At 44.1% G+C, this 130,926-nt stretch overlaps 4 protein-coding genes, 1 long non-coding RNA gene and 1 pseudogene across 13 annotated transcripts; 5 read left to right on the top strand and 1 right to left on the bottom strand.

The window, feature by feature from the left end:
- The first annotated feature begins 24,492 nt into the window (after positions 1-24,492).
- LOC140843000 (uncharacterized) lies at positions 24,493-30,405 on the top strand. Its single transcript, XM_073226027.1, has 3 exons — positions 24,493-24,782; positions 26,809-26,935; positions 28,370-30,405. The coding sequence occupies exons 1-3, from the start codon at positions 24,750-24,752 to the stop codon at positions 30,160-30,162; spliced, it is 1,953 nt and encodes a 650-aa protein (XP_073082128.1). The 5' UTR covers positions 24,493-24,749; the 3' UTR covers positions 30,163-30,405.
- On the top strand, positions 30,322-46,889 carry LOC140847070 (vomeronasal type-1 receptor 1-like; annotated as a pseudogene).
- Positions 46,890-66,582: 19,693 nt separating this feature from the next.
- LOC140847071 (uncharacterized) lies at positions 66,583-68,083 on the bottom strand. Its single transcript, XR_012126699.1, has 2 exons — positions 67,946-68,083; positions 66,583-67,336 (listed from the first exon to the last, which is right to left on the bottom strand). It is a non-coding gene; the product is annotated as an uncharacterized lncRNA (long non-coding RNA).
- ZNF134 (zinc finger protein 134) lies at positions 68,046-75,060 on the top strand. Of its 3 annotated transcripts, none has more exons than XM_017645000.3 (3): positions 68,046-68,351; positions 72,540-72,640; positions 73,270-75,060. In XM_017645000.3, exons 2-3 carry the CDS (start codon positions 72,601-72,603, stop codon positions 74,508-74,510), a joined length of 1,281 nt encoding a protein of 426 aa, XP_017500489.1. In that variant the 5' UTR covers positions 68,046-68,351; positions 72,540-72,600; the 3' UTR covers positions 74,511-75,060. The 3 variants fall into 3 exon arrangements, with proteins under 3 accessions (XP_017500489.1, XP_017500488.1, XP_017500490.1); XM_017644999.3 differs by having other exon boundaries at positions 68,047-68,288; XM_017645001.3 differs by lacking the exon at positions 68,046-68,351 and adding an exon at positions 68,791-69,497.
- A 14,627-nt stretch (positions 75,061-89,687) lies between these two features.
- LOC108386910 (vomeronasal type-1 receptor 1-like) lies at positions 89,688-94,749 on the top strand. Of its 3 annotated transcripts, XM_073226036.1 has the most exons (3): positions 89,688-89,886; positions 90,130-90,280; positions 92,861-94,749. In XM_073226036.1, the coding sequence occupies exon 3, from the start codon at positions 93,359-93,361 to the stop codon at positions 94,337-94,339; it is 981 nt and encodes a 326-aa protein (XP_073082137.1). In that variant the 5' UTR covers positions 89,688-89,886; positions 90,130-90,280; positions 92,861-93,358; the 3' UTR covers positions 94,340-94,749. The 3 variants fall into 3 exon arrangements, with proteins under 3 accessions (XP_073082137.1, XP_017500486.3, XP_073082136.1); XM_017644997.3 differs by having other exon boundaries at positions 89,688-90,280; positions 93,388-94,749; XM_073226035.1 differs by having other exon boundaries at positions 89,688-90,280.
- A 770-nt stretch (positions 94,750-95,519) lies between these two features.
- Positions 95,520-112,644, top strand: ZNF211 (zinc finger protein 211). Of its 5 annotated transcripts, XM_073226032.1 has the most exons (5): positions 95,520-95,651; positions 96,230-96,268; positions 96,883-97,009; positions 108,133-108,218; positions 108,893-109,181. In XM_073226032.1, exons 1-5 carry the CDS (start codon positions 95,619-95,621, stop codon positions 108,965-108,967), a joined length of 360 nt encoding a protein of 119 aa, XP_073082133.1. In that variant the 5' UTR covers positions 95,520-95,618; the 3' UTR covers positions 108,968-109,181. The 5 variants fall into 5 exon arrangements, with proteins under 5 accessions (XP_073082133.1, XP_036848905.2, XP_073082132.1 ...); XM_036993010.2 differs by lacking the exon at positions 108,133-108,218 and having other exon boundaries at positions 108,893-112,644; XM_073226031.1 differs by lacking the exons at positions 96,883-97,009; positions 108,133-108,218 and having other exon boundaries at positions 95,560-95,651; positions 108,893-112,644.
- Positions 112,645-130,926: the final 18,282 nt, after the last annotated feature.

The raw sequence follows: 130,926 nt of genomic DNA, 5'->3' as shown, positions 1-130,926 counted from the left end.
GCAAGACCCCAAGGAACGTGAAAGATCGAGGAAACATGACACCACAAAGGAACACAGTAATTTTCTAGTAAGTGACTCCAAAGATACAGAGATGTGTGATTTGCCCAGTAAAAAATTACAAATAGCTATTTTAAAGAATCTCAATGAGCTATAAGAATACACAGAAAGACAATTCAATGAAATCAGGAAAAGAATATAGGAACAAAATGAAAATTTTAGCAAAGAGATGGAAATTGTGGGGAAAACAAACAAGTAGAAAACAGAAACCCTACAGCTGAAGAATACAATGAATGAAACGAAAAATGTAATAGAGGTTGTAACACCAGAATGTACCAAGCAGAATAAAGAAAAAGAGAACCTTTACGAACTGTTGGCGTGAATGGAAATGGGTGCAGCCACTGTGGGAAACACTCTGCAGGTTCCTCAAAAAATTTGAAATAGAGGTGCCGTGCGATCCGGCAATCCCACCTCTGGGCACAGGTCCAAGGAAGTGAAGTGAGGGTCCTGAAGAGATGTCTGTACTGTCTTGTTCAAGGCAGCTTTATTTGCAGGAGCCAAGAACCAGTGTCCCTGTGTGGAAGAGCAGATAAGAAGATGTGAGTTCTATGTACAATATAATAGGAAACGTTTCAACCACGAGAAAGAAGGAAATCCTTCCATTTGCAACACCATGGATGGACCTTGAGGGCATTATGCAAAGTTAAATCCGGCAGACGCAGAAGGGCAAACACTGTATAATAATCTCACTTAAATGTGGAATCTGAAAGAGCTGAACTCATAGAAACAGGAGAATTCTAATAGCCATGGATTGAGGGATGGGGAATGGGGAGATGATGGCCAAAGGGCACAAACTTCCAGTTTTAAGGTAAAAAGCTCTGGGGATCTAATGTACAGCGTGGGGACTAGTGAACAATGTTGTATTATATATGTGAATGTTACTAAGACAGTAGATCTGAAGTGTCTTCACCACACACACACACACACACACACGCACACACACACGCACACAGGTAATTATGTGGGGAGACGGAGGTGTTGACTAGCCCTACTTTATTCATTTCACAATACATGCCTGCATCAAACCATCTATTGTGCACCTTAGACTTACACAAAGTTGTATGTCAATTACGTCTCAATAAAGCTGGAAAAGAATTAAGGGAAGGAACAGAAGAGGGAAGAGTAGGAGCAGGTGGGTGTGAGCCTGGGTAAGGAGCGCAGCAACTTGCTCTTTCCATTACTTGAGACTTTTCTGTAAATTGAAATTGCATTAAAATAAAAGATTAGAAATACCAATCCATGTATCTACCTTACCTGAAAGAGAAATAGCACATACAATATTTAATAGAGGTTTAAACATAATCTAATATAATTTGACCTCATCATGAAGAAACAGCTGGGAAAAGATCGTCCAAGAGTAAAGAGTGTCTACAAAAACCTACACCAGTGCCACACCCACTGCTCCAGTATTGAAATATTCTCCTTTTGTGGAGCGAGAACAGACAGGTTCCCAGCCTCCCACTGACTCATTAGTGTCCCCTAGTGTGGGTCCCATCTATCACCCAGACGCACTGAGGCAAGAGAAAACAGGACCACTTAGAGATTTCACAGGGAGAATCGAACCTGCCACTACTGCTTTAAAATATTTTTAAGTATCACCTTCCCTCTGAGTCTAACACAGAATAACCTGTTTAATGTCCCAACCCTTCCTTGCCCACTAAACTTTTCCTCATCTATGCTCTGCTTTCTTCTCCATTTTCCGTAGAACGTAACACCCTCAAATAAACTAAACAATTTCATAACTTGGTTTTATTTAATGCTCCATTTTTCTCTCCAGCACATGCTAGTGTCCATGTTTTGCACAATAATGATCCAGTAGAGCACATGATAGCCTCTCCCATTATCAACCTCACTCACCAGACGGCACACTTTTTACAAGGAGGAACCTGCCTTGATCCATCACAGTAACCCAGGTCCACAGTCAGGGTTCACTCTTCATGCTGCCAACCCTGCGGGTGGACAAACAGGTAATGGGTCATGTGCATCAATCACTGTGATGTTATGCAGCATATAGCATATTCATTTTCCCTGCCCTAAAGCCTCTCTTTGCTGTGCCTGTCGGTTCCCTCCCCAGACTCCACAGTCCTTGCAGTCACCGATCTTATTATTGCCTCCACAGTTTTGCCTTTTCCTGAATGCCATGTGGTTAGACGCGTGCAGCATGCAGTCTTTGCTGATTGGCTTCTTTCACTCGGGAACATGCATTTAAGTTTCCTCCGTGTCTTTGTTCGTGGCTTGACAGCTCAGTTCAGTTTAGCCCTGGATCACGTGCCATCGCCTGGATGTACCTCAGTTTATCACGTTTCCTTTTGTTTGCTGAGCTGCCCTTCCTCTGGCTCCAACGTTTAGAACCGGCGTGACGGCTCCTGCCAAGTGCGAAACGGGGCTTATCTTCCTCACTCAGCTGGGGGTGGGCATCCTTGGGGACTCCTTCCTCCTTTGCCTTTATACCCTCGCACTTCTCACTGGACGCAAGCTGAGGCCCCAGACAGGATTCTCAGCCAACTGGTCTTAGGCAGCTGCTTGGTGCTTCTCTCCAGAGGGATGCCTCAGACCAGGGCACCGTCACATCAAGACACCTCAGGACTGAGGCCCCACGTAAACCCCTCTCGTCCTCCCCAGGCACCAGCTCCATCCTTGGTGTCCCCCAGTCCGTGGAGCTCCGCCCCGGTGCCTCCCGGTGGACGGAGCGCAGTGTCGGTCCCCAAAGAGCATCGGTTTCCGCTGTTTCCTTGGCTGGGTCCTGCAGCTCGTGGCAAGTATCTTTGTTCCCGGCAAAACGGTCAGTCCACTGAACAGCGAGAACTTGAGCGTGGGGACGAATCACGGCTGCTGCCCCTCACCCGGCCCGGACGCACTTACCAGGCCTGTGGTCGGCGGCGGCGTCCCAGGTGATGTCCGTTTTCGGGCCTCCCGGCCGGGCCGGCGCCCCCACGGCCCTGGGAGCTCCCCCCACCCCCGCCTTCCCCCTCACCGTCCTTCTGTCGTCCGAGCGGATGACCCGCTCTGCTGCTCCAGGCCGGGGGCTGGCGCGCACCTCGAAGCCTTTGTCTACGGGCTTCCCAGCGTTCAGCCCCTTCCTGCTCATTTGCAGGGAGGCTCGCGTCTCTCGCCTTTGTTTACTTGCCAGACGAGGAAAATATTTTTCCTAAGTTGATTGTGACCATAAGACTGTTCTCCCCAGGAAATTTAATCATTTCTCTCATCTGTTAATATTTAACAGTCTAATAATTTTCAGTCGTGATATAAGTTTATTATTCTATGTAAAATGGTGTAGTTAGGTCCTGGAAATCACAATCCTAATAGGAATGTGTTGAATATGTACATGTTTATGGAAAGATTACATTGTTTTAGCTACATCAGTGGAAAAGTTCATGACATTTTGAAATACCCTTGAGTTTAGGAATCTGGGGGAATCCTGTCAGTGTGGGTATTTTTCGTGTGAGTGTGTGTGTATATATTTATATATATCTGAGTAAAATTTTATGTAATATTGTATTTGTCATTTTTATAATTTTCAAGTGTACAATTCAGTAGCATTAGGTAAATCTGCAATGTTGTACATTACCCCCACTATCTATTTGCAAAACTATTTAGGAACGCAAAGATAAACTATGTAATCATTAGTCAGTAACTCCCCATGTGCCCCTCACTCCAGCCCCTAGCAGCTTCCGACCTACTGCCTGTCTTTATGGGTTTGCTTATTCCCCCTGTTTCTTACAAGTGGGACCCTACCACGTCTATTCTTCTGTGTCTGGCTTGCACCTCTTAGCACAATGTTTCAAGGTCCATCCATCTGTGATACACGTGAGAGCTTATTGCTTCTTATGGCTGAATAACAGTCTGGTGATTGGGCACGCCACATACTGCTTTTCTATTCATCTGTTGACAGACACTTGGCTGTTACCACGTTTTGGGCGTTCTGATTAATGCTGCTTTGAACATGTACAGGCGTGTATTTGAGTCTGATTTCAATTTTGGGGGGTTTACGCCCAGGAATGGAGTTGCTTGGTCAGATGACATATCCGTGGTAAATGTTTTCACGAGCTGCTAAACCGTTCATGCTGCTCCACTGCCTATCACACTGGGGCGTTTGACATTCACAAAAAAAACATACAAGGGTTCCACCTTCTCCAAATCCTCAGCAATACTTGTCATTTGCCCTTTTGAAAACGTCATCCTGGTTGATGTGGGTTGGTATTTCACTGTGGTTTTGAGTTGAGTTTCACTGATGACCAGTGATGCTGACATCTCCAGTCACTCCCGGCTGCTGTTTCCCATGACCCCTTGCTGTCTTCCCTGACCTTGCATCAGCGGACAAACAGGGACGGGTACCTGCAACACCGAAGGGAGCTCTCTGCGTTCACCACCTCTGTGAAGCTCCCTGGGTCTCCGGAAGCTCCCTGGCTCCTCTTCCCCACTGCCCATCCCACTCAGGCTTGCGGCCCACATCTTCCCGCCTCGCTCTCTTCCATCCCCCAGATGAGGTCAGGGAACTCGGCTTTTCTTCCAGTGAGTGACTGCACATAGCAAAACACATCTCCAGCAGGAAGCAGACACGTGCTATTTGAAACAGAGGGACCGGGTAGTGTGACCAGAGTCTATCATTTGGGGGTCTTCCTCCCCTCTTATTCACCTGACACGATAATTTCCCGAACTCAAGAAATTCTCCTGTAAGGGTCTCCCCGGCTTTAAACGCTTTTCTTTCTACCTTAAAGCCGCTTTGAGGGTTCAGCTGTTCTCTGCACTTCCACGTACGCAGAGCCCGGGGCTGAACCTGAGGCTGGAATCCCTGCGTGGGCCCCAAAGGTCGTGGGATACGGGCACGGAAGCAGCCTCCGCAGTCTGCACGGGGACACCAGGGTGTCGGCTGAGAGCAGCTGTGCGACGGCGGGGCGAGGCGCGCCCAGGGACGAGAGCGCACGTGTGGGGCGCCTGGAACGGACTCAGGTCGTGCAGGGGGCACAGCGCGGCGGTAGCAGAACCCGAGCGGCCAGGGGGGCGCCCCTCCCTGAAGAGCCGGGTCGGGCCGTGGACGCCCCAACGAGGCCTCACCGAGGGGTAGCAGGGCGCCCTCGGGGTGCTTTTCCATCGGAACATCAAGCCCGGGACCTGACGAAAGCGCCGGGTCCCACTGCTCCCCTTTTCCCGAGGGACCGTGGATCGTTCCCGTCCTCCGCGAGCCGACTGGCTTCGGGGCAGCAGAGCCTCTGAGATCCGCGGCAGCGGGTGACGGGGGACAGCGCGGGCTGGGCGCCGCGGGGAGGGAGGCGGCCGGTCTGCGCCCGCAGGCCCCTGGGCTCCGGAGGCCACGGCACCTCGACCGGGCCTCCATGACCGCGCCGCCGGGCTGAATCCCCAGCCACGGGCCCTGAGCCCGCGCTGCCCTCCCCCACCGAGGCGCCGAGCCACGCCTCTCCCCCCGGGCCCCAGGGGCGGCCCCCGCCGGGTCCCAAGCGCCCCGATGTCCCCAGCCCGTGCGGTGCAGCGACCCAGGCAGTCCCGGGGTCCTGCTCCGCGCCCACCACAGCCCGGCCCGCGTCCGGCCCACCGCCCGCGGACACCCCAGGGCTCGGTGCCGCCGACGGGTCCCCGGGTGCGGGTGAAGCTGCAGGCGTGAGCCCCGGGCCTGGAGGGCCCCGGTACCGGCCCTTTGCCGCACACCTGCCGCAATAGCCTCGGGGCATCACGGGGCAGCAGGAAGCAGCCTGGACCCCTTGGGGCGGGGTGGCTACCCGCTGCATTCTCTCCCTAGACCCGCGCTTACCTTCATCCTGGGGCTCTAGGAGGCGTCCGCAGCTTCTGTTCCGTCTTACCTACTATAGTCTACGTTGAATTTAGCACTTCTTTCCTATTTACTGTGTTTCCTTAAATACTCTAAGACTTGTAGGTTTGTCTTTCTTATATCCTGACTTGTCTCATGCACTTACAGTAGTGCGTGAAACTCACCGCTCATTGAATATTTATTAAAGAATTGAATAAACAGATCCACATCTATCTTATTTTTTACCGTTACATCTACCTTACAAAGTCCTTTTTAACTACACCTACAAACATTAATCAGTGTTTTCATAAATTTAAAAAATCAAATTTATAGGATATAATTCTGAGTGGCCAAACGTTCTGCATAGCCACTGCTTACATAATCCTCTCTGTTCCTAGACTCCAGCATGTCCTGTTCAATTTTCCCTGAGATTTTTAACTTATTTTTTTTACCCTTATGTTTTCCCAGAGCTCTCCAGCCACTATCTTTGAATTACTATTGTAAGATAAATTCTAGCCGAAGTAAGCGGCAGCGAGAGGCAACAAAGGGCCAGGCAGTTTATTTGAGCGCAATTCCTGGGGGAATATTTCCCTGTCTGGCTATCACAGGCCAGGGAAGTCACACTCAGCAGGCCAGGCAGCGAGTTTTTGAAGAAGGCAGGAGGAGGCAGAGCTTAGATTTACAGCAGCGCCAGGATTGGCCAGCCTGAGGCACATTTTTCAGGTTGGGAGGGGGCAGCAGCCGGGGACTTCGGCATGTCATCAGTGTCTGACGTGCTTGCCCCTCCCCCCAGTGCCTTCAACCTTACATTCCAGCCTTTTGGTCGTAATGGGTGACGACTTGATCTGGCTACTTCTGGCTGACAAGGGGCGTCGTGGGGGGAGGGTTTTGTAGCATGTAGTTACATTGCTTTGAGTGCAAATATTCGGCCTTGCTCACTCTAGAGGCTCTCATCTTATTCTGTCTAAGCTTATGGTCTCTGTCTCATTTTCCCCTCTATAGATGGAGACTCTAGCTGCTACCAGGGAATAGGGGCAATGACTGCTCCGGCTGCTTCATGTTGAGAAGGGGCACAGAAAAGGGTGCAGCTAGTTTTCTATTACGGGTCAGGTGAGTGGGCCTCAGAAGGTTGGTGCTTCTATTCTGAAGGAGAAACTTGATGAGATTAAGAATGCATGGCTGAATATGAGTACTAGAAATATGAAAAGTCTAATTGAGAATCATAGCCAGGTATCATGGGGAAACTAAAATTCTGGATCGAGTTTACATTTCAATGACTAGTATTAGGATTTAGTATAGATTAGACTGTATTATTGAAACAATACTTTTCTCTAAAATCACCATTATTTTTATTAGAGGTAGCCAGATTAAGAAAATAATTAACAGTTGGTTTGATTATTTGCATCAGTGCAGCAAGAAGAGCAATTGATTACATAGGCTCTTTTCAATGTGCCTTGTTAGAACTTTTAGTAAGGAACTTCAGATTGAATTTTTAAAGGCCTCTTGAGACCAGAAAGCTTAGCCAGACTTGCCATCAGGTTGTGCCTGCAGTATCTGTACTTTTGGGTGAATTCCTCTCTTCTTGAGGTTCCCAAGACATCTTGAGGTTCCTGCACCTGCCAGGAAGTGACCTTCTTTACTCACCTGGTAAGGCGGCTGGGAACCCTGTAAGGAAGGTACCAGGCCAGTTCTTCCAAGGGGCTTTGTTGGCTTTATAAAGTCAATCTTAGTTTCTTAAAGTTGGTTGTTCATATCTGAGTTTACACATGTGTCTCTCAGGTATGATGTTCCAGTCAAAGCTTTGGTAATATAACTAGTGTTTTTAATTGGTCTTCTTACAAGTAAAGCAGATTCTTATTGAACTTGTGCAAATAAACCTACTGCCATGAAATATAAAAATAGTCACTGAGAGTTTTTAAATTCTGGAGGGATCAGGTAGAAAGATGAAGTTTCAATTCTGCTTATAAACGCAGTCATTTACTAAACTGTTGTCAGCTTAAGATAAAAAGCTTAAAACACTTTATCAGCAACAGTTGAAACAAAAATTCTACAAAATCATCTTCTTTAGTTTGTTAGTCCTATGTAACCAATACCTATTCTGCTGAAATCTAGTTCTTTACTAGCTTAGGAGTAATAAAACAGTGGCTATAAATGACAAAAGACTTACAAATGATAATGGTTAAAGATCTGATGAGAGCTTACTATAAGACAGTTGATATAAGGAAATTCGGATATTTCTGTAACACGAAACATTCAGTAACAAAGTTTAGCATCATTCTCTTTGACAGTCCCTGCCAGGTAATTAAGCAGGTAAATATATATCAGATAAATAAGCCAAATTACCCAAATACTTTCTCCAATGTGGAGAAAAAATTCTGACATGTTCCAGGGGCCCTCTGGAAAATATCAGAGGGAACTAGAGGTAAAACTACCTTTCTGAATTTGATTTTTGGGAAGTTGTCAGAAGAAAGTTTCTTTGGCACTTTCTTAAATAGGATTATAGGTTGCTATGAAGCAATACTTATCTATTTTAACTAGAATGACAATAAAAGACTTTCAAGGCAAATACAGAAGATTACAGTTGTAGCAAAGTTTAGCTTTTAGTCCTTTTAATATTAAGATCTCATTTTCTTAAATGCTCCAACAACTCACTGAGACTTTAAGCATGAGAAACTGCTTTGATAAAACAATTAGAGAACTCTTTGCAGTCTTTCAATATTAAGAGCAGACTAACAGTTAAGAAATCTTTGTCTTTTTAACTGAAAACAAAATTCTAATTTTGCTGTGTACTTGATACCGAGACTCATTTGCTTTAATTTTATATCACATGACTATATTAAGTTCTTCTACAAACTTTCTACAACCTTCTTTTTCATTTAGATTTCTCCCTCTAAATAAACAGCTGTACTTTAGAACAATTACTTTCTTTTATCAAGACACATTCTTTAGCATGCAGCAATGTTTTCCTTATTAATTTAAGTAGTTTTAATTAGAACTTAAAACCATTAGGTACCTTAATTTTTAGTGAACACTGAGAAGCAGGCTATTATAAACTGTTACACTAGCATTCTTTGGATTGACAAATTTAGGAACATTTTATAATTTCTGTTAACCATGAGCTTTACAACACAATCTCCCACCAAGCACAAAGTGTATCTTCTTAACTTAGCAAAACTTTAAGGTTTTAGGTTACCACAAAGATTCTCAAGCCATAAGTAGGTATACACACTGTAACACACAATTATTAAGGTGTTCACTTGCCACACTTATTTAGTTCACTCATTCGTAACAACTATGCTAGACTACTTACAAGACCTTTACTAAATATTAGACAAAGCTAAGCCTTTAAACATTTCATTCTTAAAAGGTTTAGCAGATAACATCAACTTAAATGACCTTAGGTAAAAGTAGGCAGCTGATAACCACAAGGACATGCCTGCCTCAGCCAAACTCAAATTAGCATTAATGCTTAATATTTTTTATCAGATTTTCTGGAAGTTTCAGAATGCTCAATTTTCACAAGCACTTGTTTTTAAATCAATTTTTATTAATACCATCGGAGGTAGGAAAATATTTTTCATCTACACACCTAGACACACAAACATGCAACCTGAGACACGACTACAGTCAGCAACACTCCCCACACAAAAACATATACACAGACAAACCGATATAAAGACTTGAGTCACTGATATCTAATTGCTTCCTCTCTCAGCTTCTTGTCTGTGGCTTCCGGAACCAGAGGGCGAGAGGCGTGTGTTCCAGTGGGGGAAGAGGGCAGTGAAGGTGGAAGGAGAGGGGGAGGGGGTAGTGCAGCCACCAGAAGAGGAGAACAGGACAGCGGCATGGTTGAGAATGTAGGACTCTAAGATGGCAGAGACACATGTGAAGACAAAGGACTTAGAGATGGTGGTGGAGAGAGGGGGAGGGGATTGCGAGCTGAGGGAGTTGGGATACCAAGTTCCTCCAGCAGGGCTGACAATCTTTAACTGGAGATCGGCTAGGAGAACCTGAGTCATTGAACATTTAACATAAAGGTCTGGGCGGGAGCGCAAAGTCCAAAAAGCCTGCACATATGGGATTTTACCCTACTCTGCTCCAGTGGCAATAATTAGTTAAGTCGGTGAGGAGGCTAAAATTCAAAGTTCCCTCAGGAGGCCACTGAGATTGGTTGTCCAAGGGATACTGAGGGCTGGCCTCAGAGCAAAGAAAGACTAGCTTCCATTTGTGAACTTCCCGAGACAAATATAGAGCAGCCAGATTAGAAATGAGACACGGCAACGGGGTCAGAGCCTCTGCTTTTGAGGGCTGGTTCCACATGTCTGCGCCACTTCCCAACTAATCCCAGTGAAAGGAGCGCCCAGCGTCCCAAGCTCGCCAAGTCAGGGGAGATGTCCTGGGAGTCTGGGTGAGGGACATCTCCCACACTGCAGGGCCAGGGGCAGGCAGGATGCCCACAGAGGGTGGGCAGCATGCCCAAGGGGCCGGATGCCCCCACCTGGACGTACGAACGATTTCTAACAGACCAGGTGAAACGAAGTTAGAAGGGAAGCAGACTGGGGGAAACTGAGGGACTCACCAGAAAATAGTCCAGGCAGCAGAGAGCAGGCTGAGGTTGTGGGTTGGGGAAGGAGGGGATGGGGCCACCGGTGGACAGTCGGGGCCCCGTGCTCATGCTCCTTCCCAGGATTTCAGCAACAAATGTAAGATACATTCTAGCCGAAATAAGCAGGCGACGAGAGGCAACAAAGGGCCAGGCATTTTATTTGAGCGCAATTTCCGGGTGATATTCCCCCATCTGGCTATCACAGGCCAGGGAAGTCACACTCAGCAGGGCAGGCAGCGAGTTTTTAAAGAAGGCAGGGGGAGGCAGAGCTTAGATTTACAGCAGCGCCAGGATTGGCCAGCCTGAGGCACATTTTTCAGGTTGGGAGGGGGCAGCAGCCCGGGACTCTGGCACGTCATCAGTGTCTGACGTGCTTGCCCCTCCCCCCAGTGCCTTCAACCTTACAAATATGTAATCATTATTAACAGCTGTCATTGATTTTCATTTCATATATTTTTCTGAGATACAAACTTCCCGATACAGACATTATCTATCCCTGCAATTCAGTTGCCATGATTATCACTTCCCATCAAATGGTTGAGATCTTTTTCTTCCAAACCTTTATCTCAGGGTTCCAGTGTCCACTTTGCACAGGTGAACACTATAGACACTGTCCTATTCCAAAATGACATTTGGTTAATAGCTCTTTCCTTTTTTTTTTCTTTTTTAAATTTTTATTAAGGTATGATTGACATACATTATGAAGGTTTCACATGAGAAAAAATGTGGTTACTACATTTACCCATATTATCAAGTCCCCACCCATACCCCAATGCAGTCACTGTCCATCAGTGCAGCAAGTTGCCAGAGATCCACTATGTCCCTTCTGTGTGCTACACTGTTCTCCCTGTGATCCCCCACACCATGTGCACTAAACATAATACCCCTCAGTCCCCTTCTGCCTCCCTTCACCACCCACCCTCCCACACCCCTCCCCTTTGGTAACTGCATTCTTGGAGTCTCTGAGTTTGCTGCCATTTTGTTCCTTCAGTTTTGCCTCATTGTTATACTCCACAAATCAGGAAAATCATTCGGCATTTGTCTTTCTCCACCTGGCTTATTTCACTGAGCATAATGTCCTCCAGCTTCAACCATGTTGTTGCAAATGGTAGGATTTGTTTCTTTCATATGGCTGAATAGTATTCCATGATGTATATGTACCACATCTTCTTTATCCATTCATCTACTGATAGACACTTAGGTTGCTTCCATATCTGGGCTATTGTAAAAAGTACTGTGATGAACGAAGGGGTTCATATGTCTTTTTGAATCTGAGAAGTTGTATTCTTTGGGTATATTCCAAGGAGTGGGATTCCCGGGTCAAATGGTATTTCTATTTTCAGTTTTTTGAGAAACCTCCATTTTGCTTTCCACAATGGTTGAAATAGCTTACATTCCCACCAGCAGTGTAGGAGGGTTCCCCTTTCTCCATATCCTTGCCAACGTTTGTTGTTTTTAGTCTTTTCAATAATGGCCATCCTTACTGGTGTGAAGTGATATCTCATTGTGGTTTTAATTTGCATTTCCCTGATGATTAGTGATATGGAGCATCTTTTCATGTGTCTGTTGGCCATCTGAATTTCTTCTTTGGAGAACCATCTCTTCATATCCTCTGCCCATTTGTTAATAGGGTTTTTGCTTCTTGGGTGCTGAGGTGTGTAAGTTCTTTATATATTTTGGACATTAACCCCTTGTCAGATGTCATTTACAAATATATTCTCCCATACTGTAGGATGCATGTTTTGTTGATGATGTCCTTTGCCATACAAAAACGTTTTAGTTTCGTGTAGTCCCATGAGTTCATTTTTGATTTAGTTTCCCTTTCTCAAGGAGATGGGCTCAGGAAAAAGTTGCTCATGCTTATATTCAGGACATGTTTGCCTATGTTGTCTTCTAAGAGTTTTATGGTTTCATGACTTACATTCAAGTCTTTAATCCATTTCTAGTTTACTTTTGTGTGTGGGGTTAAACAATAATGCAGTTTTATTCTCTTGTGTATACCTGTCCAGCTTTACCAACACCACCTATTGAAGAGGCTCTCATTTTCCCATTGTATGTCCATGGCTCTATGATCATATATTAATTTACCATATATGGTTGGGTTTATATCAGGGCTTTCCAGTCTGTTCCATTGGTCTATGAGTCTGTTCTTGTACCAGTAACAAATTGTCTTGATTACTGTGGCTTTGTAGTAGATCTTGAAGTTGGGGAGCATAATTCCCCTAGCTTTATTCTTCCTTGTCAGGATTGCTTTGGCTATTCGAGGTCTTTTGTGGTTCCATGTGGATTTTAGGATGATTTACTTTAGTTCGTTGAAGCATGCTGTTGATATTTTAATAGGAATTGCATTGAATCTGTAGATTGCTTTAGGCAGGTTGGCCATTTTGACAGTATTAATTCTTCCTATCCATGAGCACGGGATGTGTTTCCATTTATTGGTATATTCTTTAATTTCTCTCACGAGTGTCTTGTAGTTTTCAGAGTATAGGTCTTTCACCTCCTTGGTTAGGTTTATTCCTAGGTTTTTTTTTTTATGGAATTGTCTTCCTGATTTCTATCTCTGCTAGTTCATTGTTAGTGTGAAGGAATGCCACAGATTTCTGTGTATTAATGTTGTATCCTGAAACTTTGCTGAATTCAGATACTAGATCTAGTAGTTTTGGAGTGGATTCTTTAGGGTTTTTATGTACAATATCATGTCATCTTCAAACAGGGATAGTTTAACTTCCTCCCTGAATGGCTCTTCTTTTAAAGAGTTGTCAGATTCCTCAAAGGAATGGAATGTACCTAAGGATATGGAATAAGAAATACTATAGAGATAAACCGCTGTTCCTCACTGAGTTGGACACGATCAGTGGCTATACAGGCAGGAACCATGAATACAGCTCCGCTTTTGTCTTCCTGCTTCAAATTAGTCTACCATCCCTTTTCTATTGTCTCTGTCCTGTCCCAGTGTGGCGTCTTTTTCTTTTGTTCTTTACCCAACATACTGAAATTCACAAAGCTGACACTAACGCCTCTCAGGCTACACTGGAAGAGAAGAGGAAAATGTTTATTAGGTCCCAGCTGAGAGTGGGCACACTTTATATTTGAATGATTCCATGGAATGGCATATGCTTTTGGCTCTTTAATCATTGGCAGCAGCTGAAATAATACGTTTAGACACCAGAATCGTGCTAAACATCAAAGTCTGAAATCATGTCTCTAAAACCTTGGGTTGTCATGCCCAGAATTTGTGATCCCCAAAGACTGCTAGGGAGCTGAGTCCAATGCAAAAGCAAAGACCCTTTATTTGAGCTACCTTGAGCTCAATCTCCTATCTGCATCAACACCGCAGCGAGATGCCAGAGAGAGAGTGCGAGTTTCAAAAGCACAAAGGTTTTATAGGGGTCTAGGGGCAGTTGGTGGGGTGATGGTCGTGGCTCTAGTTGATTGCCTGGGGAGGCTGTAGGTCTTGGCCGATTCGTCAGGGAGGTTGGCGTGGTTATTTTTTGGGGGGCAGGAACTATCCCGGAAAGGCATCATTTTGGGGACATAGTTACTCATGATGGAGGGCACAGAACAAAATGGAGTCAGTCCCGGTTTGCTCTTTCATTCCTCCCTTGTCATGTTGCTTACAGGCCCAATCATGGGACCGGCTGCATTGCTATTTGGCTTTCTTCTGTTACTAGGGGCTTGTATTGAGCACGGAGGGCTATCAGTTAGAGAGCCCTTAGGCGGCCTCTGATAAACTGGAGTAGCCTGTTGATGATACAGGGCCCGAGGGTCAGTAACAGGAGTAGGATGGTGAGAGGTCACAGATCATCTGCATATTGAAGGAGGGTGGAGCTTGAGAGAATAAGGGATTTGAGGTCTTGTCCTGCCTTGACTTTTCTCTGGGATACTGGTGTTTTGGTCTGGGAACGTATGAAAAGGCTGCCTGCTCAGCTCTTAAGGTACTATGCCTTCTACAGCTGGGTTTGCATGCTAAATTAGTTGTTTGCAAAATTACCTACTCAGACCTGAAGGAGGAAAGACAGCACATAGGCTTGGTCCTTTTAGTATGCTAAAGTGAATCTTATACATGATTACATAATAAAACATGTGCTACTCTTCTTTATCTGGGGAATATTGACTGATCTCACTGAAGAATGATTCTAGAGCTTAATGTTCAACATAGTTTTAGTGGGGGGCGTTTCCTAGCATGTAGTTACATTGCTGACTGCAAATATCCTGCCTTGCTTTTTCTGGAGGCCCTCACCCTGTTCTGTCTACACTCATGGTCCCTGTCTCATTCCCCCCTCTACAGATGGAGACCCTAGCTGCTGCTAGAAAAAGGGGACGACGGCCGCTCTGGCTGCTTCATGCTGAGAGGGGACGCAGTAAGGTCTCCATCAGTGGTCATTCGAGAGGGCCTCAGAAGATGGGCACTTCTATTCCAGGTTCCATTTCTATGACTATTTGCAGTTTTTTTTTTTTTGTTTCTAGGTGAGATAGAAGAAATCATGTTATTAGCTTAAGTAGCAACATCTACAGTTGGATTTTCTATTCTGGAAGGACAAACTTGATTAGATTAAGAATGCATGGTTGAAGATGAGAACTAGAGATAGTAAAACTTTAATTGAAATGACAGGAGAAAACTAAAACTTCTGGGAAATCATAGCCAGATATTTTGAAGAAGCTAGAATTCTGGATCTAGTTTATGTCCCAATGACTAGTATTAGGATTTAGTATGGATAAGAGTGCATTATTGAAACAATACTTTTCTCTAAAATCACCCTCATTTTTATTAGAAGTAACCAAGGTAAGAAAATGAGTAACACTTGGCTTAATTATTTGCATCAGTGCAGCAAGAAGAGCAATTGATTACATAGGCTCTTTTAAATGTGCTTTGCTGGAACTTTTTGTAAAGAATTTCAGATTGAACTTTTAAAGGCCTCTTGAGACCAGAAAGCCAAGCCAGACTTGCCATCAGGTTTTGCCTGCAGTACCTGTACATCTTGGTGAGTTCTTCTCTTCTTGAGGTCTTCAAGACATCCTGAAGTTCCTATACCTGCCAGGAAGTGACCTTTACTCACCTGGTAAGGCTGCTGTGAATCTTGTAAGCAAGGCACCAGGCCAGTTCTTCCAAGGGGCTTTGTTGGCTTTATAAAGTCAACCTCAGTTTCTTAAAGTTGTTCACATCTGAGTTTATGCACATGTCTCTCAGGTATAACATTCCAGTCAAAGCCTTGGTAGTAAAACCTGTGTTTTTAATTGGTCCTCTTACAAGGAAAGCAGATTCTTATTGAAGTTATGCAAATAAAACATACTGCCGTGAAATATAAAATACTGAAAGCTTTTAAATTCTGGAGGGATCAGGTAGAGAGGAAGATAAGTTTCAATTCTGCTTATAAAGATAGTCATTTACTAAACTGTTGTCAGCTTAAGAGAAAAAGCTTAAAACACTTTATGAGCAACATCTGAAACAAAAAGCCACAACATCATCTTCCTTAGTTTACTTAATCCTATGTAACCAATACCTATTCTGCTGAAATCTAGTTCTTTACTAGTTTACGAGTAATAAAACAGTGACTATGAATGACAAAAGACTTACAAATGACAATGATTAAAGATCTGATGAGAGCTTACTGTAAGACAGTTGACATAAGGAAATTCTGATATTTCTGTAACACAAAACATTCAGTAGCAAAGTTTAGCATCATTCCCTTTGACAGTGCTTTCCAGGTAATTCAGCAGGTAATTACATATCAGATAAATAAGCCAAATTAGCCTAATACTTTCTCCAATGAGAAAAAATTCCTCTGACATGTTCCAGGGGCCCTCTGGAAAATACCACAGTTAACTATTAGAACTTAAAACTATTAGGTACCTTAATGTTTAGTAAACACTGAGAAGCAGGCTATTATAAACTGTTACACTAGCATTCTTTAGATTGACAAATTTATGAAAATTTTATAATTTCTGTAACCATGAGCTTTACAGCACAATCTCTCACTAAATACAAAGTATATCTTCTTAACTTAGCAAAATTTTAAGGTTTTAGGTTACCACAAAGATTCTCAGGCTGTAGGTAGGTATACACAGTGTAACACACAATTATTATTAAGAAGTTCACTTGCTACATTTAGTTTACTCATTCTTAACAACTATGCTAGACTACTTACAAAACCTTTACTGAATATTAGACAAAGTCAAGCCTCTAAGCATTTTATTCTTGAAAGATTTAGCAGGTAACATCAACTTAAATGACTTTAGGTAAACTTAGGCAGCTTATAACTATAAGGACATGTCCATTTCAGTTCAACTTAAATTAGCTTTAATGCTTAATATCTTCTATTAGAATTTTTTGGAAGTTTTAGAATGCCCAATTTTTATAAGCACTTGTCTTTAAATCAATTCCATTAATACCATCCGGAGGTAGAAAAGTCTTTCATCTACATGCTTAGACACACAAACATACAGACTGAGATATAATGACTACAGTTAGCAACACTCTTCATAAAAAGAACATATACACAGACAGATAAAGAGACTTGAGTTACTGATATCCAATTGCCTTTCCTTTTAGCTTATTTGACTAAAAGCATCTCAGTTTTCAAGAATACACTCTACAGGTGAGCAGTTTGTATAACTGGGTTAAGGTTTAGATGGCACCAGACTAGCAGGGCCAATGAAGGCTCTGAACTGATAGGGACTGTGTGTCTCTAGGTGGCTGGAAATGAAATGCAAGTACAATTCCAGCTCCAGTCATTTAAAGCCAGGCTGTATTGCAGAAGATAGATTTCTTCTGTTTCAGAGAGTCTAGTTTAAAAACCTCTCAATTTTTGAAGATAATGAACCCAATAAGTAGAATAGATTTCCACCAAAATAATTTTAAAAACTAGTTCCACATTATAGTCTGTGGGACTGTTGACTATTTTCCTTCCTTGCATTAAAATAAATTTAGCTGCATAACTTTATTATGTATTTCTCTCAGGGGCCAAGCCTCTCCAATCAGAGATTTTGTATGGAGGCCAGGCTTGTATGCAGAAGATAAAGCACTTTTTTCTTTTTCAGGGTCTGGGAACCAAAATTGCTCCCAGTTCTTTAGAATGCATGCCAGACGCGTGTCTGGCTTTAAACTTGAAGAGGAAGCTTTCACCTGGAAGAGAGAAAGATAGGTGTGCGACACCTGGTTGGCTTTTCTCTGTGAGGGCGTCCCCTCTCTTTGGAGCCTGGGTGACAGTGGTCAATCACCCCCTCTGCCAGGCCCACTGGATTTAACTACTCCTTACCAGCATGGCCTGTACCTTGCCTTGATTCCCCTCTTGCCTTCCCACTAAGCAAGAGTCGCCTGGGAGCTCTGGATTTCGTGGGACCTCCCCAGTGTGCTCCTACTTACGCCTTTTGGGCGTTTCCCTAGTTCTCTCTGCATGAGCTTCCCTTGAGCGCCCCCTGCCTGTCTGATAAGTGCAGGGACTGTGGGACTTCTTGCTGCCAGAGCCCCAATCTAAATCACAAGCCTGTTTTGCTCTCCTGGGGCTGCAGAAAAGGAAATGCCTGGCCCCAGGACAACTGCCCCTAAGGAAAGGAGATCAACAGAATAGAGACATTTACGTGTTGGTCTCAGGTTTCAGCTTGACTACTTTACAGACATCATTTACATTACACAGGAGAAAGTGGCCCAGGCCTAAGAGGACTGCTTTGAGTGGAGAGCAAGGGAACTTTTTGCTAAGGCCAGAAATAAAATTCAGGGGCTGCCACGGACATTTATGGAGGGGTCTATACTCTCAAACACCAGTTTCTGTCACTGCCTGGATATTATCTCACCAGTCACCCACTGTAACAAATCTGATCACTGAGACAAGAGGTCAGGGGTCATCTGCGACTCTCGCATAGGCAGCAGCCTAGCCAGAGGTTCACTCAGTGCCGTCGGATCAATCAGCCAGAGCCGAGATCCAAGGACCACTGTCTACTAGTCTGGTCTGCCCTCGGAGTCCACAGATTAGGAGAGGAAAGTAGGAAATTGGCTCAGCCACCCCCTGACATTCCTGTCCATCTGGAGGTGGGGGATCAAGGAGCGGCAGACACTGGGAAACCTTTCACCCGAGACTTAAGACTGGTAGCCAATGCTAATCATCTTTTAAGTGGCTAACAGGTGCCCAGACACATTTTTATGAGATAAAAAGTACAGCATTTAGTTAGGAATAAGACCGGAGCGTGGACTACCTACCTTGCGGTGGTGAGCATCAGGTTCCGTGAGATTGATGAAGTTAGAAGGGAGTTAGGAGCGCCCCCTGCCTCACTGAGGCCAGGGCGGCCTGAAGGAGCAGGTTGGAAGTCAAGAGGCAGAGACAGAGGCGCTCCTCAAGGATACCCAGGTGGACTATCGGGGTCTGATTCCAGACACGTGGGCCTTTGAGAAGCCGCTGAAGTGCAGCCTCAGCCTAGACTCTTGCAGGTGCCCACAGCCTTCCTCAGTCCCTCACTTCCAGGGAGACGCCTCTGAAGGGGAATCCTGGCCTCCACTCAGCTGACTTTCCCGGCTCCCAAGGGAGACGTGCGATCCACTGAGGGAGACACAGGGGAACCTGCCACTTGAGACTTTGAGAACGACAACTGGGCTAGTCCCATTTAAGTTGCTGACAAGCACCCGATGTTGTGTGCCACAGACGGCTTCCTTCTATAAGGACAGTGGGAGAAAAGGCAGGCTTGGATCCCAATACTCACCTCCGAAGTTATCCCAGACGAGCCCCCAAAGATGATGCCAGGGTTCTTGTTTGCTGAGCCGAAGAATGAGCTTCACAAACAGTCAAGGTAGGAGACCAAGGTACATGCTTTTATTTAGAGATGCAGTGAAGGGACAGAGCTCCCGGCTCACACCAAGAGGGGACAAGAGAGTCCGTCGTGGTGCGTTGTCTAGGGAGTTTTATAGACAGCTGAGGATTTTTCGAGAATATGAAAAAATTTAGGGGTGTGAACTTGTTAAGTGGTCTCGGTTAGCATAATAAAACATGTGCTACTCTTCTTTATCTGGGGAACATTAACTGATTTTACTGAAGAATGATTCTAGAGCTCAATGTTTAATATAGAGTTTTAGCAGGGGGGTTTCCTTGCATATAGTTACATTGCTCTGACTGCAAATATCTCGCCCTGCCCCATCTAGGGGCCCTCACCCTAGTCTGACTACATCCATGGTCCCTGTCTCACTAGCATGTAGTTTTATTGCTCTGACTGCAAATATCCTGCCTTGCTTTCTTCAGAGGCTCTCACCATATTCTAAGCCTATGGTCCCTGTCTCATTCCCCCTTCTACAGATAGAGACTCTAGCTGCTGCTAGGGAAAGGGGGCAATGACCGCTCTGGCTGCTTCATGCTGAGAGGGGGTGCAGTAAAGGGTGCAGCCAGGTCTCCATCACTGGTCAGTTGAGAGGGCCTTGGAAAGTTGGCGCTTCTATTCTGGGTTTCATTTCTATTACTATTTGCAGTTTTGTGGCTTCTAGGCAAGATAGAACCAATGGCATTATTAGGTTAAATAGCAACATCTGGAGTTGGATTTTCCATTCTGGAAGGACAAACTTGATGAGATTAAGAATGCATGGCCAAATATGAGAACTAGAAATATGAAGAGTCTAATTGAGAATCATAGCCAGGTATCATGGGGAAACTAGAATTCTGGATCGAGTTTACATCTCAATCACTAGTATTAGGATTTAGTATAGATAAGACTGCATTACTGAAACAATACTTTTCTCTAAAATCACCCTCATTTTTATTAGAAGTAGCCAGATTAAGAAAATAAGTAACAGTTGGCTTGATTATTTTCATAAGTGCAGCAAGAAGAGCAATCGATTACCTAGGCTCTTTTAAATATGCTTTGCTGGAACTTTTTGTAAGGAATTTCAGATTGGACTTTTAAGGGCTTCTTGAGGCCAGAAAGCCAAGCCAGACTTGCCATCAGCTTGTGCCTGCAGTACCTGTAGATGTGGGTGAATTCCTCTCTTCCTGAGGTTCCCAAGACATTCCTGAGGTTCCTGCACTTGCCAGGAAGTGACCTTCCTTACTCACCTGGTAAGGCTGCTGGGAACTCTGTAAGCAAGGTACCAGGCCAGTCCTTCTAAGGGGCTTTGTTGGCTTTATAGTCAATCTTAGTTCCTTAAAGCTGTCTGTTCATATCTGAGTTTACACACGTGTCTCTCAGGTATGACGTTCCAGTCAAAGCCTTGGTAATATAACCAGTGTTTTTAATTGGTACTCTTACAAGGAAAGCAGATTCTTATTGAACTTGTGCAAATAAACATACTGCCATGAAATATAAAAATAGTCACTGAGGGTTTTTAAATTCTGGAGGGATCAGGTAGAGAGAAAGATGAAGTTTCAATTCTGCTTATAAAGGCAGTTATTTACTAAACTGTTGTCAGCTTAAGAGAAAAAGCTTAAAACACTTTATCAACAACATATGAAACAAAAATCCACAAAATTATCGTCCTTAGTTTACTTAATCCTATATAACTAATACCTGTTCTGCTGAAATCTATTTTACTAGTTTAGGAGTAATAAAACAGTGACTATAGATGACAAAAGACTTACAAATGACAATGGTTAAAGATCTGATGAGAGGTTACTGTAAGACAGTTGTCATAGGGAAATTTGGATATTTTTATAACACAAAACATCAGTAACAAAGTTTAGCATCATTCTCTGTGATAGTGTCTTCCAGGTAAGTAAGCAGGTAAATAAGCCAAATTAGCCAAATATTTTCTCCAATGAGAAAAAATTCCTCTGACATGTTCCAGGGGCCCTCTGGAAAATATCAGAGTGAACTAGAGGTAAAAAGCACCTTTTTGAATTTGATTTTGGGAAGCTGTTAAAAGTTTTAAGGCACTTGCTTAAATAGCTACTCACATTAGACAAAGCTACATTTAACTTTACTCATAGTTAACAACTATGCTGAATATTAAACAAAGTCAAGCCTCTAAGCATTTTATTCTTGAAAGATTTAACAGATACCATCAACTTAAATGACTTTAGGTAAACTTAGGCAGCTGATAACCATAAGGACATGTCTATTCAGTTCAACTTAAATTAGCATTAATGCTTAATATCTTCTATTAGAATTTTCTGGAAATTTTAGAATGCCAAATTTTTACAAGCGCTTGTCTTTAGACACAAACATACAGATTGAGACGTGATGATACAGTAAGAGGACAGACAGAGCTCCCAGCATGAGCCAGGAGGGGACAAGAGAGCCCGTGGTGGTGCATTGCCTAGGGGTTTTATAGGCAGTTGAGGATATTTGGGAACATGAAAAGAGCTTAGGGGTGTGGACTTTAAGGCAAGTAGTAGATGTTTAGGATTGCACAGGGAACAGAGAGAGGGCTTAGTTCAGAAGTAGGAGAAAGCCTGGATATATGGGATCCCTTTCCATTTGTCCGTGCACTCACAGAAGTTGTATAAGTCGCGAGAATTTTAGGACCTAAAGAGCCATTTGGGGGCCATTTAGACTGATTGTCTAAGGGATATTGTGGCCAGATCTCATTACAGTAGCGAACAAGCTTAAAAGGTTTGAGGTCTGGAGTGAGGTGGAGGGGCTTTAGATTATTGAGTAACCACCCCAGCGGTGAATCTGTGGGAACAGAGGGGCCAGATCCTATGGTGAGAACGAGACCGTTCAGAAGTCGCTGAGGCATCCCTGAGCGATTGAGAAGGTCACGGAGAAGACCAGGCACAGTTAGGGGGTCGTCACCACCTCTAACTGTGGAGTTGAGGCGAAAATGCCAGGGAGGCTCGGTACCTGGTACCAGGAGTTTACGAGTAGAGTAGATACATAAAGGGAGACCGGGCCTCAGTGGATGAGGATTCTCACCATGGGGAAGCAGAGAAGGGTCGACTATGGGGATCAACCGTGACTCTGAAAGTTGTGTTTGGGGTGCCCCTGTCCCAGAGGAGCCTTTGGGGGTGCTGGACACTCAATGGTCAGTTGCCAGGTTCCAAAGGGACATTTAAATTGACCATGAAGGGGAGACTCACCAAATCGAAGGCCAGTGTTGGGCAAGAAGATGAGCAACTAGGGAAATGGATGGTGAGCCCGTGGAGGAGGATCGGGCAGTGAGGGTTCCCAGAGCAGCTCAGGTTCCTGGAGGAAGAGCAAAGTCAATGGGAGACCCTCATGCGAAGTCACAGCACCAATGAAAGGGTATCTTGCCATGACCCTCCTTACCCAGAATGACTCAGGAGACACGGGCCCACGCAAGAGACTTTATTATCTGAAGGAGAGAGTGGCTGCCCCAGGGGGGAGAGAGAGGGAGAGAGAGAGAGAGAGAGAGAGAGGAAGAGAGGGAGGGAGGGAGGCAGCAGCAGGGAGAGAGAGAGAGCAGGGAGAGCAGGGGCAGAGAGAGAAAGAGAGCCAGCGAGCAGGGAGAGCAGGGGGAGGGGGGAGAAGAGAGAGGGCAGCAGCATGGTGCCTTTTATTGTTGCGGATCCACTTGGCCTGTTGCTTTGGGGGAGGGTCGGGATGTTTAGAGAAAAGGCGGGGGACGCCCAGTCAAGCCCCAGGCAAGCCCAGGCATAATTCTCACCAGCTTATGTGCTTGGGACCATAGGGTAAATGGAGGATAAATTACTATATTCTTACAGAGGGAATTCCACGTCCCTCCAAAAACAAAGATCTTCGAGGGGAATTCCACGTTCCTCCAAAAAGACCTTTGAGGGGATTCCACGTCCCTCCAGGTAGGATCTGAACGTCTTCCGAATCCTCCAGCGCCCCCAGCCCGTGGTGCACCTGTGCATCCACATAGACGGCTTCGGGCAGTACCAGGATTCCACAAATGAGCTCACGCACAGACAGGAAGCGGACACACAAGAGACAGGGAACGAACAAATACCAACTGTGGCCAGTCAGGCTCTCCAGGACGGGGTCCCTTAAGGTATTGGTGTAAGAATAGAAATAGGTTAGCATAAGCATAGCCATCTTAAAGGCCTAGAAGCCATTTTCTGAGTATGTGACTTAGAAAGAAAAACTGGAACTAGGTAAGGCCTTGAAAAACAAGCTAATCATGAGCACCGGGTGGTGGGCAGCTGTGGCCTTTAGTCAGCTAACCTTGGTCAGCTAATCCTACATACCAAGCTTATCGTGCAGAACCTCCCTGACAATTGAGGAGTGGTCTTATCTTGCTCCTGCCTAACCCCAGGATGTATGTCTTGCAAGAATAATGTGCAGCTGTGGAAAATTACTATGAGTTAAGTGTTTTGAAAATGCTATATAAACCCTTGGCTTTGAGTGCTCGGGGTCCTTGTTGAGACCCGCTGCATCGGGCTGACTTGGACCTCAGCTAGCTAACTGAATAAAGACTTTGCTTGAATTTACATCTCTATGCCTGTGTAGTTTGTTCTCTGGGGAAGCCTCGGAAGCCTGGACCCTAACATTGGGGATCCCGGATGAGACCCCAAATATGCCCAGGATTCGCGATCCCCAAAGACTGCTAGGGAGCCGAGTCCGATGCAAAAGCAAAGAGCCTTTATTCGAGCTAACTCGAGCTCAGTCTCCTATCTGCACGGACACAGCGGCGAGATGCCAGAGAGTGCAAGTTTCAAAAGCACAAAGCTTTTATAGGGGTCTAGGGGAAGTTGGTGGGGTGACAGTCGTAGCTCTAGCTGATTGCTGGGGAGCCTGAGGGTCTTGGCTGATTGCTCCGGGAGGTTTGCCTGGGAACTTTCTTGGGCGTGGGAACTTTCCCGGGCGTGGGAACCTTCCCGGAAAGGGGTCATGTCGGGGCCTTAGTTACTCAAGACCGAGGGCACAGAAGAAAATGGAGTCGGTCCCGGTTTGTCCTTTAAGGGTGACCAGCTGCAGACACTTCTCAGAAATTTGAGAACACCCGCCTTAAGGGGGAGCCAAGCCTTTCCCCTGCCCTTGGAGAATAGGAGCACGGCCTGCCAGCACCTCTTCCAGCGCCCTTTAACCCTGCAGGACCGGGTGAGGGGCGCCGTACTTCCAGGCTTGGAAAACGGTGAGAACTACATTACCCAGAGGGGCCTGCGCTGGGCGCCGTTGTGGTGAGCCAATGAAAGCTCCGGAGGTGGGCAGTTCCGGGGCTCGCCTAGCGTCCGGAAAGGGCTTCCGGCGTCCTCCCCGGGGCGGTGGTTTCGGCTGCATCTGTGTCGGTGCGCTGGGTGACTGACGCTGTACCTCCCGTTCGGGGTTGAGAAGGTGCGAGAAGAGGCGCTGTCCCTGCCGCAAGGAGGCGAGTGTGAGGCCCGGCGACACCGCCCACGGGCCCCCCGCCAGGGCCGGGATCGCGCGTGCTGCGCGCGGGTCGCCTCCTCTGCTCTGCGCCCGGCCCCGCTGCGCCCACGGAGTCCGATGGTGGCGGCCGCATCAAGGGGCCCGCCTCAGGTACCTGCCCGTCCCCGGGCCTCCCGCCCTCGCCCGCCCACCCTCGGGCCCTGAGTTCGGGCCCTGCTCACGGCCCACTGCCCAGGCCCCGGGCCCTGGACTGAAAGGCGCTCGTGGGCGGGGCCCCTGTTATGAGCACAAGTGTCACGGCGCGTAGGGCAGTTACGTGCGGGGGGACTCGGGAAACCTGGCTTCCTGTGGCTGCAGCATGGACAGCGGACAGCAGGTATGAGGAGAATGGCAGGAAGACCCGGGAGGAGGCCACTGCGGCAGCCCAGAGGGTGTGGACGCTGCGGGCCGGGTGGGGGGATTGGAAGTCGGAGAGAAGGTTGAATTCTGTATCATTCTTTTTTTTCCCCTGTCTTAGTAGATCTTTTATTTTCTCATTAAGAAGGTAAGAGAGAAGTCAGGGATGACTAAGGTTATTGGAAAAGTTCAATGACTGTTCGGGTGGAAGCTCCATCAGCTGGGATGTGGAAGTCTGTAGTATGATTAATTTTTGCTCAGGATATTACTGATGTTTTCAATGTGTTAAGTGTGTGAGATGTTTTGAAGAACAAATTAGTAGAGTGGGTAGCCAACCACACAGGTATGAAAAATTGGTGGATAGTATGCGGACCAGGGTGGAGCGGTGTGTCTAAGCTCAGGCCACCTAAGCAAAATTCCTGGGAAGTCCAAGATCGAAGCACTGGGAGATTTGTTTCCTGGTGAGGGGCTCTCTTCCTGTCTTACAGATGCCTGCCTTCTCACCTTAACCTCACATAGCCTTTCCTTGGCCCAGCAAAGTGGAATGAGCAGATGTCTTCCTTTGCTCCTAAGGGTCACACCCTTATGACCTAATCTAAACCTGATTACTTCCCAGAGGCCCCACCTCCAAATAACATCGTACTCGGAAGTAGGGCTTCAACGCAGGCATTTTAGGGGGATGCATACATTCAATCCACAGCACTGTGGGTCACATTTAGTGGAATAATCCTGATGATGTTAATAGCAGACCAGGAAGTCTGAAGGTTGGGTCTCATGCTTGGGCACCTGGTGGAGGTGATAGACATGACAGACAGAGGAGAGAAGTGGCACTGGGAACAGCATGGAAGAGAGGGTGATCTGGCAGGTGGCTGAGGCTTCTGAGCATTGCGCGCTGCTGACACACAGGTAGAGGCTTATATAGGAGTAACTGAGGCAAGATGACAGGTCAGTCATCCTGCTTATTCGTGGCTGGGGGAGCGGGTGGGGGCTCTCCAGGATTTTGTTGTGTCAGGAATTTGAGTCAGGCAGGAGGGTTATTTAAGCAGCACACATGGGTGTCTGGAGAACTGAACCTGGGCTGCAAAGCCTCTGGGACTGGCTTTTGGAATGAGGGTGAGGAAGAGAGGAAGGCTGTGACTGGTGAGAAATCAAGTGCAGTACAAGTGGGAAAAGTCTTGGTTGTATGAGATGCACAAGTGTTTCTGGGGGGCTGAGGTCGAGGCGAGTAATAGAGCCACAGCAGGAAGCCTTTAGAGCGGCACACTGCACTGCCACGGCCAGGGGGACCATTGGCAGTCTGGGGTGCTACCAGGTCCTGTTTGACGTAGGAGGGACAGGGCAGTGCGTTTGGTGCAGGGCAGGGAAGAGGCAGTAACCATGAGACAGACATTGGTAGAGTGATGTCCAGGCCGGGAGATGTGAACTGGCGGCCTGAGTGCTCTGGCATTGAGGATATAAGTGTGAAGTGTGAGCCCGACCCATTGCCTCTGTCTGAGAGGCATGACGTGGGAGACTGTAGAACTGCCTGGCCAGAGGGAGTATGTCCCTGCAGGCCGGGCCCAGAGCTTCGGTGCTGCCTGCCTGCCTGCCTGCTGTTGCTGTGGTTGGACACGGGGATAAAGGGCCTAGGAGGAGACTGCTTGTCAGTGGTGCCAGGCCCTGATGTTTCCTCTGAGATGGGGAAATGAGAAGGGTGAGCAGAGGGCAAATGAATGAGTGGGTGAACTTGGGGTCCTAGGAGAAAAGTTGATCATGGAGTGAACTGTCCCCATTATGGCAGGGCTCTGTGACCTTTGAGGACGTGGCCATTTACTTCTCCCAGGAGGAGTGGGGGCTCCTTGATGAGGCACAGCGGTTCCTATACCACGACGTGATGCTGGAGATCTTTTCACTTACAGCGTCCCTGGGTAAGGCCTTCATATTCCTCCCAGTGTCCTTAACTGGTCCCTCCCCGTCTCAGAGGCAGCTCTGTCCTTTCCACAGCCAGACCATGGTCTGTGCTGACTTCCCCCACTCCCTTGGAATATGTGCTACGGGTGCCAGCACGAAGCTCTGTGCACCCCTCAAGCAGCCCTACCACCTGCAAGGTGCACAGCCGAGGATCTGGGAGTCCCAAGTCTGGCAGGCAGCCTAATGGATGTCCCCTAGCTTGCCTTCTCCCTGGGAAGGTGACTGTCCAGATCCCTGGAACCTTGTGCCCATGTTTTACCTCCATCCTGTTTTTTTTTAAAGTTGAGATTTAATTGAGACATATAACATCGTATTAGTTTCAGGTGTACAACATAGCAATTCCATATTTGTATATATTGCAAAATGCTCACCACAGTAAATCGTTAACATTCATCACTGTACAGAGTTAAAAAAATTTTTTTATTGAGATGAGAACTTTTAGGATTTCCCCCTGACTGCATGTGTTAGGAATTGCAAACAATGTCGTGGTCACTGTGGACTTTTCTTGAAAGACTGCACTTTGAGATTCTACTGTAATAGGTCTTTCCTTTCTGTGGTCTGCTGATTCCAGAGTTGCTTTGGGTCTGTGCTGTCCACACACCTGTGTTGTCTTTCCCTGAGGACTTGCTTCATTCAGGTCCCATGTGGTTACACAGCTGTAAGTGCAGGGCGAGCCCTGGTTGCTTCACAGAGTGCACATGCCAAGATGGTGTCAGGACGCCTGGCACTGGTGCATGCCAGCTGAGGGAGGGCATGACATCATAGCTGTGTTCACATCATGCCAGGATCCTGCCATGTGTCCACCAGTGTTTTGGTGCAAGTGCCACTGGCCACATCACTTTCTTCTGCATAATTGACATTTTTGTAATTTGTCCTTTCAACTGTGACTTCCAGTCCCTGGCTGTCCCCACGCTTCTGACCTCCGTGTATCGCTTATCCTGTCTGCTGTACAGTCTGCAGTTCTCCCACAGTGATCCACACACAGTGTAGTATGCACATATTTTTAGGTACTCCTTGAACACCATGTACTCCGTTCAGCATGTATATCCCTGTGCCTGGACACAGCCATCTTTCCGCATAGCATGGCCATGTTCCTAGCTGACAAGGTCCCTGCTAAAGGCTGTTGTTCGGCCATGAGTCAGTCATCCTTCCTTTGCTCCCTGTGTGACACCCATACCTGTGTGTCCATTATCCCAGAATGTCTCTGTTATTCTGTGAACTTTACAGGCCCTCTACTGCAAAGCGGCCCTCCCTTTAGATTGCTGCCCATGAAAACATTCTCATGGATTTGTTCTTTGATTTAAATGTATGTGTACGGCACACACATTTTTGTTGACTTCTCCCTCCCACTGGCGTTAACCTTTACCGTATTAGCATTTCTCTGCCTTCAGATTGTTGGTGTGGAGCGAAGGATGAGGTGACTTCTGAGCAGAGTTTTCCTGTAGAAGATGCCAGGACTTCCATGGCAGGTCCATTGACTGAGAAGACCCATCCTTGTGAGAAGTGTGTCCCAGTCTTGAAAGACGTTTTACACCTGACTGAGCTCCAAGCAACATATCCTGGACAGAAACCATACTTGGGTGGGACATCTAGAGGCTTATTGTACAGTGAAAACCTTCACCAGTACCAAAAGTATGACAGTGGAGAGAAAATCTTCAAAGAAGACATTGACAGGGCCTCACTTGTGACAAGCTGCAGATTCCATGTGTCGGGGAAGCCCTTCACTTGGGAGGGTGCAAAGGACTTCTCAGCTCTATCAGGCCTTCTGCAGCACCAGGCCACTCCCAATGGTGAGAAACCACATGGCAGCATCAAGCATATGAAGTCCTTTAACAGTGGGAAAAGTTGTAACAAGTGGGTTGAATGCAGAAAAGTATTTAGCAACCCTCACACACTTCACCACCAGAGAGTCTGCACTGGAGATGGTCTTGATGAATGTAGCAACTGTGGAAAAGCCTTCAGCTGCAAATACAAACTTACTGAGCACCGGGAAGTTCACACTGGAGCAAGGCCGTATGAGTGTGGTGAATGTGGGAAATTCTTTAGGTACAAAAGCTGCCTCACTCGACACAGGACAGTTCACACTGGAGAAAGGCCTTATGAGTGTGGTGAATGTGGGAAATCTTTCAGTGAGAACTATGTCCTTGTTCAACACCAAAGAATTCACACTGGAGAAAGGCCTTACGAGTGTGGTGAATGTGGGAAATTCTTCCGCCACAAAAAGTCTCTCATTCAACACAGGACAGTTCACACTGGAGAAAGGCCTTATGAGTGTGGTGAATGTGGGAAATTCTTTAGGTACAAAACCTACCTCACTCAACACAGGAGAGTTCACACTGGAGAAAGGCCGTATGAGTGTGGTGAATGTGGGAAATCCTTTACCTGCAAAAAGTCCCTCACTCAACACAGGAGAGTTCACACTGGAGAAAGGCCTTATGAGTGTGGTGAATGTGGGAAATTCTTTACCCGCAAAGGCCACCTCACAAAACACAGGAGAGGTCACACTGGAGAAAGGCCTTATGAGTGTGGTGAATGTGGGAAATCTTTCACTGATAGCTCTATCCTTTTTCAGCACCAAAGAGTTCACACTGGAGAAAGGCCTTATGAGTGTGGTGAATGTGGGAAATTCTTTAGCCGCAAAACCCACCTCACTCAGCACAGGAGAGTTCACACTGGAGAAAGGCCTTTTGGGTGTGCTAAATGTGGGAAATCTTTCACTGACAACTCTGCCCTTGTTCAACACCAAAGAGTTCACACTGGAGAAAGGCCTTATGAATGTGGTGAATGTGGGAAATTCTTTACCCGCAAAACCTCCCTCACTCAACATAGGAGAGTTCACACTGGAGAAAGGCCTCATGAGTATGGTGAATGTGGGAAATCTTTCACTGAGAACTCTGCCCTTGTTCAACACCGAAGAGTTCACACTAGAGAAAGGCCTTATGAATGTGGTGAATGTGGGAAAATCTTTACCCGCAAAACCTCCCTCACTCAACACAGGAGAGTTCACACTGGAGAAAGGCCTTATGAGTGTGGTGAATGTGGAAAATTCTTTATGTACAATACCTCCCTCAATCGACACAGGACAGTACACACAGGAGAAAGGCCTTATCAGTGCAATGAATGTGGTAAATCCTTTAGCCAGAGCTCTGCCCTCCTTCAACACAGGAAAGCTCACTTGCAGTAAATGTGGGAAATACTTGAGCTGCAAATCTGACCTGTCAACACCAAAAATTCACACTGGAAAAGGCCTTAGACACTCAAAGAGAATTTACTCTTTCCATATTAAGTGTAACTGTTGGGGAAAAACCTCTGTGAGTAGCCACGTGTGGGGGGTTCACATATAAAGCACAAAAATCATATGAATACTCATATATTACTTGATTGTTTATAGTTCATGATTCGTGGTCAAAACAGAAACAGTTTCTGTAATATGAGTGCCCTTGTATTGTTCCCTATTTAAGAACTTGTTTGCTATGCTTCAGAAGATTGGAGACTGTTGAGAGTTGGACTTGATGATTGTGCACTGAGTTCCCTATACAGAGTTTTATCATTGTTAACAACCATTTGATTAATATAAGAGGTGCCCTCTCAGCACCACTCTAGTGCTGTTACACCTTGAGTCCCCTGGCTGGTCCTTTAAGGTCTCTGTAACTCCTGGCATCTCATCACTTATCTGTGGGTCAGAAGCAGGGAGGGACCGACAAGTCGTGCCCAAACAGGGACTGTTGAAACTCAGAGCGGGGACAATTGAGACTCAGAGCGGGGAAGCTCCACTCCGGGCACCCCTTAAAACGCAGAGCGGGGAAAGCTCCGACGATCGTGGACCCCTTAAGGCTCCCAAGAAAACACGCATGGGGACAGGATTGAGAGGTCAGGGACCCTATAATGGGCCAAAATGAAACCGAAGCAGCTAAACCAGAGGATTATTTAAAATTACTCTGTGCCCTCCTAAAAGCACCAAGAGTGAGAAGTTCTAAAAAGGACTTTGCTCAACTTCATAAATATATTAAAAAATATTGTCACTGGTTGCCACCACAGGGGACCCTTAGACAAGCTGATTGGGATAATGTATTAAGAGACTTTAAAAAGGCTCACAGAAGGGGATGTTATCCCTGTGCCTGTCTGGTGTTTATGTGATCTGATCACTCGCCTTGCAGTCTTTGCAAACGCCCCCCCCCCCTCCTGTCTGAAACCAAGTCAGACACACGAGTGTGAGAACTCTTGGATGATGTGGTGAAATCAAGGAAGCGATCTTCATCCCCACATCCGTCTGACTCCTCGTCCTCCTCTTCCTCTTCTTCAGAGACTGACGATGAGAGTTCTATTCGTTCCTCTTCTGAAAAATCCTTAGCCTCTGTTCCTGCTGCGTCTGCCTTCGCGGCAGGAGTACGTAAAGCCCAGTGGGAGGGTGATATAGATGCTTACCTGACACCCTTAGTAGCACCAGTTAATTTAACTCCTTTCCAGCCAGGTGAGGATCCCGATTTCCCATAAGGAGGGGTCAAAGCACTTTACACACCTATTCCTTACAAGACATTAAAAGACTTTAAACAGGCTATTTCCTCTTATGGTACTAATTCTCTAAATGTTGTGGGTCTCTAGAGGGTTGGTAGAACAGGAAAGGATGATTCCTCACGATTGGGATTTATTGGCTTGTACTTGTCTGGACTCTTCTGAATTTTTACAATTTAAAACATGATGGTATGAGCACAAACTTTGAGAAATCAGCATGCTAATCCTCCAATTCTTATAACTGCTGAACAACTAGCAGGACAAGGAGATTGGCTTCAGTTAGAAAGACAAGCTGGGTACGATGACACGGCAGTAACACAAGTACGTCTGTGTTGCCTAAAAGCCTAGGGAAAAATACAAGCAGTTGGAAAGCCTGCCTTACCATTTAGTAAACTTAAAGAGGGCTCTTCAGCCTATACGGGATAAATGGCCCTCAGCTTATATCATTCATTATATGGATGATATTCTCATAGCCCTGCCTAAACATTTATCTCTCAACACTATTCTCAGTGAAACAAACTGGATTAAAACAATGGCGATTACAAATAACCCCAATAGAATACAAATACAATACCCAATGAATTATTTGGGGAATAAAATTCAGGAAAGTTCAATAATCCCTCAAAATATTCAAATAAGGAGAGATCATCTTAGAACTTTAAATGATTTTCAAAAGCTCTTAGGAGATATCAATTGGATCTGACCATTATTAGGAATTCCTACTTATAAATTACAACATCTTTTCAATTCCTTAAAAGGACCCCCAGATCTTAGTAGCCCTAGAGACTTAACCTCAAAAGCTGAGGAAGAACTCAAGTGGATAGAACAACACACTCAAAAGGCTCGATTATCAAAAATTGACTTATACAAACCCTTCCTCTTATTAATTTACTTTACTCCCCATCCTCCCACAGGATTGCTCTGTCAATGTGACGGTTGGTTAAAATGGGCATTTTTGCAGTATCAAACTAAACCCTCCTTACAACCTTACATTGACAAAGTAGCCTCCATTATCCTGAAAGAACGACAGAGACTAAGACAGATGACTGGTCAAGACCCTCATTCCATTATTCTTCCATTATCTAAACAAAATATTATGCAAATACTTCAAGAAAATACTCATTGGCAGATTGCACTTTCTGATATTTTAGGAAATATTGACTGTCATTACCCTAAGAATAAATTATTTTCCTTGTTTCAGCGCCATGAATGGATCCTTCCTCAAAAAAGTCCTAATCCATTATGAAATACTGTTATCTGTTTTACAGAGCGGGGAAAGCTTTTAAAGCAGCCTATACAACTTGTTCTGGTTTGTGAAAAACGTCAAACGTCTTTCACTTGCGCACAGCGAAATGAGTTATATGCTGTATTGGAAGCTCTGCAAGATTTTCCAGGTCCTCTTAACATTGTCACTGACTCTGCTTATGCTGCCTTTCTGTTCCTCTATTAGAAACCGTGACATTGGGCACCGTACAATCTCCTATTAACACTTTATATTCTCTCAATTACAGGCATGTATCCATCAACGTCTACATCCTTTTTCATCACTCATACATGATTACATTCTAATGTCCTTTATCATACTGTAAAGATAAAGTAGACAAGCTTGTTTCTTTAGTTACTAACTCACCAGCTGAACACCATCACGACCTGACTCATTCTCCCTCTTTCACCTTACAGAAGCGTTTCTCTCTCTCTGCATGTGAAGCTTAAAATAGCTTGAATTCTTGTCCAACCTGTTCCCAAATTCTCCTCACAAGCTGGAACCGTTCCCAGGGGAACACGTCCTAATGCCCTCTGGCAAATGGATGTTACTATTGTTGCTGAATTTGGAACTCTTAAACATGTTCATGTTTCCATTGACACTTATTCTTCTGCTTCGTGGGCCACAGCTTTAACAGGCAAATGATCTCATGTTATTACTCATCTTTTACAAGCATTTGCAGTACTAGGCGTTCCTGCCACCATAAAAACTGACAGCACTCCAGTTTACCTCTCCTCTGTTATAGAAACTTTTTCAGCTATATATATCTGCGGGTCAGAAGCAGGGAGGGACCGACACACCTGCTTGAATCTTATATCTGGATACCACACACTTGAGTATCTCCATAAATTTCAATGATGTAGGGAGCATGTGTAACCTACCCAGGGTCTTTGCCAGGTTTATACTGCTAGTTTCTCTGACAGAAGCTGTTTTATCTCTATTACCTGGCAGGTCCACACACTATGTGTTGGTCACCATCCTAGTGTGCTCAGCAAAGCTGACCTTTGTGCCCTCCCATTGGTTGGAGGAAGTCATGGGAATCCTGAGCTCTTGTGGGGTCTTGTCCTTTCTCTCTGACACAGGGACACAGGGACCTGACCCTGTGTTACCTCAGAGAACACTGTCTAGGTTCTGCTGGCGGTTTGCAGAAAAGCACTGACTCTTAGAGACACAGTTGTCTCAGGTAGAGCTTGTGATGGGGTTTTCCATCTTCCAAGTCACCAAACCAGGAACTGCCTGTTTCACATGGCACTGCTTTGTGCAATAATAATGGTCTTTGGGCACTTTGAATCCTGGAAATTGTCTAAACTGTGTGGGGTAATTTGAAAAATCAATAGGGCTCCCAACCCAAACAATGAACAGCTTTCATGGGGATCCAAATGTTGGGTGCCTCAGAAGGAACAGACAGTATGATGGCCAAATATGGAGGGCTCCAGTTTTTACCTAGTTTGTGTTGCTGCCTGTGTGCCAGAGGCCTGTGACCTCAGAGGTCACCCTGAAGAACGGGCAGTTGTGACAACCCCTTGTGCTTCTGGAGAAAATGAGTTTTTTCTTGCTCATGGGAGATCTCACATGATGCCCAACTGCTGAAGGGAAGGTTAACCTTAGGTTCTGCAAAGGAACCATAATGTCCTGACACCCAGAATTCAGTGGGTTAGTGTCACTTACATTACTTACAGGGGCAATGGAAGTTAATTGGTACAGGAACAGTTGATTAATAGTGAAGGAGATTGCAGTAAACTATATGGAATGTGCCTCCTCTAAAGTTGCATCTGGTGTGGTTTCAGTGACAGGGGCTGCAGGATGAGTATACAGAAATCTCAGGACCTCCAGGGATGTTTATCTTGTGTGGCTGTAATCATTGGCAGACAAAAGGGTTTTGTGGATTCCTGTAGCTTCTCTGAGCTGCTTGCCTTGAGAACATCACTCTTACTATAAAGGCGACAAAAGAAGTATGGAAAGACGGGGATCCTGTAATCAGGGATGTCGTTTTTTGTGACCCAGCCAGCAGTCCTTTTGACTCGGGTGGAAATGGCCTTCATTTGTTTTTTAAAGATATTATTGATACACACTCTTACGAAGGTTTCACATGAAAAACAACGTGGTTACTACATTCACCCATAGTTTTTAGTTCCCCCCCGCATACTCCACTGCATTCATGTCCAGTAGTATAGTAAGATGCCACAGAGTCACTATTTGCCTTCTCTGTGCTACATTGTCTTCCCCATGATTACCCCCACAGCATGCGGGGTCATCCCCTTCTCCTGCCCTCCCCTACCCCACCCCTTTTGTAACCACTAGTCTCTTCTTGGAGCCTGTGAGTTTGCTGCGGTTTTGTTCCTTCAGTTTTCCTTCATTGTTATACTCCACAAATAAGGAAAATCCTTTGTACTTGCTGTTCTCCACCTGGCTTATTTCACTGAGCATAATATCCTCCAGCTCCATCCATATTGCAAATGGCAAATGGTAGGATTTGTTTCTTTCTAATGGTTGAATAGTATTCCATGGTGTATATGTACCATATCTTCTTTATCCATTCATCTACTAACAGGCAATTAGGTTGCTTCCATATCTTGGCTATTGTAAATAGTGCTGCAATAAATATAGGGATGCATATGCCTTTTTGAATCAAAAAAATTATATTCTTTGGGTCAATTCCTAAGAGTGGAGTTTCCGAGTCAAATGGTATTTCTATTTTTAGTTTTTTGAGGAACCTCCATATTGCTTTCCACAATGGTTGAACTAATTTACATTCCCACCAGCAGTGTAGGAGGGTTCCTCTTTCTCCGCATCCTTGCCAGCATTTGTTCTTCTTACTCTTTTTGATGCTGGCCATCCTTACTGGTGTAAAGTGATATTTCATTGTGGTTTTAATTTGCATTTCCCTGATAATTAGCGATGTGGAGCATCTTTTCATGTGCCTGTTGGCCATCTGAATTTCTTCTCTGGAGAACTGTCTCTTCATATCCTCTGCCCATTTTTTAATCGGGTTATTTGCTTTTTGGTTGTTGAACCGTGTGAGTTCTTTATATATTTTGAATGTTAATCCCTTGTCGGATATGTCATTTACAAATATATTCTCCCATTCTGTAGTTGCCTTTTTGTTCTGCTGATGGTAGACTTTGCTGTAAAGAAGCTTTTTGGCTTGACAGAGTCCCATGTGTTCATTTTAGCTTTTGTTTCCCTTGCCCAGGGAGATGCATTCAGGAGAAAGTTGCTCATGTTTATATTCAACAGATTTTTGCCTCAGTTGTCTTCTAAGAGTTTTACAGTTTCATGACTTACATTCAGGTCTTTGATCCATTTTAAGTTTACTTTTGTGTATGTGATAAGACAACAACACCAGCTGTTGAAGAGGCTGTCATTTCCCCATTATATATCCGTGGCTCCTTTATCGTATATTGATTGCTCAGGTTTATATCAGCTCTCTAGTCTGTTCCATTGGTCTGTGGTCTAGTCTTGTACCAGTACCAAATTGCCTTGATTACTGTGGCTTTGTAGTAGAGCTTGAAATTGGGGAGCATAATCCCCCCCCCCCCACAGCTTTATTTTTCCTTCTCAGGATTGCTTTGGCTATTCGGGGACTTTTGTGGTTCCATATGAATTTTTAAACTATTTCCTATAGTTTGTTGAAGAATGCTGTTGGTATTTTGACAGGGATTGCATTGAATCTGTAGATTGCTTTAGGCAGAATGGCCATTTTGACAATATTCTTCCTATCCATGAGCACAGGACGTGTTTACATTTATTCATATCTTCTTTAATTTCTCTCATGAGTTTCTTGTAGTTTTCAGGGTATAGGTCTTTCACTTCTTTGGTTAGGTTTATTTCTATGTATTTTTTTGTTTTTGATGCAGTTGTGAATAGAATTGTTTTCCTGATTTCTCTTTCTGCTAGTTCATCATTAGTGTATAGGAATGCAGCAGATGTCTGTGTATTAATTTTGTATCCTACAACTTTCCTGAACTCAGATATTAGTTCTAGTAGTTTTGGAGTGGATTCTTTAGGGTTTGTTATGTACAATATCATGTCATCTGCAAACAGTGACAGTTTGACTTCTTTCTTACCAATCTGGATTCCCTTTATTTCTTTGTTTTGTCTGATTGCTGTGGTTAGGACCTCTAGAATTATGTTGAATAAAAGTGGGGAGAGTGGGCATCCTTGTCTTGTTCCTGATCTTAGAGGAAAAGCTTTCAGCTTCTCACTGTTAAGTATAATGTTGGCTGGGGGTTTGTCATATATGGCTTTTATTATGTTGAGGTTCTTGCCCTCTATGCCCATTTTGTTGAGAGTTTTTAATCTTGACTGGATATTGAATTTTGTTAAATGCTTTTCAGCATCTATGGGGATGATCATGTGGTTTTTGTCCTTTTTGTTGATGTAGTGGATGATGTGGATGAATTTTCAAGTGTAGTACCATCCTTGCATCCCCGGAATAAATCCTACTTGATCATGATGGATGACCAGGAGTTTTGTTCTTGGGTAGTTTTTTGATTACTGATTCAACTTTGTTACTCTTAATTGGTCTGCTTAGACTTTCTGTTTCTTCATTGGTCAGTCTTGGAAGGTTGTATTTTTCTTGAGAGTTGTCCATTTCTTCTAGGTTATCCAGTTAGCATATAGATTTTCATATTATTCCCTAATAATTCTTTGTATTTCTGTGGTGTCTGTCATGATTTTCCCTTCTCGTTTCTGATTCTGTTTATGTGTGTATATTTTGTTTTTCTCTTAATAAGTCTGGCTAGGGGGTTGTTTATTTTGTTTATTTTCTCTAAGAACCAGCTCTTGGTTTCATTTTTTTTCTATTATTTTATTCTTCTCAGATCTTTATTATGTCCCTTGTTCTTGCTGACTTTGGGCCTCATTTGGTCTTCTTTTTCCAGTTTCAATAATTGTGAATTTAGACTGTTCATTTGGGATTGTTCTTCTTTAAATAGGCCTGGATTGCTATGTACTTTCCTCTTAGAACTGCCTTTGCTGCATCCCACAGAAGTTGGGGCTTTGTGCTGTTGTTTTCATTTGTCTCCATATATTGCTTGATCTCTTTTAATTTGGTCATTGATCCATTGATTATTTAGGAGCATATTGTTAAGACTCCATGTGTTTGTGAGCCTTTTTGTTTTCTTTGTACAATTTATTTCCGGTTTTATACTTTTGTGGTCTGAGAAGTTGGTTGGTAGAACTTCAATCTTTTTTAATTTATTGAGGCTCCTTTTGTGGCCTAGTATGTGGTCTATTCTGGAAAATATTCCATGTGCACTTGAGAAGAATGTGTATTTTGCTGCTTTTGGGTGTAGAGTTCTGTAGATGTATGTTAGGTCCATCTGTTCTAGAGTGTTGTTCAGTGCCTCTGTGTCCTTGCTCATTTTCTGTCTGGTTGATCTGTCCTTAGCCGTGAGTGGTGTCTTGAAGTCTCCTAAAATGAATTCATTGCATTTTATTTCCTCCTTTAATTCTGTTTGTATTTGTTTCACATATGTCAGTGCTCCTGTGTTGGTTGTATAGATATTTATAATGGTTATATCCTCTTGTTGAACTGACCCCTTTATCATTATGTAATATCCTTTATGTCTCTTTACTTTCTTTGTTTTGAAGTCTACTTTGTCTGATACAAGTACTGCAACACCTGCTTTTTCTCCCTGTTGTTTCCATGAAATATCTTTTTCCGTCCCTTTACTTTTAGTCTGTGTATGTCTTTGGGTTTGTGGTTAGTCTCTTGCAGGCAGCATAAAGATGGGTCTTGCTTTTTTATCCATTCTTTTCCTCTGTGTCTTTTTATTGGTACATTCAGTCCATTTACATTTAGGCTGATTATCAATAGATATTGCTCATTTCCATTGCAGGCTTTAGATTCGTGGTTACCAAAGGTTCAAGGGTAGCTTCTTTACTATCTAACCATCTAGCTTAACTCACTTATTATGCTACTATAAACAGTCTCATGATTCTTTATTTCTCTGCCTTCTTTTTCTTCCTCCTCCACAATTTATATGTTAGGTATTTTATTTTGTACTTCTTTGTGTTTCCCTTGACTGTTTTTGTGGATAGCTGATTTTATTTTGCATATATTTAGTATTTGTTTTGTCTACTTTCTTTGCTGTGGTTTTATTTTCTCTGGCGACATCTATTTAGCCTTAGGGGTGCTTCCATCTAGAGCAGTCCCTTTAAAATACACTGTAGAAAAAGAATAATAATAATTAAATAAATAAATAAAATACACTGTAGTGGTGGTTTGTGGGAAGTAAATTCCCACAACTTTTGCTTATCTGGAAATTGTTTAATCCCTCCTTCAAATTTAAATAACAGTCTTGCTGAATACAGTATTCTTGGTTCAAGGCCCTTCTGTTTCATTGCACTGAATATATCATGTCATTCTCTTCTGGCCTGTAAGGTTTCTGCTGAGAAGTCTGATGATAACCTGATGGGTTTTCCTTTGTAGGTGATCTTTTTTCTCTCTCCGGCTGCTTTTAATACTCTGTCTTTGTCTTTGATCTTTGCAGTTTTTATTATTTTATGTCTTGTTGTTGTTTTCTGTGGGTCCCTTATGTTGGGAGATCTGTGGACTTCCATGATCTGAGAGACTATTTTCTTCCCCAGCTTGGGGAAGTTTTCAGCAATTATTTCTTCAAAGACACTTTCTATCCCTTTTTCTCTCTTCTTCTTCTTCTTCTGGTACCACTATAATGCGAATATTGTTCTGTTTGTATTGTCACACAGTTCTCTTAATATTCTTTTGTTCCTGGAGATCCTTTTTTATCTCTCTGCCTCAGCTTCTCTGTTTGCCTGTTCTCTGGTTTCTATTCCATTAACAGTCTCTTGCACCTCATCCAATCTGCTCTTAAATCCTTCCATTGTTTCACTTCTGTTATTTCCCTCTGGAATTCATCCCTTAGCTCTTGCATATTTCTCTGTAGCTCCATCAGCATGCTTATGACTTTCATTTTGAATTCTTTTGCAGGAAAATTGTTGATTTGGGTATCACCAGACCATCTCTCTGGTGTTTGAGGGGTTTTGCACTTTTCATTGTGGAATTAATATATAAATCAAGTATAGAAATCTAATATATAATCATGTATGACTTGATTATTTTTCCTGTAAGTCCTGATAACTGATCAGGAACAGAACAAACAAGACCAAAACAGTTTCTGTGACCTAATTGCCCTTGCTATTGTTTTAATACCTTGTAAGATGTCATGCCCCAGGAGACTGGAGACTGCCAAGGATTAAGTTTACAGTTAGTTAATGGTTGTCTATTAAGTCTCCCCCCCACAGAATTCTATTGTTGTTAACATGTATTTGCTCAATAAATATGAAGGGTGCCCTCTCAGCTCCACTCTTGCACTGTTACGCTTGAGTCCCCTGGCTGGCCCTTTCAGATCTTCAATATCTCATTGCATCTCCTCCCTTCTCTGTGGGTCAGAAGCAGAGAGGGACCGACATTTCATGGTGATGGAAGTGATAGCCGGCCAGTGGCACGTGTGTGTTAGCTGAGAGAACAAAATCCCTTCCTGCTTACAGGTTGCCTTGCCCATCTCCACTGCCTGTGCCAGTCAACCACACACAGGGAGCAGCCTCTGGGTTGATCCCCAGAGCTCTGGTGGATTGGGTGGCCCTCAGGATGACCTAGGGCACTGGCGGGGATTGTAGGCAAGCAGCACATGTTTACTGTGAGAACAGAGCCCCTACATGCTTCGTGGACTCTGTGCCAGTTTCCTCTGTCTATGCCGGTTACGCAGGTGCAGGGGGCAGCCTCAGGGTTCATCCCATGAGCTTATGTGGGTGGGGCAGCCCTTGGGATGGCCTAGGGCACTGGCAGGGGTTGCTGATGAGCAGTGTGTGTTCACCATGAGAATAAAGCCCCTTTGTGCATTCCAGACTCTGCATGGGTCTCTGATGTCTGTGTCAGTTGACTGCAGGCAGGGGGCAGCCTCTGGAACTGGCCCAGTTATCCATGCACTGGGAGAAGCCTCTGTGTGGTTGCTGTGGGAGAGGCTACTCCCCGGTTGCTCCACAGCAATGGCAGGTCAGCTGGTTCGCTTGCAGTGCTGGTGAGGGGGAATGAATGGCAGGCTGCTTACTGCCATTAGGGGCTTTGGAGCTGCGTTGCCACCCACGGGGTTAGGGTGCCTAAGGTTCCTTAAAGTTCCCAGCCTGCTGGGCTGAGTGTGCCAGGATAGTTTTGTCCACCTGTTAAACCCTTGTCACTTTAAGACTTTTAAAGTGCTTGCTTTTCTTTTGTCCCAGAGGAGCCAGCTGTGGGAATCTGTTCGCAGTCTTAGTCTCAGATTTTGTGTTTCTGTTCCTGTAATATCCTGTACACCATGCAATGTGTGTCTGTGCTCCTGGTACAGATTACTAGGGCGGGTTATTTAGCAGTGCTGTGCTTCCACGCCCTCCCCACTCTTGATTCTTTTCCTCCCACTGATGAGCTGGGGTGGGGGGAGTGCTTGGGTCCCACCGGGCCATGGCATTATATCTTACCCTTTTCGTGAGATGCTGAGTTCTTGCAGATGTAGATGTAGCCTTGCCTGTGTACTGTATCTTCTGGTTACTCTTATAGGAATAGTTGTATTTGCTATATTCTCAAAATATATGGTTTTGGGAGATTTCCACCACCCTACACACACTGACATCTTGAGAATCTCCATCTCACTTTCCATCATTCTTATGTAAAATATTTTCTATTATTTTGTGCTTCATCTTTATATTTAATTTTTTCATATCTTTCATCTTATGTAAATTGTACCTTTTCACAACATACTCCACTAAGTTTGTTACAATATGGCTTCTGTTTTATGCATTGCTTACTAAGTATTTGTCATAAATCATGTTTTCAAAAAATATATGCTCTCCTATATAGTTTATCTGTTAGATTTAGATTTCTCTATTTATGTACATATTTTTATTTTAAAATATTAAAACATTTAAGAACACATATATAGATGTTTCTATCTGTCTAAATGGCATGCAGTAGAAATTCAGCTTTATTTTTTTAAATAAATGTGCAAATATTTTAATTTGTATCGAATACACTTTTCTTTCCCATCTAATTTCTCAATTCATTTTTATTCACACTAACTTCATACTGTTTTTCATACTTGTAAATCTTTAGTTCTACTCACAATATTATGACTATAATACTTTGTTCTTACTTTGTTCATATATTAATATTAAATATGTGTTCAAAGTATGGTGTTTAAAGTAGAATCAAAGTAAAACCTTTTCTTTTCATTAAACCCAAATTTGGGACACATTTAGGCCTATTTATTTTTTTGATTTCATTTTTAAGTTATAGTTTATAATATTTTTGTTATCATATATAGTTAAATATGTAAAAAATTTTAAGCCAAAGCCACAAACCAGGTATATTGAGAGCAGTCTGACTTCACACTTTCTCCTCTACTACATCTCTACTATCACCTACAGGTACTCATATTTATAAACTTTCAAATTCTTCTATTTTAAAAAGATAACCATATGCACATAAGTGAATGGAGAATATATTGATTATATTCCCCTTTTGGGAAAATAAAGCTAACTGTTGAAAATACTGGGACACATTAAATTTTTTATTTAATTGTATGTCCTGGAAAAGCAGCACTAGAGAGAATGTTACTTTTCACAGCTGTCTAGTGCTCCACTGTGAAAATGCTCTACAATTCAATTAGTTTCCCCCTGATTGCCATTGGGTTTGTTCTAATTTTTTTTATTATAATCCTGCATGAAATCTTTTGCACACATGAAGACATGTACATATTCATATTGAACTGAAAAATTAGGTGATCTAGAAATGTTCTTAGTATTATGAAAATAACCAAATTTTGTTTTTATTTTTCCAGATTCCTTGACTCAAAGCCATAAACCCATATCCCCTTTAAATCAGTGAAATGTCTTATACTAATAAGCATAGGTGTTATTTTCCTCACTCAAGCTGGAGTTGGGGTCTTTGGAAATTCCTCACTTCTTTGTCTTTATAGCTTTACTTTGCTTACTAGACACATGTTGAGACTCACAGACTTGATTCTCATCCAGCTAGTCATAGCTAACAACCTGATTTTCTAAAGAAAGGAATTCCTTGGACAATGGTAACATTTAGGCTGAAATATTTCCTGGATGATATTAGATGTAAACTTGTCTTTTATTTACACAGAGCTGCCAGAGGGGTTTCCCGCAGTACAATGTGCCTCCTCAGTGGTTTACAGGCCATAAAGCCCAACCCCAATACCTCCAAGTGGATAAAGCTCAGGAAGGTATTCCCAAACTGAATTGGCTTCTGCTGTTTCCTGTGCTGGACACTGCATATCCTGTTAAATATCATGATTACTATTAATGTTACTGCACCAAGAAAGAGCAAAAACATGACTAGGGAGAGAATGCATAGATGCTGTAATTCATCCATTCCAAACAAATCTGTAGTCTTACTACACAGTCTTCTTCTACTACTACACACATTGAGGTTATGTGTTTGGGTCTCATGGGCTGACCCAGTGGCTACATGGTCCTTGTCCTGCATAAACACAAGCAGCAACCTTCATAAGAGTGTATATCAATGATACCTTAATAAAAATTTTTAAAGAAAGCACCCGCAAGCAATCTAATTAGTAAACAAACATGAACAGACATTTCACTGAAGAGGATACATGAATGACAGAAAAGCACAAGGGAAGTTATTCAACATCATTAGCCATGAAGGAAATGCAAATTAAAACCACACCAATCAAATGGCTAAAACAAAAAACAATGATACAAACAAATTCTGGAGAGGATGTGGAGAAACTCACTCAACTCATACACTGCTGGTGGTAATACAAAATTATATAGGCAGTCTGGGCAATTTGGCAGATTCTCAAAAAATTAACATGCAACCAAGGAGCCAAGATGACAGCATGAGTAGGGCACTGGAAATCTCCTCCCAAACCCATACATATTTTTGAAAATACAACAAATACAATTATTTCTAAAAGAGAGACCAGAAGGTACAGTACAACAGCCAGACTACATCTACATCTGTGAAAACTCAGTGCCCCATGAAGGGGATAAAATACAAGCCATGGCCTGGTGGGGCCCGAGTGCCCCCTGCCACCCCAGCTCCCTGGCAGGAGGAGAGGAATCAGAGCAGGGAGGGAATGGGAGCCCAGGACTGCTAAACACCCAGCCCTAGTCATCTGCACCAGGAACGCAGACACACATTGCGTGGTGTGCTGGATATTAGGGAACCAGAACAGGAAAATCAGCAAACGGGACCCTGCAGCCAGTGCCCCTGGGACAAAAGAAAAGTGAGCACTTTTTGAAAGTCTTAAAGGGACAGGGGCCTCACAGCTGGACAGAAGCATCACAGCACACTCAGCCCAGCAGCTGTAATCCTGGGAAAATTCAGGTGCTCCAGCCCCCTGGGAGGCAGCGCATCTCTGAAGCCCTTCATGGCAATAAACAGCCTCCCATCCATTCCCCTCTGGCACAACCCCACCATAGCAGGGGAGCAGCCTGAGAGTGGCGGCACCCACAGCAGCCACCCAGGCCAGACTCAGAGGCCCCACCAGCACACACAGACAGAGGAAGCCAGAACAGGGCTCCAAGGGTCACAGTTCTCACAGGACAGCACACTTGACACACCTGCCCCTCCCCACCTGCCCTGACAGCTGCCCCGCCCATGGTGGCTCAGGAAATAAAACCGGAAGCTGCTCCCTGAGTGCAGGTAACCTGCACAGGCAGCAGAGAAGGGCAAGGTGCAGGAAGGGACATTGTTCTTCCACTTAACACATGCGCCAACTGCCCACAGCTTCCTCTATTGCCATGGAAAGGCAGAAAAATTTGATCCAGTCCAGAATCACACAGACAACCCCAGAGAGGGAGCTGGGGGAGATAGATTTAACCAATCTTCCCGAAAAATAATTCAAAATAAAGGTCATAATCATGCTGATGGACATCAGAGAAATATGTAAATAAAACAGTCTCTGGAAGGACTTAAGAGCAGAGTGGATAAGGTGCAAGAGGCTGTTAATGGAATAGAAATCAGGGAATAGGAACACCGAGAAGCTGAGGTAGAGAAAGATGAAAGGATCTCCAGGAAGGAAAGAACATTAAGAGAACTTTGTGACCAATCCAAATGGAACAATATTCATATTATAGGGGTACCAGAAGAAGAAAAGAGAGAAAAAGGGATAGAAAGTGTCTTTGAAGAAATAATTGCTGAAAACTTCCCCAAAGTGGGGGAGGAAATAGTCTCTCAGACCATAGTGGCCCACAGAACTCTTAACACAAGGGACCCAAGGAAAACAACACCAAGACACATAATAATTAAAATGGCAAAGATCAAGGACAAGGACAGAGTATTGAAGACAGCCAGAGAGAGAAAAAAATCACCTACAAAGAAAAAAAACCTCAGGTTATCATCAGACTTCTCAACAGAAACCTTACCGGCCTGAAGAGAATGGCATGATATATTTAATGCAATGAAACAGAAAGGCCTTGAACCAAGAATACTGTATCCAGCACGATTATCAGTTAAATATGAAGGAGGGATTAAACAATTCCCAGACAAGCAAAAGTTGAGGGAATTTACCTCCCAAAAACCACCTCCACAGTGTATTTTAAAGAGACTGCTCTAGATGGAAACACTCCTAATGCAAAATAGATGTCACCAGAGAAAATAAAATCATAGCAAAGAAAGCAGACCAACCAAATACTAACTAAAGGCAAAAAGTAAAATCAACTACTCACAAAAGCAGTCAAAGAAAACACAAAAGAATTCAGAATAAAACACCTAACATAGTATGGAGGAGGAAGAATAAGAAGGGAGAGACATGAAGAATCATCAGACAGTGTTTATAATAGCTTAATAAGTGAGTTAAGTTAGACACTTACCTAGTAAGGAGCTACCCTTGAACCTTTGGTAATGATGAATATAAAGCCTGCAATGGCAATAAGTACATATCTTTCAATAATCACCCTAAATGTAAATGGATGGAATGCACCAATCAAAAGACACAGAGTAATAGAATGGATAAAAAAGTAAGACCCATCTATATGCTGCTTACAAGAGACTCGCCTCAAACCCAAAAACATACACAGACAAAAACTCAAGGAATGGAAAAAGATATTTCATGCAAACAGGGAAAAAAAAGCAGGTGTTTCAGTACTAGTATCAGATAAAATAGACTTCAAATCAAAGAAAGTAGCAAGAGATAAAGAAGGACATTACATAATGATAAAGGGGTCAGTCCAACAACAGGATATAACCATTGTAAATATATATGCAACCAATGCAGGAGCACTGACATATGTGAAACAAATACTAACAGAATTCAAGGAGGAAATAGAATGCAATGCATTCATTTTAGGAGACTTCAACACACCACTCTCTCCAAAGGACAGATCCACCAGACAGATAATAAGTAAGGACACAGAGGCACTGAACAACACACTAGAACAGATGGACTGAATAGACATCTACAGAACTCTACACAAAAAAAAGGAGCAGGATACACATTCTTCTCAAGTGCACATGGAACATTCTCCAGAATACACCACATACTAGGCCACAAAAAGAGCCTCAGTAAATTCAAAAAGATTGAAATGCTACCAACCAACTTTTCAGACCACAAAGGCACAAAACTAGAAATAAATTGTACAAAGAAAGCAAAAAGGATCACAAAAACATAGAAATTTAACAACATGCTCCTAAATAATCAATTGATCAATGACCAAATTAAAATAGGGATCAAGCAATATTTGGAGACAAATGAAAACAACAGTACAAAGCCACAACTTCTGTGGGACACAGCAAAAGCAGTTCTAAGAGCAAAGAATATAGCAATCCAGGCCTATTTAAAGAAGGAAGAACAATCCCAAATGAATAGTCTAAAGTCACAATATTGAAATTGGAAAAAGAAGAACAAATGAGGCCCAAAGTCAGGAGAAGGAGGCACATATAAAGAACAGAGAAGAAATAAATAAGATCGAGAAGAATAAAATAATAGAAAAAATCAATGAAACAAAGAGCTGATTCTTTGAGAATATAAACAAAATAGATAAATCCCTAGCCAGACTTATTAAGAGAAAAATAGAATCAACACACATCAACAGAATCAGAAACGAGAAAAGAAAAATCATGACAGACCCCACAGAAATACAAAGAATCATTACAGAATACCATGAGAATCTATATGCTAACAAGCTGGAAAACCTAGAAGAAATACACAACACCCTAGAAAAATACAACCTTCCAAGATTGACCAAGGAAGAAACAGAAAATCTAAACAGACCAATTACCAGCAATGAAATTGAAGCGGTAATCAAAACACTACCCAAGAGCAAAACACCCGGGCCAGATGGATTTACCGAAGAATTTTATCAGACATACAGAAAAGACATAAAACCCATTCTCCTTAAAGTTTTCCAAAAAATAGAAGAGGAGGGAATACTTCCAAACTCATTCTATGAAACCAGCATCACCCTAATACCAAAACCAGGCAAAGACTCCACCAAAACAGAAAATTACAGACCAATATTCCTGATGAACATACATGCAAAAATACTCAACAAAATATTAGCAAACCAAATTCAAAAGTACATCAAGAGGATCATAAACCATGATCAAGTGGGATTAATCTCAGGGCTGCAAGGATGGTACAAAATTTGAAAATACATCAACATCATCCACTACATCAACAAAAAGAAGGACAAAAACCACATGATCATATCCATATACACTGAAAAAGCATTCAACAAAAGTCAACATCCATTCATGATAAAAACTTTCAGCAAAATAGGAATAGAGGGCAAGTACTTCAACATAATAAAGGCCATATATGAAAATCCCACAGCTAACATCATACTGAACAACAAGAAGCTGAAAGCATTTCCTCTACAATTTGGAACAAGACAGGGATGCCCACTCTCCCCATTGTTATTCTCCATAGTACTGGAGGTCCTAGCTGCGGCAATTAGACAAAACAAAAAAATACAAGGAATCCAGATTGGTAAAGAGAAGTCAAACTGTCACTATTTACAGATGACATGATATTGTACATAAAAAAACCCTAAAGACTCTACTCCAAAACTACTAGAACTAATATTGGAATTCAGCAAAGTTGCAATATACAAAATTAATACACAGAAATTTGAGGCTTTCCTATACACTAACAATGAGCTAATAGAAAGAGAAACCAGGAAAACAATTTCATTCACAATTGCAAAAAAAAAAAATACCAAGGAATAAACCTAATGAAGGAAGTGAAAGACCTATACTCTGAAATCTACAAGACACTCTTAAGAGAAATTAAAGAGGACACTAACAAATGGAAATTCATCCCATGCTCTTGGCTACTAAGAATTAATTTTGTCAAAATGGACATCCTGTCAAAGCAATCTACAGATTCAATGCAAGGCCTATCAAATTACCAACATCATTCTTTAATGAACTGGAACAAATAGTTCTAAAATTCATATGGAACCACCAAAGACCGCGAATAGCCAAAGCAATCCTGAGATGGAAGAATAAAGTGGGGTGGATCTTACTCCCCAACATCAAACTCTACTACAAAGCCACAGTAATCAAGACAATTTGAAACTGGCACAAGAACAGAGCCACAGACCAGTGGAACAGAATAGAGACTGCAGATATTAACCCAAACATATATGGTCAATTAATATATGATAAAGGAGCCATGGACATACAATGGAGAAATGACAGTCTCTTCACCAGATGGTGCTGGCAAAACTGGACAGCTACATGTAAGAGAATGAAACTGGACCATTGTCTAACCCCATACACAAAAGTAAATTCAGAATGGATTAAAGACCTGAATGTAAGTCATGAAAACATAAAACTCTTAGAAAAAAACATAGGCAAAAATCTCTTGGACATAAACATGAGTGACTTCTTCATGAACATATCTCCCCAGGCAAGGGAAACAAAAGCAAAAATGAACAAGTGGGACTATATCAAGCTGAAAAGCTTCTGTACAGCAAAGGACACCATCAATAGAACAAAAAGGTACCCTACAGTATGGGAGAATATATTCATAAATGACAGATCCAATAAAGGGTTGACATCCAAAATATATAAAGAGCTCACACACCTCAACAAACAAAAAACAAATAATCCAATTAAAAAATGGGCAGTGGAGCTGAACAGACAGTTCTCCAAAGAAGAAATTCAGATGGCCAAGAGACACATGAAAAGATGCTCCACATCGCTTGTCATCAGAGAAATGCAAATTAAAACCACAATGAGATATCACCTCATACCAGTAAAGATCGCCACCATCCAAAAGACAAACAACAACAAATTTTGGCGAGGTTGCGGAGAAAGGGGAACCCTCCTACACTGCTGGTGGGAATATAAATTAGTTCAACCATTGTGGAAGTCAGTATGGAGGTTCCTCAAAAAGCTCAAAATAGAAATACCATTTAACCCAGGAATTCCACTTCATGGAATTTACCCTAAGAATGCAGCAGCCCAGTTTGAAAAAGACAGATGCACCCCTAAGTTTATTGCAGCATTATTTACAATACCCAAGAAATGGAAGTAACCTAAGTGTCCATCAACAGATGAATGGATAAAGAAGATATGGTACATATACAGAATGGAATATTATTCAGCCATAAGAAGAAATCAAATCCTACAATTAGCAACAACATGGATGGAGCTAGAGGGTATTATGCTCAGTGAAATAAGCCAGGCGGAGAAAGACAAGTACCAAATGATTTCACTCATATGTGGAGTATAAGAACAAAGGAAAAACTGAAGGAACAAAACAGCAGCAGAATCACAGAACCCAAGAATGGACTAATGGTTACCGAAGGGAAAGGGACTGGGCAGGAGGGGTAGGAAGGGAGGGATAAGGGCAGGGAAAAAAAGGGGGGCCTTACTATTAGCATGTATAATGTGGGGGGGGCATAGGGATTGACAGGTAACACAGAAAAGACAAGTAGTGAGTCTACAGCATCTTACTACACTGATGGATAATGGCTGTAATGGGGTTTGTGGAGGGGGACTTGGTGAAGGGGGGAGACTAGTAACCATAATGTTCTTCATGTAATGGTAGATTAATGATAATAAAATGAGTTTAAAAAAATGGACAGAGGAGCTGAACAGACACTTCTCCAAAGAAGAAATTCAGATGGCCAGCAGGTATATGAAAAGATGCTCCACATCACTAATCATCAGGGAAATGCAAATTAAAACCACAATGAGATATCACCTCACACCAGTAATGATCGCCACCATCCAAAAGAAAAAAAACAACAAGTGTTGGCAAGGTTGTGGAGAAAGGGGAACCCTCCTACACTGCTAGTGGGAATGCAAATTAGTTCAGCCATTGTGGAAAGCAGTATGGAGGTTCCTCAGAAAGCTCAAAATATTCCTGCCTCATATCGAAAATTACTGAGTATCATAATTCTTCCAAGTGGGAAAGATACCTCAAGACAATGCCGGGCATAGAAGCCGCAGGGCATAAATCTGCAAAGAGGTAAAAAGCTAACCTTTTCAAAGAATATTGCTTCTCTGTCTTACCAACTTTACATTTCCCTGTATGGCCCTGGAAGATGGCTGGTTAGCCAGAGATGGGTAAGATTCCTCAAGGGTGGAACAACCTAAGACAGGCACAGTTGCAGGGGGGCCATCAGTTGAGAAATTGGGGATCAACAGGGGTGAGGCTTAGAACCTCACCCCCCCCATTTTGTTTTGTTGCCCTTGTCTAGCTTGAATTAATACTTAGTCTATAGGCACACACCTGATCATCTACATTTGCCCTCTTACAGCACTAAATTATGTTTTCTACCTTTATCTTGCATCTACCTACCACTTCAGCATTTTATTTAGAAAAATAATAAGGGAGAAATGTGGGATTCACATATAAATCAAGTATAAATAACAAATGAATAATCATATCTGACTTGATTGCTTATAGTTTATGATGTGTGATCAAAACCGAAAGTTTCTGTGATGACTGCCCTTGCACTGTGCACCATGTAAGAACTTATTCACTATGTAAGAACTTGTTCATTATGTTTCAGAAGAATGGAGACTGTTGAGAATTAGGCTTGGAGTTGGTTAATGATTGTGCATTGAGTCCCCTATGCAGAATTTTATTGTTAACAACCATTTGATCAATAAATATGAGAGATGCCCTCTCAAAAAAAAAAGACTGATTAAATGATTGTTAAACAGGGCAACATTATGAACCTCACAAACATGATGTTGAATGACAGAAGTCAAACACAAATGAGTATGTTGAGTGATTCTACTTATAAAAGTTTTAAAAACAGGCAAAACTTATCTATGGTGATAAAAGTTAGATTAATGGTGATCTTTTTGGAGTTAGTGACCAAGGAGACAAGAGAGGGGCCTCCAGGACACCGCTAAGGTTCTAATTCTTGTCCTGGATGGTAGTTACATAGATACGCTTACTTTGTAAAATTCATTAAACTGAACATTTAAGATTTGTCCCATTAAAAAAAAAAAGCTCAAAATAGAAATACCATTTGACCCAGGAATTCCACTTCTAGGCATTTACCCTATGAATGCAGCCACCCAGTTTTAAAAAGACAGATGCACCCCTATGTTTATCGCAGCAGTATTTACAATAGCCAAGAAATAGAAGCAACCTAAGTGTCCACCAGTAGATGAATGGAGAAAGAAGATGTGGTACATATACACAATGGAATATTATTCAGCCATAAGAGGAAAACAAATCCTACCATTTGCAACAACATGGATGGAGCTAAAGGGTATTATGCTCAGTGAAATAAGCCAGGCAGAGAAAGACAAGTACCAAATGATTTCACTCATATGTGGAGAATAAGAACAAAGAAAAAAACTTAAGGAACAAAACAGCAGCAGAAACACAGAACCCAAGAATGAACTAACAGTTACCAAAGGGAAAGGGACTGGGGAGGATGGGTGGGAAGGGAGGGATAAAGAGAGGGGAGAAGAAAGGGAGCCTTACGATTAACATATATATTGGGGGGGCATGGGGAGGGCTGTGCAACACAGAAGACAAGTAGTGATTCTACAGCATCTTACTACGCTGATGGACAGTAACTGTAATCGGGTTTGTTGGGGGGACTTGGTGATGGTGGGAGTCTAGTAAACAGAACGTTCCTCATGTAATCATAGTGATACTAAAATTTAAAATAAATGAATGAATAAATAAACAAACAAACATGCAACTGTCACCAGCAATTCCACTACTGGGTATCTTCCCCCGAGAGAAATAAATTTATATTTGCAGAAAAACCTGTATATGATTGTTCATAGTAGCCTTATTTGTAATAGCCAAAACCCAGTATCAGCTGAGATGTCCTTCAACAGGTGAATGGTCAAACTCCAGTGCATATGTACATGTGTACATACACTCGTGTGCCTGCACCACGTCAGCATAAGGAGCAAGCGTCATCCACACCACATGGACCAATGTTCAAGAAATTATACTAAGTAGTAAAAACCGATAACCCCCTAAAAATGTACAAGCAAGTCCAGTACATTCACAGCCACAGCCTTTCCCCCAGACTTTCCCATGAGGCCAGAGCCACATGCACCATCCTCATCCTGATGAGTATGTTCTTCTATTATTTTCTCTCTTCCATTTTGTCTTTGTGGGTAACACTCACTTTGACCCCAGGCCACTGGCTGATGAACACCTCTACACTGGTGTCTTCAGATTTCCCAACATTCAGCTCCTTTTTGCTTTTTGGCAGTAACAACCGTGCCTTGCAGGATTTCTCTGCCTCTGGAGAAGAAAAATAATTTTTCCAGGTATTATCTCTGGCCAGCAAGTTCCCTCTAGGAAATTGTACCATTTATTTAATCACTTTTTTTTGTGTGTTCATAAGCTCATGTTTTATGTGATAATCTATCACCACATTAGGATACAGTATGGAGTAACAACCAAAATAACCCTGGCTTCTTACTGCTTAAAAGGTTGCCAAAAAATGAGCCTGGTAAATAACCACTCAATGATGACTTTCTAAAATTATCTAATATCATTTGCTGGAGAACATCAGGTAATAATGATAATGACATATAGGGGCATTTTCAGGGTTTAAGTGTTGTGGAGTGGAAACTCTCTGTTGATTCAAATGACACCCAAAAGATTTATTTGCATTGTAAGAACATATTGAGTAAACGATATTTCAAGTGAGAAAAAAATTACCTGGGAATACCCTGAATTGATGTGGCACACAAGTAAGACTTCAAAGAATTGAAGGAAGTGCATGGTGTTTGGCAAAGAGTATATGGTGTACAGTGCAGTGGAAAAAGAAAGTAGGTGAATTCTTTTCCTCACTGGTGTTAGAGGTCATGTGAATGATCAAATGATCTCTGAGAATTTTTGTCCAATTGGTGAAATAATCAAAGTTTCTTGTGATAAAAAATAATAAATAGTTCAGTTAAACATCCTAATATATATTATAGTTTACCACTCTTTTACCTTAGTTTACAATATTTTCTCCTTTTTGAAAAAAAAGTAGGTAGTTAAACAATGCATTTCCAATTTACCAATATTTAGGGATCAGATCTGATAAAGAATCTTTCCTTGACCACATTTTAGTTGGCTCTTCTGAACCCTCTTCCCAGTTAGACCTCAACTTTTGAACTTCCATGCCCATCTTTGCATTGCTTAGCTTTAGCAAGATCCTGTGAAGTTAGTTTAGCCAGAATCCACCCCTCTTAATATCTGATAACCCTCATTATCTGACTGTTACCACCTGCATCCCCCACATGATATCTGATCACTCTGTCCTGCCTTCAGCAAGTCCTGCTATAAACTCCCACTTGTTGCTATCATATTCAGAGTTTTGCCCAATTTTATGCTGAAGTCACTTTTTCCCCATTTTACTAGTTCCTGATTAAAGCTGTTTTTACTGCTTTAATGGCTGTTTAGCTCTGGTTTTCTTTATTTGATGTTGCACAATATTTTTATGAAATAAAACGAATTTTTAGAAAATTTCGGCAGTTATTGGTGCTGAAAGGAAACTTTCAGAGTTTCGTTTTAATTTCACCTTTATTTTCCATCTTTAAATAATCATTTGGCTTTTATTACTACTAATGTTACAAACATAATACTAGGTCATTACAACATATGTGTGGATAAATGTAAATTCTGAATTTTATAATGTCTAATTAATACTAAAATTGTATTGAAAAATTGTTATTTTGGAAAGCACCTCATAGAATACAATTTAATGTATATAAATATAAAACCTTATCTAAATTAATAATTTTAATCCAATATACATGGCAACATAGTTGTTAAGAATAATAAATCATGACTGAAATAAATTTCTGGCCTCTAATAAACTTGAGCAACATTGTGTCTCACAGAACTGAAAGAGCAAACTGGGACCTCTCGCCCATTTTGTTCTGTGCCTTCCGTCTTGAGTAACTATATCCCCGACACGGCCCCGTTCCCGCTCAAACCACACCCAGCAACCTGCGCGACGGGGCCCTGACTCTTCCCCAGCCAATTGGCTAGAGCCAAGACCATCACCCCGCCAACTGCCCCTAGACCCCAATAAAACCTCTGTGCTTTTGAAACGTGCTCTCTCTCTGGCGTCTCGCTGCTGCATTGGTGCAAGTAAGAGACTGAGCTCGAGTTAGCTCGAATAAAGGCTCTTTGCTTTTGCATCGGACTCGGCTCCCTAGCAGTCTTTGGGGATCGCGAATCCTGGGCATATTTGGGGACTCATCCAGGATCCCCAAGACCCAGAGGGACCCCGACCCGGAGAGTCTGACTGGCCACAGTTGGTATTTGTTCGTTCCCTGTGTGTCTTGTGTGCCCGCTTCCTGTCTGTGCGTGAGCTCATTTGTGGAATCCTGGTACTGCCCGAAGCGGTCTATGTGGATGCACAGGTGCACCACGGGCTGGGGGCGCTGGAGGATTCGGAAGACGTTCCGATCCTACCTGGAGGGACGTAGAATCCCCTCAAAGGTCTGGGACGAGGCGGGTCGCTCCCTCCGGTCCGTCGTCTAGGTTTTGGTTTTGCTTCCACGGAGTTGGAAGACTGTTTTCAGGGTCCCTCTGTTTGTCTGTTTCTGTGTTTCTCTGTTTTATTTTGTGGACTTTTATGGGACAGGCTCAGACTATACTCCTCTAAGTATTATGATTGATCATTTTAAAGATGTCAGGGGAAGTGCTAACAACCTCAGTGTGGCGGTCCGGAAGGGTCGGTGGCCGACTTTTTTGTTCTAGCGAGTGGCCAGCTTTCAGTGTCGGGTGGCCGCCAGAGGGAACCTTCGACCTCCCTACCGTCCACCGAGTCAGGGGTCTTGTCTCTTGGTCTAAGACAAGTCATCCTGATCGGCTCCCTTATATTATCACTTGGCAGGACCTTGTTGAAACCCACCCTCCTGGCTTAAGCCCTTCCTGGCCCCACACCCTCCGGAGCCGAAACCCATTCTTGCTTTGCAGAGGACAGAGAAGAAGGAGAACAAGAAAAGTCCTACCCGGCCTTCAGCACCCCTCTACCCTGTCCTACAAGCGGGGGGTGGGCTGACAACTAATTTTTCCTCCCGCATATCAGCCTTCTAGGATGCTGGAAGGAACCCCCCCCCACCCCCCCAGGGGAAGCAGATGCCACTCCAAGAGCAGGGGGCGGAGGCACTCCAGTGGGAAGCCCACCCTTTACCAGACAAAGGGCCCAGAGAGAGCAGCCTGCCTCCACCACTGACTCCACCATTCTACCCCTATGAGCCACCGGCTTCCCGGCCCCCCACCCCCACCCCCACCCCGACGAGCAGGGAAATCAGCCCCACCACTACTGGCCCTTTGCCACTAGTGACCTCTACAATTGGAAAGCTCATAACCCTAAGTTTTCCGAGAAACCAGCGGGGCTTAGTGATTTATTAGACTCTGTTCTCTTTACCCATCAGCCCACATGGGATGACTGCCAGCAGCTTTTGCAGGTCCTGTTCACTACTGAGGAGAGGGAGAGAATCTTCAATGAGACCCGAAAACTAGTTCCAGGCGTAGACGGGAATCCCACCACCAATCAGGCTGAGATAGACACCTCCTTCCCATTAACTCGGCCTGAGTGGGATTTCAACATGGCAGAAGGTAAGGAGAGGCTCCAGGTCTACCGCCAGATTCTAATGGGGGGTCTCCGAATGGCTGCTAGAAAGCCACCCAATTTGGCCAGGGTAGGAAATGTACAGCAAGAAAAAGATGAATCTCTGGTTGCCTTTTGAGAACGGATCGGAGACATTCCGTACCTACACCCCCATGGATCCATAGGCTCCGGGAAGCAAGGCAGCTGTTATCATGGCCTTTGTAAACCAGTTGGCCAAAGAAAGAAGTCTGCAGGATACAGTATGGAGTATCTGCAGAAGAAGTCTGCAGAAATTACTGGTAGTAGCCGAAAAGGTATACAACAACCGGGAGCCTCCTGAAGATAAGCAGACTCACACCATGACGGATGCCAGCAGTAAGCAAACTCGAGACCTGGCCAGAATACTACTAGCTACCACTGCTGGCTCCCCTGAGGAATGAGACCGCTGTCTCCGGCAGCTGGTGGACGACCCGAAAGAAAGTAGAAGAACCACCAAGGGGGGGAGGCAGAGGCTGCAGAAAGATCAGTGTGCATACTACGAAGAGATAGGGCACTGGGCCCAAGAGTGCCCAAAAAAGGCCGACGGGAAGGGAAGCAAGACTGATCAAGTAAAAGTCTTAAGAGCTGGATGAACTGAGTGACTAGGGGTGTTGGAATTCAGACTCCCTCCCCGGGCCCAGGGTAACTCTTAGAATGGAGGGGACCCCTGTTGACTTCCTTGTCGACACCAGAGCACAACATTCAGTCCTCCGCACCCCAAAAGGAAAACTAGTGAGCAAGAAGTCCTGGATACAAGGGGCAACTGGTATGAGCCAGTATTCACGGACTACCCAAAGAATAGTAGATTTGGGGCCAGGCCGGGTATCCCACTCCTTTATGGTGATACCAGAATGCCCCTACCCACTGTTCGGATGGGACTTACTGACAAAGATTGGAGCTCAGATAACTTTCAGACAAGGGGGGCCTCAGATCACCGATGGCAAGGGCCACCCTATCCAGGTCCTGACCATAAAACTAGAAGATGAATATCACCTCCACCAGAGGGCGCTCCCGAGAAAGGATGAATAACATGGACAGATGGCTACAAAAATTCCCCACAGATTGGGCAGAGACGGCAGGGATAGGACTAGCCGCTCACAGGACCCCGGTCCTGGTAGAGCTCAAGCCAGGGGAAGGCCAGGTAAGGATCAGGCAGTACCCCATGTCTTAGGAGGCCTGGAAGGGAATCCAGCCACACATCCGGAGACTACGAAGCCTAGGAGTACTAGTTCCTTGCCAGTCTACCTGGAACACCCCCCTACTGCCAGTCAAAAAGCCTCACACGAATGACTACTGACAGGTACAGGACCTCCAGGAAGTAAACAAGAGAGTCATGAACATACACTCAACTGTTCCCAACCCATATACTCTCTTGAGCTCCTTGGCGCCCTCCAGAGTTTGGTCTACTGTACTAGATTTAAAAGACACCTTCTTCAGTCTGCCACTGGCACCCCAAAGCCAACTCTTGTTTGCCTTTCAGTGGCATGATCCGGAGGAGGGCTATAGTGGGCAGCTCACTGGACACGGCTGCCTCAGGGGTACAAAAATTCACCCACCATCTTTGACGAAGGGATACATGAAGACTTAGGTGAGTACAGAAGGGAGCACCCTGGCCTCACCCTCCTACAGTATGTAGATGACATGCTGATTGCTGCCAACACGGCCGAAGACTGTGAGCGGGGGACCCAGGACCTGCTGACAACCCTGGGGGCCTTAGGGTACTGGGCATCCATGAAAAAAGCTCAGATATGCAGGGAGAAGGTAAGTTACCTGGGATACATCCTGAAGGGCAGACAGCAGCAGTTACCAGATGCCAGAAAAAAAAACGGTCCTGAAAATCCTTACTCCCACCTCCCGAAGGGAAGTAAGAGAATTCCTAGGATCGGCCGGCTACTGCCGCCTCTGGGTTCCAGGTTTTGCTGAGATCGCCGGACCCCTATATGAGGCTATCAAAGAGAGGACAGCATTTAAATGGACTAGAAAAGAAGAAACTGCCTTTAATCAGTTAAAAAAGACCCTCCTAGATGCACCAGCCCTGAGCCTGCCAGATATTAAGAAGCCCTTCCACCTCTTTGTAGACGACCACAAGGAGATAGCGAAAGGGGTTCTAACTCAAACCCTAGGCCCCTGGAGCCGCCCGGTAGCTTATTTGTCCAAGAAGCTGGACCCAGTGGCTGCTGGCTGGCCGCCATGCCTAAGAATTATTGCAGAGACTGCACTCCTAGTCAAAGACGCAGACAAACTGACTGTAGGACAGGAGATCTGGATGATGACCCCACATGCCATTGATGGGATCCTGAAACAGCTTCCTGATAGATGGATGAGCAACGCATGTATGACTCATTACCAGAGCCTCCTACTCAACCCTCCACAAGTGCGGTTCCACCCCAGTGCAGCCCTCAATCCTGCGACCCTACTGCCTAACCCCAACCTAGATGCTCCACTACATGACTGTGCAAAGATCCTGGAGCAAGCACACGGATTCCGGACGGACCTAACCGACTAACCCCTCTCTGATGCCGAGGCTACTTGGTTCACTGATGGTAGCAACTTTATGCGGGACGGACACAGGTATGCGGGTGCAGCGGTGGTCACCGAAGCGGACACCGTGTGGGTGGGGGCTCTACTCTCCAGAATGTCAGCCCAGCGAGCAGAGCTCATAGCCCTCACCAAGGCGCTGACACTAGGAGCTGGAAAATGGCTCAACATCTACACAGATAGCCATTATGCGTTTGCCACGGCCCATGTTCATGGGGCAATTTATCAGGAGAGGGGGGTACTGATGGCAGAGGGATGGACTATAAAAAATAAGCAGGAGATACTTGACCTGCTCACGGGCTTATGGCTTCCTGCCAAGTTGGCCATTATCCACTGCCAAGGGCACCAGAAAGCTGATGACCCGGTAGCAAGAGGTAACTGAAAGGCTGACCAGGCAGCCAAAGCAGTGGCCCTTACTTCAGTCCCCATCATGGCCCTACAACTACCGGACCTGGGAGACCCAGTTTTACCAGACCAGCCCAAATACTCCCAGGAGGAGTTGCAGCAGATCAAGAGACTCCCCATGGCCCAGGAGATAAAGGGATGGTGGTATACACCTGACAGAGAGCTTGTGCTGCCAGACCAGCTCAGAGTCTCAGTATTAGAACACATGCACCAGCCTACCCACCTGGGGGCCCGAAAATTAAAAGACTTAATCTGACATGCCGGAATTAGGATTCACCAACAGGACACCAAAATAGAACAGGTTGTATCTGCCTGCAATGTCAACTCACAAACGCAAGAGCCACATTGAATGAAAAAGGAACCAGGCTCAGGAGCACCAAACCGGGAGCCCAGTGGGAGGTTGACTTCACTGAAGTTAAACCAGGAAAGTATGGTTATAAATATCTTTTAGTATTTATAGACACCTTCTCTGGCTGGGTCGAGGCATACCCAACCAAGCACGAAATAGCTCAGACAGTGGCCAAGAAACTTTTAGAAGACATCCTACCCAGGTATGGTTTTCCTGCCATGATAGGATCAGACAATGGACCAGCTTTCATCTTGCAGGTAATGCAGGCAGTAGCCAAGGCTATTGGGGCAGTTTGGAAATTACATTGTGCTTATAGGCCCCAGAGCTCAGGACAGGTAGAAAGGATGAATAGAACCCTAAAAGAGACCCTTACCAAACTAACCATGGAGACTGGCGGGGACTGGGTAGCTCTCCTAGTGTACACCCTTTGCCGGGTGAGGAACACTCCTTACATCCTGGGTTTTACTCCCTACAAGATCATGTTTGGCAGGCCACCACCTATTATTCCCAACCTTAAAGTTGAACTTCTTGCTGAATTTGAAAACCAAGAACTTTTTTTTTCCTTGAGAGGGCTCCAGAAGTTTCACAAAGACATTTGGCCATGCCTCCGTGCCACCTACAAAGCTGGCATGAGCCCGGCACCTCATCAGTACAGGCCAGAAGACTGGGTCTACATCAAAAGGCACTGCCGAGAGACACTTGAGCTGTGCTGGAAGGGACCCTACATCCTGGTACTGACTGTGGGGGTCTGGCCTACAGCCGAGGCTGAGCCCCACTCTAGCTGGACAACGCCCTAAAGATGGCGCCTGCTTCCTGCTCACCACCCTTTCCCCTCTTCCCTGTTGGGGATTGGCCCAGCAGACTTCCGTACCCGTGCACAGCTCGTGCTGCCCGCTTAGAGTGGCGCGTGACACCTATCCGCTTAAAGGTCACGCATGATACTGTCCTGGATTGGTTGGGTGACTGAATATAAGGGAGCCCGCCGGGAGGGAGAGGAGCTGCCCGACAACTGCTGTAACCGCCACGAGAGATTAGACAATAAAGCCTAGAGAAGAATCAAGACCTTGGGCGTGTTGCTTCGGTCCCTGAAGGGTCGCGACAAGTGGTGAAACCTCGTCGCGACCTGATCCGCTGACCCTGGTGCCTGCCGATGAACGTCGCTGGACGCCGTTCGGTCGGCTGGCCAGACCGGGAGAGGGAACCGAGGAGGGTGAGTGGATCGGCGAGTAAACTGAAAGTATACGTGGCAGGGCAGACGGCAGGCAGTTGCGGTGGGTGTTTATGTGTAGTGTGTGTGTCCTGTTAGTGTTTGTGACATTGTTTATTATAATATATGGAATGAGGAGGTGCCAGTGAAGGTTCACAGAGCGGCGACAAAATCAAAAGGTTCGCAGAGTGGCGACGAAATCAAAAGGTTCGCAGAGTGGCAACGAAATCAAAAGGTTCACGGAATTAGCGACGTAGTCCATCTAAATCATAACTAGGATACTTCCCCCTTTAGAGAGAGGATGGGGACGGAGGACCAGGATTGGGTTTTTCTTCAGGGCCACTGAGGGAAAACAGCCTAAAAAGGCCTGTGTGGGTACCTCAGTGGCCCCTCACCAAAGAAAAGAAGGAAGCAGCCCACACTTTAGTACAAGAACAGATAGCAGCTGGTCACCTCCAGCCCTCTACCTCGCCATGGAACACACCTATTTTTGTAATTAGGAAAAAGTCTGGCAAGTGGAGATTATCAAAGACTGTTTCTTCTCCATCCCGCTTCACCCCAGAGACTGTCAAAGGTTTATTGCCACAGGGCATGGCTAATAGCCCCACCATGTGTATGTAAAGAAGGCCTTACAAACTGTCAGGAAACAGTTTCCCCTGATAATCTATCATTATATGGATGACATCCTTTTGTGTCATGAGAGCAGCAGGGAGCTAGAGACAACCCTCAGGGTCAGGGTATGGTGGAACGCACCCACCTCACCCCCAAGAATGCCTTATATAAACAAAAAGGGGGAATAGGAGAAGATTTTAGAACACTGGACAAAAATGGACGCAGTGCAGCAGAGCGGCACAGCCAACAATCCAATCCAAAACACATGCCTAAAGTTTTGTGGAAGGATGTGTTGGAAGGAAAATGGAAAGGCCCGGACCCAGTGATAATCTGGACCCGAGGCTTGGTTTGTGTTTTTCCACAGGACCAGCAGAACCCCGTTTGGGTGCCTGAATGTCTGATACGCAGAGTGGAAAACCCCGGAGCAGAGGTACAAGATGATCACACTGCTTCTGCTCCTGCCGTGGATCCTACAGCAGGCGACGGCGGAGCCGAGCTGCAGCTGCAGCCACTGCCGTGCTGACTATCACCATTCCTATGGCAGAGACGCTGAATGTCTGTCCCAGGCCACTGAACAATTGGACCTCTTGGGGGAGGTTTTGTCTGTGGGCTGCGTCCATTCTTATACGGGGGTGTATTACTGGTATTCCTTTTAAAGCTGCCAACTTGTCCAGACAGTTAGGCAAGATGTTAAACACCACCAAAGCCTGGTCAGGTGTAGGTGTCATAGGAATATTGCTAATTGTGGGCCTCCTCGTGCTTGGGAGGAAAGTCTGTTCCATACAAAAACAGCAATGGGGAGAACGGAAGGTTCTGTTGCAGGCCATGGCAGTGCTAGAGGAAGGCATCTCCCCTAGAGTATGGCTTAATATGCTGGATCAGTAGTCAAGGACGGGTAAGATCGGGAGCTGCGCATATCAACCTAAGACAGGGCTCAGACCTAAGCTGTCTGTTGCCTGAGGATGGGTAAGAATGCCGCAGACTCCGGACGACCTAAGACAGGCATGATCCCGACAGCCCTTTGGTTATAAAACAATAAAGGGGGAGATGTGGGGGCCTGGCCTACAGCCGAGGCTGAGCCCCACTCTAGCTGGACAACGCCCTAAAGATGGCGCCTGCTTCCTGCTCACCACCCTTTCCCCTCTTCCCTGTTGGGGATTGGCCCAGCAGACTTCCGTACCCGTGCATAGCTCGTGCTGCCCGCTTAGAGTGGCGCGTGACACCTATCCGCTTAAAGGTCACGCATGATACTGTCCCGGATTGGTTGGGTGACTGAATATAAGGGAGCCCGCCGGGAGGGAGAAGAGCTGCCCGACAACTGCTGTAACCGCCGTGAGAGATTAGACAATAAAGCCTAGAGAAGAATCAAGACCTTGGGCGTGTTGCTTCGGTCCCTGAAGGGTCGCGACACTGACAACCCCCACTGCTCTCAAAGTAGACGGCATCGCAACGTGGGTCTATCACATGCATGTTTGGCTAGCGGACCCTTCCACAATCTGGAAAAACTTTGCCACCCAATGGACGTCAAGGGCCCCTCAGCAGTGCCTTTTGACGTAGACCCAGTCAATCGAGACCAACTCAACCCGCTCAAGCTCAGGCTACAGCACACTCAACCCGCCACATGTTAGTAACTCTGTTAGTTCTAGTTGTCACTGCTCATGCTGCCGAGAGTCCCCACACACCCCTGAACATTACGTAGCAAATTATGGACACCAGCTCGGGGACAATCCTTAGTCAGATTTCCCAGACCCACCCCACAGACACCTGGTTTCCGGAACTCAGGTTTAACCTACTAAGCCTCTTCCATCTTGAATGCCCGGGACCCTGCCTCAGACTCAAGCCCTTTAACCTCAAAAAACACCTGCCCCACTTTTACGTCTGCCCTGAACCCTCTCGGACATCAGGGGCCCCCTGAAGGTCAGCAGCAGACTATTTCTGCACCTCCTGGTCCTGTGTCTCAACTGGACACATCTGGTGGACACCCCCAAAATCTGGTGATCTAATCACCGTCAGGCGGCTGCCCACACCGCCTTGCAGCCCGGGTCCCTATTACCCCATAAGTATCTCTTTCACGGACCAGGGAAAAAAGGCGACATCACAGGAAACTGGAAGGACCTGGGAATTCATTTCTACAAAAAAGTTAGACTTGGAGCCCGAGACCCAGGTGGGCTTTTTACCGTCTGAATTCAAGCAGCCCCCTTACCCTACAGTCCTCCACAGGGGTAGGATCCAACCAGGTGCTAGCTCCCCGGCCTACCCCAGCCCGGGTGGTCCCACCCAGAAACACCCAAGCCATAGCCTCGTGACCCCCTGCATCCCCTGCCCCTACTGGAGCATCGCTCGCATCTCCTGCCCCAGGCCGCGACTTACCAGCTGATACAGACCCCCTGTGGAGCATAGTTATTGGAGCATACCATGTTCTGAACACCTCCAGGCCTGACCTGACCAAGTCCTGTTGGCTCTGTCTAGATGTGTGCCACCATATTACAAAGGCTTTGCCATCAAAGGAAATTATACAGCAGCCTCCAATCCCAGCTCCTGCAGGTGGCATCAGGCTACTGCAAGGCTAACCCTCCAGGCAGTAACTGGACAAGGCACTTGCATAGGCCATGTGCCCCCTGGGCAGTCATGTCTCTGTAATGAAACCCCAAGAGTCCCCAGAGAGACAGTGTATCTGCTTCCCCCCGAAAATACATGGTGGGTCTGTTCCAGCAGCCTCACTCCGTGCATGCACTCCCAAGTCCTTAACTCCCTGAAAGAAGGCTTCTGCATATCCGTGCAGTTGATCCCCAAACTACCACATCATTTGGGAGAAGAAATACTTAACAGGTTAGGCTCTGCTAACCCCCGAGGTAAAAGAGAGCCTATTATAACCTTAACCCTAGCTGTGCTCTTAGGACTGGGGTTAGCGGGGGCAGGGACCGGAATATCCTCATTCGACATCCAGGACAAAAACTACGGAACCCTAAGGGCAGCCACTGACCTAGACATAGAAAAAATTGAAAATCACTTTCTCATTTACAGGAATCCCTTACTTCCTTGTCAGAAGTAGTGCTCCAAAACAGAAGGGATTAGACTTATTATTCATGCAGCAAGGAGGACTACGTGCGGCCCTAGGGGAAGAATGTTGCTTCTATGTTGATCACTTGGGAGTCGTAAAAGAATCTATGACCCTCATAAGGGAAGGGCTGCAGAAACGAAAGTCAGAAAGAGAGCAATCTCAGTCCTGGTACGAGTCTCTCTTCAACTGGTCTCCCTGGTTAACTACCCTCATCTCAGCCCCAGCCGGCCCCCTTGCCATCCTACTCCTGTTACTAACCTTCGGGCCCTGTATCATCAACAGGCTGGTCCAGTTTGTCAGAGACCGCGTGGGGGCCATCCAACTAATGGTCCTCTGTGCTCAACACAAGCCCCTAGTAACAGAAGAAAGCCAAATAGCAATGCAGTCGGCCCCATGAGTGGGCCTGTAAGCAACATGACAAGGAGGGATTGAAAGAGCAAACTGGGACCTCTCGCCCATTTTGTTCTGTGCCTTCCGTCTTGAGTAACTATATCCCTGACCTGGCCCAATTCCCGCTCAAACCATTCCCGGCAACCTGCGTGATGGGGCCCTGACTCTTCCCCAGCCAATTGGCTAGAGCCACGACCATCACCCCGCCAACTGCCCCTAGACCCCAATAAAACCTTTGTGCTTTTGAAACGTGCTCTCTCTCTGGCATCTCGCTGCTGCATTGGTGCAAGTAAGAGATTGAGCTCGAGCTAGCTCGAATAAAGGCTCTTTGCTTTTGCACCGAACTGGGCTCCCTGGGAGTCTTTGGGGATCATGAATTCCAGGCATAACAGAACGAGTTGTTTCTTTTTTTCATTAGCCTATTGCCCTCTAACTGAAAATCTGCAAATTTTCTTTGACCAGTTTGTGTTAATATTTTTCATGAGCTCAGGGTTTTTACATAAACACCCAGTAGTTTACTTTAAATAGGCTGCATTACCTAGGAATGTAGAATCATTTAAATGCTTCCTGAACAAAACTGTGGGTCTAAATCATGCCAGGGCCAGGTACCAGGGAACTACAGACCACTCCATAACCCAAAGCCCACTAGAATTGTTCAAACTAGCCAATCCTAAATTGTCTACTCCAGCCTTCCTTGCCTTTCTTGCAGAAAACACAGTAAAAGCTCTTGGCTCCTACTACTTCTCAATCAAAACCAGGTGTTCCTTCTGTGGCCTCATGTTGTATGCCGTTCCTCCCTTTTCTAGGGGAATTTTCAGTATCATTAAACTTCTCTGTCAATGTCATTGATTTATCAGTGTCATCACTCACCTTTATAAATTAAGACCTGGGCACAAACCAGCCTCCCTTGGCTGTTGTGGGTAAAATTCCAATATTTCCAGAATCTCTTGCCTGGCCTTAGTACATCTCCATATCAATAGGTGTTTCCAAGGGGTGGAGAGACGTAGTACATCTCCATAGCAATAGGTGATTACTTAGGGGAGTGAGGGCTTATCTGGACTGGAGATGTTGGGTGGGGCCTCTTTTTGCAGCCAGCTTGTGAGACACTGGTGAGCAGAAGTGGACGACTGCTTGTAAGCAATAAACAGGTTCCTCCCACTTTATTTCTCCCTTTGACTGGTTTCAGTTTCAAAAGTAATTTGCCCCAGCCTGGGAAAATATTTCCCCCCCTAGAGTTACAGTTGTATAGTATTACATCTCATTCCCCGACTTCTCAATACCTTTGCCTTCTCTCTTTTCCATTCTTCTTTCTTTACCACATTCTAACATTCTGTATAGTTCCAGGGTTCCCCCACCCCCACCCCGGCAATATTTCTTCCTCTTTCTTGAATACAGTGTAAGCTCCTTGGTGGCTAAAGTCTTTGTCTCTCATTTTCAAATTTGTTCCATGCTCTTAAGATAGTGCCTGAAAATCAGTAGATGTTCTTTGATTTTGGGGTAGACTGAATAAGTTTGATATTACAATATCCCTGCTCATCTTCACCATTCTGGCAACACTTTCTAAATTCTTTTTTTCCCCCTGGAAGCAGAGATTTAATGTTTTCAAGAATGAAAACAAATTACATTTTGGAGACTAAACCCTGCTGTGGTCAGAGTCCAGTGTAGCTGTTTGCTCAGCTTTGCCCTCTCACTTCTCAAACTTCAGTGTCTCAAGTTTAAATTTCGCAGACATATCAACTATTTTTCCCCTGTCACAGATATGTTCCCCAGAGCAATTTTTGCATATATCTGTGAATAACTACAGAATTAATATTAATAACTTTCAGTAATGTAAACAATTCACAAGTTTTTTTTCCTCTTTCCCTTCTCCTTTCTTTCTCTTTCTTCCCTCCTCTTTCTTTCTTTCTACTTCTTCTCTCCTCCTTTTCTTCGTCTTTTTTGTTTACCATAAATATATCAACTCCATTCAGATGCTGTCCCAGCAAATAAATGAGACTGTGAAAATTGATAAAGGGAAACCTCACTAACATGGTGTCATGAGGGCTGCAGGAGGAGCACCCAAGGACCAGTTCTGGTTGATTGCAGACCCCATAGGAAGGAAGAGATAGACCCCTTAGGACTCATACCTTGGCTACTTCACCACTGTAAGATAAATTCTAGCCGAAATAAGCAGGTGAAGAGAGCAACAAAGAGCCTGGTAGTTTATTTGAACACAATCCCCGGCCAAGACTTCCCAGTCTACAGAAATGGAGGCTGGGGAAGTCGCGCATAAGTAGGCAGGCAGCGGGTTTTTGAAGAAGGCAGGGGGAGGCAGAGCTTAGATATACAGCGGCGCGAGGATTGGCCAGCCTGAGGCACATTTTTTCAGGTTGGGAGGGGGCAGCAGCCGGGGACTTTGGCACGTCATCAGTGCCCAATGTGCTCACTCCTCCTTCCGGTGCCTCCAGCCTTACAATCACCCAGGAGGAGAAGGGAATTTCAACTCCCTCACCACAGCCAATGAGAGACTGCTACAGCTCAGCCAGTGAGCATCCGCCTCACAGGCACCTCTCAGTTTCCTCCAATTTTATTGCTTAGAACAGTCTCCCAACTCTCCCCCTTTCTCTATAAAAGAGCATCTTCTGCTTTGTTCTCCCATCTTGTCTGTGGTTTTGCCATAGGTTGCTTGTCTATAATTGCAATTCTTTGCTGTTCCCCAATAAACCTATTTAGCTGGTAAAATAACTGCTTGTTTATTTTTAAGGTTAGTAAGATCATGGTGTTCCAAATCTTTATTTCCATGCTCAGTTGTCATCTTTGCACATTTGCTGCCTCTGGACCTTGCCAGCCACTGACCTGCCACACGAAAGCATTTGGCATTTATAATGGTTCTTTATAGAGAAGCGATGTAGAGAAGCGGTGCATTTCTTAAGAGGAAGTAAATACAGCTCAGCTTTTGGGATTAAAAAAAAAAACATTTGGGTTAAATGGTGCTGCACCCCAGATTGGACAGCACTGCTATTACAGACAGGAAAGGTGTCTCCTTGGACCTCCCGTTTCAAAGTAGCCCAATAGCCCAAAACCCCTTCGCTGTTTTCCCCTCCATGGCCCTGTCAGGAGTCATTTCCACGGAAACCAGAGGGAAAACTCCAGTTGCTTGAGGGCACTCCTACGTCACTCCTTTCACTCCACAGCCCTGTCTAGGGACAATTCTCTCTTGCCCCGACCCAACTGAGGTTCAAAGAGCCGAAGTAAAGCTTCCGCCTACAGGTATGTAAAAAGTAAATATGAGTTAGCTATAAGTGCACTCTAAGTGACATTTGATACTATGTGTCTGTCCATTTGATTTTGTAGCTTTGGGGAATATCTGAAAGAACCTTTCTAAACATTTCCTGCACCCCTGCAGTGTTCACTGCTCTTTAAGAGGAGCGAAGGCCCGTCCAGCCCTGCGAGCCTCAAGGAACCACTGCCCAGCGCCCCCCGCGGTTCCATTTGGCCTTAGTCCCCGGGCAGAGGGCGCCCAATCGTCGCTAAGGCTGATTACTCGAAGGAACTACATTACCCAGAAACCTCTGCGTCCCACAGTGACGATAGCGCTCTTGGGGACGTTTCCGTAGGTGCGGAAGGCGTCTGGGCGGGAGTTCCGGTATCTTCCTCGGGGTAGACATCTTGTTGGCTGTTGGCGGAACCCTCCGAACACGGGCTCGGGAGCTCTGGTTCGCTTGAGAGGTGACCGAAGCGGGAAGGCGTGGGAGGAGACCCCGTCGCCGCTGCAGAGAGGTTTCCGGGTGGCAGCGCCACGAAGACGCCGCCGCCGCCGCCACCGCCTAGGGACCCGGGGCTCGTGACGGCTCAGTGGGGTCCGGACTGTGATGGCGGCGGCTGCCGTGACGGACCCGGCGTCGGTGGGTACTGCGGTCCTTGCCCCCGACGCGCCCCAGTCCTCATCTCCGAATCACAGAGCCCCAGTAAGAGGTTCCTGTTGTGGCCATTGCAGCCCAGGTTCCAGTGTGCTGGGCAGTAGGGTGTTTGGTGCAGTGGGTGGAGCTCCTGTTCCTAACGGCCGGTGGGATGAGACGCAGGGGAGTGTCACTAGCGGAGTGACGAGCACGAGCAAAGTGGGAGGTGCGACTGGGTTGGGAGCATTCGGGAAGCTGAGCTCCTGTCTTCAGAGAGCACAAAGTGTGAGTTGTATTTGTGCCTGGAAAGGCGGGGTGAGATCAGTACCTTCGGTGCGAGGACTCTGGGAGCTGTTGGAGGGACATGATTTGTTTAACACCGGAGAATATCCCGACCTTTACTCATGAGAAAGCAGACTAGGGTGGGATGATGGGGATGGAGGCAGCAGGATTCAGTAGTATTGTGGCGGTGGCTGTAGGCCCAGGGGTTGGGGGTGGAGAAGTCCTTTAATTCTGGAGAGAGTTTAAAGGTAGAGCCAACAGGATTCCCAGCTCTGTCAGGTATGGTTGGGAGTGAAGGGCCTTCCAATTTTTTCTCCCCACTGAGCATCTGAAAGAGTGGGAATGGGTAAGTTGAAGCAGGGAGCATTTTTCAGTGGGATCGGGGATTTGAAATAAGGACGTAGTAAATCTAAGGTGTCTCCAAGTGGAGGTGTCACATGGGCATCTGGACTGCAGGTCAGGAGCTCTGTGGAGGGAGGTGGGCCGGAGATCTCTGAGGGGTGAGACCTCAGTCAGGGCAAAGCCCGGCAATCAGATTTGGAAAGGGGAAAAGCATCAAGGCTGTTATTTTATATGGCCCCTGAGGTGAGAGATTGGGGAGGTTAGGGAAGGAGTGTGTGGATATGCTGAGATTCCCGCTAGAAAGGGGGAGTCTTGGCATTTGAAAGGGTCCTGGTTGTTCTTAGCAGGAGGAAGAGGGATGTAGGGCATAAGAAGTCAGGCAGGAGATGGAGAGCAAGATATGAGAGGTGCCCTGTGGACTCAGCAAAGGCACTGGCTGGGGACCGGAAAAATCAGCCAGGGGAGTGGAGCAGCCCGAGCTCAACCCAGGGTGCTGGTGTCTATTTCTGTAACTCCTCAGGTCAGGAGAGAGGATGAGCGTCTCTCATGAAAAGCCACAAGCAGCCTTTCCTTCAGTGGAGTGTGTGCCAGGTAGGCTGGTTCGCAGAAAAGACTAGTATATACTTCACAGGCAGGTACTTAAAAATTAACAATAAGTGGATTTGATGAGTTAAGTTAATACCATTGTTTATTGATTGATGTGCTTGCGTCTAAGTATTTGATTACAATTGGAAGTCTTAAATACCACATTTTCTTCAACGCTTAAGAACAAACTCTAAATTTAAAAAACCTAACACTTCATTTACACCAAAAATATTTACAAAAGTGTTAAGCTTCTGGACAGTAAAAACTAATTCAAAGGTACTTGACACATGCTCACACATCTGGTATAAACAGCAGTCCTAGTAGGTTTGCTATTACCCCCGCTTTACAGATGAGGACAGTGAGACACAGGTGTTTGTGCATGATCACATAGCTGGTAGGAGGCAGCGCTGAGGTCTCAGTATCTAAGGTTGAACAACCTGAAATCACCCTCCCAATGTCATAGGTTAGGGGGACAGTTCAGCCTGAGACCCCACTGTGATGACCTGCCACTCCCAGCGCCCTCTTCCTCTTCCCTCCAGGTTTCTGTGGTGTCAGAAGTGCTTATGACCCATGCATAGACGAGTACAGCCTGCGCAGGTCCTTGTTCAGCCGCCCCCTTCTCCCCATGACCTTGGCAGCCCAGTAAGGCAAAGGGTGGTGTCCAAGGAGTCTTCACCTACCCTTCTCCCTGCTGGTAGAATTTGGGGATGCTGGTGTCACTGAAGGCCTTTTGCCTTGAATTCTATTCTGGAATCAAATGGATGGGTTTCCGTTTCTAGGAGGCAGTAGGACTGTGTGGAACAAGTGTCCCAGGCAAGGAACCAGCATGTGCAAGTACACCGCCTGAGGCTGAGCTGGAGTGTTCAGGGACCCTCAGGTTTCCATTATGTCTACTGTGATCAGGGAGCAGGGGACAGAACCCAGTTCTGAAGGGGCAGCTTGTGGAACTGGGCTGCTCGAGTGGGGGGAGCCATGGAAGGTTTGGAGCAGAGGAAGGAATGATCTCACTCTGGTATTAACTGGCTTTCTCTGGCTGCACAGTGAAGAAAAGACTATAGAGTAAGGAAGGGCTGATTGCCAGTTAGACCAGAGTGGGGCGGCTGTGGAGGTGAGGTGCGGGTGCTGGGATTCTGGACTTTTTTTTTTTTTAAGTAGGACCAGCCAAGTTTTCTGATGTGGTTGATGAGAGAAGGGGAGGAGTCAAGTATGACCGTAAAGGTTTTGGCCCAAGAATGTGTAAGGATGGAAAAATCCTCAACTGAGATGGTGAAATTGGTGATGGGAGTAACTTTCAGAGGTCATGTCAGGAGTTACTAGGTGTTTGCCATGTTGAATCTACAATATTCCAAAGACGTCTGAGTGGGGGTTATCAAGTGGGCAGCTGGACACACAAGTTTGGAGTTCAGAGGATAGATTCAATTTGGAGACATCCACAAGGTGGCGGCCAGTGTGTGGATTAGGATAGAGCTACATCGTAGATTTAAAGATTCATTATGTCATAATCCAGCACCATTAGGGATCTTAGAAAGGAGTTTGGCACAGCAGAGTATGCATAGGAGTCACCTAAGAGGTGAGAAAGATTAGTGTCCATGGTGGTGGGGCCTTCCGGGGAGAGTGGACATGAGACAGATGCTGGCATACGGTAGTAATAGAGATAAACTGAAAGGCTAAAGCTGGTGCTTGTCCTCTCTCTATGCTTCCCAGGCTCTTGGCAGTGACTTCTGGTATGAGCTGGGGAGTTTTAGTCAAGCTGGTATATTAGCTCAGGGGCAAATAATATCAGTTGACAGAATCACCATGCTTGGGGTAGAAGGCCAGTGGGTGTGGGCTTTGAATGAAAGTTTAGTGTTAATTCTGTGACTAATGAGGATGTAACAGCCTCAGGGTGCAGCAGCAAATGGAAAAGGTTTGGATTTTTCTGATAGCTCCATGTGGTTCTGGATTGCTGAAGTTTGAATCAAGCAATAGGGCCAGGAAGGGAGGATTTAATAGCTGGCTTCAGAGATACCCATGGCAGTGGGTCAGATGTGATCTTGGATGCATTAATCAAGCATTCTCTGGATGCTGTGTATAGATCTGCACGTGGGAGATACCTGTATTGTGGGTGTCCATAGAGAGGTGTGATCCAAAGAGTGATAGTTCATGGACACAAAATCTGAATCTGCCTTACTTAAATTTGTGTATAAGAGGTGAAATATTTGCATACCAGGCCCAGACTATATAGTGTCTGTTTGTCCACCTGCCTCTTATTCTAGGCTGGACAGAAGATTAATGGGAAATGGGGATGAAGTTGAAAGCAATCATCAGGGCCTAGGACCTTGTCTGAGCTGGGGAGCCAGGGAGGAAAGTAAATATGTGGTAGATAGACCATGAGTCCTGGAGAGAGCTGCTCCCCCTGTGCTCCACTGCCCAAGTCACACAGGGTCATGTGATTTTTGAGGATGTGTTTGTGTACTTCTTCTGGGTTGAGTGGGCGATGCATGACAGTGCTGAGCCTTGTATCGATGCAGTGCTCTCTGTGCTCTGCACTGAATATTGGATTCCTGCTTACAGCCCCGCATCCCCGTTTTCTGGGCTGATTTTTTTACCTTCAGAGTTTGCTATTGGTGGACCATGGGTACTGCTATTTCCCCTCACTCCCTCCTGTGGGTTCTCTGAGTGCCAGGGCTCAGCTGTGTATACTCTCTCCTCCACTCCCTGTGCTCCCCAGATCCTTCTACCCTGAAAGTTTGAGGGTCAGAAGGCTTCTGATCAACCCAGTGGTTGCTACCCTGCTTGGCCTCTCCTTGGCTGGATGGCTCTGTCCACATTCATGATACCTCTATTCTCTGGATTCTGGTCCCTTCCTTTAATTAACATTTCCTTGGTCCTACCTGGGTCATGAATTGCAGTCGTCATTGCTTGTGGGGCCCACTGGGTTGTTGATGCAAGTAATTTCTGATGTTCACTTGTAATATTCAGTTCTCTTAATCTCTCATGGGTGGACTGCTCTGGGACACTGATTTCCCACTCACTTGCCTTGTCTTTCCTCTGTGACTTACCTTCCAGATCCTCTGTGGTTGCTGAACTGTAGCTGGGGACAAAGGTCTGTGTGCATGACTGAAGGGCCATGACTCTAGCCGTGGCAGGACGGGCTTGGACAGGCCCTGGTGAGTGGGAGCTTTGGGAGGGTGTGGCTTCGGGGCTGGGTTCATATGGCACCAAAAACTGTCCTATGCCCACTTCTGTTTAGTGCCCAAGTTCTAGGCTGTATCTCATTTCTGTATTGTCCTCACCATTCTGGGTACTACATACTTGTCATTCCTAGTCTCATCTCTGACCCAGGACTGTCCATCCCAATTTACTAGTACTCTAAACTGTCCCCTCTGCAGTGCTATCCTATGTTGGACAATGATAATGTGTCATGAGACATACACATAGTTTTTGAATACCAGTTACTCATTTTAAATCATATTTCACTGATTCTGAACATACATTTCTGTATACTTCCTCCAAGAGCCATGGCTCTTCTAAATTTCACTTGCAGAGGAGGTCCTGCCTACCTCTTATCCCTGAGCTACATCCCATCCCTTGTCTTCATCCTTTGTGAGGCCTTCCCCATTCTGTGACCCTTAGAGCCCAGTACTGCACACCAGCTCTTTCTTTAACCTGATCCCAGATGATTCTGCATCCCAACAATCCCATGTACTTAATCCTGGGTATGGTAGACAAATTTGTGAGGGGATTGCCCCCTCCCACCAAACTGAACATGCACATCGGCATTTTTTTCTTCCTTCAGATGGTTGGCATGGAGTGGAGGGTGAAGAAGCATCTTCAGAGCAAAGCATTACTGTGGGAGTGTCACACATTAGTACTTCTGAGCCAGGTTCGCTGACCCATACAGCTCACCCCTGTGACATATGTGGCCCTAAGACCTTGAAAGATATTTTGCACCTAGATGAACACCAGGAAACACGCCATGGACTGAAACCTTACACATGTGGGGCATGCAGTAGACAATTCTGGTTCAGTGCTAACTTTCACCAGCACCAGAGGCAGTGCCATGTTGAGAAACCCTTAAGAAACAAAGTCAAGACTTCATTTGTGAAGAATCTTAGAGTTTGTGAAGGACCTCACTTGTCAGAGAAGCCCTTTACATGTAAGGAGGATCAGAAGGATTTCCTGGCCAGTTTGGACAGTCACCAACAAAAGGCCACCCACAGGAAGAGGAAGACAAGAAGCACTGAGAGTGGGGAGGCCTTTCACTTTGGACATATGCATTACAAGTGCAGTGAGTGTGGGAAAGCCTTCAACCGCAAAGACACACTTGTCCAGCACCAGAGAATCCACACTGGAGAAAGGCCTTACGAGTGCAGTGAATGTGGGAAATCCTTCAATCGCAAAGCCACACTAGTCCAGCACCAGAGAATCCATACCGGGGAGAGGCCATATGAATGCAGTGAATGTGGGAAAGCCTTTAGCCGCAAAGACAACCTTACTCAGCACAAAAGAATTCACACAGGAGAAATGCCTTATAAATGTGGCGAATGTGGAAAATATTTTAGCCATCACTCCAACCTAATTGTACACCAGAGAGTTCACAATGGAGCAAGGCCCTATAAGTGCAGCAATTGTGGGAAAGTCTTCCGACACAAATCCACACTTGTTCAGCATGAGAGTATCCATACTGGAGAAAATCCTTATGTATGCAGTGATTGTGGGAAATCCTTTGGTCACAAATACACCCTCATTAAACACCAGAGAATTCACACTGAGGCAAGACCTTTTGAGTGCATTGAATGTGGGAAATTCTTTAGTCGTAGCTCTGATTTTATTGCACACCAGAGAGTTCACACAGGGGAAAGGCCTTTTGTGTGCAGCAAGTGTGGGAAAGATTTCATCAGAACCTCCCACCTTGTTCGGCACCAAAAAGTTCACACTGGAGAGAGGCCATATGAGTGCAATGAATGTGGGAAAGCTTATAGTTTAAGCTCCCATCTCATTCGACACCAAAAAGTTCACAATGCAGGGAGGCTTTAGGAGTGCTTTTAACCCACAGGACTCATGGAGAGTTATTCTGTGGTTACTCGTTGAGGAGGAGACATGCATCAGGTGTTGAACCTCATATATCTGAACATAAACCCTAGAGAGAGATCTTAGGAATGCCAGTTACAAGGGAAGCTGTCAGGGGCTGTGTGGCACTCTCAGGCCTTCTCAGGTTCCTTGCCAGATTTATCACTGTTGATGCCTATGGCTGGAACTATCTCAACTCTACCAGCTTAGTTACCCTAATATCCTCAGAGAAGACAGCCTTGTACTGTTTCTCCAACTGAGGAGGGACTTAGAAGAAACCCGAGTTAAATGGCAGTCCTTACTTCCTCCCCACTGACAGGTATGGACAGGAACCACCTTTAGCTATGAGGACCTGAGCTGTGTTTGGTAGTTTACAGAAAAGGTTTTATTCATGGATATTGTTGGTCTCCCTTGATACATGTGACAGATTTTTCCAGCCTCCAAGTCACCCAGCCTGAAGAACTGCTTGCCTCACATTTCTCTGCTTTGTGTGATAATAAAGACATTATTTAAGCTACTTTTAATCTGGGAGGTTCTTTTTACTGTTTAGAGTGGTTTGAAAACAATTACGTTCTGCCAAACTGAAAAGGTAAACAGTGTTTGGGGGGGCCTGCGACCTTGTGTGCCTCATGGAATAGCAGGCTGGTAGGGAACAGTTTTCAGTCCAGTTTTGAGGTTAATTTACATTGCTGACATAAGCTGCTTAGGTGAGAATAAAGGGCTTTATGGGCCTGCTTTTGTCTGGATTTAAGAGTTGAGGGCTCAGGCATCACACTGAGGTGATGGTGCTGTTGTGACAACCTGCAGTATGATTTGGAGCAACGTGGATTGAGTGTCATGTTTACAGTTTGCATCCCATATCCCCCAGCACTGAGGGGAAGCTCTTCCTCAGGTCCTGCCAAGTGCCAGACACCTGAAGGCTGGGATCTTGTACACAAGTCACTGGCTCTAAGACCTACTGTGTCCAGGAAGGAAACAAAATTGGTACAGAAACTCTGGGTGTATTTGGGACTGGGGAGACTGCAGCCTACAAGAGTGGGTGTGCCTATTGTAAGCATGTCCACAAACATGCCAGTCACTGGCTGTACAGTATCCAGGCGTATGGAAATCTCAGGACTTCCAGGACTGTGTCACTCTTAATGCCCAAGGTCAGAGGCAGAGCGAATAATATAGTTTTCCTCAATTCCTATGCCTCCCTGGGCTCTTAACCTCAATGTCTTTGCTTCATGGGCAAGAACTCTGGGACTGAGAACAAAGAGATACTGTGACCCAAGGATGGAGATTTATGACCAGCCAGGGATCCTGGTGACTCACTTAGAACAGAATTCATTTTTTGCCGGTGTTTCTTGCTACTGCGGAAAAAGTTCTCTTCACGAGGTGCTTGGCCTGAAATGGCAGAGTCGTGGGTTGATGCTCAATATTCAGGTTTTCCAGTAGCAATGGAAGGCCCAGATTTTTAAGTGGGACCACTTTATATAGATTGAGGTATAGTTAACGTGCAATAAACTGCACATACAGTGTGCACTTTGGTAAACCTAAACTTACATATACACGTAGGAAATAATCACCCACGTCATGATATCACATGATCCACAAAACTAATCTGCCCCTTCATAATCCCTCTCAATGCCTTTCCTAATACTTTCCCTCCCTTCCCTTGGCAACCATTGATTTATTTGCAATATAAACTTGTCTTTAAGGCTTTTAAGTGGAACCTTAAAAGTTAATTTGTATCAGTTTTTTCATGCAGCATAATTAGTTTGAGAGTCACCCATGTGTGTATGAATAGGTCATTCTCTTTATTGCTAAGTAATATTGTGCATGGCTATACCATGATTTATCCATTTATCTTAATTAGCATCCGGGTTTTCCCCAAATTCTAAATACTAGAAATAAAGCTGTTGCAGATATTCATGTGCAAGTCTTTGTATGGACATTTAGCTGAACATGTGTCCTATTTCTTCTTACTGATTGTAGTGAGAAGTGACCCAAGACTTGATGATTTGAGAAGTTAGCTCATCTTAGATGCTTATTGAGATTAAGAAATTCATGGTCAGGAAAGCCTGTTCTAAAGAAATAGGGGAGTGGCTACACAACCTTTTGTATAGTACCTCAGCAACACCAAAAGATCAGAGTATTCAGTCACAAAAATCTCTTTGAGACTAAGCAGGTCCCCTCAGCATAACCAAAGTTTCTAGGAAGCATAAAGTTGTCCCTCAACCATCTCAGCAAAAGCCAAGAATAGGAGATCATCTAGGAAAAAAAAATCTGTGGACTAACCTCATGGAGTGAATCTGGCATAGATAGACAGGAAACCCACAGAGTTCTTGTAAATTTTATTGTAGAAAAAAGATCTTTGGTCTAAAGGGACAATGAGGGCAGGAAGGTAAATTGTGTAGGACGACCTCCAGTATTTTACACATAGGAAACTGGCTGAAGAAACAACTGCAAGCCCTTGTTACCTTTCAGGAAAAAGGAATGTGGACTCATAATAGAACCCAGAGTACAGAGCTGTGATCCCAGTGGGCAGAGCTCTGAACCACAGATGATTTTCCCAGGCCTTAATTCCTAATGCAGTTTTTCAAGCTTGATATCAAAATTTCTAGGACTGGTGGCTCTTTTTTTCTTCTATTTTCTCCCCATTTGAAACAATGAATGAATATAACTTATCCTAGGTCTGTTCCACCATTTTAGGAGAAGAAAGCTTGTTTTTTAGTTTCATAGATCTGTGGATGCAGAGGATTTGTACCTGGGTGGGTCATACCCCGAGACTCACCCATATCTGATACTCTCTTGATCACTTAGAAAAGTATCCGGAACACAGTAGTTGCCTACTATGTGCGTGTTAAAGCAAAACACTGGATTCAGAAGAATTTTGTTTTGAAATACACGTTACCTTCTATATCACTTGCCCTCCTGTCTTAGGTAGTCACTGTCTTCCCTCCTGTGATAAAATACACTCACCAAAGTCCTCTGGCTGTAAACCATTCTTGCTCAGAGGATGTGTTATTTCATTCCCTCTGTTCCCATCCAGAGGGTCTTACATTCATCAAAAATCAGTTGATTTCTTACCCAAAGTCTTAATTCTAGTTTCTCTTCTTAATTTTACTTATGCCACTTGCTGCCAGCGGAATATGATTGCAAATAAAAGTTGTTATTTAAAAGATTCTTCATTTCAAAGCTCTGTAAAACATTTTAAAAATTAGGTCCTTACAAGAAAATTCTGAGTTTAAAGTGGGTGTTAAAAAGATAAATGATAAGAAATAACACATATTTATAACATTCTGTACTCAGAGTATTTTGAAATGTTTAGACTTCTTAAATAGTAATTGTGTTACTGCTCTTTAGCAACACCAAGGATGATACTAAATATCAGGATCCATAATAAAAATTTGAATGTATAAGCAATTATGGAAGATTATGTACTTTAGTTGTGAAAAATCTATTCTCATTTAATGTTTAATTTTTATTTTCATAATCATAGATGAGCATTTAATATGTATGTTCTCCTAGAATACTTGTTTATAAAAATTTGTTCAATTCTTTGTCTTTTATCAAACTGATGAATACTGGTCCTGAAAATTGTCAGGACAGCTTCCTCTGTTAATAGAATTTATATATTAAATATTTTAGTTGTGTTGCATTAAAAAATCTCTTTTAATATCTTTTTTTTTTAAGATGGTAAATTTTTTTGCCTCTTTTTTTTGGTATCATTAAGCATGTGGTTACTAGATTCCCCTCATTAAGTCCCCAGCACATACCCATTACAATCACTGTCCATGAGCATAGTAAGATGCTGTAGAGTCACTGCTTGTCTTCTCTGGGTTATACTGCCTTCCCCGTGCCCCCCCAACATTATGTATGCTGATCGCAATTCCCCTTATTCCCCTTCTCCCTCCCTTCGCACCCATCCTCCCCATCCCTTTCCCTTTGGTAACTGTTAGTCCATTCTTGGGTTCTGCGATTCTGCTGCTGTTTTGTTCCTTCAGTTTTTGCTTTGTTCTTATGCTCCACAGATGAGTGAAGTCATTTGGTACTTGTCTTTCTCCTCCTGGCTTATTTCACTGAACATAATACCCTCTAGCTCCTTCCATGTTGTTGCAAATGGTAGGATTTGCCCTCTTCTTATGGGTGAGTAATATTCCATTGTGTATATGTACCACACCTTCTTCATCCAATCATCTACTGATGGACACTTAGGTTGCTTCCTTTTCTTGGCTATTGTGAATAGTGTTGCGATCAACATAGGGGTGCATCTGTCTTTGGTATCCTTTCTTACAATATATTGCGAACCAAAATATGTCAAAATTGTTTTATGGTAGAACTGGGCTCAGGCAGCCAGGCAGAATTCTTCCATGAAGAAAGATACTCTTCCACCAGCTCAGTAGTTTCCTAGAAAGGGAGTAGACAGTCTGTGCAGAAAAGGAAAGATCAATGCTTGGTACCATCCCCTTTATTAATGAATCTTGAGATTTTTTTCTTGAAATGTTCTAAGCTTGTCAATGTTGGATTATTATTTTTATACTATCAGGAGGGACATATGACTTTTTATCTTGATGTGTTTCAGTTCATTCATAAGATACTTATCTTCCACAGTAAGAAACCTCTTCAAATCTGTGCCAGGCTGCTTTAAATATGACCATGTGTTTTATTATTTTTGTTACCTTTGCTACTGTCTTGTTTGAAAAAGTTTCATCCTCATCTTGTAAATTTTCTGTCCCAGGCTTGAGAGCAAGCTTCTTTTTCAAAAAGCTCTGGTTCCCTTTATGAGCAAATCATGTATGGAGTTGACAGCCTGAGTATAACAGTGCTCATTACAACTAAACCCTCTCTGTGGAAAGATTTGTAAAAAATGTATTTGTAAAAGACGCTATTATGACTACACACTGATTCTTCAAAACAAATTTAGCAATATAATGGTTTTACGTGACTTCATGGGTTTTTTTGTTGCTGTTGTTATCATTAATCTACAATTACATGAAGAACATTATGTTTACTAGGCTCCCCCCTTCGCCAAGTCCCCCCCACACACACCCCATTACAGTCACTGTCTATCAGCGTAGTAAGATGCTGTAGAATCACTACTTGTCTTCTCTGTGTTGTACAGCCCTCCCCGTGCCCCCCCCCCAACATTATACATGCTAATCGTAATGCCCCCTTTCTTTATCCCCGCCTTTGTCCCTCCCTTCCCACCCATCCTCCCCAGTCCCTTTCCCTTTGGTAACTGTTAGGCCATTGACTTCATGGTTTTTACATTTATATTTTATTATTGCTGAAAACCTTATTTCCCAGTAATACTGTTTTTATTTAATTGTATCTTTTAAAACAGTTGCAATATTTTTTGTGATTAAAGACTACAGTTTAAGAATTTTTTTCTGTCAGAGTGTTGTGTTTGATCTAGATCCCACTTGAGAGATTTGGTTAAAACTCGGGTGTTTTAAAGTGACTTAAAAACAATTTCTCTCTGCATTACACCAACTCTACCAATCTACTTCATGTTGGATCCATTTCCTTTTCAGTCCTGCAGATACTTTAAGTTATTTAATTCAGTGTTGTGACTGTTCCTGAGTAATACTAATGCAAGATTATTCAAGAGAATTCTGTTTTTCCCTCCACTCTGTTCACTTCTGTCCTCCACCTATAACCATTACATGGGTTTAGTTCTTCAACTGTTTTATTTTAAAATATATCCTTCCTCAGACAAGTAGTGATTTTACAGCATCTTACTACGCTGATGGACAGTGACTGTGAAGGGGTATGTGGGGGGGACTTGGTGAAGGGGAGAGCCGAATAAACATAATGTTCTTCATGTAATTGTAGATTAATGATACCAAAATATATATATATCCTTCCTCTTTTTAAGAAAAGTGTAGTATGTTATATATACACTCTGTACCCTGGTTTCTTTTTGCAGTTAAAATACATTCTGGTGATAACTCCATAGCAGTGTACAGAGAATTTCCACATTCAGTTGTTAGAGCTGTGGAGTTTGATAGTCTGAGTGTATGGCACAGTGCATCATCTTTTGGTACCCTCTTAATGTTTACATTGTTTTCATAATAACTGTGCCTTTTTTTAAAACAAAAGTATATGCTTTATAAAGCATAAAGTGCTTTAATAAAGAGCCTTTGTTTTCATAAAGACATTTTCAGGCTTTAAAAATCATGGTAAAATACACATAACAAAATATGATATTAACCATTTAAAAATGTATTGTTCAGTGGTGTTAAATACATTCATATTGCTGTGCACCATATAATCAGCATCATTCCCGCCCAGAACTCTCGTCATCTTACAGAACTGAAATTCTGTCCCCATAAAAATGACAACTCCCATTTCCTCCACCCCCCAGCTCCTGGCACAAACCATTTTGCTTTCTGTCCGTCTGGTCTGACTACTCTAGATACATTACAGAGGTATAATAATACTTTGTCTTCTTGTGATTGGTTTATCTTACTTAGGATGATGTACTCAATGTTCATCCATCAGTAGCATGTGTCAGAATTTTCTTCCTTTTTAAGACAATGATGTTCCATTCTATTTGTATACCACATTTGGTTTATCCACTCACCTGCCAATAAACTCTTGGATTGCTTCCATTTTTTTGGCTATTTTGAATAATGCTGCTGTGAACGTGGATGTACAGGTCCCCCTTTGAGATCCTGCCTTCCTCTTTGGGGTATATGCTTAAACGTGGTTTGCTAGACCATGTGGTGAGCCTGTAATTCTGAGGAACCACCGCTCTGCGTTCCACAGCAGCTGTGCTTTCACTTTCGCTCCGACTGTGCAGAAGGCTACCAATTTCTCCAGTTTACCAACTCTTGTTTTTTGTTTTTAATATTATCTTAGACACCTTAATGGGTATGAAGTGGTCTCATGGTCTCAGTTTGTGGGAAAATATATCAGGTTAAGCATTACACTTTTCTGGGAATAAGATTTAATATATTTCCTTCTTTGCTAGACTCTTCTGACTCCGATTAAAAACTATCCCTTAGATTGGGTGACTATCTTCCTCTGATGAAAGTTGGAATCCTGGGAAACTCCTTACTTCTTTGTTTTTCTATCTTCACTTTGGTCGCTGGAGAAAATCAGATCCACAAACCAAGTCATCAGTCACCTTGTCATAGCCAACTGCTTCATTTTCTCGAAATGGATTCTCTCAAGAAATGGCAGCTTTTGCACCAAAATACTTCCTGGATGGTGATGGGTGTAAACTTGTTTTCTATTTCCATAGAGTGGCCAGATGGGTTTCCCTCAGCACTACCTGCCTCCCTGGTGGCTCCCAGCCTTCAAGTGTGGCCCCAGTAGCTTTAAGAGGGAGGGAGAAACTCAGGATTAGAATACTAGAGTACATTGACTTCTGCTGTTCCTTTTGTTGGATACTGAATCACCGAGTAAATATACATGTCGCTACAAAGGTGTGGCCCAAGCAACAGCAAAAATATGTTTGGAAGAAATATTTAAATACTGTTCTGGGCCCACTGCAAAGTTACACGCTCACTGCCTGCAGGCATAGTATTTTTGATCGACTATGTGTTTGGTTCCCATGACCAGTGGCTCCATCGTCCCCATCTGCACAGGCACAAGCAGGGCCCAAAATACTCTCAGAGCCACATCCTCTCCCTGAGACCTTCCCACAGGGCCAGAGCCACTCAGGCCACCCCGATCTTTGTGAGCACTTTTATTTTATTCTCTCTCCTCCATGTTGGCTTTCTGTGTAACCCTAAGTATGAATCCAGCCCAGTGGCTGGTCAGCACCTCTGTGGCTTTATGCTTCCAAACATCGAGCCCCTTTGTGTTCATCGCTCATGACACGTGAGCCTCTGTGCTATTCTTTGCCTGCTGGGAAAGATTACTTTTTTTCTTAATGTGGAGTAATAACACAGCTGTCCTCAACAGGGCACTAAGTTACCCATTTCTTCCTTTATTCATATGCAAGTGTCTACTACCAGAGTAACCAAATACAAAGGGTTAGTTTCTCCCTGAGTGGGTGTCTGCTCACAGGGGGTTTACCTCTTGGTGAGCCCCAGCTCTTGGGAGAATCAGCTCTGGCTGGGCTCCGCTTGCAGGGATTGCCCACTCCCAGTTCAGCAGCCAGTGCTCACCAGCTGTTTGAAGTGTTCACATGAGGATTAGCAATTTAGAAGACTCAACTAAGCCGGATTGTAAGAAAGCAAAGTTTGTTACTTGCAGCAAGTAAGGAAAACACTGGGGTTACCCCCAAAGCATCATCCCCCGGAACTCAGCACAAGGCTGCTCCTTCAAAGGCACAAACAACTCATTACAAGTCTGGCTGGCACATAAATTAAGCAAATGAGGTGAAAACCCAGTACACATCTGATTGGTGTTCAGAAGAGAGAAGGATTCTGACTGGCCCAAACTCAGTCCTTGGCAAAGGCTTGGTGGGGGGTGAAGGATGGAGGATGAGGAGGTGAGGGTTGCTGGGGGGATGGGTACACATATCAGTAACTGGAAAGCAGTAGTAAAACTTCTTTGGGGAGTTGCAATACGTACAGGTCTGCACCCCCAGGCCTTAGTCCCATTCCTAAAGAATCCTTAAAAGGGAGAACCCCCAACCTTTCGGGCGCTCCTCTCGCTGAGGCTGCCCACACTTTCTAAGTGTGTAGCCCTTTAATCTTAAACTTTCTCCAACCTTTCGGGGACGCCTCTCTCGCTGAGGTGGCCGCACTTTTTCTCTCTTTAAGTGACTTTAAATAAAACTTTTACTCCGCTTCACTACTTGTGTCTCTGCCCTTCAATTCTTTGTTGCAGAGGGACAAGGTCCGAGGAAAACACACACGCTCCCCCAACAGAATGAGAATTACCAGACATATTTTGAACAACATCTGTATTAATTACTATGGGACAAATTAATGTTTTTTTTTAATACGAACAACACATTTATTTAGAAAAATAAACTGAAAATGCCGTTTGGTACATTTTCCCATGAAGCATAGATAAATGGCTGTAAAAAACTATTATATGTCAAATACAAATTACAAATGATATTTTTAATTAAGAGAACAAGTGGATGTCTGACAAATGTTTGGGGTACAGTTCACTGTATTTGACTTCTTGGCTATTATGATATAAAATGATCTTCACTAAAAAACCCTCTAGATCCCTTTTTCATTTATTTGACCACGCGGACGCTTTTTCATCATTATTCTGTACTTGTTTATTAATCTGAAACAAGTTCACTTTTTACTAGACACCTGATTTTTTATAGGAGAATGAGAAATTGATATTTGGAGATTTTTACATGTTTCCCTTTTGGACTATTCAAAGAAACTGCTTGTTGTCGTCTCGAAACTCCTGGGACCATCTGTGCAAATACCTTACCCTGAATGGAAGTGGCAGTGCAAATATCGGAAGTGCACTGAGAAATAATCAGTGAGAACTGACCTCCCCCCTCTCCCAACCAATATGGGGTGAAGGACTGAGTGCAGAAACTTTTCAAGCAATTGACAACAATGGTGTCATTCCATATGGCTTTGAGGGTCTACACGAGCCTGCAAACATCCTCTGCAAACAGCGACATTGTGTCCTAGCGCTGCGCGTCGCTGCGATGCTCCTCGGTTGTTTTCTTCTTGTCTACATATTTTGAGATGCTGAGTGATTCTGACTAGAGATACCTCTCTCTATACCTTCACCTTCCTAAAAGAGAAATCAGTTTATAATTTACTAGCTTAATAGCTGAATATACATTTCCTGGGATTCACACTGTGGGAATATTTATTCCCATGGTTGAAATAAAATGGGTTTGCTTTGGTTTTGGTTTTGGTTATTATGGGCTTGTTTGTTTAGTCCTACTTGTCATCTATTTCTTTTTTTTTTAATCTTGGTAATTGCTGAGTGAAGAGATTTAAGGCTGTGGCTTTTTTTCCCCCAGGGCTCTGCCCATGGCTGTCAGACTAGAGGCAGATGATTTAATGCAGACCGTATCAGTGATTATTTGTGCTCCAAAGTTGAGGGGTTTGCTGCTCTGTGGTGGACGGGTTCCTTGTTACTTCCAAATCAGATCTGGCCTCAAGAAGTCGTAATGATGAATCTGAAGTGAGACAAATGAGCTGGCATGCCTCCAAATAAAGATATTCTATCCAACCAGAAGGGGCTTAAAGGTGATCAAGACAGCCTTAATGATGTTCCCTTCAGCTTGATGAGACTTGATACAGGTTTCTTCTCGACTGTAGACTCTAACCTCCTGTTTTTATTTTTTCAGTTACGTTAGAAAACTCTTTCTCTGCCCTCTGAGATGTAAACCTTTTCTCAGCTTCTGGCCAGTTTTCCAGCCCAGGAATATCTTTTTTTTTTTTTGAGAGGACATCTCTCATATTTATTAATCAAATGGTTGTTAACAACAATAAAATTGTGTATAGGGGACTCAATGTACAATCATTAATCAACCCCAAGCCTAATTCTCGTCAGTCTCCAATCTTCTGAAGCATAACGAACAAGTTCTTATGTGGTGAACGAATTCTTACATAGTGAATAAATTCTTACATGGTGAACAGTACAAGGGCATTCATCACAGAAACTTTCGGTTTTGATCATGCATTATGACCTATAAACAATCAGGTCAAATATGAATATTCGTTTGATTTTTATACTTGATTTATATGTGAATCCCACATTTCTCCCTTATTATTATTATATTTTTTTAAATAAAATGCTGAAGTGGTAGGTAGATGCAAGATAAAGGTAGAAAACATAGTTTAGTCCTGTAAGAGGGCAAATGTAGATGATCAGGTGTGTGCCTGTAGACTAAGTATTAATCCAAGCTAGACAAGGGCAGCAAAACATCCACGGATGCAGAAGATTTCTCTCAGAACAGGGGGGGTGAGGTTCTAAGCCTCACCTCTGTTGATGCCCAATTTCTCACCTGATGGCCCCCCTGCGACTGTGCCTGTCTTAGGTTGTTCCTCCCTTGAGGAATCTTACCCGTCTCTGGCTAACCAGTCATCCTTCGGCAGCCCAGGAATATCTTGACAAATTAATGTTTTAAGTCCCTTGCAATATCCAGGAGGAAGAAAAAAAGCCATCTGTAACTTTGTGCTCTAACATGTTAAGTAAGTGTTAAAGAAGTGATTTTTTTAGCTTTAACAATACAAAAATAAAATAAGGGTATATATTTGCAAAACTAAAAGGAAAAATTGAATTAGAAATAACTAACCAATGGAATGTTTTTTAAAAGTCTTTTTAAAGAATGAGATAAAGAGCAAGGGCTCGGAAAGAAATCCAAAAACTAAGAGGATATATTTAAACCCAAATATATTAACGATTACATTAAATGGTATGGAATAAATATTCAAAGTAGCTATCAATACTTTTTGATGGCCCTAAACTCCCTTCGCAAGCGCTTTAGTTTTCATCAATAAATTTTGAGGACAAGTTTTTCATTTCTATTCAAGGAACAATTAACATTATGTGGCATTCCCCACCACCCCCACCTCCAGCAGTGGGACAGGAAACAGGAGAACACGTTCTGGGTTTGACTGGCAGGAAAGCCAGGATCTTAGGCCAAAGGGGAGCAGGGCCCACAACCCACACGCCGGAGGCCTGTTAAGGGTCGGGACGTCATTGTGATCTGCAGCATATTTTTACCCGGTAATCTCCATGTCAGCAGCATACCGTCAGGAGGAAGGAAGAAGGGTAAAGATACAAAGGGGCAGGTAACACAGGCAGGGTGGTAATAATGATCACGATAGCTGACAATGTACCAAACACGGCCACCGGCACTTTGCGACTCTTGAATCTGCACAACCCAGTGAGGTGGTTCTGTCCACACTCTTGTTCCATAGATGAGTCGCGGAGGCTTCCCTGGTTAGCAGATCCCCCAGTGAGTGCGCAGGGGAGGAAACCTGGAGGTCCTGGAGTTGCCCTGGGTCCGTCCTGGTAAGAGGTGCAGCTGCAGATGCTGCAGATTCACACGTCTAACCGCTGCCCCACAAGGCTTCCGTCCTCCGCCCGTATTCCTCGCAGGCCTAAGGGAAAGAGGGCCTCAGAAATTTAACTACCCAAGGGACCATGTCATGGGGTCAATAAGCAGGTCTGCCTGTTCTATGTCCCAGAAATTGAAGCCTTTGGCTTCACTTACTCAACATCTGTTTGTTGGGTGCTGATGGGGAAATCCATCAGGTAACAGGCCGAGCCCCACAGGCCCAGTGCCGGGGTTCTTGTTCAAGGGGTCCAAGAATGAACTTCGCCCTCAAAGGAGAGCGAGTGGGGAGGCTTTTATGAGAGCTTCTGGCTCGCGCCGGGAGGGGACGGTGGCGCGCTGTCTAGGGGGGTTGTAGGCTGCCGAGAGACAGGGGGCTAGGGATGCAGACCGGCCAGATGGTCCCAGAATGTTTATTTTTGAAGAGGTGCCAAGTTTTTTATCAGTGGTTATTTTGCACAAGAAATTCACTGCTCTGACTCTCAGGATAGCCGCTTTCTGATCAGGGAGCACATCCGTTCCGACTGCCCGCCGTAGTGGGCCTGGGAGAGTCCTGGCTCATCACCACTGTGCCAGCGTCATATAATGCTGTCCCTTCCCGCTGCTGAAGGTACCCGGGACTTGAGACAATAAACTACACGGTCATCCTAAGGTTGAGAAGAGTGTTTGGGGATCAGATTATAAATGTGGACTTGGCGAGGTTCTTCTCTGCTGCGCCTTTGCACCTTCATCTCTAAATGGAGAACGCCGCCCGGAGGGTGGTGGTGAGGGTTAAATCAGGGTCTGCGCCGGGCCCGTGTCCGGCTCCGGAGGCTCGGCAGCCGTGGTTAGTTCCAGGATTGCGATCACGGCTCGGGACAGCCCTCCTGGGCTTAAATCACAACTCCTTCACTTTGGGCAGAGTGACCTAAAACAATTTTCTTGTCCTTAGTTCCTGGGCATTACAATCCGCACACATAATGCAGGGGGGGCGCGGGGAAGGCAGCACAGCACGGAGAAGACAAGGAGGGGCTCTACAGCATCTCGCTGCGCTGATGGACAGAGACTGTAATGGGGTATCTCGGGGGGACTTGAAAACGGGGAGAAATCTAGTAACCATAATGTTACTTATGTAATTGTATATTAATGATCCCAAAATTTTTTTAAAGATATAGAAATACGAAAAATAACAAAAAAAGACTGCCTGCCTCACTTCCAAGAAGGGCTGCGTTATTGTTCTTTTGATTAAAAATGCAATCTTAGCTTTAAGACAGAATTTTTCCTAAATAAGCTGGGCCTTTGAGCAGGTGCTAAAGTCAGTCTTACAAAGGCACTGATCTGACTGACACCGTGAAGACACAGGCTATGCTGAGGTACTTTTCTTTATCTGGGGAGTATTCAAGCTTCTAGGCCAAGTTGCTCCTGGCTTTTTAGTTTTAACTGATCTCACTGAAGAATGCTTATATTCCTAGTTTGATATTTTTACTTTAGAGAATTAATGTGACTCTGGCTTGGCTTAATTGTTTAACATGGAGCTTTGGTAGGGGTCTTTTTCCGGAGGCCCTTGCCCTGCTCTGACTGTGCCCACAGTCGCTGTCTCAGGCCCACGAACACAACGGCTCCCTCCTGAGGACTGAGGGGGGAACAGTCATCTCTGGGATTCACCCCGTTATCCCATTATGCAGCTGTCCGGACTGCTCTGCCCCCTGACATGTCCCAGGCCACCCTTCCTGCACCACCTCCAGCACCACCGCCCCAGGCCAGCCCGTGGGGTTCACACTCCTGGACCACAGTGGCCCCCGCCCCCTCCTGCTAACTCTTCCCCCGGCGATCCACTCTCCCCACAGAAGCCAGAGAGAGATTTGGAGACAAAGTAGATCATGCCCTGCCTGGCCACACCACTTCCTCAGCCTCCCAGAAATAGAGGAATAAAATTTAAAGGATGTCACCATTAGGACGTGGTCAAAGGGAAACATCATGTGATTCCCGATATGATCCACTGAGGACAAGCAGCACTTCAGCTTTCTCTCGGCCAAAACCAAAACCAACAGCAAAAACCGAAAGGAAAAACCACATAAACCCCATCTAATTATAAGCCTATTTTACTGTACACCAACTGGGATATTTTACAAAACAGTGACACATATTCGTAAAGAAATAGCAAGCAAAAATGACTGAAAGGAAACCAGAGAGATTGTTTCAGGTCAATGGACACTAAACAGATATGAGAAATAAAGGCAATTTGTGATATTGAGGTTCTGGACTGGGAACCTAGATGTAAGGAACATTAATAGGCCTCTGACAACATTTGAATACAGGCTAGACTTATTCAGCGCTAGGGTACGAATATAAAATGTACTTGCTTAGGTCACTGTACTGATGTTATAAAAGATAATCATTTGTTGATTTCTCTCATTTGTGGAGTATAACAATGAAGCAAAACTGAAGAAACAAAATGGCAGCAGACTCAGAAACTCCAAGAAGGAACTAGTGGTTACCAAAGGGGAGGCTTGTGGGAGGGTGGGGGGCGGGGAGGGAGGGAGAAGGGGACTGAGGGGTATTATGTTTAGTACACATGGTGTGGGGGGTCACAGGGAGAACAGCGTGTCACAGAGAAGGCACAGTGGATCTGTGGCATCTTGCTGCACTGGTGGACAGTGACTGCATTGGGGTATGGGGGGGACTCGATAATATGGGTGAATGTAGTAGCCACATTGTTTTTTCATGTGAACCTTCATAAGAGTGCATATCAATCATACCTTAATAAAAAATCTTTTTAAAAAAAGATAATCATTTGTTCATGAAATGCACATTTTTTGCAGATATCATGGATCACGGCCCATTAGTAAAGGATTCTCCTAAGAGCAGGAACAGAGCACTATGGCTGTGCTGCGCACTAATGTTCCCTAATATACCGCAGGTCCTCTTTGGCACAACCAAGCAAGAAAATGAATACATAACAATTGGAGAAGAGAAAATAAAGCTGCTCTTCCTCACCACAGTATCCCACAGCTGTCCATCTTTACTCTAAATCTTACTCTGGACACCCTATCCATGCTTTCAAGTGCCTGGGCTCCCCCTCAGGGTTCCCTGCGTCACAGGCCCACCTCTTTCTCACACTCTACACAGTCGGATTGCTTAGGTGGGGTCTCATCAACTACAGGGTTAGTGCTATGAAGGCTAATTAATTTTTATGTTTTGTGCATAGACATCCCATGGACCTTGAATGTGCCTTAGCCACAAGATTCATGCTTTAAATGTGTGTTGAAGCCCTGAACAAAAATGACAGCTGAGATTGGCTCTTCATCTGTATCGCTCCGGATGTTTTCTCTCACTTTACTCATTCACTGTTTCTTCTTTCCCTTTCAGGACCCAATTGCTGTCCTGCATGGAGAGGAATCATATTTTGGAGACAAAACCTTAAAGGTGGCTAAGAGGCCAGCAGTCATTAGCTCAGATTCATCCTCTCATTTAATAGATATCAATGCCCTTTGCTCACCTGCTGAGTTCCTTTTTATTTTTTTCCCCTTTTTCTCAGGCATTGTTTTTCTCAGCTTTTTTTTTTTGGTCCCATCTGTTGGCAGTCTTTATTATTAAAATTTAATAGTGTTCAGTAATATACACAATTCACAGATGTTTTTCCACAGATCATCTCCACTCCCCTTGCAGATGCTGTCACTACAATTACAGGTGACATGATGATCACCAGTCATCAGGGAGGTGAGATCATGGTACCCCACACCTTTATTTCTGGGTTCAGCCACTGACAGGCCTCGGATGCTGCCCCTGCCCCGCTGTCCGGATGACAAATGCCCACTGGGTAAGTAGCGATTCTTTTCAGATAAGCAACATTTTAAGAAGCATTTTATCAGGAAATCCAGAAGTACCTCTTCTCTGTAAACTGTGTTTTCTCGGGTTGGAGCATGCAGCAATTTCATGTGTTTATTTAGGAAAGATGTCTGCTCAGAAAACTATGCACATCCTCCTGCCTTGGTGCTGCTCAGTATCTCCCCCTTGCTCCTGGTTACACCCTCTTTGTAGTTTTCTTCCCCTTTACCCTGAACCAGAGAGCCTTCACTGACAGCATTGCCATACCAGCCTGTGAGGGGCAGTTACTTGACGCAAGTGAGCTGTTGGCCACAGAGCTGGGCCCTCACATCTGAGTGGCAGGTGCTGAGTGTGTGTCCCTCTTGGGGGGTGAGGCTGTTTGGCTGCAGGAAATCTGTAATCATACGTCTTCACCTTTCTCAATGAGCAGGGGCTGTTTGCACGATACTATCAGTTAGAAAACTCAATCTCATATCCCCTCCCATTACTGGCATTCAATTCATTTGTAAAAATGAATATGGCTAAATATTATGCAAAGGAATAATCACACTTAAAAAATTATAATATAAATTTGGCCTGTCATGTTTTTTTTTATTTTTTAATGCCTTGCTGTTGTTCAACACTCCAAATTGGTCATCTCCTTCTCTCTCTCCCTCACCTTTTCCCTCTCACTCACCACCCCCACACTTAGCTAATACAGGAAGGTTCTTTTTCAGTTTTTGACCAGAGACCCTGATTGATGGGTAAGCTCCTCTACCCACCCTTGAGAGCAGAAGCCACTTAAATGGATCCTCCTTGGGTCTCCAGAGAATCCCTGTGATCTGGGAACATTACGGGCCATCACCGGCCGTGAATCTTGGCAATTCCTCAAGGGCTGCAGAATTCAGTAACCACCACAGCGCTGTCTCCATGCTTAAGGAAACTCTAATTCCCACACCATACCTATTGGCCTGAATTTTGTTATTTAAATTCATCTATGGTTTCTTCAGAATAACCCCCAGACTTTGCCCTTCCTCTTGCTCTTATTTCCCTACTTGGTTCTAGTTCTTGGGTATATTTTTGTTATACCTGTGATTTCATGTCCAGGGACCCCACAGGACTGCTGGGAGAGGGGTCAGTGCCCCCCTGCCCAGCACTGACAGCTCCACAGGTTGATGTGCACGTTTATGAAGTGTCGGCTTCTTCCCCCAGAGCTTACTGCCCACTGCCCTCTTTACTGCAATTATACAATTGAGAACGTAATGAAAATTACTGAACTATGATTACAAAAAGGAAATTCTCATTTCTTTAAATGCTAAATTAAATGCACTTAAAAATTGGAGGCTCTTAAGAAAAAGCATTGAGGGAACAGTGGGTGAGAAACCTACACAAGTGTAAAGATATAAATCTATGAGTATTCTGTACTCAGATTTCCAGAATTTTTCAGTGATCAGGATATTTTAAAGAACTATCAATTGTTTGTTTTTTAATGGTTTGGTAGAAAAGGAAAAAAATGTGAAACTCCTGCTAAAGGAATTTGACCCACAATAAAATTTAGGCAAATTAATATTTATTTTTTACAGTTAAAAATAACTGAATATCATTTCAATTTCATTGCATTTGTAATCATTTGTTAGACAAACATACTTATAAATTTTTTACTTTTTCTCAGTATTGACTCTTTATACATATGACCAGCATTCTTTTGATCATTTATCTGATTATTATCAATACATAGTTATCAATAGTTTTCTCTTTTACATTCTACATATTAGCATATTTTATTCTGGTTTAATTTTAATTTTAGTCTCATTTATATTTTATTTTTATGAAATCAAATGGCCTCTGGTCTGTGCCATATGTGTCATCTTCATCCCAAAGTGACCCCAGTCCTCTGACAGTTTTCTTGCATCCTCACTTAAATAGATATTCCATCTTGAAAATTCCATCTTTCTCTAGATCTAGAAATGGCAATACTTTTAAAGATTCTATTTTATTTTAATGAGAATATGCATTTGGAGAACACAGTCTGACTAATGACTCAGGAAAGGGCCATCGTCTGTAGATGTGTCTAATGGAAAGAGGTAATATACACATATACGGTTTAAATCAGATACAGATCAAGTTAATGTTTATTCTTCTAAACAAGTTTAATATAATTTTTACTTAAATTATTTTCCTTTCCATTTCTTTTTTTCCCTTTTGATCAAAGGGCCAGTTCTCTCTTCTGTAACATACTTATTAATTTAAATGTTATAATGTACTTATTAATTTAATTTATAATGTACAATGTTTTATTTAAGTGTAACATTTTAAGATCTTTGTAGGTATTTTGATTTGGTATATTTCAGTAGAAATCTACAGTCAAAGCTAATTTTTAAAAAGGCACTTGAAGCATAACTATTTTGTATGGTAGATTGTAAATTTATTACAGTGAGCTTTGAATATTTTCTTTTACTTTTGTCATTGAATTTGGTTGTTTTAATTTTATTTTGATATAATATTGTTTGATCATTATGTAAAATATTTGTTCAAAAGTCAAAACTATTACTCAGGTCAACCCACCTATTTCTACTTGTCCCTGTCCCTCCAGACTGTTCCATCTCTGCCTCTCTGTAGCAGCATCATTGTAAGTTTCCACTTCATTCTTTCCTGATTCTTTGTGCAGTTGCTTAGATAGATAATGTGTGTGTATTTACTGACATTTATTTATTGTTATTCCTGCACAATCATATAATTGTAGAATATTAAACACTCTTTAACCCACCTGCCTTTTTTCACCTAGGAATATATCCTGAAGGCAACTTCATAAATGGGTAGAAATGATCTTTCTCCACTTTGTGACCATAGGAAATATATTGTGTAAATGGTGCATCATTACTCAAAAAACTTCCTTTATATGGACATTTAGCGTGATTCCACATAAGACCCTCATAACCACTGCACCTGTAAGAACATACTCTGGAAGTCCCTATGGAGTGAGAAAGAGTGTTCCTAAAAGAGGGGTAATGTGTGTTCCATTGAGCAGTATAAATAGCAGAGCAGAAGAAGGTAACACATTTATGTTTGTTTATCTTTCTATCATTTCTTTATGCTCAAAATAAAATCAATATCTTCTAGGTATGAAAGACATGGATATGCCACCTTGGAAATGGGGATTATCTTCTTCGTTCAGACTGGAGTGGGGATCCTGGGAAACTCCTCCCTCCTTTTTCTCTATAACTTCTCTTTGCTCACTGGATACAAGTTGAGACCCACAGATCAGATTGTCAGCCAACTGGTCTTAGCCAATAACTTGGTCCTTTTCTCCAGAGGGATCCCACAGACCATGGCAGCTTTCGGATGGAAATCTCTCCTAGATGATGCTGGATGTAAACTTGTCTTCTATTTACACAGAGTAGCCAGAGGAGTCTCTCTTGGCACCACCTGCCTTCTAAGTGGCTTCCAGGCCTTCAAGTTTTTCCCCAGAACCTCTTGGTGGTTGGACTTCAGAAACAGATCCCCCAAATACATTGGCTTCTGTAGTTTCCTTTTATGGATCCTACAACTCTTGGTAAATATCCACATTCTTAGGAAAGTTACTGGACCAAGGAGCAGCAAAAATGCAAGTATAAAAACGAACTATGGATACTGTTCCTCACACAATCCAGATATATTCATCAGCTTTTTCCATGCAGTCCTGTTGCCTTCCATTGATCTTCTGTGTTTAGCCTTCATACTGTGGACCAGCGGGTCCGTGGTGCTTCTCCTGCACAGGCACAAGCGGCGCGTCCAATACCTTCACAGCCACAGCCTTTCCCCAAGACCTTCCCACGAGGCCAGAGCCACTCTCACCATTCTGATCCTGGTGAGCTCCTTTGTCTTATTTTATTGTCTCTCTTCCATTTTGACTCTGTGTGTTACTGTGACCGTGAACCCGAGGCAGTGGCTCACGGACACCGCTGTGCTAATAGCTTCATGTTTCCCAGCCTTCAGCCCCTTTGTGCTCATCAGCAGTGATGCCCGTATCTCTCTGCTCTTTAATTTCTGCACCAGAAAATGTTATTTTCCTAATCTTATTCAACAACTGTAAGCCTTCTCATTTCGGCAGTTGAACCAATTTTTAATTTATGTTAAAAAAAAATTTTTATTAGGTGATTATCAGGTAGTGTCCTGTAGAAGCTGTAATTCTTAGTGGTAAATAAGAAATCTTTTTAAGAGAGCAAAATAAACTACAGATCTGTATGAAACATATGACTTCCTTTTTAATAAACAAAAAACTTGTATATAAGCTCCCAGGCACACACAGAGGGGTGCACTCATGTGTAGACAGCATCCTAACAAGATAACATGATGCAAACATCGCTTTTCTCAGAGAGGTAGACTAACTAGACTTTTTACTTATAAATATACATAGAGTAGTACTCCCTAATGAACAATAATTAACTTGGTATTTTATACATTAAAAACTTTGAATGTACATTAGGGAAGAGAATGTGCAAGTATAAGACAGTTTTATATTTTGTAGCTAAAACAATTTTATGTTTTATGGATAAGACAGTGTTTCTTACTGAGTGGGGCACAGTCACGGACTAACAGGAAGGAGAGACGTTTTTCGGTGCGGACCAGAGCCCGGAGATCTGTGCCCGTCTGCTCCAGAGCTGCCCAGTACGCTCCCTGTTTGCTCCAGGATGGCCCTACGGTCTCTTTTTCAGTCCTGCACCAAACCTATTGATACACAAAAACATCCAGGCTGCATGCATTTAAAGTACAATAAGATAATATTTATTCGCGTCCAGCTACCGGTGGAAGTCCACTAGAGTTGATTTCATGGATTCTGAAATAATGCTTAAATAACGATCGCTCTTTAAGTGCGCTGAAGACTCCCCCAGAAATTGGCCTCCGCCCCTCTAATCAGCAGCTATGCCCCTGCCCCACCCTACAAGCATAGTGAGGTCATTTCCCAGCGGCCTAGAGGTGGCGAAGACAGTTTCTCTGGGAGATTCCAGCTTCGGGCGCCCTCTTTCGAAGCCTCAGCGGCCGGTGGACTACATTTCCCAGAAATCCATGCGTTGAGTGGCAGCGGCAACGCTCTAATGAAAATCCAGACGGGGTTATTTCCGTGAGAGCGAAGCTTATGGAGGCCTGACTTCCGGCGTTTTCGAGGTGGTCATTTTAGCGGTTCCCTGGTCAGTTCGCTGGGTGTGCAGCTCCGGAGCGATGGGCGACTGACAGAAGGCGCTAGACGAGGCCTGGACGCCCCCATACACGGGGTGACTCTAGGGCCGGGGACACCGCCCCCCGCGAGCCCAGGAGACGTAGGTGCCCGCGCCCGCCCCGCTGTCACCTCTCCACGCCGCCCAGAGACTCCGATGGCGGCGGCCACGCTGAGCGGCCCGGCCCAGGTACCTGCCCGTCCCCGGGCCTCCCCAGCCCACCCACCCACCCTCGGGCCCCGAGTGCGGGCCCTGCTCGCTGCCCGGGACGGAGAGGCGCTCGTGGGCGGGGCCCGTGTCCTGAGCGCCGGCGTGACTGCGCGTGGGGCCGGTTACGGGCGGGGGGACCCGCGCGCGCGGAGGCCGGAGGTGCGGCCGAGCCGGGGGGACTCGGGCATCCGGGAACCTGGGGCGGCCTTCCGCCCGCAGGGAGCGGAGTCTGTGTCGAGTCGCACCTGTGATGCCAGGCTGTGGAGTCGTCCCTTCCTCCTTCAGAGCCCTGGGAGCCGTGGGGAACTTTGAGGAAAAGAGAGACGATCCAAGCTGGTGTTTGAAAAGTTCCCCCGAGTCTGTTGAATAGACGAACAGACTGTAGGGGGTGATGAGGACATGGAGGCAATGGGAGATCGAGTCCTTTACTAAGGACATGCAGCCGGTGACGGAGCCAGAGGGGACCTGGCTCTGGTGCCCGCGGGGGTCCAGGGAACACCTGGGTCCCCGGAAAACCGCCGCAGGCACGTCCCTCTAAAACCGGTCTCTTCCCACAGGTTTCCATGGCTGCAGAAGTGTTTTTGCAACCCGCACAGGTAAGGGGAGGTTGCCGCGTCCCTCGGTGGTCCCAACCCACATTTTCTCCAGAGTTGTGGTGTAATGAGACTCTTCGCCTGCCATTCTCACTGCCCTCAGGGTTGGGGACCCTGGAGAATCTTAACACAGGGTCCTGAGTCTACACTAGGGGTTATATAGAGGGGTCCCACATCAGGCCGTCAGTGGAGAGAGATGTGAAAGCTTATCACAAAACAGGTACCAGTATGTGAAACTGCTTGGAGGTGAGGCTAAGCTGGTTCAGTAATTGCAGGTCTCCTTTATTTCTAGTGAGAACAAACGGGTTGAGGGGTGGTGGTGGTACATAAGTTAGGTTTGGAATGACTGCCTGTGAAATTAGGCATCTGTTGTGGAGGCAAGGAGAGGTCTGGGCCAGAGGAGGAGGTCTTAGGATCTTGTACAGGTCTTAACAGGCACCATCTGGTTGCAGAGTAGAAAACAGTGAACCCAGTGATCAATAGGGATATGAGCAGAGCGGACAGCAATGGCAGCAGCGTCTGGTGTCTACGCCGATTCGCGAATCTTGGGAGGAGGGTGGACTGTAGGTCTTTGGGCTTGAAGCCATTCCTGGTTTCGTCTGGCTCTATCCCGACAGGGCAGGGTGACCTTTGAGGACGTGGCCCTATACTTCTCCTGGGAGGAGTGGGATCTCCTTGATGAGGCTCAGAGATGCCTGTACCAGGATGTGATGCTGGAGAACTTTGCACTTACATCCTCACTGGGTAAGGCCCTCAAACCCCTCCGTGTGCCTCGTTGAGGTCTGCCTTTCTCTTCCCTAGGGGCAGCTGTGTTTCACCTCTGAAGCATGCGTACTGCTTCCCTCCCCAGTTCCTTGTATAGGTACCGTGGTTACTAGGACTGGCCTGAGTGCATGCATGCTTGTCTTCCTTCGTTACCCCAACACCTGCTGCCCCAAAGCCTCACAGGGAAGGATTTGGGACCAGTAGTCTTCAGATCAGCCTAAATGGACCCCCCTGTCTTACCCTCTCCCTCACCGGTGACCACCTTGATGTGTGGCATGCTACTGTGGCCCCTTGCTTACCTGAATTTGGTTTGTGCCTGACTGTGCCAGAACTGTAGTCACTTGTATAGCCATACTACTACAAACTGTTCTTGTAAGGTCCTCCTCCAAGATTCTTAATACTTTTATTTTATATTGTGGTAAAATATACACAACAAAAGTTTCACCATTTCCAGGAGGCATTTAGTACATTCTTTTTATGTTTTATAATTTTTTTAAATTTAAATTTTATTTTATTTTATTTTGTTATCATTCATCTACAATTACATGAAGAACATTATGTTTACTAGGCTCTCCCCTACCCCAAGTCCCCCCCCACAAACCCCATTACAGTCACTGTCCATCAGCATAGTAAGATGTTGTCTTCTCTGTGTTGCAAAGCCCTCCCCTTTACCCCATCCCCCACACTATACATGCTAATCATAATACCCCCTTTCTTCTTCCCCACACTTATCCCTCCCTACCTTCCCATCCTCCCCAGTCTCCTTCCCTTTGGTAACTGTTAGTCCATTCTTGGGTTCTGTGATTCTGCTGCTGTTTTGTTCCTTCAGTTTTTCTTTTGTTCTTATTCTCCACAGATGAGTGAAATCATTTGGTGCTTGTCTTTCTCCACCTGGCTTATTTCACTGAGCATAATAGCCTCTAGCTCCATCCGTGTGGTTGCAAATGGTAGGATTTGTTTTTTTCTTATGGCTGAATAATATTCCATTGTGTATATGTACCACATCTTCTTTATCCATTCATCTACTGATGGACACTTAGGTTGCTTCCATTTCTTGGCTATTGTAAATAGTGCTGTGATAAACATAGGGGTGCATCTGTCTTTTCAAACTGGAGTGCTGCATTCTTAGGGTAAATTTCTAGAAGTGAAATTCCTGGGTCAAATGGTAAGTCTATTTTGAGCATTTTGAGGAACCTCCATATTGCTTTCCACAGTGATTGAACTAATTTACATTCCCACCAGCAGTGTAGGAGGGTTCCCCTTTCTTCACAACCTCGACAACATTTGTTGTTGTTTGTCTTTTCAATGGTAGCCATCCTTACTGGTGTGAGGTGATATCTCATTGTGGTTTTAATTTGCATTTCTCTGATAACTAGCAATGTGGAGCATCTTTTCATGTGTCTGTTGGCCATCTGAATTTCTTCTTTGGAGAACTGTCTACTCAGCTCCTCTGCACATTTTCTATTTGGATTACTTGCTTTTTGTTTGTTGAGGTGCGTGAGCTCTTTATATATTTTGGATGTCAAGACTGTATCGGATCTATCATTTACGAATATATTCTCCCATACTGTAGGGTACCTTTTTGTTCTGTTGATGGTGTCCTTTGCTGTACAGAAGCTTTTCAGCTTAATGTAGTCCCACTTGCTCATTTTTGCTGTTGTTTTCCTTGCCCGGGGAGATATGTTCAAGAAGAGGTCACTCATGTTTATGTCTAAGAGGTTTTTGCCTATGTTTTTTTCCAAGAGTTTAATGGTTTCATGACTTACATTCAGGTCTTTGATCCATTTTGAGTTTGCCTTTGTATATGGGGTTAGACAGTGATCCAGTTTCATTCTCCTACATGTAGCTGTCCAGTTTTGCCAGCACCATCTGTTGAAGAGACTGTCATTTCGCCATTGTATGTCCATGGCTCCTTTATCAGATATTAATTGACCATATATGTTTGGGTTAATATCTGGAGTCTCTAATCTGTTCCACTGGTCTGTGGCTCTGTTCTTGTGCCAGTACCAAATTGTCTCTTGATTACTATGGCTTTGTAGTAGAGCTTGAAGTTGGGGAGTGAGATCCCCACCACTTTATGCTTCCTTCTCAGGATTGCTTTGGCTATTCGGGCTCTTTGGTGGTTCCATATGAATTTTTGAACTATTTGTTCCAGTTCGTTGAAGAATGTTGTTGGTAATTTGATAGGGACTGCATCAAATCTGTAGATTGCTTTGGGCAGGATGGCCATTTTGACAATATTAATTCTTCCTAGCCAAGAGCACGGGATGAGTTTCCATTTGTTAGTGTCCTCTTTAATTTTTCTTAAGAGTGTCTTATAGTTTTCAGGGTATAGGTCTTTCACTTCTTTGGTTAGGTTTATTCCTAGGTATTTTATTCTTTTTCATGCAATGGTGAATGGAATTGTTTTCCTGATTTCTCTTTCTGTTGGCTTATTGTTAGTGTATAGGAAAGCCACAGATTTCTGTTTGTTAATTTCGTATCCTGCAACTTTTCTGTATTCCGATATCAGTTTTAGTCATTTTGGAGTGTTGTCTTTAGGGTTTTTTATGTACAATATCATGTCATCTGCAAATAGTGACAGTTTAACTTCTTTACCAATCTGGATTCCTTGTATTTCTTTGTTTTGTCTGATTGCCATGGCTAGGACCTCCAGTACTATGTTAAATAACAGTGGGGAGAGTGGGCATCCCTGTCTGGTTCCCGATCTCAGAGGAAAAGCTTTCAGCTTCTTGCTGTTCAGTATGATGTTGGCTATGGGTTTGTCATATATGGCCTTTATTATGTTGAGGTACTTGCCCTCTATACCCATTTTACTGAGAGTTTTTATCATGAATGGATGTTGAATTTTGTCGAATGCTTTTTCAGCATCTATGGAGATGATCATGTGGTTTTTGTCTTTCTTTTTGTTGATGTGGTGGATGATGTTGATGGATTTTTGGATGTTGTGCCATCCTTGCATCCCTGGGATGAATCCTACTTGGTCATGGTGTATGACCCTTTTGATATATTTTTGAATTCGGTTTACTAATACTTTATTGAGTACTTTTGCACCTACGTTCATCAGGGATATTGGTCTGTAATTTTCTTTTTTGGTGAGGTCTTTGCCTGGTTTTGTATTAGGGTGATGTTGGCTTGATAGAATGAGTTTGGGAGTATTCCCTCCTCTTCAATTTTTTGGAAAACTTTAAGGAGAATGGGTATTATATCTTCTCACTTTGTCTGATAAAATTCCAAGGTAAATCCATCTGGCCCGGGTATTTTTTTCTTGGGTAGTTTTTTGATTACCACTTCATTTTCTTTGCTGGTAATTGGTTTGTTTAGATTTTGTGTGTCTTCCTTGGTTTGTTTGGGAAGGTTGTATTTTTCCAGGAAGTTGTCCATTTCTTCTAGGTTTTCCAGCTTGTTAGCATATAGGTTTCGTAGTAGTCTCTAATAATTCTTTGTATTTCTGTGGGGTCTGTCGTGATGTTTCCTTTCTCATTTCTGATTCTGTTGATGTGTGTTGATTCTCTTTTTCTCTTATCTATTAGAGATAGAGAGGCTAGAGGCTTATCTATTTTGTTTATTTTCTCAAAGAACCAGCTCTTGGTTTCATTGATTTTTTCTATTGTTTTATTCTCAATTTTATTTATTTCTTTGATCTTTATCATGTCCCTCTGTCTGCTGACCTTAGGTCTCATTTGTTCTTCTTTTTCCAATTTTGATGATTGTGACATTAGACTATTCATTTGGGTTTGTTCTTCCTTCTTTAAATATGCCTGGATTGCTATATACTTTCCTCTTAAGACTGCTTTTGCTGCGTCCCACAGAAGATGGGGCTTTGTGTTGTTGTCATTTATTTCCATATATTGCTGGATCTCCATTTTAATTTGGTCATTGATCCCTTGACTATTTAGAAGCATGTTGTTAAGCCTCCATGTGTTTGTGAGCCTTTTTGCTTTCTTTGTACAATTTATCTCTAGTTTTATACCTTTGTGGTCTGAAAAGTTGGTTGGTAGGATTTCAGTCTTTTTGAATTTACTGAGGCTCTTTTTGTGGCCTAGTATGTGGTCTATTCAGGAGAATATTCCATGTGCACTTAAGAAGAATGTGTATCCTGTTGCTTTTGGATGTAGAGTTCTATCGATGTGTATTACATCCATCTGTTCTAGTGTGTTGTTCAGTGCCTGTGTCCTTACTTATTTTCTGTCTGGTGGATCTGTCCTTTGGAGTGAATGGTGTGTTGAAGTCTCCTAAAATGAATGCATTGCAGTCTATTTCCTCCTTTAGTTCTGTTAGTATTTGTTTCACATATGTTGGTGCTCCTGTATTGGGTGCATATATGTTTATAATGGTTATATCCTCTTGTTGGACTGAGCCCTTTATCATTATGTAATGTCCTTCTTTATCTCTTCTTACTTTCTTTGTTTTGAAGTCTGTTTTGTCTGATACTAGTACTGCAACACCTGCTTTTTTGTCCCTGTTGTTTGCATGAAATATCTTTTTCCGTCCCTTGACTTTTAGTCTGTGCATGTCTTTGGGTTTGAGGTGAGTCTCTTGTAAGCAGCATATAGATGGGACTTGCTTTTTTATCCATTCTATTACTGTGTGTCTTTTGATTGGTGCATTCAGTCCATTTACATTTAGGGTGATTATCGATAGGTATGTACTTATTGCCATTTCAGGCTTTAGATTCGTGGTTTCCAAAGGTTCCAGATTACTTTCCTTACTATCTAAGAGTCTAAGTTAACTCACTTAGTATGCTGTTACAAACACAATCTAAAGGTTCTTTTCTATTTCTCCTCCTTTTTCTTCCTCCTTCATTCTTTATATATTAGGTATCAAATTCTGTACTTTTTGTCTATCCCTTGATTGACTTTGGGGATAGTCAGTTTAATTTTGCATTTTCCTCACAATCAGCTGCTCCACCCTCCCTACCATGATTTTACTACCTCTGGTGACAGCTGTCCAAACCTAGGAACACTTCCATCTATAGCAGTCCCTCCAAAATAGACTGCAGAGATGGTCTGTGGGAGGTAAACTCTCTCAGCTTTTGCTTATCTGGAAATTGTTTAATCCCTCCTTCAAGTTTAAATGATAATCTTGCTGGATAAAGTAATCTTGGTTCCAGGCCCTTCTGCTTCATGGCATTAAATACATCATGCCCCTCCCTTCTGGCCTGTAAGGTTTCTGCTGAGAAGTCTGATGTTAGTCTGATGGGCTTTCCTTTGTATGGGATCTTATTTCTGCCTCTGGCTGCTTTTAACAGTCTGTCCTTATCCTTGATCTTTCCCATTTTAATTACTATGTGTCTTGCTGTTGTCTTCCTTGGGTCCCTTGTGTTGGGAGATCTGTGGATCTCCATGGCCTGAGAGACTATCTCCTTCACCAGATTGGGGAAGTTTTTGGCAACTACCTCCTCAAAGACACTTTCTATCCCTTTCTCTCTCTCACTTCTTCTTCTGGTATCCCTATAATGCGAATATTGTTCCGCTTGGATTGGTCACACAGTTCTCTCAATATTCTTTCATTTTTAGAGATCCTTTTTCTCTCTGTGCTTCAGCTTCTTTGTATTCCTCTTCTCTAATTTCTGTTTCGTTTATTGTCTCCTCCACTGTATCCAACCTGCTTTTAATACCTTCCATCAAGTTATTTAACAATTGGATCTCTGACCTGAATTCATTCCTGAGTTCTTGGATGTCTTTCCGTACCTCCTTTAGGATGTTGTTGATTTTTATTTTGAACTCCCTTTCAGGTAGAGTCACAAGGTCCATATCATTTAAATCTTTCTCGGGAGTTGTATTAACAATTTTACTCTGGACAAGGTTCCTTTGGCGTTTCATGTTTGTATATGGTGCCCTCTAGTGTCCAGAAGTTCTATTCTGGAGCTGCTCAGCCCCTGAAGCAATGTCGGGGGTCACAGGGGAGCGGTACTGGGGGAAGGAAAGGGCTGTTCCCCACCTCCTGGCTGCTGTGCCTGTCTCCACTGCCTGAGCCAGTGGGTCGGTCACACAGGTATAAGTTTTTGTCCCAGAGCAGCCAGATATGGATCCCTGCTTTCCACAAGCAGCCAGAATCCCAGTCTCCCCAGGAACTCTGCCTGTATTAACTTTCCAACCTGGTAATCATGCGAGTCTCATGAAAGCACCATGAAATGTAGGTTTGTGTTCCCAGAGCAGATCTCCGGAGCTAGGTATTCAGCAGTCCCAGGCTTTCCATTCCCTCCCTGCTCCGTTTGTCTTCCTCCCGCCAGTGAGCTGGGGTGGGCGAGGGGCTTGGGACCCGCGGAGCCACAGCTCCGGTATGTTACCCCATTCGGTGAGGTCTGCTCTTTTCTCCAGATGTGTGCAGTCTGATACCGTCCTCTTTCCTGTTGCTTTCTCAGTATTAGTTGCGCCAATTAAATTTTCTAATTGTATCCAGTTTTAGGAGGAAGCCTCTGTCTCTCCTATTACACCGCCATCTTTAATCCCATTTAGTACATTCTTATTGTTGTGCAACCATCAATCATATATCCATAGAATTTTTCATCTTGCAAACTGAAACTCTGTACCTGTTAAATCACAACTCCCCCGTCCACTGGTGAGGACTGTTCTGCTTTCTGTATCTGTGAATTTGACTACTCTAAGCATATCGTATGAGTAGAATCATATGGCAGTTGTCTTTTTGTGTCTGCCTTATTTCATAATCTCTTAGCATAGTATCTTAATAACTTAGTATAATATATTAAAGTTTCATCTATGTTTTAGCATATATCAGAACTTCCTTCCTTTTTAAGACTGAATAATATTCTTTTGTATGTATGGATCACATTCTGTTTATCCATTTCTCCATCAGGACACTTGGCTTGGCTCTTGTGAGTAATGCTCTTAAACATGGTGTGCAAATATCTTTTAGTGTTCCTGGTTCAGTTCTTCTGAGTGTATATCCAGAACTGGAATTACTAAATAATATGATAACTCTATTTCTGATTTTTTGAGGAACCACCATACTGTTTTCCATAGCAGCTTTGCCATTTTTTATATCCCTACAAGCAGTACATGAAGTTCCAGGTTCTCCTATCCTGGACAACACTTGTTTCTTCTTTTTTGATAATAGCCATCCTAGTGGGAGTAAGTCGTATCTCTTTGTGGTTCTGATTTTCATTTCTGTCAAAATTAGTGATGTTGAACATTTTTTCATATGCTTATTGACCATTTGTACATCTTTTTTGGAAAAATGTGTATTCAAGTCTTTTGCCAATTTTGAACCAAATTTTTTTGTTGTTGAGTTTATGTAGACATCCCAGCAATTAACTTTGCTGTAGTTTAGTTCCTGCTTAAAGCTTGATTTATAACCAAAACTAATGTAAGAGAAAAGTACAATATGTTTATTGCTTAAGTTTCATTAATAGCCAAAACCAACCCAATAGAAAGAGCAAACTGTTAATTCCTGGAATCTGGTGTGACTCATGAGCAGTGTGCAGCAGGAGCTGCAAACGGTTCCTGTGATCCTCTGCAGCAAACCCAGACGAGGAACATGCTGTGAAACTCACTAACCGGATGACTTGACTTGACAAAATAGGAATATGAAAAACATACCTAGTTCGCAGTTGGTTGATTCATTGAGAAAGTACATTCAGTAATTATTAACCAATGATTGTTTCACTGCTTTCTGTAACCTAATAAAGATGCGGGGGCACACTGACTCGTTGCTTAGTCTCCAAGGAAGTCTAGGCCCCCGGCATTCAACCTCATTCTGACTCGGTCTCTCATTTTCGTGGTCCCCGACTGCAACAAGTTTACAGTTCTGTGTGCATTCTGGATATTAATCCCTAATCAGGTAATGTACTTTGCAAATATTTCTTCCTTTCTGCGGGTTGCCTTTTCACTGTATTCACAGTGTCCTTTGATATATGAAAGGTGTTCATTTTGATGAAGTCCAGCTCTTTGCTGCTTGTACCTTTGATGTAATTTCCAAGGACTCTGCCAAATACAGTGTCATGAGGCTTTCCCTCTATGTTTTCTTCTAAGAATGTTACAGTTGTAGCTATTAAGTTTAGGTCTTTGATCCATTTTTAGTTAATTTTTATATATGGTGTCCGGTTAGAATCCAACTTCACTTTTTTGTATGTGGACGTCCAGTTTTCCCCCCGTGATGTGTTTAAAAGTCTGTCCCTTCCCCATTGATGATCTGGGTCTTCTTGTGGAAAACCATTTGACCATATATGCAAGAGTTTATTTCTGAGCTCTTTATTCTATTCTTTGGTCTGTTTGTGTCTTTATGCCAGTGTCACGCTGTTTTGATTACTGTAGCTTTGCAGTAAAATTTGAAATTAAGAAGTGTGACTCTTCTTCTGTCTTTTCAAGAGTGTTTTGGCCATTTGGTGTTCTTGGAGATTCCATATGAATTCTATGATGAATTTTTCTATTACTGCAAAAAACAGGATTTTGATAGGGATTGGGTTGAATCTGTAGATGGCTTTGGGTAGTATTGACATCTTAATAATATTGTCTTTTGATCCGTGAACAATAGATGCCTTTCCATTTATTGTCTGCTTTAATTCCTTTCAGCTGTGTATAGTAGTTTTTAGTGTAACGGTGTTTTACTTCCTTGGTTAATTTCTAAGTATTTTATTCTTTGGTACTATTTAAGTGGAACTGTTTTCTGTTTTCTTAGTTACTTTTTTAGATTGCTCATTATTGGTATATAGAAATACAACTGAAATTTTTTGTGCTCTTTTTGTATCCTGTTACTTTGCTGAATTCATTTATTCTAAGCATCTCACATGCGATGTTTTTTGGGGGAATCTTTAGGATTTTTCTATGTATAATGTTTTACTGATGAGGAGGGACTTATGTAATTTTGCTATTTGTTTTCTATCTGCTTTACAGCTTTTTTGTCCCTAATTTCCTACATTGTTGTCTTCTGTGTTCAGTTGAATTTTTTTTTTTTTGTAGTGGAATGTTATAATTCCTTTCTTGTTTCCTTTGTGTACTTTTTGGAACTCCTTTTTTTTTTGTAGTTACCAGAAGGTTACATTTAACATGGTAAAATTATATCATGCAATTAGAATTTATGTTGGCTTAGATTCAGTAATACAGATTTTTTTTAAACTCCTATACAGCTGTGTACCCTCCGCCCCTTTCAGCTATTGGTGTCACACAGGTACATCTTTATATGTTGTGTGTCCAAAAAGACCAATAATTATTAATTATACATTAATATGTTAATGTAGAAAACAAAAAGTAGAGTTATAAACTAGTTACAATAGAACTAGCTTTTAAGTTGTCTTCGTATTTAACTTTATCAGAGATCTTTCATCATATGTTACACAGTTACTTCAAGTAACTGTCTAGTGTCCTTTCACTTTAAGCTGAAGGACCCCCTTTACCATTTCTTGCACATAGTACTAGATGTACTATTCACACATCTAGTAGTAAAAAACTCCCTCAGCTCTTACTTATCTGCAATGTCATAATTTTTCCCTCATTTTTGAAGGATAGTTTTGCTTGTTATAGGATTCTTAGTTTACAGGGGTTTTTTCCTTCAAGAATTTGAATGTAGCAACTGGCTGCCTTCTGGCCTCTTTGGATTCTGGTGAGGAATCTGCTGATAATCTTATTGGAGATCGCTTGTATGTCATGAGTTGCTTCTGTCTTGCTGCTTTCAAGATTCTCTCTTTGCCTTGGCTTTTAACACTTTGATTATAATGTGCCACAGTGTGGGTCTCTGAGTTTATCCTGCTTGGAGTTAGTTGAGCTTCTTAGATGTTAATTTTCATATCATTAATCAAATTTTGGGGAGTTCCGGGGCATTTTTTTCTTCAAATAAGCTCTCTACCCTTTTGTTCTCTCTTCTTCTGGACCAATACATAACATACATTGGTCTTTGTGGAGTCCCAAAGATTCTCATGTTCTGCTCACTTTTCAATGTTTTCCTTTTCTGTTCCTTACATTTGGTATCTTCAAGTTCACTGATTGTTTCTTCTGCCTGCTCAAATCTGTTTTTGAATCTCTCGACTGGTTCTTTCATTTAATTATACTTCTCAGCTCCAATTTTCTTTTTGATTCTCCATTTCTTATCTTTTTATTATTTCTGTTCTGCTCATGCAGTATTTTCTTGACTTTGTCCACATTTTCTTTGAACTCTTTTGAACATCTTTTAGACATTTGTTTTAAAGTCTTTGTCTAAAAAGTAAACTGTTCTTTCTCAAGGACAGTTTCTCTTGGTTTGTTTTTTTTTTTCCTTAGAATGGGCCATAGTTTCCAGTTGCTTTGTATTTCCTGTCATTTTTATTGGTGAAAAACTAGATATTGTGTCTTACAATGTAGTAACTCAAGAAAGCCACTTCCACCTCACCAGGGTTTGCTGCTGGGTTTTGTTTGTTATTTGTTATATAATCAATGGTTGTAGGGTGTCTCTGTACCAGATATCAGTCTAAGGTGTAAACATAAGGTCTTCTCAGGCTTTTCCTGAGCCTGCACCTTTCCCTAGGCATGCAAAGGCTTTCTAGATTACCCCAAAGATGTGATTGATTATTAGTGTGCTGGTCCATGGATTTCTGTCTCCCAAAAGGGAAGTAAGAGAAATATGAAGAGAAGAGGTGGAAGGAATAGAACCTGCCCTTTAAATCCTCTCTGAAATCACTTTAGTCACTGGCATAGAGCTTTGCAAATATGACTACCCATCTCTGTGTCATACCTCCACCACTGGAAAGAGCAATCAGAGCGCAGATCCATGATATTTGGAAGGCAGGGTCCTTATTGTCCACCCTGGCTTCAGCAAGCTGCTCCAGGAACTATGCACAGCTGCCTGGTCTGGGATTCAATTGGAGTTGGGAGACAGACAATCCATACCATGCTAAGAGCTGAAATTGGTCAAAATTAAATAGTTTAGCATGTTGCAAGCCTTCAGTAGATAGTAGATAATAGACTTGTAAAATAGCTACACTGATTTTGCCAGTCTAGTTGTTGTCTAGGTTGGGAGACAGATTCTTGGTGCTTACTATGCTGTCTGCCCTCTAGCTGTGCCTGGAGGTACTTTTTGTATAATTTAAATATTTTGCCTGTGAGCTATTGTGTGCTGAGTTGTTCTGGTATTTGCCCACTGACCTGCCCTGTCTTTCCCTTAAAATCTAGATCGCCCAGGTCCTGTGCAGTTCAGTGGGGCTCGGGCAAGAGTCCTTTGTGCTTCGCAGGCTGGACCTGATTCCAGTCCAAACAAGGTGGGCTCAGAGTGTGCCCGGGTGAATGGCAGCTGGGGAGGGCATGATGTCAGGGCTTTATTCAAGTCGTACTGGGAACCTATCCTATTTGACTTTTTGTTTAAGTATTTTGGTGCCGTTGCCAGTGGCCACACTTCACTTCTACCTTCCCCTTTCAATCCTTGACACTTTGCTGACTTGTCATTTTTTTTCCTAACTCTAGCCCAGGACTAGTCTCCACCTCCCTGAACTGCTTCTCTCAGTCCTCACACTGTCCTCTATACAATGATTTCCAGCATTGTTGTATCCTAAAGTGTGTGCATATCTTTTAATAACCTTTGAAAACCAGTCACTTTGTTCCAGTCAGATTTTCCTGGTCCTGGACAGAGACTTCTTCACAGCTTCACATGTCACCAACAGATATAATTGTGCTAAAAGCCATTGACAGAAGAATGAGTTGTAGAACATGCTTTCCTCTCTGGGCCACATCCTTATATCCTGTGCCTGGTGAGACCTTCCCAATTCTGTAACCTTTTGGACTCAGGAGTACACAGCAGCTGTTTCCTTAGTCTGACCCCAACTTCTTTTTCCTCAAAACAGCCTCATAGGCTGGTACTTCCCGGTGTCAGATGTACATTTGGTATGGTTTTACCCTCTTCCAGTAAAGTCAACATGTACTTCACTGTTGCTTTCAGGTTGTCAGCAAGGAGCGGAAGATGGGGATGCACCTTCTGAGGACAGCATTTCTGCAGAAGGAGGTTCACAGATGAGGATTCTTAAGACAGGTTCATCTCCCCAGAGGGCCCAGCCCTCTGAGACATGTGGCCCAATCTTGAGAAACATTTTGCACAGGGCTGAACACCGTGGAACACACCTTAGGCAGAAACCATATACATGTGGGAAACAATTCTATTTCACTGCCAGTCTTCAACAGTACCAGGGGCAGCACATTGGAGAGAGACCCTTCCAAAGTTATGTGAACAGAGCCTCATTTATAAAGAGCTGCACAGTCCATGTGTCAGGGAAGCCCTTTACCTGTGAGGAGATAAGGAAGGACTTCTTATCCAGTGTGGGATTTCTCCATCAACATGTCGCTCATATCAGGGAGAAGCCAAACAATGGTAATGAGTATGAAGCTCTCTTTCACAGTGGAAAAGGTCATCACAACTGGAGAGAATGCAAGACAGCCTTCAGCTGCACAGACACATTTGTTCAGGACCAGAGAGTCCTTCCTAGAGAAGGACTTTATGAGTGTGGCAAATGTGGAAAAGCCTGCACACGAAGATGTAACCTCATTCAGCACCAGAAAGTCCACACTGGAGAAAGGCCTTACAAATGCAGTGAATGTGGGAAATTCTTTACCTATTACTCCAGTTTCATTATACATCGGAGAGTTCACACTGGAGAAAGGCCATATGAGTGCACTGAATGTGGGAAATCCTTTAGCCAAAGCTATAGCCTCAATAGCCACAGGAAAGTTCACACTGGAGAAAAGCCTTATGAGTGCAGAGAATGTGGAAAATCTTTTAGCCAAAGGTCCAACCTCATTCAACATCAGAGAGTTCACACTGGAGAAAGGCCTTATGAGTGCAGTGAATGTGGGAAATCCTTTAGCCAAAACTTTAGCCTCATTTATCACCGGCGAGTTCACACTGGAGAAAGGCCTCATCAGTGCAGTGAATGTGGAAAATCCTTTAGCCGGAGCTCCAGCCTCATTCACCACAAGAGACTTCACACTGGAGAAAGACCTTATGAGTGCAGTAAGTGTGGAAAATCCTTTAAGCAGAGCTCCAGCTTCAGCTCACATCGGAAAGTCCACACGGGAGAAAGGCCTTATGAGTGTGGGGAATGTGGAAAATCCTTTAGCCATAGTTCCAACCTCAAGAACCACTGGAGAGTTCACACTGGAGAAAGGCCTATTGAGTGCAGTGAATGTGGAAAGTCCTTTAGCTGCAAATCTAACCTCGTTAAACACCTGAGAGTTCATACTGGAGAAAGGCCTTATGAGTGTGGGGAATGTGGAAAATCCTTTAGCCAAAGCTCCAGCCTCATTCAGCACCGGAGAGTTCACACTGGAAAAAGGCCTCATGAGTGTGGTGAATGTGGGAAATCTCTTAGCTGCAAATCTGACCTTATTCTACACCAGAGATTTCATACTAGTGAAAGGCCTTAGATGTACGGGGATATGTGATTTTCTTAAATTATGACACTGAAGGATAGAATTTGTGAGGGAGCCATCTACCTGAATGTGAGCCCATACATCTGAAAACCCACAGTGGGGAGATTCCCCTTAAGTTCCAGGTATGTGGGAATCATTAAGGAGCTGTGTTATACCTTCTAACCTTCCCAGGGTCCTTGCCAGATTTAAATCGCCACCAGTTTCTCTGGCTGAGTTTACTGCATCTCTGCTACACAGTGTACATCAGCTACCGCCCCAACATGCTCAGGGATACTGACCTCTTTCCCCTCCCCATTTGCTGGAGGTAATCTTGACTGGTCTTAGCTCTTATAAGGTCCTCATTCCCTTCTCTATAAGTTAGGGTATGGACCTGACCCAGAGGACCCAGTCTGAGTTCTGGGGATTTGCCAAGAACTGCATTCACAAAGGTATGTTCATTTCATGTGACACTTATCTTGGATTTTCCCACCCTCCAGGTCAACCTAAGAACTTCCTGCCACATATTGCTTTGGATTTTACAGTAATAAAGGCATTATTGTCTAAGTCACCTTTGATCTTCAGGTTCTCTTCACTAGGTGAGGTGATTTGAAAACAGCTGGGGTCTCTTGTCAGGCATTGAGTGAGCAGCTTTCATGGGGGTCCCTATGTTCTGTGTGCCTCAGAGACAACAGTATGATGGAATAATGTAACTCTCTTTCCAGTTTTGGCCTAGTTTATGTTGTTGCCCAAGGTCTCCTAGGAAAGAGTACAGGGTCTTGCCATAATTTGTGGACTGGGTGCCAGGACTTTTTGGTGGACTCAGCACCCTGGGGAGTAAGGAATCTGTGACAACCTCCAGTGCTTTTAGGAACAACATGAATATTTTTCTTGTTTACAGTGGGTATCACATAATGTTCAGCCGTGTTGAGGGGAAATCTCTACTCCAGGTCTGGCAAAGGGGTCATATGCACTGATAGCCAGAATTCATTAGACTGGTGTCACTGTAAAAAGGGCCCTGGCAGAACCAAAATGGGTACAGTACCACTGGAATGGGGGAGACTGCAGCAAAGTAGCTGGAATGTTTCTCTTCTACAATTACATTAACAAATGCTCCACAGTGACTGATTTGTCAGTGTACACAGATATTCTCAGTAACTCCAGGCAGGTGTATCTTTTGTAACTGAGGCCATTGTCAAATAAAATAAGCTTCCCATAACCTTTCTGGTATGTCACCTAAAGACTTTCTGCACAGAAAGCAAACATACAAAGTAGATCCCTTAGTCCAGCATTGTGGCCCTGTGACCCAACCCCAGTCCTGTGACTCAGGTGGAACAGACGCCATTGCTGTCAACATCTGCTGCCACTTAGGAAAGGCTGCTTGCTCCTCAAGGGTTATGGGGAAAGAGAGTCAATATAAGGTCGCCAAACCTGATTTTCTAGAGAGAGTGGGAAATCTAAATTTTTTTCTTTTTTTTAACTATTCTGTAAAACTTTATTCAGGTATAGTTGATAATGACCTGTTTGAAATGTACAATTTGTTTTGACATACATATAAACCCACAAAACCTCATAATAATCATGATAATGAACATGTCCAGCACCCCTAATTTGCCTCATGTCATTTAATAATGCCTTTTCCCTCTCCAGCAACCATTCCTTTACCTTCATGTATGTAATAGTTTGTATTTTCTAGAATTTTGTATGACTTTATTCGTGAAATGTTTTTTTCTGGTTTCATTCATAGTTTGTAGTAACAGATTCTCCAATGATGATTATATACATAGCATTCTTTTTATTGATGAATAGTGTCTTTTATGAATGTACCATTTGTTTATACACTCATCTGTTATGTCCATTTATATAACTTCCAGTTTCAGCTATTGCAAATAAAACTACTACATTTGTGTGTAATTCTTTATATGTTGTATGTATATTTCACTTGTGTTAGTAACTCAAAGTATAATGCTTGAGTCATATGATAGGTAAATGTTTGACTTACTAAGAAACTGCCAAACTGTGATCTAAAATAGTTTGCATTTGCATACCCACCAGGAGTGTGTGAGTTCCAGTTCTGCATTCTTGCTGATGGTTGGTATGGTCAGTCTTTTGAATTTGCCCTTTTAATAAGCAGTAATTTTAGTTGCCTTTCCATTAAGGATTCAGGATGTTGAGTTTTTTTCATGTGTTTGCCATCTATATATCTTCTTGGTAAAATGTCTGTTAATATCTTTTGCCTATTTGTGGCTATTTCCCTTTCATTAACAAATAAAAGCTAATTTTTGTTCCTCAGGTTTTTTTGTGCTATGTACAATGTAATGACCACATATTCCATACACTTTTAAGATTACTCTGCATTATTCACATATTCTCCATTGTTCATCAGTCTAGTCTTTCAGTTTTATAATTAAGTCCTAGTTTGTAGTGTGTTAGAAAAAGCATAAAACCTAATGTAATTTATTCCCACCAGGAGTTTTAAACATTTTAAAGGAAAGGTTTTAACAAAGGGCCACATGGTGGAAAATATGCCAGGAAGCTGCTCTGGCTGAGAATCGGGGTGGGGGCCTGGGGGACCGGTAAGGACCTGGCTATACCTGTTTTTGTTTTTTAAACGTACCAATGAAATTAAGACAAATGCAAGAGAAGGCCCAATGTGGGTATAACTGGTTCAGGTGACATCGGGGACTCAGCCAATGTGGACCCAGGGGAGGGACTCGCGTTCCTGGGAATAAATTACTTGGCTCCAGCAGCCTCAGGGGTGCCTGCCCACCAGACACCCGACCATGCAAGGCCGTCGTTAAAGCCTCGCTCCGCTGCCCTCTTTGTCTCCGTGTCCACTTACTGGGTTCGGACCAGTGAGTGTGTTTCTCACATTTTGGGGGCTCGTCTGGGATCCTCTTGCCTGTGCGAGGTGGGGGCCCAAGCGGAGTGGGAGGACGCGTCCCCCAGCTTTGGGCGGCCCATCTGTCTGGGCATCTCACCTTCGCCCGGAAGCCGAGGGGAGACCTGAGACTGTTGTGTGGCGACCGCGTGACCGAAGCAGGGGAGAAAATGCAGGCGCCACGGCAACCAGGCAACCTCGTGCCTGAGCCAAGGTGGGAAAACTGGGCTGTAAGTCCTGCCTCGGTGGTCGGGCGCTCGCGGAGGTCGGGTGTGTGCGGCTGAGACGCTTCCTAGATGCGAAGCAGGAGTGGAGTCCTGACCCGCGGTTCCGTTCTCCCGCGAGGGCAATGGCCGGAGGGCATCCCGGGGTGTGTGCAAGGAGCCTCCGTCACGGGGACTGGGTACACAGGGGACTCGGACACAGGGACCTCTTGAAGGATGGGAAATACAGGTTCTAGGCCCAGGGAAGCAGGGAAAGGGAACCGGATGAGCTCCCCTGGAATCCCCCCAGAGAGCCTGCTGGGGTGACGGTTAAGTACTGGGGGGACGCCTCCTGTACCGGGTCAAGGACAAACAGAAGATAATCAAATTTTGCTGTTTTGTCTGGATTAAAGTTGGATCAGATGAAAACTGGCTTTGCAGGGCTGCAGTTCTTTGCGAGCGATGAAGCCTCCCGCTCCCCGGAGGGCGGGCACTGCGCCCTCTGCTGGTCACCCAGGGCGCTTCCCTCTTTCCCCTCAATGCCAGAGATGGGAAAGCAGAGGAGGAGCCACAGGAGACCCCCCAGGACAAGTCGGGGTGTTGGGGAGCGTTGTGTGTTTTCCTCGGTACGTGTCCCCCGCAGCGGAGAGTTGAGGGGCGGGGACACGGTGGTGGGGCGGGGTGACCTTTGTTTGGAGTCACTCCGGGAGAGAGTGCGGGCCGCCTCTGCAGGGAGGGGGAGAGAGAAAGTCTGAGTTAAAAGGTTGCGCACTTTGAGGGTGCCAGCGGCCTCGGAGAGAGGAGCGCCTCAGGGGATGGGGGTCTCCTTTTCAAGGATTCTTTAAGAGTGTGGCCGGGACCTGTAGGTGTAGACTTGTTAGGTGGTCTCAAGTATCTTTGATTAGACATATTTCTTATCAGTCCTCTAGGTAATTCTGCAAAATTAGCTTAACACCAGAAACCTACGGCTTTGGTCCCCTCCCGGGATAGCAGCTTCCTGGTTTGGGAGCTTATCAGGACTGTCTGCCCTCCTCCAAGAGGGGCCGAGTTATTGTCTGCTCATGAGTACGTTGAGGGTCTTGCTTCTTGACCTCCTGGGTATTAACATGCAATCTTTGGGACGGAACTCTTCCTGCCTTTGGCTATGCTGTCTACGGCTGCGCCTGCGTGCTGAATTGATTACCTGGGCTGCAGACTACTTGATTGGGGTTGGAGGAAAAAAAGAAAAGAAAAAAAACAGCATATAGGTAAAGTTAAAAAAATAATAATAATAATAAGCTGGGCCTGTATGATAACAAAGACATGGGCTATGCTGAGGTACCCTCTCCTTTATGTGGGGAATATTCAAACATTCCAGGCCAAGTTGCTACTGTCTGTTTGAGTTTTAATTAATTAACTCTGGATCTTTTTAGTGGACTTTCCTGGCCTGTTTCTCTTTCCACCCCGCTCCTGTCTATTTAACACTGGGACCCGCTTTCTTGTCTCCTTCTCCCTCATAATCCTCAGGCTGGGAATCCAGGGGCACAAAGCCTTCAAAGGAAGATCAAGTAAGAGACTCAGGTTCACCTGAGAGCCAGGAGCCTTCAGCCCCTACCAGGCCTTCTACTACCCCTTATTCTGACCTTAGAAAGGAATTAGAGAATTAGAACAATGTGAGAAGGACTTAAGAGAGTTCTCCCCTTCCTTCTGGGGAGTCCACCAGGAATCCCAAGATGTTTCCAGTGAGAGAGGTCCTGCTAGGACAAGGGGAAATTGGATGTGTTCATGCTCCGCTCGCGGGTACTGAGGTGAGAAATTTTAAGAAGGAAATGAAACCATTGCTAGAAGATCCCCTTGGCCTAGTGGACCAACTAGATCAATTCCTAGGACCTAATATATATACTTAGGTTGAACTGATGTCCATCATGAATATCCCATTCCCTGGTGGTGAGAGGGGGGTGATCAGGGGAGCTGCTGTGGCCATTTGGGAACAGAGACACCCACTGGGCCGGGGTGTCGAGTCAGGGGAACAAAAGTTCCCAAATGTAGATCCTGGGTGGGATAATAATGATCCAGGGGACAGAACCAAAATGCAGATTCTTCGAGGACTAATTATAAAGAGAATTAGGGAATCGGCCCCAAAATCTCAAAATGTTTCTAAGGCGTTCGAAGTCCAACAGGAGAAGGAAGAGACCCCAACTGCATCTTCACAGAGACTCGGGGACCAGATGAGGAAGTACTCAGGACTTGGGCCAGAAGCTCAGGTAGGACAAGGTCTTTTGAAAGTCAATTTTGTAACCAAAAGTTGGCCAGATATTGCTAAGAAATTACAGAAGCTAGATAGATGGATGGAATGAGAAAACTATGGAGGAATTACTGAGAGAAGCTCAAAAAGTTTGTAAAAAGAGAGGAAGAAAGGCTAGAAGCTTGTATTTCAAATTGTTAGACGGAGAGCCAGACCCTCTCCAGTGGACCCAGGGGAACTGCAAATTCTAGAGGAGTTGAAAGCAATCCTTAGTCACCGCCGCAGTCCTGGCATTCCCTTCTTCAGAGAAGCCGTTTCACTACTTTGTTGCTGTTGAACAAGGTTCCCTCTAGGGGTCCTGAGCCAAGCCTGGGGTGGAGAGAAACAACCGGTGGCCTTTATGTCTGAACTGTTGGACCCTGTCTCTCAAAGATGGACTGAGTGCGTCCAGGCCATCACATATGCGCCCTTACTGGTGGAAGAGAGCAGGAAATTAACTTCTGGAGGAACCCTCTGGTCTGTACTCCTCACCAGATTCCAGCCATACTTAATCAGCGGGCTGGGCACAGGCTAACAGATTCTCAAATTTTAAAATATGAAGCAATTTTACTTGAAAAAGATGACATGATTTAACCACAGATGCCTGCCTCAGTTCCGGCCAGCTTCCCGTGTGCAGGGGAGGCTGAAGGCCCATCAGAATTGAGCCACAGTTGCACAGGCCTCATAGAGCACCAGACTAGAGTCAGGCCTGATTTACGGGAAGCACCTCTAGGTGGGGTATGAAACTGTTTACAGAAGAGTCCTCCCGGATGATAGGGGGCAAACGACCTAATGGCGATGCCACCATTGATGGAGACCAGTTATCCATCTGTGAAAAGGGGAGATTACCCAATAACTGGTCACCCCAAACCTGTGGGTTGTTTGCCCTTAATCGGGCCTTAAAACTACTTTCAGATAAGGAGGGCACCATTTACACAGACTCCAAATATGCCTTCAGAGCAGTCCGTACCTTTAGAAAAACTTGGACAGAAAGAGGTCTCACGAACAGTAAGGAAAGTAATTAATTCATGGGGAATCAATCAAGGAGGTTCTGGAAAATCTACTTCCAGCTGAAATATCTATAATGCATGTGAATGGTCACCAGAAATTCTTATGAAGCAACAGGTAACAGAATTTCTGATGCAGCCATTAAAGAGGCTGCATCTGAAGATGAACTTAGATTTTTAAATCTCACTCCTAATATTCCTAAAATTTCCTTTATCCCAAAGTTTTCTAAAAAAAAAAAAAAAAAGGAAATTAAGAAGCGACAGAAGGTGGGGGCATCTTGAGATGAGAAAGTGCGGTGGACTTTACCAGATGGGAGAGAAATGATCAGCCGACCTATTACGAAAGCGCTGTGAACATGTTACACAGAGGGAGCCACTGAGGTCCCCGGGCGCTGTGTGACGTTTTGATAAAGGTTATGGGTGTGTAAGTATTTACACCATTGCTAAACAGGTTTGTAGGAGTTGCAAATGTGCCAAAGAATTAGGAGGTATATGAAAAAGCCAGACCTCGGGGGAGACTCCCAGGAATAAGACCACTCCACAATGTGCAGACCGACTTTACTGAGATGCCAAACGTGGGAAGGCTTACATATTTAGTAGTGATTGTTGACCCTGTCACTGGACGGGTGGAGGCCCACCCACTAACTGCAACGGCAGGATCAGTGGTGAAGGTACTTTTAGAGCGAGTAATTCCTAGGTTTGGGTTAATAGAAAATGTTGATTCAGACAACGGGAGTCATTTTACTTCAAAAGAACTACAGGGAATAATGATGGCGCTCCAGGTACAGTGGGATTTCCATAGTCCTTGGCATCCACCATCCTCCGGAAAGGGAGAAAGAATGAATCAGACTCTTAAGAAGCATTGAACCAAATTAATACTAGAAACCAAGTTGCCTTGGACTAAATGTCTCCCTGCACCACTCCTAAGGATCAGAACTGCTCCCCGAAAGGATGTGGGACTTTGTCCTTATGAATTATTAGATGGGCTGCCGTATCTGGGAAGGGCAACGGACTTGCCCACCACGGAAACAAAGGATCGGTTTCTAAGGGAGTATGTGCTGGCCATGTCTCCTACCTTGTCTTCTCTCAGGCTGAAAGGACCCCTCTCCCAGACTTCCCCGCCTGAGCCCTTCACTCACTGCTTCCAGCCTGGGACCTGGTGTTAGTAAAGTCCTGGAAAGGAGACCGACTCCAGCCCAGCTGGGAAGGACCCTGCCAAGTGCCTCCTGACCACAGAGATGCAGTGAGGATGACCGAAAAGGGTTGGACTCATTTCACCAGAGACAAGAAACTGACTGGGGGATCTGGGGACAAAACAGAATTGGCCGGTGTCCCAGGTGGCTAACCAACTCTTAAGGCTGAAACTAAAAAGAACCTAAAGTGTTAACTGTTATCCTTCTAACTCTATATTTCACAGACAAGTCTCAGGGAGCCCTAGAATGGGAAGGAACTCTGGGTTATCCTGTCAGGTCCCCAAACTATCAGGTTTGGTGGGTGTCAGGTTCTCTCTGTGGTGACTTAAGTGACCAAGCACAGCTTCCCAGAGGTAGTAAGTGTCTATGTCCTGAATGGATGCATATTAATGGAATAAAAAAGGCAAACGGGCCCCCGTGTGCAGGGTGGAGCGGTGTCTGGTGGACCACCCAGTTTCAAGGACAGACGCCCCGTCGTACAGCAGGAAAAACCTTTAAAAGGAAAGCTCCCCTAAGCCCCCCTTGGCTAAAGGAATTCCTCCTGATAACTGCCAGGACAGACTGTAACCCCCTCTTGTTAACTGTACACAATCCTCAAGACTCAAGGGGAAGGTTTCACAACTCCTACAGGGAACTTACTGACTTGTTCCCACGTCCTAAATGTCTCTAAAGAGGGCAACTTCTCGAAATCACCCCCCACCCACCGAGCAGATGTTCGGAGGTACTGTGGAAAGGGGAACCTGCGCTACTCGTTGCCATCGAACTGGACTGGGACTTGGGCTTTAGTCCAATTGGCCATTCCATTTACCCTGGCATTTCTCTCCACACCCAATGAAAAAATATTTAGTGGAAATTGGAGATCATTACAAGGATCCTTTGATTTGAATGTACACATTGACTCAATAGGAGTCCCTAGGGGAGTCCCTGATGAATTTAAAGCTAGAAACCAAATAGCTATAGGGTTTAAATCAGCACTATTTTCATGGTCCACCATCAACAAAAATGTAAATTGGGTCAGTTGTGTTTACTATTATCAACAAAGGTTTATTATTAACTATGCCAGGCATGCTCTTCAAGGAGTAGCTAGCCAATTAGACACTACCAGCAGGATGGGAAAATAGGATAGAATTAGATGTGATCTTAGCAGGAAAAAAAGGAGGAATCTGTGTTATGTTGAGAGGAAAATATTGTATTTTTATCCCAAATAATACTGCCCCTGATGGTACTCTTACTAAAGCCCTACAGGGACTCACCACTTTAGCTAATGAATTAGCTGAAAACTCTGGCATCAGTGACCCTTTTACAGACTGGTTGGAAGGATGGTTTGGAAAATGGAAAGACATGGCTGCCTCTGTCTCAACATCCCTTGTTATAGTTGCAGGAGTTGTAACCGCTGTAGATGCTGGATATTCCCTTGTGTGAGAGGCCTGACCCCGAGGCTTATAGACGAAGCCATAAACAAATACCTATGACATGCACCCAAAATAATCTGTTACTAGAAGGTAAATTTGACTATGAAGAAGAGAGTAAAAATCTATTAGAGAAATTTGAAAAAGTACCAAGCATGAGTCGAAATACATTACTGGGAATAAAATCAGAGATTCTTAAATAAGAAGAGAAGGAACTGTTAGAAAAAGCATAAAACCTAAATGGGATTTATTCCCACCAGGAGGTTTAAACATTTTAACAGTAAGGTATTAATGGCCACATGGTGGAAAATACGCCAGGAAGGTGCTCACGCTGAGAGTGGGGGTGGGGAGGGAATTGGTAAGGACCTGGCTGTACCTCTTTGAGTTTTTTAAACCTACCAATGAAATTAAGACCAATGCAATATATAATTAAGACCAATGTAGATATAACTGGCTTAGGCGACGTCCGGGAAAGAATGTGGACCCTGCAGGACTCAGCCAATGAGGAGCCGGGGGAGGGACACACATGCCTGGGAATACGTTACTTGGCGCCAGTAGCCTCAGGTGTGCCTACCCACCAGACACCCGACCTTGCAAAACGGTCACTGAAGCCTCGCTCCGCTGTTCTCTTTGTCTCCATGTCCACTTACTGGGTTTGGACCAGTGTTCTCACAAGTGTTTTCCAGTTTCCTTCATGTAAATACTCCTCCCGTGGTCAATTTCACTGTCAATATGATGTCACTGAACATAGCGTTGGGAAGAGTTGCCAGAGACAAACCATTACATTTCACCACACTGGTTCGGTAGCTGCAAATAACCTTCAGATCACAGATGATAATAAAACATGGTAAAATGACTAGGAAGTGAGAAGTTTTGAATATCTGTTTAATGGAGTTATAATTAACAAAAATCTTCTCATATTTAAGATTTGAAACATGCCTAACACCCCTGAACTGGAAGTTTCATTGAAAACATAAAAGATTATAATATTGCAATAATTTAACCACTTCAGTTGCTCAAAAAACAAAAAGGCAAGATATTTGAAATACAGGCAATTAAAAAAAGTCAGCTTTGATGATGTTTTTGTCACAAATGATAACGAATGCAAATTAACAGTTGAGATCAGAAAGAATGTAAATAACAGTAGTTTGCCAACATCTTGTTTTGGAGTCAAACATTTTTTATTATGAACTCTCTGGAAGTTTTTATCTTTGTTCTTGACAGAAAAAACATAAGCCAACATAATTCTCAATTTCAGGATCTCTAAAGTGATTGAGGAATTTCAATAAACTTGACAACATTCAGAGGGAACATATTTAAAGTGTTATGTTCTAGACATTCTCAACATTATCACCCATATTTAACAGGAGCTATTCTTTGCCCCAAATTTCTAAAGTTTTCCAGTGCATACAAGTGAGGGTTCATTGAAATCTGCCGCATTTCATTGCGCATATTTGGCATGTCTGTAATAACAAAAAGTACAATCAGCACTAATGGTTTGGAGAAGAAAATAGCTGCCTGTTGTCTCCCTGCCCAGATCCAGGGCTGCATCTCAAAAAGCACGTCTCACCCTGATTGTTTATAGTTTGTGATGCGTGATCAAAACTGAAAGTTTCTGTGATGACTGCCCTTGCACTGTCCACCATGTAAGAACTTATTCACCATGTAAGAACTTGTTCGTTATGCTTCAGAAGATTGGAGACTGTTGAGAATTAGGCTTGGGGTTGGTGAATGATTGTGCATTGAGTCCCCTATACAGAATTTTATTGTTGTTAACCATTTGATCAATAAATATGAGAGATGCCCTCTCAAAAAAAAAAAAAAAGCACGTCTCTCTAGCTGCAGTCACACTGTCTGCAGGCATATGGCAGGGGCTAAAAGCATCTGTGTAAATTTGGTCTCGTGTATTTAAATTAAAATTTCCAAAGACATTCAAACATGAAATAAAAGAGATTAGGCAAAAGTCCAAATATGCAAAATAGCAATTTAACCAGAAAATAGAACACACAAGGGCCAGAAGTTCTTCTGAAGATACATCAACATACATTTAACCTACAAAGCAGGTAGGCTCATTGCCTTGAAGTGAGAAGTAACCTATTTTATTTACAACTGAAATACCACAGTAGACATTTAACGGTCCTAGGAGGACTGGCTTCTCATGAGGATCACAGCTACTTTGGTGCCGTGGAGGATCCTGTATTTCATGTCATTGAAAGATGAAGGCCATTCACTCCTCCCTGGAAAGTGGTTTGCTGTCTGTGTTCTGTTCAATGCAGGTCTCAATAGTCTTTGAATCCCATTCACCCTCAAAGGTGAATTCAATAGTTATTCATCTTCAAAGGAACAATACACTGTGGGCAAAATTGTAACATTTCCATAATATCTCACCTGGCTTTAGTACATGTGCATATCAATAGGCGTTCAGAGGTGGAGAGATGTATGGTTTTCCTATATTTGCATATCCTCAGGGGTGGAGAGCAGTCATCTCCATGTCAGTGGGTAATTACCTGGGCAACCAGAGGGCTTATCTGAACCCGAGAGATTAAGGGGCGGTCCTTGCTTGCCAGCTTCTGCTGGAGCAGGAGAGAGGCCCCGGCCTGCAGTTTGTAAGCAATGGACGGGTTTTAAATTTTATCTCTCCCTTTGACTGATTTCTATTTTAGAGGCATTTTTCCCCGGGAATTCCTTTCCCTGGACTTACAACACCTTTAATGATTTGCCCATGGGGACTTTATAAAAGTTCAGCCATCATATACAACCTCTGCTGGCAAGACCTTATTTGCATCCAGCTGTTCCCAAGTGCCCAAGCACAGTACTGCATTGATGACGTCCTCCTGCAAAGGACACACAGGACAAGCAAACGCTGATCATTGCACTGACAGCAGACGGACTGTTGCCCACGTAAGGTCTGGCGTGACGCCGCCTCGGTGAGAATCTTAGGCTCATCCAGTGTGCCTCAGGGCCGCTCTATTCTTGATGTAGTTGAAAGGCAATTTCTAATTTTAGTTTAATTCAGTCTCAAGCAGGCCAAACCTTTCTGGCTTGGAGAGACAATATACTCGCCACAAACGCAGAGGCATATTGATGCCCTCACCCACACACTGGCCCACTGAGGGCCCTTCACAACAAAAGGTCTTAGGTTCAGTTAGGTTCAGTTTGGGTGGCTGTACAACAGGAACTTGGTGTCCCCTGTGTGGAAGTCCGGGGCCCACCTCCTATGCTTCTTAGAGTCTCTGGACCACCCATAGTGGCAGTAAGTTGCCCACCAGATTCTGGTGCAAAAAGCTGCCTGTTTTGACTCCAAACAATATATCCTTAGAGCAAAACTGCGGCTGCATACTGAGCCCTCTTGGAAGTGGAGGCTCTCCAGGACCTGAATTAGTGACAACCCACACCCAGTTACCTCTTATTTCCTGGGTCAGGACAGCAGTACCCCACAAGCTCAGCACAACCATCAGGGCCCAGGATGGAGCCAGCCTGGACCTTCGGTATGTCCACCTGCAGAAAGAGGTGGCCTCCCCTATCCTTAGCCTTTTGCCAAATGCCACAGTGCTGAAGGGGGGCATTCCTCTCCTGGACCCTGGACCACCTTGGAATGCCCTTGTGATCAACTAAGTGAGCAGCAAAGGGAGATCACATACTTTACTGATAATAGTGCCACCGTCCATGTGATGGAGTTCCCAGAGGGCACCTGCTTTCCTTGCTCGAAACCACGCATCCGTGACAAGGCACCTAAGGGCCAGCACAACTAGCCTAACTCCAGGCAGCCATCTTAGCACCGGAAGATGCCCTCGTCAGCAAACAGCCCCAGATGCGCTTCACAGACCCCCGTGCCATGGCCAAGTCTAGTTTTCTGGTGCTGTCAGTGGCAATAATTTCTCATTCAACACTGCTTCCTTTGGGTAGTACTCTACTCCGAAGATAATAATTAAGGTCACCTATGTCTTTGCCTACACCAAAGTTCAGACTGTCAAGACCCAACTTAGTTCCCAAGCCAATAGATTAGAACAAGTTTCAAAATCTCGTGGGAACTTCAGCAGACAGCCGTCCAGGTCCCCTTCCTCTACCTCCAGACCAACGGACCATGAAACGTGAGTCATCAAGGAACCTCTGCCCCTGAAGCTTGGACTGAACACAAGGCTTCTTCACTCCTCCGCCTTAACAGTGACAAGTCAATGTGCTCTGTGGGGACACCTGACATTGGCAGTATGACACTGACATTTGATAGATGTTTCGTCTTCCCTGTCAGTCCCAGACTGCTGGTCTTATTAGAATGCCACGATGGCTTCCTTAGACCAACCTTATGTCAAGTACAAATATAACAAATGATCTTACACATGGGTCTCCCTCCTACCACTAGACTTCATTATACAAAATTTCCAGCCGTTTGGGGCCCCTACGCTGTGTCTAAATGCACTGAAAACGATTTCTTCTCTTTGTTCTCTGCCGTGACACTTCACATATCAGAGCGTCTGAAGACCGCACTGATGAGGCATTCTCTCATCTCTCCTGCCTGACGTTGTCCACATCCTGCGGAGGTGGAAGCCAGGTACAGGCTGGGGCTATTGTGAGCGATGATCCTCTCACTAGCAGATGCCCCACTGACTATCTGCCAGAGTTATCTGGCACCCTAATAAATGTTGACTTGCCTAGCCTAAGCCACAAGCTTTGCTAAATATTCCTGGCTATAAAGAATACTTAATTTGTGTGGGAGGGCGGTTGGGGAGGGAGGGAGAAGGGGACTGAGGGGTATTATGTTTAGTGCACATGGTGTGGGGGATCACGGGGAGAACAGTGTAGCACACAGAAGGCACACAGTGAATCTATTGCTGCACTGATGGACAGTGACTGCATTGGGGTGTGGGTGGGGACTTGATAACATGGGTAAATGTAGTAACCACATTGTTTTTTCATGTGAAACCTTCATAAGAGTGTATATCAATCCTACCTTAATAAAAACTTTTACAAAAATAAAGAAAGAATACTTAATTTCTAATGCCCATAGTAATCTCACTCAGGAAGTAATTCACTCAACAGTGTAAATAGCAGGGAGGCCAAGAAAATAAAACTGGACTCATCTTCTAGGATCTTGCACCAAGGAATGCAGCCTCCCAGTAACCACAGAGACCGGAAATGTGAGCATCATGTGACCAGTGGGCGGTGACCAGCCAAGCCCAGGTGGTCCGTGAGTCCTCAGTGCCGCAGGTCGTAACACTCACACACAACAGATGCCAATGCTTGGTCTTCCGGCTTTTCGTAGCCTGGCTATACCTACTTAGGGCAGTTAATAGCTTGGTTCTGGGACACCAAAGGCCCTGGACAGACCCCACCTGGCAATGAAACGGCCACCTAGCTATATTTTGGCCCACTGGCACCCCCACTTAAATGGCTTAAACATCACTTTCATAGCCAACCGCTAGTTGGCACCATAATTTGTTCCCATCTCACAGGCAAAATTGTACACAGTTGGATACGCCCCAAGGCTCACTTCCAACTTCCTGGCCACGTTGCAGCCGCGTCCGGGGATCATGAATGAACCTTGGCCACAGCACTGCACACACCCTGTGGATCTATTAAGCTGGCCCTGCTTCCAAATCTAAGCCTTAATTGTTCTCCTGGCCTGCACTGTAAATTACCAGCTCCAGCTATTCAGGGTGTTCACTATAAGGTCCTGACCAAAATGTTTATTGGCAACATATAAATTCTTTGTTGCTCATGCCAAATGGTAAGACCAAGATTTTAGCCCCGAAAGACTATTGGTTTATTTCCCTAATACCTCTCACTTCTTCAGATACACATTCCTCCACCTAAGACTTCTCCTCTTAATTTGACTTGTACTGTCTGCGTTTGGGAGCTGGATAAAACCTTTTGACTTCCTGCCAAAAAAAGCTCTGCATTTTGGTTTTGGTGGTGGTTACATGAATCTGCACATATGAGAAAAATGCAAAGAACTACACACACACACATACATGTAAAATAGTGGGTCTGAAAAAGGTCTGGGGATTGAACTAATGTCAAATTCCTGGTTTTGATATTAAGGTTATGTAAGATGTCGCCATAGGGGAAACTCAGTGAGTAGTACCCTGTACCATATTTGCAATTCCCTGTGACTCTATATTTATTTAAAAATAAGACATTAAAATGAAGAGATCATGTGTCTGTCTTGCTCAGTCCTTCCCATAACTTCCCAAAGCAATTAGAATGAAATCCGAAATTCTCATAGCCTACAAACCACACGCACCAGCCCCTTCCCCCACCATCCCTCCAACCACACTCCCCCTCCAGCCCTACCGACCTTCACTGGATTCCACCAAAAATCCAAGCTTTCATGAGCCTTGAGGTCTTAGGTCCTGTTTTTCTCTTTGCCAAGAATTTTTCCTCATCTTTCCCCCTAGATGGGGTCTTTGGTGGACTGCATAACAGCACATCTTATTTACTCCCTGCCCCAGAGTCCAAGCACACAGCTGACAGCCCTCGGTGTCCCCCTTCACGTGTGAACCGCGAGGAGGAAAGAGGAGAAGGGGCCAAGAGACCCATTTCTAAGCCTCATCTTCTGTTTCATCATGAAGACTTGAGGTTATGTTCACTTCAAAAGAGAACAATAAAATATATACAGAAATATAGAAGACCTATAAGAAACATTTTCTTAAAACAGAACAAATTTGGGCCTTAAAGATCTGATTTCAAAGCTTTATTTTAAAACTATAGTGATGAGCGGGTGTGGCGCAGGCAGAAGGAAGGCGTAGCGCCGGGAGACGGCCCAGAAAGAGACCCAGATGGGTATCGATTTATTTTCAACAAAGTATTCTGAAAAATATATCCTCATGCATAAAAATATAAAACAATTTCGACCCTTCCCTCAAAACATTCACAAATTAACTCAGAATGGATCATAGACCTTAATAGAAGAGATACAAATACATATCATGTCAAAGATAACAGAGTAAGAATGATCTTCATCCTTGCTTTAGGCCAAGATTTCTTACATAGGAAAAAAACCCCAAAAACCATAGAAGATATACACTATAAACTAGACTCTGATAAAACTAAAATTTCTTGCAGTTCAACAGATACTGTTAAGAAAATGAAAACACTAGCAACAGTGTATGAAAAAATATTTGCAAAACCTATATCTGATAAATGGCAAGTAACCAGAAGATGTAATAAGGTAAACAAAACTATTTAAAACTAGGCAAAATATTTGAACAAATATTTCACTAAAGATGATATATGAATGATAAGCAAGCACATGAAAATAAATTCTTTAATTAAGGAAGTACAAATGAAAACCGCAATGAGCTAACACTGCACACTCATTTCACTGGGAAACATTAGAAGACTGACAATACTTAGCTTCTGAAGATATGAAAAAACTGCATGAGATATTTAAAAACTGTATGAGGACACATTGCTGGTGTGAAGTCAAAATAGCAAAAATAAATTTAGAAAACACTGGCAGTTAATAAAATTAATCATCCACTGATCACTTGACACAATTTCATTCTTAAGATTGAGAAATAGAAACCTGTGTCCACGGAAACACCTGTATTTGTTCATTCCCAGAATCCTTACTCTTCAAAGCCAAAAACTAGTTAATTAAAACAAACATCTGCCCATAGATGAACAGGTAAGATAAATTATTAAAAATAAATTACATTTAAAAATGGAATACTCTTACAGTATTGTGGGATATGGCAGTCAAGTTGGTCAGCACCAGCATCTGTCCAGCTGTGAAGTATATTACGATTCATTTAAAATCTGTTCTATCCCAACTATGGGCCAAGGTGCTGTACCTGAAGGATGTGCTGTAATTTGATTTATGTACACTAGAGCACACAGTAGAAAAAGCTTAGCTTCAGTAGTAACATGACACATGTATATAGTGAGATGTCTTTATTGTGTGCTTTGCATATATTGTAAATATGCACATCACTATTTTTCTTTTTTGTTTAAGCAGTGTTTTGCTTGGAAGAGTGAGATGCTTGCTGCTTAAAGGATTAAAGAGTTAAAGATGGAAAAAAATGAATAGTCTTCAGAGATAGAAAGGAATGAACTGCGAATACAAGGATAAGCCCTATCAATCTCGAGAGCATCACAGCAAGTACGATGCGCGTTCCATCTAGATCAACAACTGCCTTAGCTAAGACAGGCACAGTCGCAGGGGGGCCATCAGGTGAGAAATTGGGGATCAAGAGAGGTGAGGTTTAGAACCTCACCCCCCACTGTTTTGAGAGAAATCTTCTGCATCCGTGGATGTCTTGCTGCCCTTGTCTAGCTTGGATTAACACTTAGTCTACAGGCACACACCTGATCATCTAAATTTGCTCCCTTACAGCACTAAACTATGTTTTCTACCTTCCTCTTGCATCTACCTACCACTTCAGCATTTTATTAAAAATAATAATAATAATAATAATAATAAGGGAGAAATGTGGGATTCACATATAAATCAAGTATAAAAATCAAACGAGTATTCATATTTGACCTAATTGTTTATAGTTCATAATGTGTGATCAAAACTGAAAGTTTCTGTGATGACTGCCCTTCTGCTGTTCACCATGTGAGAACTTATTCACTATGTAAGAACTTGTTCACCACGTAAGAACTGGTTCGTTATGCTTCCGAGGATTGGAGACTGATGAGAATTAGGCTTGGGGTGGATTAATGATTGTGCATTGAGCATTGAGTCCCCTATACAGAATTTTATTGTTGTTAACAACCATTTGATCAATAAATATGAGAGATGCCCTCTCAAAAAAAAAAAAAGAGACCCTGTTTAAGAAATGCTCTTCTAAAAAAAAAAAATTTAAGCTCTGCTGACCACTAACCTGTGGCAGTTGTTAACTTGTGATACAGTGACAGCAACCTTCTAAAACCATAAATGTTTTTAAAAATGAAAAAAAAAACTGCCTTAGAGAGACCAGCAGCCCTCCTGCTGAGCCTGGACGCTAACCTCTAACAAGAAAAGTACATAAAGCCTGAGGTCTGGCCCTGGGTGCCCAGTTCTGATGGGCCAGCTGGAGGGGAAGGAATCAGAGATTCTTACCTCTCCTCTGAGCTGTACCAAATAGCTAAAGGCTGAGGGCCACTGGACGATGGGAGTGAGCTTTTGAATTCACACTGGGGCCTCCTTCCCCAAAGGGTCACCCCCTTTCACTTGTCCTGTACCAAACCCTGCCTGCCCTTGCTTCCAAGGAGCTGCACCATGTCCTGCTCAGGACTCCACCTCGTGGCATGTCTGGCCCCTTTGCCGCGCCCACCAGGCTGGATACGATCTCCAGTCACCTCCTCATGACACCCCAGCAGTCACCTGCGCCTCCTTCGTGTCCCCTGACTCACCCATGTGTGTCCTTCTGATCATCCCTGAGCTCCCTCCGCCACCTCCTCCCACGTGCTTCGAGTCCAGTCACTGAGGGTCTCATGTCCCTGCCCACTGAACCCCCCACTGTGTATCTCCTGCTGGGTTGTCACAGAGTTTTCCCCCGTTTGGGAGCTGGTTATATCCAGATCTTGGTATCTCTACTTCCATTTTCTTTATGTATTCCACGACTATTACTTAATCCTTACATCCTTTGCCTTTCAGATGTCACCTCCAATCTGACCAGCTGCCTCACTTATTTTTTTTTATTTTGTTATCATTAATCTACAATTACATGAAAACATTATGTTTACTAGGCTCTCCCCTACCCCAAGTCCCCCCCACAAACCCCATTACAGTCACTGTCCATCTGTGTAATAAGATGCTGTAGAATCGCTACTTGTCTTCTCTGTGTTGTACAGCCCTCCCCGTGCCCCCCACACTATACATGCTAATCACAATACCCCCTTTCTTCTTCCCCGCTCTTATCCCTCCCTTCCCACCCTCCCATTCTCCCGTCTCTTTCCCTTTGGTAACTGTTAGTCCATTCTTGGGTTCTGTGATTCTGCTGCTGTTCTGTTCAATCAGTTTTTCCTTTGTTCTTATACTCCACAGATGAGTGAAATCATTTGGTGCTTGTCTTTCTCCACTTGGCTTATTTCACTGAGCATAATACCCTCTAGCTCCATCCATGTTGTTGCAAATGGTAGGATTTGTTTTCTTATGGCTGAGTAATATTCCATTGTGTATATGTACCACATCTTCTTTATCCATTCATCTACTGATGGACACTTAGGTTGCTTCCATTTCTTGGCTATTGTAAATAGTGCAGCGATAAACATAGGGGTGCATCTGTCTTTTTCAAACTTGATTGCTGCATCCTTAGGGTAAATTCCTAGAAGTGGAATTCCTGGGTCAAATGGTAAGTCTATTTTGAGCATTTTGAGAAACCTCCAAACTGCTTTCCACAATGGTTGAACTAATTTACGTTCCCACCAGCAGTGTAGGAGGGTTCCCCTTTCTCCACAACCTAACCAGCATCCCTCACTTATTTTTATATCTCTCCATCCTGTTTGTTCTTATAGATATGTAAGTATAGTTAACATACAATAAATATTATATTGGGTTTGAGTATACAACACAGTGATTCGATTCCTATTTATTCTGTTCAGTCAAAAAGTTTTCCATGGGCAATATTTTCCCAATATTTTTTAGTATATCTTGATCCTGTAGCATTCTCCTTCCTGTCTACTTATTTTATCTGCTTATTTTAATGTCTTTGTGCTTTACCTCCTCCATCACTTTATCCAGATGGTATATGTTATTTATTATGATTTTTGTGAAGTTGCCATACTTCTTCCATATCTAATTTCTTGTCCTGAGTGAGTTGCTCTGTCTCATGTGCATATGAAGGAAAGGCCAGGTTCAGGCTGTGTGCAGGGCAGATGCAATGAACATGAAAAGAAGGAGACAGGGAAGGGCACCCAGCTCCTGCCACACCTGGGCCACTGTCTGCATCTTCGCTTGGCCAGGTTCACCTCCCGAGCTGTCGTCCAAAAGTGTGCAGAACGCGCGGGCACGTGGTGGCCGCCCGCTAACTGCTCCTCAGACCGTCTGGCTCCGGTATCATTACCTAGCACCGCGGACTGCAAACAACACGGGAAAGAAGTGGCTGTCCGGAGGCCCCGCGGGTGCTGATGAAAGCGCTTCTCGCTAACTCCCCCGCACCCCAGCTTTGGGCTCATCTGGACAAGTCTGAGATGGCCTCGACTTCCCCTTGTGTTCTTGGAACAGGACCCCAAAGCACGGGGTTGCTGTCATCTGCGTGTCCTTCTAACCTCTAATTCTCTATCGCGATTTTAGGGTGTCGTCAGCAGCCTTTGCAAGATCACCGCCTCTGCCGGGCCCTGAAGCTGTCTGGAGGTTTCTACTCCATAAACCCTCCTCTGACTCATCTGATCCTGCCCTGCATGCGGCTGCCACAACAGCTGTCGCCACGATGGCCTCTCACCCCTGGAGCATCCATTTCAAGTGGGCACAGAGCCGATGCCCGGCTGTGCCAGCCCGCTGCGCGACGCCCGGCGGGGGCTGCCGGCGGCGGGGGCGGCGCGGGCGGGGGCGGGGCTCTGGCTGCAGACGAGCCCGCCGGCCGCAGACCCGCAGCGGGCGCTGCCCCCGCCCCGCCCCCGGCCACACGTGCTCGCTCCCGCCGGCGCGCGAGGAAAGTGGTAACATTTCCAGAACACCTCGCCCGGCGTTG

Source organism: Manis javanica, chromosome 17 (genome assembly GCF_040802235.1).
Source record: "Manis javanica isolate MJ-LG chromosome 17, MJ_LKY, whole genome shotgun sequence".
Taxonomy (NCBI): domain Eukaryota; kingdom Metazoa; phylum Chordata; class Mammalia; order Pholidota; family Manidae; genus Manis; species Manis javanica.
The sequence above is the reverse complement of the archived record's forward strand: the minus strand, read 5'-3'. Positions and strand labels throughout refer to the sequence as shown.

Coding starts and splice junctions, on each gene's coding strand:
- LOC140843000 (XM_073226027.1), top strand. CDS start 24,750: ATGGTGGCGGCCGCATCAAGGGGCCCGCCTCAG. Junction 24,783..26,808: donor CATCAAGGGGCCCGCCTCAG/GTACCTGCCCGT, acceptor CCATTATGGCAG/GGCTCTGTGACCTTTGAGGA. Junction 26,936..28,369: donor TTCACTTACAGCGTCCCTGG/GTAAGGCCTTCA, acceptor CTCTGCCTTCAG/ATTGTTGGTGTGGAGCGAAG.
- ZNF134 (XM_017645000.3), top strand. CDS start 72,601: ATGACTCTAGCCGTGGCAGGACGGGCTTGGACAGGCCCTG. Junction 72,641..73,269: donor ACGGGCTTGGACAGGCCCTG/GTGAGTGGGAGC, acceptor TTCTTCCTTCAG/ATGGTTGGCATGGAGTGGAG.
- LOC108386910 (XM_073226036.1), top strand. CDS start 93,359: ATGCTCAAAATAAAATCAATATCTTCTAGGTATGAAAGACATGGATAT.
- ZNF211 (XM_036993010.2), top strand. CDS start 95,619: ATGGCGGCGGCCACGCTGAGCGGCCCGGCCCAG. Junction 95,652..96,229: donor CGCTGAGCGGCCCGGCCCAG/GTACCTGCCCGT, acceptor CTCTTCCCACAG/GTTTCCATGGCTGCAGAAGT. Junction 97,010..108,892: donor TGCACTTACATCCTCACTGG/GTAAGGCCCTCA, acceptor TGTTGCTTTCAG/GTTGTCAGCAAGGAGCGGAA.